The sequence below is a fragment of the Juglans regia genome, chromosome 1, assembly GCF_001411555.2.
Source record: "Juglans regia cultivar Chandler chromosome 1, Walnut 2.0, whole genome shotgun sequence".
Lineage (NCBI taxonomy): Eukaryota > Viridiplantae > Streptophyta > Magnoliopsida > Fagales > Juglandaceae > Juglans > Juglans regia.
The window spans coordinates 25,443,945-25,588,123 of NC_049901.1; the positions used below are offsets into that span (position 1 = coordinate 25,443,945).

The window sequence follows — 144,179 nt, forward strand, 5'->3', positions numbered from 1 at the left end:
AAAGATATAGATTTTATTTTATATCTTAACAACTTATGACTACCTTATTATCTGTAGCTGCATGACTACTAACTACACTACAATAATAATTTCAAAGACTTGGGATTAAAGACAAATAACCAAAGCAACCCATCTCAACAAATGGAATATTAAGTATCAATATTTAGATATATGCCATGTGAGAAAATAGTACAGCGATTAACACTACAAAAGATGTGATGCCTTATTCTCATAAGGATAGGTAGTCATGTTTGTGATCTCATATTACTTGTGAATGAGAAGTTTTTACTCTTTATAATATTTCAATAGAATTCCAATTATATCATTAACTAGTACTTTTGAAATATAGGCAATGTGACTTACTCCCTTGATGTAAGACTCGAGCTCTAAGCCTAGTTTCGGTTGAAGCCAGGCCGATTGCACGAAGCCCGGCCCATGGTAATCACTTGAAGGGAGGCTCGAACGGCGTCGTTTGGTGAGTGTTTTTTTTTCCCCTTTTTGCTGTATTGATTTTCTTCTCCACGGTTTCTTCCCTTGCACTGTAGTTCCGCATAGTTTTGCAAATCCGTCCATCCCGTGCACTTGCTCCCCACGTCCCCACGGTTTTAGTTTCGGTTCCACACATGAAGTTTTTCCCTCACCACATTTTCGAGCTACTCAGACTTTTCTTTTCTCTTACACAACTCAGTTCATCCTTGTGGGAGCTGTGTTGTTCTCCTTCTCTTCGTGTGTCCTCGAAACCTCATCGCCGCTGACTTGGGTTCCACGACAGTGAGTCATCCCTCTCTCCCTTCCTCTGTTTCTCTTTGCCTCTTAGACAGTTTTGTGAATTTTCTTTCCTTTGGGTTTCGGCAATGTGTAGCGTCTTCGTGGGTCTCAAAATCTTGTGCCGTTGTCGAGTTCACTCTTTGGAGCTTTTCTTTTCGGTAATCATCCCTCCTATTCATTGATCTCACTTCTAAATTTTTGTTCTATCCTCTGTAATTGCACACACACAAACCCTCTTTCACTATATTTTCTTTTATTGTTTTCACACACACACCCACTCTGTTTTGGTTCGCCCGTGCACTCACTCTGACCCCTCCACCCTTCTTTGCACAGACCACTATCTCTTTCACTAGAGATTTCAGTGAAATTTGGGCTTTGAATACAGTGGGCTGCACCCATTCGAGTGGTTCGAAATTTTGTGACTCTTTTAAGTAAGCTTGTCCTGAAGCTTTTGGTAGTTTTTGAATATTATGGTTGGACTGTGAAATGTAGTAGGGTTACTGATATGATTGGGGTGTTGATCAAAATTTGCACTACTGCAGTAAACTTTTGGCAATTTGTTAACAATGTTAGTTTATGTTGTTTTGGTATTTTATCTATTGGATTGTGGTTGAGTATAATGGAATTCTTGAAGTTAAGAAGTATGATTGTTTGGATGGCTTTGTGAGACTGTTTCGGGCTATTAATTGGGACTGTTTCGTGTAAATTTTTGGGTTATTTTTAGGCTGGTTTGGTTGGGTTAAGTGGCTGTTGGGTGGAAATTACTTGGTGGTGATAGAGTGAAAATTTTGACGGTTTGAAGTGGGCTATCTAGATTTACCTTGTGGAGAATTTCAGACAAAATGGAACTGATTTAAGTACTATAAATTGAGCATAGTGGTATACCTGTTCGGATTTTTAATCATGTGGTATACATTTATTGTTTTAGGTTGTGATACGGTTAGAGGACAGATTCAAGACACTTTTTGTACACAGAAGTCAGGTAAGCGAGGTTCATATACTAGTTTTACATAAAAGAAATGAAATGGGGTTGTCTTTAAAATAAGCATTTTTTTTAAAGAAATCTGAAAACGACCTCAAATGTTTATTCTGCATATGCATAAATTATATATCAGAGAAAGTATTTTCTATCATGACTGGTGTAGACATGAGCCAATTTTGTACAATTTGTTTCTGAACTATGCAAAAGAGCGAATATGAAAAATCTAAAAGTTTTTATTATGAATAAATGAAAATATTTTAATTCCATTTTTTTCGAACATGTGAAATGATCTAAAGCTAGTGAGTACTTGGTTTTTATATGATGTGTCATCTGAAAACCTTGGCATGAAGTCCTGGTTCTATATATGAATGTGATCTGATTCCGATGATATCTGTTTTGTTTTCTGTTAAGGCCCAGCCACGGGTATAATGGTGGTTTATAACCCTATCACGGGGGTGAAACATGGAATATGGCCCAGCCACGGATATAATGGTGGTTTATAACCCTACCACAAGGATTAAACATGGTATTTGTCCCGATATGATGCTAAGAGATGATATGATTATAATGCTTCAGTTTGGATATGCTAATGGATTTTTCTTGTTGGGAAATAAGTTTGTCTCTTTGGAAATTTCGCTCTAGTGTTTTTGTGCCAAGTTTGTTTATGCATTTCAAGAGTAAATATGTTGTTTTTGCATTCTGAAAGTAAATATTTTATTTGCATACTGAACGTTATCAATGCTCATGTTTACATGCTAGTATATACTCTCTGCTTGCTAAGTTGTTGATAACTTACCCCTTAATGTTCATAATATGTTCAGAAGACATTGATGGTTCAGCTGATGATCAGTATTAGAGGTTGTGGACAAGATTATCTGTGAATAGATATTGGGTATCTCGCGGTATTAGTATTGCTGTTTGATGTTATTTATTTGTTAAGTTGATTTCTATGGATTTAAACGGTTTATGGAGTCTTATATCAATTTTATTTTATTTTAGTTTGTTATTTGAGACCTAAAGAAGATTTGATATTTCATTGGGTTGTTGGATTGAGGATTTGATATGTGAGTATGTATGATCTATTAATTTGAAGTATTTACGTTCGATTTGAAGTTTTGGAAGTATATATTCTTGGATTTGGAAATACATGATTAGGATTGTTGAAGGTGATTATCAGGTTATATGAGTTAGCTATTCGGACCTTTGGGGTCGGGGTGTTACACTTGACCTTTTATCAGGGTGCTACAAATGAAATGAGAGCATATTCCAATAAAAAATGTGACTTGAGCTGTGCGGGGAGATGATGTATGGAATCCCATTGTTTCACTGAAGTAATTTGTAATATACGCCATGTGACTCTTTTGTTCGATACGAAAGTTTTTGGACAAGGACATCCCAGACTTAAAAAAAAAAAAACTACCCAGACTACGCAGTCAAGATGGATAACATTAACAGGGACAATATGTAGGCAATTACAGCAAGATGGAAAGGGAAAGATAGCCAGATAGCCAGCTAGCCAGCTAGCCAGAGGTCAAGAACACAGATAAGGGATGGGTGTTGTAGTGGCCACTACGGGACGTTTAGCTAGAGATATTAGGATCTAGGAGCTTTGGGGCCAGAAAGGAGAGGCTGCCCAAAGCATATCCTTACGGTCTGATCTTCAGCTTAACTCAAACAGAACTTACAGCATTAATGGAGATTTGTTCCACCATAAATGAAAAATGGAGGTTCTGCATCTTTGCATGCTTCGTAGGCTCCATCATCCTGCTTTACTCTCTGAATCATGACCAAGACGGCGTAAACCTTTTGGTCTCGGGGAACACTGCCATATCCACGACATCATCCAATGACTCGGAGAGGCATTCAGCAGCTGACATGGCTTTCGCTGCTTCCGGAAACATTGCCATAACCATGACATCGTCCAACGACTCGAATCAATATCCAGTAGCTGACATGCAGTTCTTGCAACCATCGAACACAACAGGAAATGGAACAAACGTTAACGAGAAGGAAGATAGCTGCAATATCTTTGATGGTAAATGGACTTATGACCCAACGAAAAGTCCTCTGTATCATGGATCACATTGTCCATTTCTTAGTGACCAAGTTAGTTGCCACAGGAATGGCAGATCAGATTTTGAATACGAAAATTGGAGCTGAGAAGCCAAGAGGTGTCAGATTCCTAGGTAATAAGTTAAAAGCTTGCCAACACACACACATACATACATGCAAATATATATATATATATATATATATATATATATATTACGTCCATTTTTTACAAGGCTGGATTTCCCAGGTTTAATGGTACAGATATGTTAGAGAGACTTAAAGGGAAGAGATTGATTATAGTTGGCGATTCCATCAACAGAAATCAATATGAGTCTCTTGTTTGCCTTCTTTACTCTGCTATTCCTTCCTCGCAAGCCGATGTTTATATGAAGGGACGCTCCAGGTTTTTTAGAGCGAAGGTAAGAGAGAACAGTACTTTCTTATGAATTTCAGCCGCACCACGGTTGATTTTATTTCTTCATTGAAGTGACTATAGGCCTCACTATAATTGCCAACGGCCTTAACAACAGCAATACAATTGTTCTGTGGAGTTCTATTGGAGCCCTTTTCTAGTGCAATTGAAACCAAAGCAAGAACTTGGTGGCCGAATTCTAAGGATAGACAAACTTTCTGACTGGGAAAGGAGCTGTCGTGGTGCTAATATTATGCTATTTAACAGTGGTCATTGGTGGCTTCATCGTGGGAGTTTGAAAAAGTAAGCTTTCTAGGTAATGTTTCGTGTCATTTTGCAAGATACGTACATAGATTGTGAAATCACAATTGTCCCAAAAGTTTAAGTTAATAGGAAGATCAAGTAGATTTTATTATTTATTTTATATCTTAACATTTCCTCACGTATGAGCCAGACTTTCTTTCATTAAATTGGTCCAACACATAATAAATACATAATTAAATAAGATAAAGTCACGTAGAGTTAGGGTTCGAACTAATTTGAACCTATGCTCTGATATCATATAAAATCGTCACTTGACACTTGTCCTAAAAACTTAAACTAATGAAAAGAATGGAATTTTATTATTTATTTTATATTTTAAGATAAATTGGATCCGAATGAAATTTATATCTAATACGAAAGACCTGCAGATGGGACTTGTTTCAGTATAAAGGAAAGGTGGTGTCGGAGATGGAGATCCAATCAGCATTTGGGAAGGCAATGAAGACCTGGTCTCGTTGGATTGATCGCAACGTAGACATGACCATTACAAAGGTTTTTTTCCGAAGCTTGGCACCTACACACCATGGAAAGGAATGGTGCTACAATCAAACCCAACCCATCAAGGATGAGTCCTATGTAGCAAAACTTCCCAATCCGATTGAAGAGGTCATTGAGAAAACAATTGGACGCATGAGGACACCGGTGAGGTATTTGAACATCACAAAACTAACTCAGTATCGAAAAGATGCGCATACGTCAGTTTACACAACAAGACAAGGGAAGCGTCTTACGGCAATGCAACGAAGACAACCAGAGTCCTATGCTGATTGCAGCCACTGGTGTTTGCCTGGAGTGCCGGATACATGGAACATACTATTGTATGCATCTTTGGTCATGGACATTCTCCCGTGACACTTTTACTTTTTAACATCTACCTCTTTGGTTTACATAAAACATAAGTTCAGAATGCTGCCCAATTGAGAATGAGGTTTGGCGAGAATTTAGATGTAACATCCCGTATTTTAGTGTATTTTTAATTGAAGGATTATTTATTATTAATTTAAAAATTGATTCTCTTGTTTTAAATTTTCAGATTTTAGTGGGTTTATTTTTATGATTTTTTTTTATTTGTGAAAATTAAATTTGACATGTTTCCTTAATATTAATAATTGTGATGCATTTAAATTTTTCTTAATTTAAATTAGTTTGTGGGTTTTAAAATTATTGTATTGTTGGATTTAATTATTTTATTTTATTTAGTCACTGTGTTTAAATTTATTTTATTTAAACTGTTGTTTTGAAATAATTTCGTTGGATTTTGTGATCCAAGTTGTGAAGATTAGACCTCATTTATTTCCCTCCATTTTTTCTTTTTCCTCTTTCTTTTTCTCTTCTCTTTTTTTTCTTCTTTTTTTTTTTTTCTCTTACGGAACTGCTTCCTCCCGCGCGCGACATCCATCTCTCCCTCTCCCCATGCGTTTTCCTTCCTCACCCAGCCCGCCGCCATGCGCCTCCGTCTGGCGACACCGCCCAGTCCACGGCCTTCCCCACCCTCCGGTGACCACCTCCCTCCAATCTCAGCCCCTCTAGCATCGCCGTCTGCCCCCACGCGCAACCCTATGTCGCGGCATTCCTTGTGCTCGTGCGCCATCGTCGCGCCACCACCGGCCACCATTTCTTCATCACTTCATCCTCGACCTCTTAGCAACCTAATGCACCCATCCTTGGCTTCGATCTATCACCGGTGAAGCCCCATCTATCTCAATCTCCGATTTGAGCATTTTGGCCTTAAACTGCCACCCACGGCCAACCACCACCACCACTAGCTTTACCGACATCCCTAGGCCCTACCCTAGCTTCACCACCATTCCTAAAAAATGTCGAGTTGATGTTTTGTGTTTGACGTGGATTATGGTGGATATTGGTGATCTTAGGAAGTGATGATATATTTTGGGATTATGAATGTTTTAAGTTTTGAGGAATTAAAATAAGTTATTTAAGAAGCTTAGGCTTAAATATCGAAATCCGTGATTGATTGAAAACTTACGAAAATTATGTGATTTTTTTTATAGGTGACGATTTATAGTCAACTCGACATTTTTTAGGAAATTTCTGAAAAGCTAAGTTGTCCAGGTAAGCAGGGTTCATATACTAATTTTGCATAAAAGAAATGAAATGAGGTCGAGTTTGAAAATATGCATGTTTGTTTGAAAAGAAATATGAAACGACCTCAAATGTTTGTTCTGCATATGCATAAATTCTATATAAGAGAAATTATTTTCTGTCCTGACTGGTGTAGACATGAGCTAATTTTACGCATTCTGTTCTGAACTATACAAAATGAGCGAATACGAAAAATCTAAAAGTTTTTGCTATAAATAAATGAAGATGTTTTGGACTCTATTTATTTCAAACATGTGAAATGATCTGAAGCTATTCAGTATTTTGTTTTGATATGATGTGTCATCTGAAAACCTTTGCATGGAGTTCTGATTCTGTATTTGAATGTGATCTGGTTCCAATGATGTTTCTTTCTGTTTCTGTTAAGGCCCAGCCACGGGTATAATGGTGGTTTATAACCCTACCACGGGGGTGAAACATGGAATACGGCCTAGCCATGGGTATAATGGTGGTTTATAGCCCAGCCACGAGTATAATTGTGGTTTATAACCCTACCACGGGGGTGAAACATGGAATACGGCCCAGCCACGGGTATAATGGTGGTTTATAACCCTACCACGGGGGTGAAACATGGTATACGGCCCAGCCACAGGTATAATGGTGGTTTGTAACCCTACCACGGGAGTTAAACATGGTAATTGTCCCAATGTGATGCTATGAGATGATATGAATATAATGTTTTAGTTTGGAAATGCCAAAGGATTTTCTTTTTGAGAACAAGTTTGTTTTTCTGAAAATTTCGCTCTGATGTTTTGTAACAAAATTTGTTTATACATTCTGGAAGAAAATATGTTGTTTCTGCATTCTGAAAGTAAAAGTCTTGTTCTGCATACCGAACTTTAAAAATGCTCCTGTTTACATGCTAGTATATGCTCTCTGCTTACTGAGTTGTTAATAACTCACCCCTTATTTCCACAATATTTTTCAGATATTATGATGGTTCAGCTGAGAATCAAGATTATGAGGCATTGGGTGAGATAATTTAAATATAGGGGTTTAAGCATAGGAAGCTTTTATGAGTATTGTCGATTTTTATTAAGAAATTTTATTATGATTTGATGGCTTGGCATTTTGAAAAATTGGTTATATTGAGGAAATTAGATTGAATCGAATTTTCTATGTGATATTGGGAATTTGAAGTCTATTTTTTTATATTGTTGAAATGTGAGTTTAAGTGTTAGGAAGTAACTCTCCGACTCGTGCAGGACCGGGGCGTTGCAGTTGGTATCAGAGACAGGTTTGAATTCTGCATACTATAAACCTTGGAGGTTTAGATTTATGTGGGTTCATAGGATTTAAAGATTTCAGTATAGGAACTTGAGGAATTTAATGATGATCATTTGGATATTTAAGTTTGAGATTCTAAAAACCTTATGATTGATTTTTATCAGATTTGAGGATTTAGATTTTGCAAATTCTAAGAAATGATTTTTATAACATTTCAGGTTTTAGATCCGTAAGCTTATTCTGTAGGATGTAGGACATGACTTGGAAATGATCTAAGGTTTAGCTTTTGAAGTTGACCTAAGTTTGACAGAAAGATAGGTTTGAGGTTCTACAAACTAAAAACATTTAAGTTTTGGATATCCGTGGGTTTAGGAAGAAACTTCAAATTTGAGGTGTAGATTTGTAAAGAATAAGAACTGATTTTGTGGATGTTTAAGGTTTTAAATTTTGCAGACTTTATGATTGAGTTTGATATTTTGAGGTCTAAGGATTTTAGATCCGACAAGCTTACTTTGTGTACTATAAGAGATAATATTTTTAAGTTTAAAGGTTTAATTGGAAATTATTATTTTTTTATTTAAATTGAATTTATTTGGTTTTGTTTGATTTTATTTTATTTGAATTGAAACTGTGTTATTTTATTTATTAAGTTTACTTTATTTTGTTCGTTTCGTTCAAAGCTGAAAAGTGGGTTAAGGATTAAGTTATGGCAGGAAGATGGTACGACTGAGAATACTATTGTTAGGTATAAATATTTAGTGTAGTAGGCTTGAACTTTTATCGACTTGGTTTGCTTTTATAATATCAAGGTTTGAAAGGAAAGGCATGGTCTGGGTGATCTATTTGGGGAGTAGGATATTTGAGGTTTTCGATTTCATGGATGTATGACTCAAGGCTTTAGAATAGAAGATTGTAAGTTCATCAAACTTTAAGGATAGATTTACGGAAATTTCACCAAAAGTTTAAGGTTTTGCAGACTTTAGGAAATGATTGTTATCATTTAATATTTTAGATTTTGAAAGCTTCGGGAGTCGATTGTTTTATTATTGGATATAAGTTCATCGATCTTACAGATTTCGGAAAATGATTCTGGTATAATTTAAGGTCTTAGAATTGTAGATTTAAAGACTGATTGAAATAAGATTTAAGTTTTTAATTCTACAGGCTTGGTGTGCTATCTTGATTCATTTTGAAGACTATTTAGTCTGTGACCATTAAAATGGGATTGATCAGAGTTGAGTTATAGATATAGGGATTTTCAAAGAGATTGTTTCTTTGGGGATTGAAGGTATTGATCTAGTTTGGATAATGATTGTTATTAGTTCGGGGTTTTAATGGCAAGTGTTGGTATTTGATCCATACCAAATTTAAGGATGATAGTTGGTGTAGATTCAAGAAGGCATTCTTGGTGATTTTTTTGAGGGAAAAAAAAAATGTAATAATTCATGGTTTTGGGAGATCAAGCATTTTTTCTATCAAAATGTGATAAGAGTTTTCTGGTCATTAGTTATGGAGCTACCTTGTACTTGATGGTGTTGTTTTTATGAGGACATAAATTTTATGCATGTGGCGAATTATCAAAGTACGTAGCAGAAGCGTGGTATTTTGGCTGTACTTAGGAGTTCAAATTTTGTGTTGATTTTGAGAAATTAGTTGTGACTCGAATTTTTGAGACGATAGCTGTAGTTGGAGACTAATCGCTCAATTGTACCAATTATGTTATTGATGATTAACTTTGGAAGTGACCATTAGGTTACCAAAGGTAGAATACAATGAAGATTTGGAAGTTTTACCGTAGGTGTCAATTGAGGTTAGTATAGATTATCGAATAGAGCTATTAATCATTGGGATTCATTGGATGTTGTATTAAGGCTCTTGTAAAAAATGAGATTTTGGATATCATAGCCACCCTAGGAATATTGGACATGTTGTGCCACTGGGGGACTAATACGAGTATGATGGAATTGCCTATGGAAGGTTTAGCGTGTTTTGGGTTGTATCTTCGATCCTGCTTTAGCGTCATGTTTGACCTTTCAAATTTCGAGGACGAAATTTTTTTTTAAGGGGGGGAGGATGTAACACCCCGTATTTTAGTGTATTTTCAATTGAATGATTATTTGTTATTAATTTAAAAATTGATTCTCTTGTTTTAAATTTTCAGGTTTTAGTGGATTTGTTTTTATGATTTTTTTTTTATTTGTGAAAATTAAATTTGACATGTTTCCATAATATTAATAATTGTGATGCATTTAAATTTTTCTTAATTTAAATTAGTTTGTGGGTTTTAAAATTATTGTATTTTTGGATTTAATTATTTTATTTTATTTAGTCACTGTGTTTAAATTTATTTTATTTAAACTGTTGTTTTGAAATAATTTTCGTTGGATTTTTGTGACCCAAGTTGTGAAGATTAGACCTCATTTATTTCCCTCCATTTTTTCTTTTTCCTCTTTCTTTTTCTCTTCTCTTTTATCTCTTCTTTCTTTTTTCTTTCTTTTTTTTCTCTTCCGGAACTGCTTCCTTCCGCACGCGACATCCATCTCTCCCTCTCCCTGTGCGTTTTCCTTCCTCACCCAGCCCGCCGCCGTGCGCCTCCGTCCGGCGACACCGCCCAGCCCACGGCCTTCCCCACCCTCCGGCGACCACCTCCCTCCAATCTCAGCCCCTCTAGCGTCACCGTTTGCCCCCACGCGCAACCCTATGTCGTGGCGTTCCTTGTGCTCGCGCGGCCGTCGCGCCACCACCGGCCGCCATTTCTTCACCACTTCATCCTCGACCTCTTAGCAACCTAATGCACCAATCCTTGGCTCCAATCTGTCACCGGTGAAGCCCCATCTATCTCCATCTCCGATTTGAGCATTTTGGCCTTAAACCGCCGCCCACGTTGCCACTCACGGCCAACCACCACCACCACCACTAGTTTCACCGACATCCCTAGGCTCTACCCTATCAATCTCGGGTCTTTGTTTGCACCCGTTGAAAAGTGGATATTTGTGACCCACGGCCATAGTGCATTTTGCACTGTTATGCAGCTGCATTTCCGCTTCTTGCACCTCCGTGATCCTCCGGAAATTATTATATAGCACTGTAAGTATTTTCCAAAGAATTCTTGTGAATTTAATGTATTTTTGCACTAACATATTACACTGTATTTAAACTGTTGATTGGTTTTGCCAGACTGAGCCCAAGGAGTAAGGGGGTCGGTTGGATTGGATGATGGAGTTGTTGGTGTGATTGGCTTATGCTATGAGATTTGTTGGCTGTTCCGAGTTTAAATATTGATGTTTTGTGTTTGACGTGGATTATGGTGGATATTGGTGATTTTAGGAAGTGATGATATATTTTGGGATTATGAACGTTTTAAGTTTTGAGAAATTAAAATAGGTTATTTAAGAAGCTTAGGTGTAAATATCGAAATCCGTGATTGATTGAAAACTTACGAAAATTATGTGATTATTTTTATAGGTGATGATTTATAGTCGACTCGACATTTTTGAGGAAATTTCTAAAAAGCTAAGTTGTCTAGGTAGGCGGGATTCATATACTAATTTTGTATAAAAGAAATGAAATGAGGTCGAGTTTGAAAATATGCATGTTTGTTTGAAAAGAAATATGAAACGACCTCAAATGTTTGTTCTGCATATGTGTAAATTCTATATAAGAGAAATTATTTTCTGTCATGACTGGTGTAGACATGAGCTAATTTTGCGCATTCTGCTCTGAACTATACAAAAGGAGCAAATACGAAAAATCTAAAAGTTTTTGTTATAAATAAATGAAGATGTTTTGGACTCTGTTTATTTCGAACATGTGAAATGATCTGAAACTATTCAGTATTTTGTTTTGATATGATGTGTCATCTGAAAACCTTGGCATGGAGTTCTGATTCTGTATTTGAATGTGATCTGGTTCCAATGATGTTCCGTTCTGTTTCTATTAAGGCCCAGCTACGGGTATAATGGTGGTTTATAACCCTACCACGGGGGTGAAACATGGAATACGGCCTAGCCACGAGTATAATGGTGGTTTATAGCCCAGGCACGGGTATTATGGTGGTTTATAATCCTACCACGGGGGTAAAACATGGAATACGGCTCAACTACGGGTATAATGGTGGTTTATAACCCTACCACGGGGGTGAAACATGGTATACGGCCCAGCCACGGGTATAATTGTGGTTTATAACCCTACCACGGGGGTTAAACATGGTATTTGTTCCAATGTGATGCTATGAGATGATATGAATATAATGTTTTAGTTTGGAAATGCCAAAGGATTTTCTTTTTAAGAACAAGTTTGTTTTTCTGAAAATTTCGCTCTGATGTTTTTTAACAAATTTTGTTTATACATTCTGAAAGTAATGTTGTTTCTGCATTCTGAAAGTAAATGTCTTGTTCTGCGTACCGAACTTTATAAATGCTCGTGTTTACATGCTAGTATATGCTCTCTGCTTACTGAGTTGTTGATAACTCACCCCTTATTTTCACAATATTTTTTAGATATTATGATGGTTCAGCTAAGTATCAAGATTATGAGCCATTGGGTGAGATGATTTAAGTATAGCGGGTTAAGCACAGGAAGTTTTTATGAGTATTGTTGATTTTTATTAAGAAATTTTATTATGATTTGATGGCTTGGCATTTTGGAAAATTGGTTATATTGAGGAAATTAGATTGAATCGAATTTTCTATATGATATTGGAATTTGAAGTCTATTTTTTTATATTGTTGAAATGTGAGTTTATGTGTTAGGAAGTAACTCTCCGACCTGTGCGGGACTTGGGCGTTACAGTAGATCAAGAACTTCATTATATTTTATTATGATAATTAAATTTAATTGTTTTTATACATTAGTTTTTTAGAGATGAAATTTACTAATCAAATTTTTGAATTCGAGATTTGTTAATTTATCACTTTCAATAAACCATATCATGACTTGTCCATTTAATATTTCATTACCTTTTGTTTTTATAACCTATCTTTGCATGAGTTATTGTCCCAACTATTGTTAACAGATTTCTATGAGCAATTAATGCATCTAAAAAATTTATTTTTATTTAACTGTTTCATTGGGAGTATTAGTTTTGTTTGTAGATAATCTTAATTAATTCTGAAAAAAAACATTCCAAACCATCGATGCGATAATTTCATATTCATGGTTTAGAAAGTAGGCTATTGATTAGAAGTACTTCTAAATAGTGAGACAAGGTTTTTCTCAAATCGTCGTCCTTTTAAAAAAATAAGTCCTTCCATAAATGTTTTACGCAGTAGAGCTTATGGCATGACTTTACTTGTTCTTAACACAGCGGTCCATTTCTTAAATATTTGAAATTCTTTGCACAAGCCTAGGTGGTCCTTGAATTTCTTTTGAGAAATGACATGAAGGAAAACCATTACTTTTGTAAACCTTTTTAGAGTTGGACTTCGAGGAAATTTTGATTATTTTATTTTTGTCTATGTACTTTTCTACTTATCTTATTAATTCAACCTACTTATCCAACTTGATAAAATCTTTTGGCGACTTAGTCATGTTTTGACAAGAGTTCGAATTGTGTTCTTTGTTTATATTAAATATTCTCCTAAGGGGCTTTTCAATGGAAGGACCAACCTTGAACCTATTTCTTTGTGATCCTTTTTCCCCATTCCCGTTGCGAACTATATTGTTCTTTAGCCACTTCGCGAAGCAAACTTTTTGTGACAAATTGTGACTTCATTCGTTTGATCGATTTTCTTTTACCAATGGGAAACCTTAGAGTGAATCCTGACCTTCGCCTCATCACTTTAGACTTCTGACTGCTTTATTTTGACTACTCAACCTTATCCACTGCTTGGGCTTGACTTAGTTTATGGGATTCTAAGTTCTTAGATCACTTCAAGGAAACTGTTGGAAATTATGCTCTAGGTAGACTCTAGTAAGCGTTGAATCCTTACCCTTTGGTATGTTGTTATTGTTTCTGCCATTTGGAATGCTAGGTCATTTGGTAGTAGTTGATCACTTGTGCATTTTCATGGAGTATTGGTTTTGACTAAGGATGCAAGAAATCGACTCCTAAGAGATGTGAGTGGGTATGAATTTTGGAGAGTAGAGGTCTTTGTTTCATTTTGGCGTGGAAGGAGTTGATTGGATAGGTGTTGAAGTGGATTCGATATAATAGTGTTGAATTCAAGAGATCTTAGTCTTAGGCTTTTTCGTGAGATGATCAGAGTGAACAATCGAAGCGATACTTAGTGAATTGATGGTTGGCAGTAATTATTGTGATTATCTTCAGGAATCAATTGTGACTTGAGGTCACTTAGGAATTTAAAATTTGAGGCTATATTTTCTCCTTTGGAGATTGAATGATCGGTTGGGGGGATTTGGGGCATTGATAATTAATTGGAGAAGAGATTGATAGGTCACCAATGTGTAGTGTTCAATAAAGGCTTGGTAGTTGAAGCTTAAGCATCAACAATGGATAGCATAACCTAATTTATGAGGTAATGAAGAATTAGCATGGGTGTTAGAGTAGCTTATTGTCGAATGGAAATTTTGAAGTGCATGGCTTGCCTTGAGGTTTGGACGTGATCTACTATTGGAAGAACTAGTCGTGTAATACTAGAAGAAGAAGTTATGGAAGAAAAGACAAAGGTTATTAACTTGATGAGCCCTTGGGTAGTAGCTATGGTTAGCTTTGCAAATTTCAAGGACAAAATTCTTTTAAGGGGAGAGGATGTGAAACCCAGCCTAGAGCCCAAGCTTTGCTCAAGTGTGTGTGTGGTGAGCCAGCTTAGTCCATGTGAAGCCCATTAGGTTGGATTTTATGGTGAGTGGATGTCTGAGAGGCGAGCCCAGCCCCTGTGTTTGTGGACCCAGCCCCTCCCCTCTTGCAAAACGGTTACGTTTGGGACTAGAGTTTTAACCTTAGTCTTCATCACTTTTCTTCCCCAGTGCAGCACAACTCTTCTCTTTCTCTCCCCCTCAATTTCTTTTTTCATTTCTCATCCCGCTAGCAGGCAGCAGCTGTGCCACCGCCCGAGGCCACCACCATGCGGACTTCACGTATTAGCGTCATTCCATCCCCTCTGCCACCGTCCAACCACTATAGCCCTTCCTCCTCGATAGCTTGTTTGCCCCATCTCCCTTTTTCTTCCTTTGTGAGTCTCGGGTGCTAGCCTAAACTCCACATTTCCGTCATCCATCCTTGTTGTTGCAGCCACTGTCCACGTCTCGCCACCTCCTATCATCGGTAAGCCCTATCTCCCCTTCAAAAATGGTATTTTTTACTCTGTGTTGCTGTCATTCCCATAGATGTCATCGGTCATCTCGGAGGAACACCACGCCGAGCCACTCAAATTTGTCATTTCTCCTCTTGATCTCTTCCACTGTGCCTAAAAAGTAGTGGTTTTGGACCCACGGCAACTAAGCACTTCGATTTGCCATGGATCACGGCCGCCACTCCACCCATAAACGCAAGTTGCCAGCCACAAGTCACCACCACTATTACAGTAAGCCTCCACTATCACACTCAACTGAAGCATCTCCGTACACTTCACTGCTGCCGCAGTACTTCGCCCCTCTAGACGCCACCACACGACGTGTGCGCGCACACTCACGGGATGCCTTAGGCTGCACATTTGATCATCCAGAAATTTTCCATCCTACATTGCAACTAAAACTCTAGGTTGACCCTTAGAATACTTACATTGGAAAATTGTGTTTTTGTTGCAGTCTGGTTGTGATTGGTTAAGTGACCAAGGTTCTATGGAGCGTTGGGATAATAACTGTAGTTGGTGATGAACTGTTGACTAAGGGCCGGGTGAAGTGTTGGGAATCACGTGTAGTTGTGGAAAACATGATTCTTTGAAACTGTGAAATTTGTGGTGTTTGTTTTATTGTACTATTGCCATGTCATCCAATAATTGTGTAATACTCGGGCTCTAAGCCCAGTTTCTATTGAAGCCAGCCCGATTACACGAAGCCCGGCCCATGGTGATCACTTGAAGGGAGGCTCGAACGGTGTTTGGTGAGTGTTTATTTTCCCTTTCTGCTGCACTGTTTTTCTTCTCCGCTGGTTTTTTCCTTTGCTCTGCAATTCCGCAAATCTCTCCATTCCCGTGCAACAGCTCCCCACGTCTCCACAGTTTTAATTTCAGTTCCACACATGAAGTTTTTTCCTCACCACATTTTTGAACTACTCAGACTCTCTCTTACGCAGATTTTTGGTTCACCCTTGGCTGGCGCTGCTTATTCCGTGAGCCTCGAAATCTTGGTTCCTCGAAGGTGAGCCATCGTTCTCTCTCTCATTCTCTATTTTTCCTGGCCTCACCGATAGTTTTGTGAATTTTTTCTTTGGGCTTTGGCACTGTGCAGCATTTTCGTGGGTCTCGTAAACCTTGGTGTCGTCGTTGGAATTCTTTCTCTGGAGTGTTTTTAATTTCTTTTCGGTAACTATCCCGCCCACTCACTGATCTTACTCTTAATTTTTGTTCCTATACCTTGCTGTTACACATTTCGTAGATCCTCTTTTATTTTATTTTTCCTTCGGTTTTTCAATCGCATACACCACTCTGTCTTGGCTTGTCGTGCACGCACTCAGACCTTAATCCTTCTTTGTGCAGACCACTAGCTTTTTCATTAGAATTATGTGACATTTTTGGGTGTAGACTTCAAAGGTTTGCTTGAATTCGAGGTTTGAAACTTTGGTGACTCTTCTTGGTAAGTCGCTTCCGAAGCTTTTGGTAGTATTGGGATATTATATGGTTGGATTATGGAATGTGGTAAAGTGTTATTGATATGGTTGTAGCATTGGTCAGAATTGCACTACTGTAGTAGGCTTTTGACAATTTATTACCTATGTAATTTATGGTGTATATGTGTTTTATCTGTTGGGTTGTGGTTGCCTATGTTTGAAGTCTTGAAGTTGAGAAGTATGATTATTTAGATGGTTTTGGGAGAATGTTATGGGCTAGTAATTGGGACTGTTTAGTGTTAATTCTTGGGTTATTATTAGGCTATTCGGGTTTGGTTAAGTGGCTGTTGGGTGGAAATTACTTGCTGGTGCTAGAGTGAAAAGATTGACGGTTTGAAGTGGGCTGTCCAGATTTTATCTTATGGAGAATTTTAGATTAAAAAGGGGCTGGTTTAAGTTTTATTAATTGAGCTTAGTGGCATACCTATTTGGATTATTAATTATGTGGTATACGTTTTGAAACACCCCAATGGAAGGCCCAAACCACATGGTCTATACTCTAAAAGGACTAGTCAATGATACAATTGGAGCCTCATTAGAACCTTATAAAGAGCAAGAACTTCTCCTTCCCAAGCAATGTGGGATCTCATACACCACCTACCCTTATCCATATCATATGGGGTATCACACGTTTATTGTTTTAGGTTGTGATACTGTTAGAGGACAGATCCAACGCATATCTTGTACACGGAAGTCAGGTAAGCGTGGTTCATATACTAGATTTGTATAAAAGAAATGAAATGAGGTTGACTTTGAAAATGTGCATGTTTGTTATTTTTTAAAATAAATCTGAAAACGACCTCAGATGTTTGTTTTGCATGTGCATAAATTCTATATAAGAGAAAGTATTTTTCTATCATGACTGGTGTAGACATGAGCTAATTTTGTGCATCTTGTTTCTGAATTATGCAAAAAGAGCGAATATGAAAATCTAAAAGTTTTTGCTATGAATAAATGAAGATGTTTTGATTCTGTTTATTTCAAACATGTGAAATGATCTGAAGCTATTCAGTATTTTGTTTTGATATGATGTGTCATCTGAAAAACCTTGGCATGAAGTTCTGAATCTGTATCTGAATGTGATCTGTTTTCAATGATGTTCCGTTCTGTTTCTGTTAAGGCCCAGCCATGGGTATAATGGAGGTTAGAGAATGCCTGGTAACGTACATGCCGGACGTGGACATGGGCATCGCTCATTGCTAAGTCACGTGCACGGTCATTACCCGTGGTGTGACGAAGGGAGCCAGGGTGTATGCGTGGTCCATAGGGGAGACCAGGGTGTACGCGTAATTAAATCGATGCTTTAAAAATGGAAATATGGGTTTTTTGGGGTGCGTGGCATTTTTTATAAAATGCTAAGAAGGATATTGGTTTCATGCACTGTTGAAAGATCTCATTTTTCAAATGATGTGGTATGTCCACTTTTCCTGTGTTTGTATTTTTTGGTGTCATTCTATTGGCTTTACTTGCTGAGATTGTGAAGACTCATTGTGATGTTCCCACCTCCGGTTCCACTTTGTGGAACTGTATATTTTTTATGCAGAGGGCAGTTATGAGCTTGGAGAATCCGTTTCGCCTAAGAAGTGAAGACTTGGGTACCTTTCCCCTTTTGCAGCTTTGGTTGCTATTTTCCTTTTAATTAGTTAGAGGGTTGTCTAAATTTTATGTCGGAGATTGGGATACTAGTGACTTATAGATTATTTTGTTGGTATTGTAATTTGATTTTCTAGTTCTATTAGCAGTTCAGACTAACCTTTTTATTTTCCACTGTGTTTATAACTGCACACTTATGTATTGCATGCCTGCACACACTTGCTTTCACGATGTGCTTGGGGTGTGTGACCCAAGTGGCCAGCACCCCATCGTCGCGACTCCCATCAGTTTGCATGTGGGGGTCGAGGGCTCGATAGTAGAGGTACTATAGAGACAGATAAAACTTTGTAGCAGATCAACTGTAGTAATACTGTATCATTACTGTAGCAATGGTTGAGAAATCATAGATGAGATAAGATTTTATATTCTGTCATTTGGATAGGCAGATGAAAGATGAAGTACAACTCAGATGAGATAGTTTGTATCTCATCTGGAAACTGGGTCTTATTGTTTTATAGTGAGGTGGATGTCGATTGTACTTTTTTTAAATTTTGGATGTGTTTATATGACCATGTCCATCTATGATTGTTATTAGGGGTGACAATATTTAACATGACTAGTGAATCTAACATGAACACCACACAAAATAAGCGAGCTTATGTTTTGTAACACCCCACTTCTTTACCTCATTAGGTTAAGTCTTAGGTTAACCCTAGATTTTAGAAGATTATCTTGCTTACTTAGAGGAATACTGATTTTCGTTAGGCACGCTTAGTTCGATTTCTTTCTTCGAGCTTTGATTCAAATTTTCCTTCTTTGATCCATTTCTATTATTCATTAGCCATACATAAGTTGTACTATGGTCACCGGCAAGTACTCACAGTGCATATGGAGAACTGTGACGATACCAAATGTTATGTTAATTCCATAATTTTATAATGAAGGACTAAGTTTTTTTGACGAAAGTGAAATTATGTTCTCTGTAAGAAAATGTGCATCAAAAATCTATTTTCTTGAGAAATTTGAATGGGAGACAAATACAAATTTTCTACATTTGTATGCATTTGATGTTTATCATTTTTCATGCATAGTCTATCTTTGTGCACGTTGGTTGTCTAACTTACTGAGATTTCAAGTAAATCTTACCCTTTTTGGACCAACTATCATTTCATTCGAAATTATAGAAGTTATAGATGTAGATGGACCCGATGGACTAGTGGATCAAGAACATTGAGGAGGAAGCAGATGTTGACAGGAGACTTTATCTTATTCTGATATTTCTAGGCCTAACCGTTCATGCTATAGAATGCATGAAGCAATTGGTTCAGATCCTTTTGGAGAACTTGATATTTTTACTAAGATTGAGCTACCTAATGTTTTGAAACTCATGGTTAAATCTATATTGTTGGGATTATTTAGTTATTCTGACATAAGCTCATTTTCACCTTTATTTTCTGTTGCGATTATTGCATACTATTAGTTACATTTCTAGGATACATTGCATATTAGCTATTACATACCCGCGGGGAGAGGGGGTATGTAACCTTGTGTGCACATCTCGACACTCTAAGTCTCCGTTACATCCCATGCGGAGGTTTGGGGGCGTCACATGTTTGATGTAATGATTGGATCAAAACAGTGACCAAAAAATACATGATTAATAAACAGGTTAATTATGGATCAATTTGCAAAGCCTGTTGTCACCCCATATAGCACGAATAAATATTATTTATAATTAATTTTTAGTTTTATATACCTTTATTGTTGATGGAATGTAATCCTAATATTAGTATTTAACTACTTAATATCTCAAACTATAAAAAACTTTGTTTATTAATATGTAATTTTATTTTATGGAAACATTCTTATATATTGCTAGTCTGGATATATGTGACCAACTGCTCCATTTTCTCTCGATTGATCACGAGTCTTGTCTATGCGTTTTAAATATTGAATTTGTGCTTTTAAATATAGCGGGTGATTTTTAAATGGAGCCCGGTGTTTTAAATCTTCGAAATATTTTAAAAGTCCAACATTATTTTAAATGGGGTATTTTTAGTGTTATTGAATTAAGCCTAATTTTGAAAGTAAGCTTCTTTATATTTTTGGAGCCGCAAAAATGATATATAGTTTTAGAAAATCATTTTATTTAAATGACTTTAGTTCTTTAAGAGTATTATTGAATCTTCCTATAGTTCTTTTTTTCTCTTAAAACTATAAGCTTCATTATTTATTTTATGATGAAAAATATTCTTTTTGGGACTAAGAAAATAAAGTTTCATTTTAAATAAAGTTTCATTTCATTTTCTACCTATTTTACTTAGTTTATTTCATCCCTTTAAGCATTTAAATATCCACCGTTAGATTAAATTTTGGGACCCCTAGATGAAGGGCTAGGATTAAATCCCGAACTGAAACCCTAGATCCCTTCATTTTCTCTCTTCCCTCTCTATCCTCGCCTCCAACCGCCCCTCTCTCTCCTCGATCTCTCTTCTTACCCAATGCCTCCACCGCAACAGCCCACCCCTTTTAACAACCCCAAATAATAGTTGTATGTATGTGATTGGATGCTATACATAGTATATATTACATGTATGTTCCATGAAATGAATGATGAGATTTTATGCTTTATGTTACGAAAAGATATTTTTGAAATGAACTGCTGAAAATGAAAGGAATGAATGAAAAGAAAAGAAATGACTAAAAAATATATATATATATTTTAATGTATAAAACTACGTAACGATCATGACTGATAAATGAATGATGGTACCAAAAGACTGGGCAGATTGCAATGCCGACTAAGTAGTACTGGTAGTGCACCCTGTGCTGCCCCCTGATTGAGAGATTCTCAACTTGAGGCCACGGGCGGAATCAGGTCCAAAAGACCGCTAACCCCAATACACAAGGAGTAACTGTGTGTATTGGCCAATGGAGAGTGATAAGAATAATTGTATGCTTAAAAGGTTTTAGTTTTTTTAAGGAAGAAAGTACAAGGTGGGAGTGTTTTGAGGAAAGAAAACCCTTTTTAAAAGAAAAACTCCACCTTGTAATATTTTAAAGAAAATAAAACGTTTTATGTAAAGTATGTATATGAGTGAGAATGCATGAATGAAACGTATGTTTTTATATTTTTACAACTATGAAATAATATTTGCTGAGTATTCGACTCATTTCGTTTTTATGTGTACCCTACTTAGGAATTAAATGACAATGAAGCGCCAGGACAAACACGGCCCAAGGAAAAGATGATGGAAGCCTAGGCATTTTCTATAGCATGAAAAATCATATTTTGTAAAAAACTTTGTATTTTAATTAAATGGATTCCGCTACAAAAATCTCTCCTAGATTTGTAAAGTTTTAAATTTTAACTGTAGAATCTTTTATATCCTAGGAAGGAAAATAAAAGCTTTAAAAGGTTTAATAATTACCGTCTCATTTGTTTTTCTAAAATCATTTTCTAAAGTACATCCACATGGGAGAGCATTACAAGGTAGTATCAAAGCAAAACCCAGGTTATGAAAGATTCTACAAACTTTCTAAAATAAGAGAGAGAAACTTTTTACAAAGAAAGAAGACTTTTGAAATGAAAACAAAAAATTGAAAAGAAAACCTAGGTTGAAGTCTTCTCGAGGCCTGTCTTCTTATCCTGTAGTAAGTTTATGGAAATGTATATGTTTTAATGTTATGATGTTTACTAGTATTGGCACCTACTAATAGAAGTGAGGTTAAGTTCATAGAGTATAAAGGAAGTTATGAGGAATGTAGGAGGTTAGAAATAAAAGGAATGAACTGTGGAATGCTAGGAAAGCCTAGAAGTAGTTATGTATTTATGAAAGAAATAGATTAGAACAATAGATAGACTACAATTGTTACAAAGTGCATGGATGGTTATGAGGTAAGTTAGGACCAAGTTGAGGATGAGATGGCAACTTCGAATGTCTTTAGTGAGGATTGTAGCATGGAAGGTACAAGTGCTACACGACCGACAGGATTGATGAATTGAAGACGACGCGAGTATGTCAGCAGAGGATTACCAAGACACAAGGATGCAAGGTACTACGCAAGGACTGTTTGGAGTTATGAAGATGTATGGAAGCATGAAGATGATGAGGGGACCAACATCAACGGATTCGTATCAAGTATGAGCAAATTTCAATGACAGAATTTTTAGAATAGGAGATTGTGACCAACGGCTCATTTCTCTCGATTAGTCACGAGTCTCGTCTAGTATAGCAGGTGATTTTTAAATATTGAAGCTGTACTTTTAAATATAGCGGGTGATTTTTAAAAGGGATACTTTTAGTATTATTGAACCAAGCCCAATTTTGAAAGTAAGCCTCTTTATATTTTTGGAGCCCTAAAAATGAAATATAGTTTTAGAAAATTATTTTATTTAAATGATTTTAATTCTTTAAGAGTATTATCGAATATTTTTTATTTTATTTTATGTTAAAAAGAATTCTATTTATTTAAATGATTTTATTTCTCTTAAAACTATTTAGTAAGTTTTATTATTTATTTTGTGATGAAACATATTATTTTGGAACAAAGAAATTAAAGTTTCATTTCATTTCTACCTATTTTACTTAGTTTAGTTCATCTCTTTTAAGAGCACTCTCATTGGATCAGTCAAAGTTAAAAGTCAGTTTTATGAATGTAAGATAAATTTAACTTTTGATTATTCCATTTACATAAATCTCCACAATGGAATAGCTATTTTTTCATTATATAATAATAAAATAATATAAGATGAATTTGGTTTTGGTAATTCACATCAAATCTCTATATTAGATTATAGATTTATTCATTATATGGTAATGAATAACTAATAATTTCAAAAATATTTAATTTTTTTAATTATTAATTTATTTAATTTTATCATATTTTGCTATTCTACTTATTATATGTTAATTAATAAGCATGTTCTTATTAAATTAATATATCACTAAGTCAAATTAATATATTAATTGTGATAAAATATGTGATAGAAAGAAATGGAGAGAGAAATAATTAATAAAATATGTATTTGATGTATGTACAGTGACCTTCAAATTTAGAAAAACTTTTGAAAGTCACTGTAGCTAAATTCTAAATATTTGGAATTTGACTAATCCAATGTGAGCATATTTTACTCTTTAATAGCTAAATACTCATTGGATTTAGCTTTTAGCTAATCCAATAAGAGGGCTCTAAGTGTTTAAATATATATCGTTAGATTAAGATTAGGAATCCTAGATGAAGGGTTAGGATTAAATACCAAAAGAAAACCTTAGATCATCATTTTCTCTCTTCTCTCTCTATCCTCCCTCCAACCGCCCCTCTCTCTCCCCTCTCTCTCTTCTTCCCCAACACCTCCACCGCAGCAGCCCCCCACCACTGTCATCGGCTAGCACCCCACCGCTATCATCGGATTGCACCACCACCTCCACCGTCGCCTCACGCCTGTGTAGAGCCCCCGATCAACCCCTCCTCTCCCAAAGCTCCTCCCTAAGGCTCACCCCGTATGTTAAAAGGCTTCCATGGGAAGGGCGTTAGGGTTCAAAGGTCGGAAAAAAGAGAAGAAAGGGGAAGTGATTTGCGATTTAGGGTACGGGTTGGACCAAACGATCTCGTACTAAGGCAGGAAGTGAATGGCAGTGTTTTGCAGCTAAAAGGAACGACTGCATTTCATCCCTTGCAGCAAATGGTGGCATTTTAAAAATCATATTAAACGATTTAGTTTTTACATTCTACTGAGTTTGTTATCTTGAAGGGCAGTTTAGTAATTGTTCCCTTTTAACTGTATATCCCACACATCCCTACGGGGGGAGAAACGTTTTTGGACAAATTGATATTTTTGTTTGGCTGGAGGAATCGGGACCTCGAATTCCCAAGGCATGACCACGTCTTCTTCATCTTCTTCTGTTTCCATTGTTCTATTGCTCTGTGTTTTATTTGCAGGAATTAAGAGGGTCCTAACAAGTGGTATCCCAGAGCCCAGATCCTACACCATTTTCTGTTCTTTACATAATCACCATTATTACATATACCTTCATACAGTTTTCTCAACCATACACAAAACCATACACAAAACCTTCCCAAATCCACACACAAGACCATACCTAGATCCATCCTAGAACCATCCATAGACTTTCCACAAAAACCATATACCCCATATACCATACACACACCCAAATTCATTATGGTCACTCTCATGGCTGAAAATACCAGATCCACTAAATAGCAACAGGAAAATCAACACTAGTTGGCGATGCAGGAAGAGATTCAGGACCTCAAGGGTCAGGTGGCACAAATTACAAACATGATCCGCACCATGTTTGAACTCCAGCAACAATACGACACTAGAGATCAGCAGATGAACAGAGATGTCGACAACCAGGACCCTAGAAGAACAAATACCATGGGGGTTAGATTGGAATTCCCACATTTTGAAGGAGAGAATGCAGCTGGTTGGATATTCAAAGCTAATCAATATTTTAGCTATCATCAAACCCCACCAAGCCATAGATTGCTTATGGCCTCCTCCTACCACATGCAAGGTGAGATACTAACCTGGTATCAGGGGTGGGAAGAGCATTTGGGGCATCTCACACAAGTCTTGAAACGACTACATGACCATCAGCTTTTTGCCAAGCTCTCAAAGTGTAGGTTTGGAGTTTCGGGAAGTGGAATACTTGGGTCACTTAATTTCTAATGTGGGAGTGAAGGCGGATCCCGCAAAAATCAGTGTAATGTTAGAGTGGCCTACACCTAAAACTAGGGTTGAAAATCGATGGGTTCGGCGTGGTTTCGGTGCCAAACCGACATCGAACCGATGTCTGCCATGAGAGGAAAAAACCAGCCGAAACCAGTCGATTGGGGGAGAGAAAACCGATATTATCAGTCTCAGGGCGGTGTGGTTCAGTTCCTCGGTCTGCCGTCGACGTCTATGTGACGGAGGAGGGATGTGTCGCCATTTACCATGAGAGAGTAGAAGAAAGTTGCAGGTGAAATGGAGGAAGGAAGATGACGCGGGGAAGAAGAAGAAAAGGGGCCAGGGGCATATTAAATCCAAATGACACCGTTCCATATGTTTTTTTTCTTTTTTTATGTTCCAAGGGAAAAACGACGCCGTTTTATATACATATATTTCAAAAAATATATATATATATAAAGGGTCGGCCGGTTCAGCGGTTTTCCAAGGGTTCGAACCGGCTGATATCTGTTTTCAACAATTCTTGCCGCCCGCCGACCGGTTCCTTGCTGGTTTCGGCCGGTTCATGACTTCGGCGGCCGGTCTGATCGGTTCCCGATTGGTTTGGGCGGTTTTTGTACACCCCTACCTAAAACCACTAAAGCCTTGATAGGGTTTCTAGGCCTCACGGGCTATTATAGAAGATTTATAAAGAATTATGGGTTGTTAGCAACTTCACTTACGGGTCTCCTAAAGAAAAATGTATTTGTCTAGTCAGTAGAGGCAACTCAAGCATTTCAGCAGCTAAAAACAGCTGCAACAGTGCTTAGAATCCTAGATTTTAGCCAACCATTCACAATAGAGTGTGATGCTAGTGGCAAGGGTCTTGGTGCAATCCTAACGCAATCAGAACAGCCTATTGCCTTCTTAAGTAAGATGTTAATGGGAAAGACTCTCTACTCTTATCTACATATGAGAGAGAACTCTTAGCAGTGGTCACGGCTGTACAAAAGTGGCACCCTTATTTGTTAGGGCAGTCATTTATTATAAGGATAGATCAACAAGCTCTTAAGTACTTGCTAGAGCAAAGAGTGAGAACTGAGGCCCAACATAAATGGCTCAGCAAACTGATGGGCTACGAATTTAAAATCGAATATGAAAGGGGACAAGAGAATAAGGTGGCAGATGCCCTATCTAGGAAGGGTACTGAGGAGGAGGAAGCTGCAGGAATTATGGCCCAGATCACTTGTTCATCTCCTGATTGTGTTACTAAATTGAAGGTCAATTATCAACAGTCCAAGGAATATTCTAAACTGTTAGAGAAATTGATGAACAACAAGGAGGTTCCTACAAGGGTAACTTTACAACAGAGTTTGATCCTTAAGAAGGGCAGGATCATGGTGGTACCTGATTCCCTTTTTAAATTAAAGGTACTACATTACATCCACACCGACCCCACAGCTGGGCACTCAAGGTACTTAAGGTCCTACAAGAGGGCAAAAAGGGATTTTTATTGGGTCGGTATGAAGAAGGATATAAAAACTTGGGTGAGAGAATGTGACATTTGCCAGTCAACCAAATATGAGACACTATCCCCTGCAAGGTTGTTACAGCCTCTTCCTATACCACAACAAGCATGGATGGATATATGCATGGATTTTATTGAAGGCTTACCAAAGTCCCAAGGGTATTCAGTGGTTTTTGTGGTGGTTGATCGGTTTACTAAGTACGGGCACTTCATACCCTTGGCTCACCCCTACACTGCCCAGGACGTGGCTTAGAAATTTTTGGGTTTTGTATTTAAGTTGCATGGGTTTCCAAAATCCAATGTGTTTGACAAAGACCCCTTATTCCTAAGTTCCTTTTGGAGGACTATGTTTGAATTGCAAGGGACCACTCTGAACTTTAGTTTAGGCTATCACTCTCAGAGTGATGGGCAAACTAAAGCTCTAAATAAAGTTTTGGAAGGTTACCTCATATGTTATGTGGGGTAGAAACCCAAGAGCTGGACCCAATGGCTACCACTAGCAGAGTGATGGTACAATAGTACCTACAAGGGGGCCACCAAGGTCACCCCTTTTGAAGCCCTCTATGGCTACCCTCCCCTAGGCTCATGGACTACATACCAGGCACTTCAAATAATGTTGCAGTAGATCAACAACTCAAAAGCAGATCACAAGTGCTGAATTTTCTCGAGAACAATTTAACCGCAGCAAAAAATCGTAGGAAGATATATGCAGATAAAAGAAGGACATAAAGAGAGTTTGTGGTGGATGATTGGGTTTACTTACAGCTACAACCATCCCATCAAAAGACAATTGCAGGCTAGAGGAACATGAAACTTGCTTCCCCATTTTTATGGGTCGTTCAAGGTGGTCAAGAGGCTAGTAAAGGTGGCGTACCACCTTGAGTTACCAGACACCTCACGGTTCCACATAGTGTTCCATGTTTCCTGTCTGAAAAAGAAACTTGGAACAAGGATCCAAGCTCTTCTAGAATTACCACCAACCAACGATGAAAGGGAGGTCTTACCAGAACCGGCGGCCATTTTAGACCGTCGAATGAAGTAGCAGGGGCCATGAGCAGAGACTGAAGGGCTGGTACATTGGGTTGGGGCTTCAAAAGAGGAAAATACTTTGGAGAGTCTCTGGAGGTTACGACCACACCTTGTGGGCAAGGTCTTGTAAGGAGGGGAGAATGTTAAGAGGCTTCCATGGGAAGGGCATTAGGGTTCAAAGGTGGGAACTTTAGGCTGGGGAGGATGGCAGAAAGAGAAGAAAGGGGAAGAAAGGGGAAGTAATTCGCAATTTAGAGCTACGGGTTGGACTAAACGACGCTGTACAAAGGCAGGAAGTGAACAACAACGTTTTGGAGCTCAAAAGGAATGGTTGTTTTTCATCCCTTGTAGCAAACGGTGGCGTTTTAATAATTGTATTAAACGATGTAGTTTTTACATTCTGCTGAGTTTGTTATCTTGAAGGGCAGTTTAGTAATTGTTCCCTTTTAACTGTATATCCCACACATCCCTGCAGGGGGAGAAGCACTTTTGGACAAATTGATGTTTCTATTTGGCTGGAGGAATTGGGACCTTGAATTCCCATGCCTTGACCATGTCTTCTTCATCTTCTTTCGTTTCCATTATTCTATTGCTTTGTGTTTTATTTGCAGGAATTAAGAGGGTCCTAACACCATAACTCTTTCGTCGCATAGTCGCTAGCCGCCCCTCACCACGAATCTTCCTATCTCCTATTCCATAGCTTATCAAATGAATCAAAACTGAATTTTCATCATTTAAGCCCATCTTGAATGTTGGGCTCTTGCTAAACACGTTTCAAGTGGATTGCATCAATTCTTGCATTGCCTCTTCCATGATCTTCTTGGCCCTTGAACTTGTAATTGGCCCATCTGGAACTTGCAAAATATCTTTAAGACTAGGCCCACATTGGATCCTATCATTCCCCCACTCCTCAAAAGGATTCGACCTCGAATCTCCACCTAGATCAAAGGGAAAAAGGTTACTAACGTTGAAAATAGCATAAACATGATACTCACTTGGAAGATGCACTTGACAAGCATTATCATTAATTTGTTCAAGAATTTGGACAAGTCCATCCAAGCTACTCCTGTCATCAACTGGTAAAGACATTAAATCTAAAGGAATAAATGAATTAAGTCTAAAAACAATTTCAAAATGTGAATATGTAGTATGCATGGTCTTATTATATGCAAACTCTAATAAGGGCAAATGATACTCCCGCAAACGTCCATGTAACAATTCAATGAATGGCAAATGATACTCCCGCAAACGTCCATCTAACAATTCAATGAATGGCAAATGATACTCCCACAAATGTTCATGAAACACGTTAATGAATGACAAATGACACTTCCACGAACGTTCATGCAGCACGTCAATGAATGGCAAATGATGATGGGAACCAAGGTGGGCCTAGTCTTAAAGATATGTTGCAAGTTCCACATGGGCCAAATACAAATTTAAGGGCTTAAACGATGAAGATTATGCTTTGATTCATTTCATAAGCTATGGAAAGGGCAACAACATGACTTATAGGCTTTGGACACTTGAAGACTTTCAACTTATTTAATTAATTTCAAGGACCTATTTTATTTGCTTAGAATAATTGGGTTTATGCCTATGTAAGGGTGTGACGCCCGCAAATTCCGCTTGGGATCGGACGGACATTCGAAGCGTCGAGACATGCAACACAAGGTTACCTGCCCCCGTTCATGACATATAAGATGCAATATTCCTAACATGCATCTAGCATTATGCAATATTCGCAGCGGATAATTTTTCTTTTTAGCAATACTATGCACCAAACCGAAATATCCCAAATACTTAAAACATACTTCATACATAATGACATACTAAACAACTGAGATCACAATAATAGTCCATATGGTTGTGATCAAAAGAGTGCTGGAGATTGAACTCCACAAATATAAGTAGTAATCTGAGGTAACTGATGTACTACCATCTACGTCACACCATCGCTTAGTCAACCGTTTCCAGTTGGTCGATTCCCAGTTCTCCTTCAGATCCTGTAGCAAAATCTACCATTCGGGGGGAATGGTAGTTGGGACTACCACAGTGAGATTTGATTACAAATCTCAGCAAGTTAACAGGAAACTTCCACACAGGTTAATGATGCATGCATGGCAGTAAAAGCATGAATGCAAAATCAAATCATAAGTAATCATGGCATAACTTGACATACAACATAACATAACTGGCATAACTTAAACTGAAACTGAAGCTTAGCATGAACGTGACTTGAAACATAACATGGACTTGAAACATAGCATAAACATGAACATGCATAATTTGAACTTGAACTTGAGCATGACATAACATAAATGTGAACTTGGAACATAACGTAAACGTGAACATAACATAACATGAACTTGGAACATAACGTGAACGTGAATATAACATAACATGAACTTGAAACATATTCTTGTCTCATGGGATTACCATGATTGCGTGAACGTAAACTTGAACGTAACATAACGTGAAACATGACTTGAACTTGGAATCTTATTCAATAAACTTAATCATTAACGTGACCATATGGGTGCTACACAGGTCCCCTTGAGCCGTGTGTCCCTGCCGATTACCGCATCACATCACAGGTGTCTATACCAGCTGTGAGTGCGTTAATACGTACTCCACAGTTGTTGTGGCCCCACGTATTCTACGTGTCACAATTGCTGTGTCTCACGTAGTGTATGCTCCACAGTTGTTGTGGCCCCATACTTCATGCTCCACAGTTGTTGTGGCCCCATGACTTATCTGTTTGTGCCACACTTGCTGTGGACACACATAACATAATGTGTGGCACCATCGGCGTTAGTGCCTGGCGCGCTCCGGTGACCAGCTAATTAGGCCCCATTCGCAACCTGTTGACTGTACTTCGTCAACCCAGGGAATTTCACACCTATTTAGACACTCCAGCGTGAACAAAGGAGTTCCACTAGGATATTACCCCATCCTAGCGCTTAGGGTCGTGATTGACATGAATGACTTAACTGGCAGACATGACATTTCGTAACGTGACGTAACATGAACGTGACATAAAAGACAGAAATCTTGACGTAACATAACGTGACATGAACGTAGGACGACAAACATGACATACTTCGAGACATAAATGTAACAGAGAACATTTCATAACATGTCATACATGTAACATGCAACATTTCGTAACATGGCATACCATATAACAGACAACATTTCTTAACGTGGCGTAACATGTGACAATGAATATTACATGACAAGAAATACATGTAACAGATGGCATACTTAACTTAACATGACATACTTGCAATGTATAGCATGTATAGCAATACGTGACAGAATATCTTGTGTAACAGATGAATAATTCATGACAGAATAAATTCTGTGTAACAGATAAATATGTAATGACTTGGCATGGCACATATGATAACATGCATACATACAATTTAGTTCCCTTACTTATCACACATACACATTAAATTGATAGTAAGTTAAAAGCTAACTTACCTCGATCTTCGTGCTTCGAGACAAAACTCAAGTGCGATCACGGGAAACTGAAAGTAGTGATTTCTAAAAATTAGAACTTAATCACTAACAATTAGGAATATGGAAAAATATCAACTTAGAGTAAAATTACCATTTTACCCTCTACATGTGGGAAAATGACCATTTTACCCCTAACTTAAGGATTTTGCATCATAACTTCAAAAATCACCAAAATTTACATACCTTATGTAAATTTTGTCCTAAACTCAAATATCAATTCATAAAAATTTAAAATTAAACACAACCATCAAAACTCTATATGGCCGAAACTTACAAAGGCTATTTCCTTTGCTTTTTGTTGTAATTCTTTCAAATCTCAAAACTCATGATTAAACCAAAATTTTTCTTCTACTACACTCATAACATATTCTTAAGAATAATCATGTTTTGAATCATGAACAAAAGTCATCAAAATCACTAAAACCATACTTGAACTTTTTGGTTTCTCTTCTAAGTTCAAAACAGAATTTTGTTTCTAACTTGTTTTGATCAACCTCTTGATCCATGACTTATAAAGAAGTGATCTTCAAACCAAAACATCACATGGTTCAAAAAGGTGTCCTAAAACAGATCCAAGCTTCAAACTCAAGATCACATGGGTAAACATCAACCAAAACATAAATTTAGCCAAGAACATCATCACTTTGGCCTAACCGAATATCTCCTTCCATAAAATTTCATATGTTCGAAACTAACATCAAATATCTTCAAAATAACATTCTAACATGTATATAAGATGCTTAGGATCTTCCAATAAAAATATCAAAGCCATTGGAATAAGATTAAACCATAAAAGATTTAAACTTTCTCAAAACAGAAACTGTTTTTCCTCTTCCAGTTTCTAAGTTTCTAGACCTAAGAAAATATTTCACCAAAACTTTTAATCATGCAACAAATCCTCAACCAATAATCATATACACATGTTAACAGTACTCCATAAAAATTTCGGACCAAGATCTATTCATTAGCTTGGTCAAAAACTCCAAAATATAACACACTCTCCAGTTTATCGCCCAGAATAACCTTTCTGGGGTCTAAACAACTTTTTACCAATCAAATGATCTCCAAATGGAACAAATAAGATATCCACGTAAACTAGACTCCAAAATAAACAACTTTTATGAAGGAAACATTGCGAGGAAACACTTACAAAAGCTTCGAAACAGGCATTCAAAAGAGGTACGAAAAACTGTCCGAGAGTGTCTTTTGTGTTCTATGAAGGAAAAGTGTAAAGGAGAGCTGCTTTTCGTGGGAAGTGGACTGAAGAGCTTCTTACACAAGCTATGTAAAGTGATAGGACTGAATGAATGGTTGAGGTTGGCCTTTTCTTCTCATAAAAATCAGACCAAGATCTTTTCTCAAGGTGGAGTGTGAGAGTGAAAGAGTGAGGTGGCCCTTTTGCTTTGTCTTTCTAGAACCTTCTAGGACCTTCTTGTACAGATCTGGCCAGCCAAGTGGGGGTACAAAACTTAGCCATGAAGCAATCCTATGGTGACCAAATTCGTGGGCCTTAGTGGGCCTAAACCGAATGGGCCTAAAATTTGGGGTTTAAAGAGGGTTTGGGTTGCTATCAAGCCCAAATCCAATATCACTTGGTCCAATCAATTTTTCAAGGTTAACAAGGTTGGATAATGATGTTCTAACACAAATTTGAAGGATTAATAGCATGTGGAAGTGATTTAATCAAGTGATTAAACACAATGCTAGAAATCGGATTAGAAAATGTTTAGAGGCCAACTTTAGGGTTTTGGGGAAACCGTTTAGGGTTTCGATTTCAACCATGCTTTTGGGCTTTCGATTGGATTCCCACCATTTAGAATTTCACTAGGATTGAAAACCTCTTTGATCTGGCACAATTTGGTTGAGCAGATGAAACAAAGTTTTGCTTAAGCGACATGATCTCACACCTTGATTCCTTCAAATCCAACAAACGTTCCTTATGGTGCCAAGTGTCTAAAATTATTCACTAAGTGTGGCTAAGATCTTGCCAAGTGTCCAAATAAAACTTCTCTAATCCAATTTGGACATTCCACACTGTGATTTCGAAACACTGCAATTGGTGCGCTTATCGAGGTTACTATTCACTTCGAAAAAGTGAATCATAAACTTAGTACTAAAAATTCCTAAATATTCATATTAACCTTTAGTGAAAATCTTTTACCGAAATTTAACCTCGAAGTGCCCCTAAAAATAATTTCACAATTTCCAACAGACGTTTCGTCCGGAATTATGAAAATAGGATATTGTGCCATAAAATCCTAAATAATCCACTGAGTGTAATGGCGTAGACCATAATGCATTCTGACACTTCTAACCACCTCAAATAAATAAAACTCATATTTCTAGCAGCATAATGAGTGATAACACTGACTATGTTGACAGACTAAAACCTATGCAATAGGTCGATTCGTAAAAACTTATGGGATTTTCACGAGATTCCTAAAGTCAATAGAAATTCCTTCAATGAATTTCTAGCGGGCTGTTACAAAGGGCATGTTGGGAAAGTTATTATTTTATTGAACTAGGGTTAGGGTTACTGTAGCCAAGTTACTGTAGCACCATATTGTAGCCGTGGCACTGTTCACTCAGGGGTATTTTTGGAAGATGGGGTTTTATTTTATCTAGGGTTTTAATTAGCTTTTGGTTTAAATACTTTTTGTAGCCTCATTTTCAGGAGTATTATGATGTTTATGAAATTTGATGAATTTATTCATTGTGAGTTGAGTTTTACTCCTCTTGTTCTTAATTGAACTTTTGAACTTATCAAAGGTAAATCACAACCTTAGTGATGTTCCTCCTTTGTAATCTGGGTTCTTGGGACGGGTTCTTCAACGGGTCTAGATTTTAATATAATCTAGGTTCTTGAAACGAGTTCTCATCGGGTCTAGGTTCTCCATCCTTGACTTGATTTTGGCTTTCTTGGAGAGTTTTCAAATTGACTGTGGGTTCAAGGGATTCCTTTCCCGCGGGGTCATATCATTTGGTATTCAGAGTAAGGTTTCCAATCAGGTCTGATTCTATCTTTTAATTATAGCATCCTTAAATTTAATTCTAGGGCTTCATTGTTCTAGGGTTGCCAAAAAAAAAAAAAAATAGAAACAAAAAGTAGGCTGCTGAAATTCTTAGGATTTTGGGTTTGGCTGAAATTTGCATCACCTAGGGTTTCAAAATTCTAGGGTTTCCTGCATCTCTAAGTTTATTTGTTGCTTGGAGTGCCGTTCCATTGATTCTCTTCTACTTCATTGTCGTGCTTGAATTCAATTGCTTGATTTTCACAATTGAATATTGCTATTTGTGATTGAATTGGTGAAAAGAAAGGAAAAGAAAAGAAAAGAAAAGAAAGGAAAAGAAAATAAAATAAAAGAAAAAAAAATTAGGAAAAAAAAAAAAAGTAGAAGAAGAAGAGGAAGAAGAAGAAGAAAAGAGAAGGTAGCATATTCAAAGTTGCTACATAGTTTCAACGAAGAGAAATAAAGTTTTTGTTGATTAAGCTTTTATCTTCATAGGAGCTGATTACATCTTTCTGGTATAAATTACTCTTTCTCTCGTATAAATTCCTTGAGTCTCGTGTCATTTTATTCATTCCTTGTTTCTTTAATCTATATTACTGGTTGCAATAATACAAGGTTGTGTTGTCTTGATTTAGTTCAACTAGTTCTTAAAGAACTTGAGTGGGAAAACTCTTGAGGTAGAAGGTAAGAGAGTGTGAGATTATTATCGAGTAAAAAGTCAATTCAGAGTTACACACGAGTGGAGTGTCATTATTTGAGTGTAAACACGTAAGGGAGTGTGTGAGGTTTTTCACTAACATTCTTTTTGTGCAGCACATTATGATGTCTCATAGGAGTGAATCATCACCAAAGGAGATGGTAGGTAACACATCTTTTGTGTTGCAAGTCATGCAACAACAGTTTGAGAAGTTGAACTTGGTGTTGGGTGAAGTGAGGGATAGGATGGATCATCAAGATGTGGTAATTAGAAATCTTCATGGCAGGAGAGATAGGAGGCGTCCCGAGTTTAGTGTTGAAAATGGGTATGAGAATGAAGAGTATGGTGATTCTCTTGTTACCAGGCATGCACTCAATACAAAAATTAAGATGGATGATATAGAGCAGAAGAGTGAGAATATTTTTCATACTAGATGCCACATCAACAACAAGGTATGTAGTATGATCATTGATTTGAGGAGTTGTATTAATTTGGCTAGCACTACTTTAGTTGAGAAATTGAATTTACGTACCTTGAAACACCCTAGACCATACATGTTGCACTGGTTGAGTGATTGTGGGGAGGTTATGGTAAATAAGCAAGTGCTAGTTTCTTTTTCAATTGGGAAATACCAGGATATGGTGCTTTGTGATGTAGTGCCTATGCATGCTAGTCATATTTTGATGGGGAAGTCATGGCAGTATGATAGGAAGGTGATCCATGATGGGTTAAGGAACATGTACAGTTTTGAAAAAGATGGAAAAACAATCAAACTTGCTCCTTTAACTCCAACACAGGTCCATGGGGATCAATTGAAGCTGAAAAGTGAGGTTGCTCAAAACAGAAAGAGTGAAAATGAGAGTGATCAAAAAAGAAAAAGTGAAAAGGAGATTGAGCAAACAAGCAAGAGTGAAAATGAGAGTGATCAAAAAAGAAAAAGTGAAAAGGAGATTGAGCAAACAAGCAAGAGTGAAAGTGAGAATGAGCTGAAAAGCAAGAGTGAAGGTGAGAGTGAAAGTGAAAGTGAGATTGAGCTGAAAAGCAAGAGTGAAGATGAGATTGAGAAGAAAAGAAATAGTGAGACCGAAATGGAGAAAGAGAGAAAAATGAGAGAGAAAAAAGAAGAGGGTGAGACTAAAACCTTAAGCAAAAGAGAGAATGAGTTGAAAAGTAATTGTGAAAAAGAGAGTGAAAAAGAAAAAGAGAGTGGAAAGAAGAGAGAGTGTGAAGAAAGTGAGAGAAAAACAAAGAGAAAAGTGAGTTTTTGTGCTAAGGCGAGTCTTAATCCTAACGGACTTGACGTATGTTTGCCTAGTATTGTTGTCTTTTTGTTGCAGGGATATGAGATCATGTTTCCTAGTGATGTCTTTTGTGGATTGCCACCTATTAGGGAGATAGAGCACTACATTGATTTTGTGCCAGGTGCGACAATTCTTAATCGACATTTCTTGGAAAAACAAGAGTCATTGACACACTTAAAGGGACAAGGTAAGTTGTTGACTAGAATGCATACTAAGCGGGAGGATTGTATTGAGACTTTTCCTCATGTATTCAAATACACACAATGTATGAAAAATTTTGTGGTTGATGCTTTAGCAAGAAGGTATGTCCTTGTCTTCATTTTAGATGCGAAATTGTTGAGATTTGAATATGATAAGGAATTGCATGCTAATGATGATGACTTTGCTAGTGTGTATGGAACATGTGAGAATGCATCTTTTGATAAGTTCTATAAACTAGATTGGTACTTGTTTAGAATGAATAGATTTTGTGTGCCTACTAGTTTTATGCGTAAGTTGCTTGTGTGTGATGAACATGCTGGTTTGTTGGGTAACCATAGTGTGAGGAAGACTTTTGTTGTGTTGCATGAACGTTTGTGGAAATATCATTTGCCTTTCAATGACGTGTTGCATGAACGTTTGTGGAAGTATCAATTGTCATTCATTGATGTGTTTCAGGAACGTTTGTAGGGGTATCATTTGCCATACATTGACCTGTTGCATGGACGTTTGTGGGACTATCATTTGCCCTTCATCGAGTTTGCATATATTTGGAGTAGTCATTCTGGTGTCAAGAAAATATTAGACATTTTGCATGAACAGTTATGTTGGTCTAAGATGAAGAGAGATGTCAATTGTATTTGTGGCAGGTGCATTACATGCAGAAAGGCCAAATTTATACTTTTGCCCCATGGGTTGCATACGCCCTTACATATTCCTAGTGAGTCATGTGTAGACATATCTATGGACTTTGTTTTGGGGCTGCCTAGGAAAGAAAGGAGTAGAAATTCTATTTTTGTGGTTATGGATGGATTTATAGAGTTTGCATATAACAGGACCATGCATACTACCACTTTATATTCTCCTTTTGAAATTATTTATAGGCTTAATCTATTTACTCCTTTAGATTTCATGTATTTATCTGTTGACAACAGGAGTAGCTTGGATGGATGTTCTCAAATTCTTGAACGAATTAATGACAATGCATATGAAATCAATGATAATGTTACTAACATTTTTCCCTTTGATCCAGGTGGAGATTCGAGGTCGAATCCTTTTGAGGAGAGGGGGAATGATGGGAACCAAGGTGGGCCTACTCTTAAAGATATGTTGCAAGTTCCACATGGGCCAAATACAAGTTCAAGGGCTTAAACGATGAAGATTATGCTTTGATTCATTTCATAAGCTATGGAAAGGGCAACAACATGACTTATAGGCTTTGGACACTTGAAGACTTTCAACTTATTTAATTAATTTCAAGGACCTATTTTATTTGCTTAGAATAATTGGGTTTATGCCTATGTAAGGGCATGATGGGAAAGTTATTATTTTATTCAACTAGGGTTAGGGTTACTGTAGCCGAGTTACTGTAGCGCCATACTGTAGCCGTGGCACTGTTCACTCAGGGGTATTTTTGGAAGATGGGGTTTTATTTTATCTAGGGTTTTAATTAGCTTTTGGTTTAAATACTCTTTGTAGCCTCATTTTCAGGAGTATTATGATGTTTATGAAATTTGATGAATTTATTCATTGTGAGTTGAGTTTTACTCCTCTTGTTCTTAATTGAACTTTTGAACTTATCAAAGGTAAATCACAACCTTTGTGGCGTTCCTCCTTTGTAATCTGGGTTCTTGGGACAGATTCTTCAACGGGTCTAGATTTTAATATAATCTAGGTTCTTGAAACGAGTTCTCATTGGGTCTAGGTTCTCCATCCTTGACTTGATTTTGACTTTCTTGGGGAGTTTTCAAATTGACTGTGGGTTCAAGGGATTCCTTTCCCGCGGGTTCATATCAAATGATACTCCCACAAACGTTTATGCAACACATCAAAAGTCTTCCTTATACCAAAGTTACCCAACAAATCACTATGTCTATCACACACAACCAACTTAAGCATAAAACTGGTAGGCACACAAAATCTATTGTCTCTAAACTAGTACCAATCTAGTTTATAGAACTTACCAAACGATGTTTTCTCACATGTTTCATACACACTAGCAAAGTCATCATCATTAGCATGCAATTCCTTATTATATTCAAGTCTCAACAATTTTGCATCTAAAATGAAGACAAGAACATACCTTCTTGGTAAAGCATCAACCACAAAATTTTTCATACCTTGTGTGTATTTGAATACATGAGGAAAAGTCTGGATACAATCCTCCCGCCTAGCACACATTCTAGTCAACAACTCACCTTGTCCTTCAAAGAAATGTCAGTTAGGAATTGTCGCACCTGGCACAAAATCAATGTAGTGCTCTATCTTCCTAATAGGTGGCAATCTACTAAACACACCGCTAGGAAACACGACCTCAAATCCCTGCAATAAAGAGACAATAATACAAGGTAAAGATACGTCAAGTTCGTTAATATTAAGACTCGCCTTAGAATAAAAACTCACTTTTCTCTTTGTTTTTCTCTCACTTTCTTCACTCTCTCTTTTCTTTCCACTCTCTTTTTCTTTTTCACTCTCTTTTTCTCTTTCACACTCTTTTTTCTTTTCACTCTTTTTTTTTCTGTCCCGATCTTTTTCTTCATCTTTTTTTGTACTCTCGACCTCACAATTATTTTTCAACTTATTCTCTCTTTTTCTTAAGGTCTTAGTCTCACCCTCTTCTTTTTTCTCTCTCATTTTTCTTTCTTTTTTCATTTCGGCCTCACTATTTATTTTTTTCTCAATGTCACCTTCACTCTTGCTTTTCAGCTCAATCTCACTTTCACTTTTGCTTTTTAGCTCAATCTCTTTTTCACTTTTTCTTTTTTGATCACTCTCACTTTCACTCGTTCTTTGTTGATCACTCTCATTTTCACTCTTTCTTTTTTGAGCAATCTCACTTTTTAGTTTCAATTGGTCCCCATGGACATGTGTTGGAGTTAAAGGAGCAAGTTTGATTGTTTTTCCATCCTTTTCAAAATTATACATGTTCCTTAACCCATCATGGATCACCTTCCTATCAAACTACCACGGCTTTCCCAACAAAATATGGCCAGCATGCATAGGCACTACATCACAAAACACCATATCCAGGTATTTTCCAATTGAAAAAGTAACTAGCACTTGCTTATTTACCCTAACCTCCTCACAATCTCTCAACCATTGCAAGTTGTATGGTCTAGGCTGTTTCAAAGTAGGTAAATTCAATTTCTCAACTAAAGTAGTGCTAGCCAAATTAATACATCTCCTCAAATCAATGATCATACTACATACCTTGTTGTTGATGTGGCGTCTAGTATGAAAAATGTTCTCGTTCTGCTGCTCTATATCATCCATCTTAAGTAATGTATTAAGTGCATGCCTGGTAACAAAAGACTCACCACACTCTTCATTCTTACACTTATGTTCAATACAAGGCTCACTCCTCCTCCTATCTCTCATGCCATGTCGATTTCTAATTACCGCTTCTTGATGATCCATCCTATCCCTCACTTCACCCAACACCAAGTTCAACTGCTCAAACTGTTGTTACATGGCTTGCAACACAAATGATGAGTTATCTGTCATCCCCTTTGGTGATGAGCTACTCCGGTGAGACATTATAAGGTGCTGCAGAAAATAATGTTAGTGGTAAAAATGAAAACCTCACACACTCCCCTACGTGTTTACACTCAAATAATGACACTTCACTCGTGTCTCACTCTTAATTGGATTTTTTCCGATAATAGTCTCACACTCTCTTGCCTTTTATCTCAAGAGTTTTCCGCTCAAGTTCTTTAAGAATTAGTTGAAATACAATCAAGATAATACAATCTTGTATTATCCCAACTAGTAATATAGATCCAAGAAACAATAACAAAAATTAAAGGAAGGAATAAAATGATACAACACTCAAGGAATTTATACGAGAAAATGAGTAATTATAAACCAAGATATCAACTAAAAAAATGTATTCAGCCACTTTGATGATAAAGCTCAATCAACAAATTTATTTCTTTCTCTTTGTTGTAACTATGTAGCAACCTTTGAATATGCCACATTTTCTTTTCTCCTTTTTTCTTTTATCAAATTCACTTTTCTTTTCTTTTCTTTTCTCTAATTCAATCACAAACAGCAATATTCAATTGTGAAAATTAAGCAATTGAATTCAAGCACACAATAATTGACAATGAAGTAGAAGAGAAACAATGGAATGACACTCCAAGCAATTGACAAACTTAGAGATGCAAGAAACCCTAGATGATGCAAATTTCAGCAAAACCAAAAACCCTAAGAATTTCGGCAGCCTACTTTTTGTTCTTTTTTTCATTTTTTTTTTGTAACCCTAGAACAATGAAGCCCTATAATTAAATTTAAAGATGCAAGAATTAAAAAATAGAATCATACCTGATTAGAAACCTTGCTCTGAATACCAAGTGATATGAACCCGCAGGAATAGAATCCCCTGAATCCACAATCAATTTGAAAACTCCCCAAGAAAGCCAAAATCAAGTCAATAGATAGAGAATCTAGACCCGATGAGAAATCGTTTCAAGAACCTAGATTATATTAAAATTTAGACCCATTGAATAACCCATCTCAAGAACCCAAATTACAAGGAGGAATGTCACAAAGGTTGTGATTTGCCTTTGATAAGTTCAAAAGTTCAATCAAGAACAAGAGAAGATAAACTCAACTCACAATGAATAAATTCATCAAATTTCATAAACTTCTTAACATGAGGCAACAAAGAGTATTTAAACAAAAACCTAATTAAAACCCTAGCTAAAATAAAACCCCTTTTACCCAAAATGCCGCTGGATGAATAGTGGAGCGGCTACAGTAATGCTATAATAAAACCCTAACCCTAGTTCAATAAAATAATAATTTTTCCAACATGCCCTTGCATAGGCCCCCTTAAGTGCTTCCCATAATAATCACAATTATTCTATACTAATAAAATAAATCTTTTAAATGAATTAAATAAGTTGAAAGCCTTCAAGTGCCCAAAGCCTTCAAGTGATATTGTTGCCCTCTTCCACAGCTTATCAAATGAATCAAAACTGAATTTTCATCATTTAAGCCCACTTGAATGTTGGGCTCTTGCTAAACACGTTTCAAGTGGATTGCATCAATTCTTGCATTGCCTCCTCCTTGATCTTCTTGGCCCTTGAACTTGTAGTTGGCCCATCTGGAACTTGCTAAATATCTTTAAGACTAGGCTCACCTTGGTACCCATCATTTAAAGCATACTAAGGTGGTGTTAAGGGAGTGGAATAAGTGGGTCTTTGGTCATACTTTGGGCCGTATTGATTTTCTGGGAAAACAGGTTAAGGAGATTGAGCAACAGCTTCAAGTAAATTGGGAGGAAAATTTGGAGGAGGTTCATATGGCAGTCTCGGATTTGGCAAGCTGGCGGCAGCGGGAAGCGATCCATTTGGCACAAATGGAAAAATTAAAATGGAAGGTGGATGGGGATCGTAATTCCAAGTTTTTTCATGCTTGCCTTGTTAATAAGAGGAGAAAAAGAGTGCTTGAAATGCATTCAAATGGGGTTGTGTATGAGACACTGGAAAGCATCCATCAAGGGGTAGTGGAATATTTTTCTTCTTTCCTTCAACGGGATCAAACGGTTGAGCCTCCTAGGCTAGAACAACTAATTGATTCAGTCATATCAGAGGAGGAAAATGTCTCCCTTCTACATGCTCCTTCTATAGAGGAAGTTTTTGAGGCCTTGTCTTCCATCCCGTCTCAAAGTGCTCTTGGTCTTGATGGTTTTGGGTCGGGTTTCTATAAAAGTTGCTGGGAGGTGATTAAAGTTGATGTGTGGAATGCAGTTTTGGAATTTTTTATGTCCAAACAACTTCACAGATTCTTCACGGCCTCCTATTTGGTTTTAATACCAAAGGTAGATTCGCCTACAGGTTTTGACAAATTTTGTCCTATTAGTCTTTGCTCTATTTTTTATAAAAATTGCTCCAAGATTATGGTGAATAGATTAACAGGTCTCCTGCCTCGACTGATATCTTTGGAGCAAGGAGCTTTCATTCCGAGAAGGAGTATTTTTGAGAATATTAGCCTTACACAGGAAATGGTTCACTCTATGTACAAACGTACTCATGGAGGTAATATTATGCTGCAAGTGGATATGACAAAAGCTTATGATCATGCGGACTGGGCTTTTTTTATTACATTTTTGCGCAGGTTTGGCTTTTCTTCTGAATTTTGTGAATTGGTGCATTCTTGCATTTCTAGTCCATGGTACTCAGTTATGATGAATGGTACGGTCAAGGGTTTCTTTCCGGGAGGCTGTGATCTCCGTCAAGGGGATCCTTTATCTCCTTATTTGTTTATTATTTAGCAAGAGGTACTTTCCAGGATGGCTCATGCCAGTGTGAGAGATAATAATTTTGGCCAATTTTATCAAGCCCAAGGTACGCCAGTTGTGTCTCATTTAATGTATTCTGATGACATTATGATTTTTTCTAATGGAAACCAGAGATCGGTCCGAGCTATTCAGAACATCCTAATGCAATATGAGAGATGGTCGGGTTAGGCTATCAATGTTCAGAAATCTGCGTTGTATTGTTTGAAGCATATTTCTCCCATGCGCAAGCATCGGCTTTTACGTCGTACTGGGTTCATGGAGGGGACCTTCCCTTTCAGATATCTAGGTGTGCCGATTATTGTGGGGCGCCTTAAGCAGTGTCATCTAGAAGGCATGGTGAATAAAGTTAGACAAAAAATCAGTGGGTGGAAGAGGAGGCTACTTTCTACGGGTGGCAAACTTGTTCTACTAAGAAATGTTATTTCTAGCATGGCGATTCACCTCTTTGTTGTTTTACAAGTCCCTCAAGCTACTACTAACAAGATTCATAGATTGATGAGCTCTTTCTTTTGGGGGGAATCTAGAGGGCAGGAGAAAAGGAAATGGGTGGCTTGGAGACATATTTGCAATCCTGTGGAAGAAGGTGGTCTTGGGTTACGGCATCTCCATGACATGCAAAAAGCTGTACACATGCGTTTTGCTTAGAATCTACTACAAGGTAATTCTTTATGGGCCAATATTTTCAAAGCTAAATATGTGGGTTCGAAGCCTTGGGCATTAGTAAATACATGAAAGGTATGAGATTCTAGAGAATGGTTGCTAATTGTATTCCGTGTTTGCTAAATAACTCAAAATGGAAGAGTAGAGAGGGAGAGATTTTTTTCTAGTATGATAAATGGAGGGATAATGGTCCTCTCATTAATGAGATGCGGCTTGTGGGTTCACCTTTGCTAAAAATTAAAGAGTGTAGATTGTTGGATACTTGGGATGTGGATTTTCTGGAGAGTTTAGTTGGGTAGGAGAAGGTGGATGAGATTTTAGTCTCTTTAGCCGGGCCGAAGCCCGGAGAAGATGTTCTTGTTTGGACTCCGATAGAGACATGTATGTTCTCTACAAAATCTACTTGGCATTGTTTTCGGATTAGAGGTTCTCCCCTTGATTGGCATGATTGGATTTGGCATAAATGTCTTCCCTTAAAAATGTCTATTCATTTTTGGAGGGCTTGGCATATGGCTTGAAGTGTGGATGAACGCCTTGTGCCGTATTGGTATTTCCCTTGTTTCTAAATGTGATTGTTGTAATGTTGGCCATATTGAAAATATTAACCATGTTCTTTTTTAGGGTGAATTTCCGTACAAAGTTTGGTCTTTCTTTGGCACTCTGTTTGGTATTCCTCTTGGCATATCTTGGATGCAAAACTCTGGGACTTAGTTTGGGCATGCTAGCTCTTCTTCTCTGGTGGGTTTTATTTTTGGCATCATTCCTATCATTGTTACTTGGAGACTATGGAGGCGAAGATGTCTGGCGAGAATGGAAGGTATTCGAGAAACTCATGAAGTTGTTGTTCATTCTATTTGTGTTTGCCTTGGTTCCCTTTGTCTTGGGGCAAAACAACCTTTGTGTTTGTCTAACCGGGATGAGAAGATCTTGGAGGCCTTGCGGATCAAACCGATCGTGCCAAAAGCTCCTTGTTGCAAATTGGTTAAGTGGATTAAGCCATCGTTGGGTTAGTATAAACTGAACATGGGTGGCAGTAGCCTTGGGAATCTGGGACCTTGTGGTATTGGTGGGGTTATTTCGAATGAGTCAGGATGTTTTGTTAAGGCTTATGCCTCTCCTATTGGTTATGGGTCAAATAACAAAGCAGAACTTCTTGCGCTCCTTCAAGGTTTGAGAATTTGCAATTCTTTAAATATTTATAATGTGATTATAGAAATGGATTCCATGGTGATTATTTTTTGGTGGATGCGAGGGCGTTGTGGTGTGTGGTGCCTTGAGGATTTCTGGGAAGATATTATTGGGTTGACTTGTACTCTTCATTGCCAGTTTCTACATGTGTTTCGTGAAGTTAATATGGTGGCGGATTGGTTAGCCAAGGAAGGGGCTTTAGGTGTAGATTTGGTCTATTCTAATGATTGCGCTCTTCCACGGATTCTTCTTAGTTTGCTCCGGTTGGACTTCTTAGGTCTCCCAACTCTTAAGAGTTTAGGTTTTTTTTTCCTCTAGTTTTTGTGGTTCTTTCTATTTTCCTTTGTTTTTGTCATAAGATTGCCATAGATTGTTTTCCTTGGCTACGATCCTGTTGGTTTTCCTATGGGTCTTTTCTTGTTACCACGATATTCCTCTGCCATAAGAGGGCATTATTAATAAAATTAGGAGGAGGTTACTATTGGACATGTGACTTTCATTCTCTTTTAAATAATAATAATAATAATAATAAAAATAAATGGTATAGGCAGATTTCATGTATTGGGTTGGATTGTAAGGGAGTGGATGTTATGTATTTGGACAGAGTATATACTTTGAGTATATTTCATATGGATGGTGATTGTTGATCTTCATTGGATTATATGTTGATCTTAGGTGATAAAGGGGTGTGACACATGTATGATGGATGAATTGCATATGTATGTTTGATGGGTTGTATGGGTATGCTTGGTTGACTTGTGTTTTGCATTTTGATGTGAGGAAATTAATTGGGACTTAGGATTGATGTTGGTTTGGATTATGTATGAGGGAAGGGTATTATTTAAAGACTGGTATTGTGAATGCAGTCGGGTCATATGGTGAAGTGAGATTAAGTTGTAAGCTCATGAGTAATGGTTCGAGATTAAAATGAAGCATGAAAGCTCACTTTGCTAATTAGAAACTGAAGTTGGAATTTCTAGATTACAGTCTAGGCCTACGATGTATGGCAAGGGTTATACCTCAAGGATAGGATGATGACATGTGTAAGTGAAATGAAGGAGCTTGCGAGTAAATGGTTAAAGGATGATTAATTGGGCAATGACTAGTCTAGGTGGAGGAAGTCTAAGTCAAGAACCAATTAGAGGTTAAGGTCATATGGAATAAAATGAACTAAGAGTTAGGGTTTGGGAATGACAAAAGGTTGTGAATGCATGTAGGTTGCTATCTAACATGCATATGAACGAACTGGATGAAATGTGCATATCATGGAGTCCAGGTAAGTATTACGTTCATGCTTCTTCAGAGTTTTCTAAAAGTATGAAAATGAAAATGAATGCTTTATGAAATGCTTTTATGAAAAATGTTCTTTTATAAAATGAAATGAAAGAAATTTTTTTTAAGAATGAAAATGTTTTACAAATCTATGCTAAGGTATTAAGGTTTTAAGTATATGTATGTACTGGCCCTGTTTGGCGGCCACTTCTTATGCACCCCAAATAATAGTTGTATGCATGTGATTGGATGCTATACGTAGTATATATTGTATCTATGTTCCATGAAATGAATAATGAGGTTTTATGTTTTATGTTACGAAAATATGTTTTATGAAATGAACTAATGAAAAGGAAAGGAATTAATGAAAGGAAAGGAAATGATTGAAAAGAAATGAATGTTTTAATGTATAACACTACGTAACACTCATGACTAATAAATGAATGATGGTACCAAAGGATGGAGCATATTACAATGCTGGATAAGTAGTACAGGTAGTGCACCCAATGCTACCCCCTGACTGAGAGATTCCGTCACGACAGAATCAAATCTAAAAGACCGCTAACCCCAACATACGGGGTGTAACAATGTGAACCGGCCAAAGGAATGTGATAAGAGTAATTGTATGCTCGAAAGGTCTTTGTTTTATGAAGGAAAGTACAAGGTGGGAATGTTTTGAGGAAATAAAAACCATTTTTAAAAGAAAAATCTCACCTCGTAATGTTTTAAAGAAAATAAAACGTTTTATGTAAAGTATGTATATAAGTGAGAATGCATGAATGAAACTTATGTTCTTATATTTTTACAAATTTAAAGTAATGCTTACTGAGTATTCGACTCATTTCATTTTATGTGTACCCCACCCAGGAACGAGATGAGGACAAAGTTTCAGAATAGACACGGCCCAAGGAAAAGGTGATGGAAGCCTAGGCATTTTGTATGGCATGTAAAATCTTATTTTGTAAAAAGACTTCTATTTTAATTAAATGAATTCCGCTGCAAAAATCTCTCCTAGCTTTGTAAAGCCAAGTTTAAATTTTAACTGTAGAATCTTTTATATCATGCGAAGGAAAATAAAAGTTTTAAAAGGTTCAGTAATTCTCGTCTCATTTTTTTTTTTTTCTAAAATCATTTTCTAAAGTCTCACTATAAGGATGGGCATTACACTATCAATCATAAAAGTTATTATCATGAATCCACTTATAATTGTGAATGATTTATATAATTACCCTTATATAATTGCCCTTGTATTATATATGAGATTTTATTTTATTTTTTTATTTTTTAATTTAATTGTATTATATATGAGATTATATTAGTTGGGTTAAAATAAATATATTGGTCAATTCAACTAATTTATATGAAACGAGTTAAACATAATTAACGTAATAAAATTAATTACTGAATGGATTATGTGGGTCTTGTCATGTCACCCTTTTTTATATGGCTCGTGTTAGGGTTTTATAGTTTGAATTGTTTACTAAACATGTCATATTTGGGTTGACTCATATAGTCTAATACACATTAGTTGACACAATACAAACATGACCCATGAACACAAATTATCACCCCTAATTTCAGTTTACGGACCTAAGCATAAGATTATATTTGGAACTTTTTAAACTCTATGGATAAACTTGAGAAATATTAACATTATAGACCGGTACAATAGTTTTCCTTAGTTTTAATATAAATCCCATATTAAGATTAAAAAAATCATAATAGTTAACTATGTAAGTCCAATTGTCTAAATACATAAAAGGTCCACAATTAAGCCCAAATCATTTAAAATAATTCATTAACTAATCGTGTCCGTCAACCTCAAATTACATCTGAGGCATTAAAAAAAAAAAAGACAAATTATTTGTAAAAATCTCAACAGATAAGTTTTATATAAGTCTTTATAAAAAATGGACGTCACTTTAACAAATTGTAAAAAAAAAAAACTATTCTTGACTAATGGGACACACTTTTTTTAAAAAACAAAATTGTCTATTTAAAACTTGTACCTGGCATTACTAAAAAAAAAATCTAGTATAGTACAATCTAAAATTTTAAAAGAAAAATAGGGCCCTGAGTTATGTGTCAAATCTAATTTAAAAAGAAAAAATAGGAAAGAAATTTTTTATGATAGAAAAAAGCTAAATCCACCGAAAAAGTGTTTCGAAAGTATGTTCCAAAGCATTTCTTTTTTTACTTAGTGATTAAGGAAGTATTTTTTAATGATGTTGTAAATTTTTATTTTTTTAAAAAATGTTTGTGATGATTAAAAAAATACATGAAAATAAAAAGAAACATAAAAGAAAAAAATAAAATGCAATTATTGAGACACACTTTGGGGACACTTTTTTGATGGATGTAGTGTTCCTCTCTTATGATAGAGCACTATTAGGTACAGTCCCGTTGAGGGCTTGTGTGCGGACGAATGGAGCTTTTGGTCATTTACTCTTTAAATTGTGATGAAATGTCAAAAAGGTCCCTAGCATATTTCCCATTCTTAGATCCCTCTCATTTGCATTTCTAGAGCCATCTCACTCTTCCCTCCAATGACTCCCACTCTCACCCTCCTACACTTTCTTCTCTCACCCATCTCCACCTCCTCCGCATCTTCTTCCTCTTTTCCCACTATTAAAGATGACCAGAAGAAGACTACTTACACAGTCCAAGTTCCAACCCAATGCCAAGCCTTCCATTTTCCCTACCCACAAGCTCTGGTAGTTCTGGTTTCAATTATGTTCATTTGCTCATATTTGTTCATTTTTACAAAACAATGCACTGAATCTCCACAAGCAATCAAAAATGGGAGTCGGATGCATGCTAGGCGAGAGACGGAGCCATCCACCATAGACTTTAGCATAAAGACGTGCATAGATTTTATTTTATTTTTATTTTTATTTTTTTATCATAACATTGGGAGCACATTCCTTCCCAATAGGACCAATAATAGCATACCCTTTCATTTCTCCTTTCGGATTCACGATCACACTAGCATTATCTTCAAAGTACATGAAGGCCCCATCCTTTCGACGCCATGGCTTCCGTTGCCTGACAATGACTGCAGGCAAAACCTTCTTCCTGAGATCAGGTTTCCCTTTCTTGACAGTGGCCATCACCATGTCACCAACACAAGCAGATGGCAACCAGTTCAGGCGACCCTCGATCCCCTTTACGGAGATGATATACAGGTTCTTTGCCCCCGTGTTATCAACATAGTTCATACTTGCCGCCACTGGCAAACCCAGTGACATCCTAAACTTGTTACTTGCTAATCCTCCGCATCCTCACTTCGACATTTTCGTTGGTTGAAGATACTGCAAGATGTGCATAGATTAAACAGAAAAGGAAAATCCTCCAAATTAAAAAGTTGTAATTCATGAAAAAAATTCGTGTATACTCTCTACATTAAGGAAACCGAGGAAGGAACCACCAGCACAAATCTCATTTTTCCAAAGCTCATTACAACACAATGCTCTCTAATTCCAAAGCTCTCATTTTGGCCCTGTACCTCATTGAATCTCTAAGATACCGGCATCTAGATGACTGATTTCTTGGCCCTGTACCCTCCAAGTGGAAAGGTCAATGTGTCACAGCCAATGACTTCCTTTACTCCTCTTGCAACCGCAAGCTTATCGACGCTAAATTCTTCTGCTTTGGCTTTGAGTCCACCAATGACAAAATGAACTTGACCAATGAGTTTAGCTCCCCTAGGGACTTGAACGGCCACACCAACCATACCGCCTCCATTTCTACCGGCCGCTAGGTCTTCCCGACCTCTACCCTTGTAGGTTACGCACGCAGAGTTGCCGCAACATGGAGATCTTTGAAGTTAGATTTTGGGGCCGATTCTTTCATGTGTTTTACTCCTTAGAACGATAGCATTTTGACTCTTAATTAAACGATTCATGCCTATCGTGTGCGGGGAGTCCCAAAGTACAAACTGCATATAGAATTTTCTAAAGATATAGGTTGTATAGTGTAATCCACTGCACACCACATGTTTAATGGCGGCTGACGTATAGTGTTGTAGTAGGGGTTGAATCAATTTATTTATTTATATTATTTTTACATGTGCGCATGCCCACGTGCAAATGCCGTCATGTGGGATTTTATTTTCAGTTTTCCTTTTTCTTCTGTTTTTTTCTTGGCACATAGGTACTAACAAAACAATAGAAATTACAAATGGAGACAGGGTTGAGGCCCGCATTAACAGAGTTACATATTTCTTGTAATACCTCCGTGATATTTCATTATGATTTCAGTGTTTATATACACATATTACAGAGGGTTTTGGAAACAGAAAAGAGAATAAAAGGTTGTTACAAGTACTGGAGAGAATAACAGAAAAGTTTTCCTACGGTTGTTCTAGTATTTTATCTTGCTGTATAGTTCTGTAATGTATCTATGCTAATACGCCCCCTCGAGTCCAAGGGGCTGTCAACAACATTGAGACTCGACCGAAAACTATAAAATTTATCAGATACTAAAGGCTTTGTAAAAACATCTACAATTTGGTCTTTGGAGCTAATGAAAGAAACTGCAAGAGACTTAGCTGCAACCCTATCCCTCACAAAGTGAAAATCAATATCCATGTGCTTGGTTCTCGAATGGTATACTGGATTTGCAGCAAGATAATTGGCACCAATATTGTCACACCATAAGGTTGGAGCTTTAGAGAGATTAATCCCAAGTTCACAGAGTACAGTTTGTAACCAAATTAATTCAGCAGCAGCAGTAGCAATAGATTTATACTCAGCTTCAGTGCTTGATCTTGCCACCGTCTTTTGTTTTCTAGAACTCTAGGAGATTAAGTGATGACCAAGAAAAATGCAGAAACCCCCTGTCGATCGTCTATCATCTGGGCATCCTGCCTAATCAGCATCAGAGTAGGCTTGGAGATTGAGAGAGGTTTTGAAAGGAAACAATAGACCATGATTAATTGTGCCTTTGAGGTATCTCAAAATTCTTTTAACAGCACTCCAATGCGGCACTTTTGGTTCATGCATAAACTGACATACTTTGTTCACAGCAAAGCTTATGTCTGGTCGTGTATGAGAAAGGTATTGCAAGGCTCCTACAGTGCTTCTAAACAGTGTGGGATCATCAAAAATAGGAGAATCACAGTTGGACAGTTTTAAAGAAGCTGCCATGGGAGATGGCATGGATTTAGCATGCAACATGTTACTGCGATGCAGAAGATCCTTGATGTATTTTCTTTGAGTAAGCAGCAAACCATCACTCAAATAATCAATTTCCAAACCCAAAAAATACGACAGAGAGCCTAAGTCCTTAACTGGAAATGCATGCCTCAAGTCAGTGATGAGGTTATTTATGGCAGATGAATGAGATGATGTAATCACTATATCATCGACATAAACCAGTAGATAAATTCTCAGATCACCATTTGCAAGAATAAACAGAGATGGGTCAGCTTTTGAAGCTGTGAAACCATACCCAAGAAGCCAGGAGCTTAACTAAGCAAACCACGCCCGTGGCGCTTGCTTGAGTCCGTAGATTGCTTTCTTCAATTTACAGACATAATCAGGATGAAGAGGATCAATGAAGCCTTGTGGTTGCTGCATGAACACTGTGTCAGACAACTCTCCATGAAGAAAGGCATTTTGTATGTCTATTTGGCGCAGAGACCATCTTCTAGCTACGGCAATGGAAAGAATCATCCGAATAGTGGGTGACTTGACAACTGGACTAAAAGTGTCATGATAATCGATCCCTTCTTGTTGATGATATCCTTTAGCTACCAATCGAGCCTTCCTTCTTTCAATTGAGCGATTCGCATGAAACTTTGTCCTGTAAATCCACCGACAACCAAGAACATTAGAAGCACTATTAGGAGGAACCAAACACCACATGTGGTTTTGTAGAAGAGCATTGTACTCTTCAACCATGGCTTGCCGCCATTCTGGAAGTTTGGACGCAGCAGAAAAGCTCGAAGGGGTGTCGACTGGTTCCGTTGTGATGGTGAAGCACTGTCAAATGGGATATGGTACTGTACCATCAGTCATAACACGGGGATGAGATGAATTTGTGTGCGCTCTTGTGATAATGGGAGATCTAGGAGGGATAAGAGTAGTGGAAGAAGAAGGATTCGGAGAAGGGGAATGTGTCGAAGAAGACGAACCAGAGAAGTTAGGGATTGAAGAGAGGAGGGGGAAATGGGCGTGGATACTGGGCTTGGGCCGGGCCCCAAGATTGAAGGAGATAATAAAGGTAGAAGCGCCTCAATGGATTTAGAAGAGGTATTATTGAGTTGGGCCCGTGATTTTTAATAAGGAAATGAGAATTCATTGAACACAACATCTCGAGACACATAGAGTCTATTGGCAGCAAGATCTAAGCATTTATAACCCTTGTGTGACGAACTGTAACCAAGAAAAAGGCATGATTTGGACCGAAACTGAAGTTTGTGATTATTGTAGGCACGTAAGTGAGGCCAACATTCACACCCAAAGACTTTCAAAAAATTGTAATCAGGATCTTTACTGAAAACGAGATTATACTGGGATTTGTTATTTAAGATGGGTGAGGGAAGGAGATTTATGAGATAAACAGCAGTTTCAAAAGCTTCGGCCCAAAAATGTAAAGGCATAGATGCATGGGCCAAGAGTGCAAGCCCAGTCTCTACAATGTGTCTGTGTTTTCGTTCAACCAGCCCATTTTATTGATGAGTGTGAGGACAAGTGAAGCGATGCGTGATGCCCATTTTTTGAGAAAACGAGGTGAGAGATTTGAACTCACCACCACCATCCGTCTGAAGAGTAATTAATTTTGTATTGAATAGTCTTTCAATGTAAGGAAGAATTGTAAGAAAAATATTATACACATCAGACTTTAGTTTTAAAGGAAAAAACCAAGTATAACGCGTATATTGATCAACAAAGGACAAATAATATTTAAAGCCATTGCTAGACAGGTATGGGGCTGGACCCTAGAGATCGGCACAAACAAGTTCAAGGGGCTTAATAGCTTGGGCCTGAGAAGGTTTAAAAGGTTGTTGATGGCTTTTGGCCAGGGGGCAGTCCGAGCACATGAAGTCTTTGTCTTTGGAAGAAAATTTCAAACACTTTTGATGCAGAATGCGAGAGACGAGAGTGAGAGAGGGGTGACCCAGTCGTCGGTGCCACTGAGCGACAGAGGTCCTTTCACCTATATGAGTGGATGGTGAAGAGGAAACAGGCGCGGAGGGAAAGACATACAACCCATTATGATTGGGACAGGTGTCCTTAACAGAGAAATGAGAGGCATGGAATTCAAAGAAGCAACGATTGTCAGTACAAAATTTACACACGGAAACAAGATTCTTAGTGATTAAAGGAACATGCAGAAGATTACGAAGTTTGAAAGAAGAGGAGGCAGAGAAGAGATTTGAATCACCAATGTTCTGTATAGGCAGTGCAATACCATCTCCCACTCTAATTTGGTCACCATCACTGTAAGATTCGGAGGATAGATTCAGATTTTGAAGATTGTTGGTGATGTGATCAGTTGCCGCTGAATCTGGGTACCAATTCCCATCGGAATAACTGTTTGAGGTGGTGAAGTTAGCTGATAAAGATGGAGGAGCTTCATACTGATAAGAATGATTGAATCGGTGGTGACATTGCAGTGCCACATGTCCTGGTTTAGTACAAACTTGACAAGTTGGGCGATTGTTTGATGAATATGACTGGTTGTTTGAGCTTGGGTATGAGTTGGTACGACCACCTCTGTTGTTGAAATTGGAACGGCCTCTGCCATTGCGTCCAAAATGACCACCTCGTGGAAAATTTTTCCCACGTTGGTTATGACCTCCAGATGTTGTGAGGTTTACTGTTGGTTCCATGGATGAAAAACTCCTGGTATTGTGAGAGATACGACTCTCATGAACAAGTAGTAGTTGAAAAAGCTCATGAGAAGTTATGGGTTCGGCTCTTGTTGTAACAGAGGTAATGAAAGATTCATAAGAAGGACCAAGGCCGGTGAGTAAATAGGAAACAAAATCTTGATCATTCAAGGGACTACCTGTTACTGCTAGAATATCGGCAAGAGCTCGAACTTTGCCAAAATAAGAGGTGATGGATTGATCTCCTCGGGTGAGATTTGCTAACTGAAAATGAGTTTGAAATTGTTTGGCTTGAGAATGAGAGGTAAAAAGAGAGGCTAAGGAATTCCATAGTTCATGAGAGGTGGTTGCCGTGAGAACATGGCTAATGACTGAATCAGAGAGTGAAGAGAACAAGATACTCAGCACAAGCTGATCTGTTCTTTTCCAAGCTGAATATGCAGGATTGACAGTCGTTTGGTTAGAAAGCACTTTTGGTGGACAAATAAGTGAGCCATCAACATATTGAAAAATGTCATGACCACGTAAATAAGCACTGATTTGAACTTTCCACATAGGAAAGTTTTCAGTGGTGAGTTTTGTACTCACAATGTGGGAGAAAGAAGAAACAACAGATGAATTTGGTGTTGAGAGAGCGGAAGATGTTGGAGGAAGCATATCCATTTCTGAGACTAGAGGTCGAAACGCTCTGATACCATAACAGAGTTACATATTTCTTGTAATACCTCCGTGATATTTCATTATGATTTCAGTGTTTATATACACATATTACAGAGGGTTCTGGAAACAGAAAAGAGAATAAAAGGTTGTTACAAGTACTGGAGAGAATAACAAAAAAGTTTTCCTACAGTTGTTCTAGTATTTTATCCTGCTGTACAGTTTTGTAATGTATCTATGCTAATACGCATGACAGTTGAATCATGATCACAATCTGCATAGTGCCAACAAAGAACATGTAAGAAACGATCAAGATAAATATATTAATACCAATGTAATTAGTTTACTCGTACGAGAGAGGAATCTTGATTAATTCACATCCTTTAATAAAGTTTATCTTTGCTTTATGGCCACACTTTTCCGAATGCAAAAAACAAGTTCCCCATATAGATTTCATGCAAAAGTATCTGAAACCAGTGGTGCCAACGATACGTAGCATTCTGGCCTTGCAACCAAAGAGATAACAGTCGCTAAACAACAATAGGGTACTGCTAGTGGCGGAAAGGTGTTCGATCGAGAGGTATAAAATGCATTTTCTATTTTGTGTATTTTTTTAACTATTTTTTAAATTATATCAAATATTTAAAAATATTTCATAAATTCATTTACCTTTTTCAAAACAAAGTAAATAAAAAATATAAAATTATCATCTCATCTATCTCATCATTATACATTTTTCAAATTTTCATACTAAATATAATAAACAATTCAACTTTTTCAAATCTCAATTCAACTTTTTCAAATTTCAAAACAATAATAATATTAAAAAATAATATTTTAAACTTTAATCTAAAATTAAAAATTCTCATCTTATTCCTAAAACTTACCTTTAAATAGAAAAATAGTAGCTTTTATGCATGCATCATCTGCATCTTCAAAACATGCGTTTGGATGTTGAGATGAATTGAGATGAATTGAGTTTTTTATAAATAATAGTGAGTTGAGATAGTTGATTGAATTTTATGTGGTCTAACTAAGATGAATTTAGATATATTTATAAAAAAATTAAAAAAGATTATAAATCTCGCATATAAAAAGATATTGAGTTAAAAAATATTATAGATTCTATTTATAAAAAGGGCTTAATTTGAATGATATTTAATAATTAAAAAATTATGTATTTAAATATCAAATTATACTTAAATTTAAACTCAATTTGATACCGCTAAGTATCACGTCTCATTCGGAGAGGTAAGAGACCATATGGCAACTTCATCATCTGCTGCATTACGGCCACTCACACTAAAGGACAATATTTTCTTCATTCGTTTGAGGAAAGGAAAATGGTTTATACATAATATTTTTTACAATATATTAGATAATAATATTTTAAATGAAAAATATTTTTATTTTTTAATATTAGTGTACAATGTATTATATAATATATTATATGTATATCATTATTAAAAGGTGGAGAGAGAATAAAGTTTCTTTCGTATAAAACAAAAACACTCCAAGGCCACATGCGGAACGTGTCAATTTGCACAGTAACGACATCGAACATTTTATTGATATTTATAGTTGTAGCGTGTAACTATGATGTATTTATTTTTAGAAAATTACATAAACTAGAGATACAAGAAAAAAATAAATAAAAATTTCAAATAGTATCAGGAATACCGTTCACCCGACCCGGCATTGTAGAATTCCAAATGGCCGCTTGGCCGATTAACCGGTTAGCCGACCTGAAAACAACGCCAGAAAATGGATACTCTAACCTTTTTTTTATTTTTTATTTTTGGATTTGGTAATAATCTAAAAAAATTGATTATCATTCTATATAAAAAATTTGAATACAAGAAACAAAATCAATATATAGATTAAGAAACCATTTAAAAGTTAGTTATCAGATTAAAAAAAGTAATAATATGAAGAAGAAGAAGAAGAGTGGCCGAAGACATTCTAAGGTCTCGTTTATTTTCTCAATTCTTCTCAACTCATCTAATCATTACAATTTTATCAAATTTTTACACAAAATAAAATATATAATTCAATTTTTTTAAATTTTAAAATAAAAATAATATTAAAAAATATATTTTAACAATATTTTATTTAACTTTTACTTTTAATCTCAATTAAATTCATCTCATCTCATTTTATCGGTAAAAACAATTGAAACCTTAAGAAGATACATACTGCCAGGTATAAGCTTACGTAAGGGAGCACGTATTTCATTATACAATAAATTATAAACTCTTGTTTTTGGACCAGTTGATATAAGTGCATTCCCATCTGTAGACTAAAACACTGTTATAGCTAAATTTTGGGGGAAAATTTAGGGATGGGATGAAAAATTCATTTACATCTCATGCCCTAATTTACGTTTTGATTTTAGGGGAGCCACAGTTGTTCTCCAAATATGGGGAACGACTGTACATCCCCAACTCTTTCTCTCATCCCTTTTGGGTTGTTGGTCCCGCGTGTTCCTCTCTCTCCACTCTCGGTTTATCCTTTTTGACGTTGCCCTCTGTCGCACCTGTTGCCACCATTGACGGTGGTTTTGCTTCATCAGCCCAAGTATATGTAAGTCGTACTCATTTCTTACACGATTTTAGGATCTGAAGCCCCCCTCCCATGGCTGGACTCTGTCCTCTCCGGTGCACGATTTTACGCAAAATCTCTCTCCCATGGCTGAATCTAATGCATGTTGTGGGCAATATAATTTTTCCTTACCTTTGGATCTAACTTTGGCCACTGAAATATGTTTGCGATCCCGGATTCCTTACGACAGTGCTTTTCTTGGTTTGACATTTTGATTGGATCTGTCCTCAAAATTGATTGTATTTGATGCTCTGTGTTACCTTTTTGACTTCTTGGAGTTATGCATCTCGATCTGTTTTCTTTTTCATCAGTGTGGTTGGTATTGATTTATTTGTTTGTTGTTTGGGCATTTTTTAATTCACTACTCTAGGGTTTCTATGTTGGCGTGAGGAATCTCATTTTTTATTTGGTGGTCTAAGACATTTTTCTTCTAGGTGATGTTTGAGAAATTTTTTTGTTCTTGAACTGGTGTGAGCAATTTCGAACAACAAGGGCTTTGTTCTTTGTCTTTGGACCTGTGTTGAGTTTGGACTTCTTGTTTATTCTTGAGCTGCTCTGATTAATTTCAAAACATATTAATGGATTTTTGGGCATTTTGTTATTCATGCTTTGTTGTTTCTATGTTGGCTTAAGGAATCCCATATTTGAAATGTGGTCTAAGAAGATTTTTTGAGAGGTGATATTTGAGGAAATTGTTTGTTCTTGAGCTATTAATGAGCAATTTCGAAAACCAACTCTTAGTATTCAGTTTGTGTTTGGACCTGTGCTGAGTTTGGACATTTGTTCTTGACCAGTCGTGAGCAATTTCAAACCATGTTAATGGATTTTTGGACATTTTATTATTCATACTTTGTTCTTTCTATGTTGGCTTAATGAATCTAATATTTGATTTGGTGGTCTAAGACATTTTTCTGAGAGGTGAAGTTTGAGGAAATTGTTTGCTCTTGAACTACTAATGAGCAATTTTGAAAACCAACTCTAAGTTCTTTGTGTTTGGACCAAAACTGTGTTGAGTTTGGACTTCCCATTTGTTATTGAGCTGCTGTGAGCAATTTCAATAAATTAATGGATTTTTGGGCATTTTATTTTTCACGGCTCTGTTGTTTCTATGTTGGCTTGAGGAATCCCATATTTGATTTGGTGGTCTGAGACATTTTTCAACCCATATTAACCTATACATAGCCTTCATACTAAATTGATTGAATGATTATAATTCGACTTATTTAAATCTTCCGAGTGGAAATAGAAAGATGATTTTTTTATTGGCTTAGTCGATTAATTTTCTTTTGATCAGTATTGGAAATGTTTCAAATAAATTATAATGTGTTTGAGTTGATATTCATGGTTCGTTTTGCAAATATTCAGTTTGTGAATAATTATTAATTATCATGACATTTGTGAGCTGCACTTACTTCTTTGAGCATGGACTATTATCAGTTTGTGCATCACTTTTTTCTGGTATCATTAATTATCATTACTAATTATTAATTATCATTGGCATATTTAGTGGTGGTATCTCTTGTCTTGTTACCATGGGCTGACTTGTTGTTGGTGTCAATTACCTAGTTTGGACTAAATAAGCTCTTGTTATATTGAATTCTACCCAATATCTTTGTATGCTTTCATTTATTGTTTGGTACTGGTTTAGGCCTATTCTCCGGGATTATATGTCTAGTGTAAGGCTATGATGATGGGATGTAGGACTCCATGGGAGGGGGCTATTAGACAAGTGTTTTTAATGGGGCACCATCGATATGGCAGGGTAATCCAAACCCGGATGGCCACCAACTATTTTGTGATCGTTTTTGCAAAAGGCAATCGGGGTTTAGTGTTTTGTAGCCATTATCTTAATTGAGCTCCTGTCTCACACATGATGTAACTTCTATAAACCGTTCTGAGCCATATTTAAAACACACAACTGTTTAGGGAAGTAGATAGAAATGCTCTTATTTTCTATTTTGCAAATTTTTTACTTGTTTGGATTTGAGTTGTTTTAACCCCTCGACTATGATGATGAGAAAATCTAAAAATGGTGAAGTGACACTTTGGCACATACCTCCATGACATGGTAACCAAGATGGCCAATAAATAGTGGCAACTGGTTATTGCAGCCATGTTAGGGAGGGTGCCAATTGTGGTCATATGTTACCATAGGATTCCTAAGTCGGCTACCAAAATCACTTGTAGAATATTGTTCATAATTGTCTAGCATGTGAACCACATTTCTATGTTTACAACATTTTAGAGATGGATTCACAAGAGCATGAAAATATGTTCTTCACCAGCCTCCTGACTCAGGAGCGTGAAATTGACCATATTTTTTGTGGTCAAAATGAACAATCTCCCATGACTTTCGATGACTCTCCAGCCCCAACCCAAGTAGAGTTTCCCTCTCAAAAAATATCAGCCAGGGGTGCAAACTTCACCCCCGAAGAAGACAAGTTACTTGTCTCTGCATGGCTGAATAGTAGTGTTGATGTAATCCAGGGAGCAGACAAAAAACATTCCCAACTTTGGAAAAAAGTTAGTTAATAACTTCAATGAGTATAAACAAAGTACAAATGAGCGGAGTGTTGGGTCCTTAATACATCGGTGGTCTGCCATTCAAAAGGCGACGAATAAATTTTGTGCTAAACTCGCACAAGTTTAAGGGTTGAATCAAAGTGGCATGACTTAGCAAGACAATGTATAAGCATCCATTTTTTTATTATTTTCAGCACTTAATTATGATATTTATGCATTATATTTCATTTATCTTTAATGGGTGGTTAATTATTTGATTTTATGCTTTCATTGGAAGTTTCACAAAGCTAAGGTCATGTATCAATCGCTTGAGAAAATGTCCTTTCAGTTCGAGCATTGTTAGCAGCTATTGAAGGACCAGCCGAAATGGAATCAGCATTACACAAAGGACGGGATGAAGCAAAGGTCGATGATGTCCCCGACATATTCCTGTACCTCAAGAGTTGCACCTAATTCACCTATGGATTCAGTTGGTGGTACAGAGGTCGAGAATCTAGTGAAGAACGATGTCATCGAATTAGATAGGTTAATGGGAAGAAAAGCTGAGAAAGGAAAACGTAAGGCCCAAGCCAAGGTATCAGATGAGCTTGTAGAGTTGAGCAAGCGTAAAGTATACTCTCCTGGAGGATCACGTGCTTAGGAGAAAGAATTTTTTTGACTTAAGGCCGAGAAGATGGCATATGATTGAGCAAGTGAGGGAAATAAAAGTAAAAAAGAGGACGAGCAACTGAGGTTGGAGGTGGAGAACCTGGAAATCGCCTGGTGGGAGAGAGAGAGGAGCGCATAATGTTGCTCGATGTGAGTATGTTGCCTGGAGTTCAGCAAGTATATTTTCAGCAACTTCAAAGGGAGATATTGGCGAGACACAATACATCAGATAATTGATCAGAACATTCTTTTTTGTAATTTTTTTATTCAACATTCGGTATCTTTGTATTTTATGCTTGGCACATTAGTATAACTTGCTAGACTGTTGAGACTGATGTTGATGGTTATTTTCAAGGACTTTGGCATATTTGTTGTATTTTATAATTTGTACATTAGCAAGTAAATATTGAGAATATAGAAAAATGTAGTCGTTGAATTTGACTCTAACATGGATAGATGTTGCTGGATTACACTTGGACATTACAAATTTTTAAAATATTACAGATAATAAAAATATTACAGTAACAATCAGCATGTTCTTGAAGAAAACATGTTTTTTTGGAATGGAAATCGTGGAAATAGGAATACATGGTCACTACTAATATTAAAAAGATAGAAAATCCAATAAAACCTTCTATTCTATTGTTGGGAATAAATCTGTCATTGATGTTCAATTAAGTCTGCTTGTAGTTGATGATGTGCTGAGCTGTCTCTAATTTCATGATGGCGCTGAATGAAGTTGATAAATTCGTTTGTTGAATTGCGCGACAATTCTGGAATATCATCATCAACTTGATCATACTCCATGTTCGAACCCTGACTATCATCACGCTCGTCCTCAATAATCATGTTATGCAGAATAACACATGCTTTCATTATATTTGTTAACTCATTTACTTTGAAAAATAGGGAAGGCCACGAATGACTGCAAATCGTTGTTGAAGTATCCTGAAGGCACGCTCGAGATCTTTTCTTGCGGATTCTTGTGCTGTGGTAAAGTTTTTCTTCTTATTACTTTAGGGTGATGGAATCGTCTTCACAAACGTTGACCACTTGGGATAAATACCATCGACAATATAGTACCTCATAGTGTAGTCGTTGCCATTGATTGTGTAATTGACTGGAAGAGCACGCCCTTGGGCAAGTTCCATGAAAATAAAAGATAGAGTAGCACATTAATATCGTTATGTAAACCGAGCATACTAAAAAATGCATGCCATATCCAAAGATCATATGAAGCAACAGCTTCTAAAATAATAGTTGATTCACGGATGTGGCCAGAGTATATACCTTTCCAGGCAGGGGGACAATTTTTTCACTTCCAATGCATGCAATCAATGCTTCTCAGCATTCTTGGGAATCCCCGTTGTTCACCTATTGCAAGCAATCGAGTAATATTATTCACATTTGGAGACTGCATATATTCATCTGAAAAAACAGTTACGATTATCTTATATAATTTTTTGAGGCTCTACATTGCGGTGCTTTCTCCAATACGTATGTATTCATCCATAAAATCTCCAGTAACCCCATACGCCAGCATTCTAAGTGCTGCAGTTATCTTTTCCATAGAAGATAAATCGACTCTTCCAGCATTATCTCTTCTCTAGACGAAGAAGGGCTCGCAAGCCTATACTTCATTTAGAATACGGAGAAATAGGGGACGACTCATCCGAAATCTCTTTCGAAACAGATTGGACGGATATACTGAATTTTCTGCAAAATAGTCATGAAAAAGGCACTCATGCCCTTGAATATGATCATGTCAAATAAACTTACGACGTTAGCGATTGCCATGATGTCTCGATGACTCTCCATCAGCCTCAACATGAAGAACATCATGCAACTCATCATCAGATGACAAGTATGTGAGCAATTTACGAAAGAAAGAACGAGCCATTTGATGAAGGGAGTTTGGAGATGAGACTTGGGTATTTGAGAATGTGAATGCAAGCAGAAGACGTATTTATAGAGGAAAAAGTTAACGTTACAGATAAAACAAAAAATGTTACCGTTAGAGAAAAGAAAAAAAAAAGTTACCATTTAGAGAAATGACAAAGCATGTTACCATTGGAGGCAGGAATTCAAAATGTTACCGTTGTACTATTTTGCAAAAACATTTATCATTAATACATGGGTAGGTATTATCGTTAGAGAAATAGAAAAAAAATATTACCGTTACATGAAAATAAAAAAAATGTTATCGTTAGACAAATGCAAATAAAGTATTACTCAAGTATATACGGACAAAATCATATTAAAAAATACTATCGCATTGAAAAATGCATATATTAAAAAAAATATTAATTTTAATACTGATGTTGAATTGAAAAATAATATTATATCCGAGAAAAAAAAATTGTATAAGTATTTATAAAATGTGATATTTGAAAAGAAGGGAATAAGACAAAAGAGTTAGTGGTTAAGAATGGAACTGGAAGTGAGAGAAAAAAGTCATAAATAAAGAATTAAAAAATATTATTTTAATAGAATAGAGAAATGATAGGGAATGAGATGTAGAAGGTTTTTTGAATATGAGTAAAATTTATGATAAAATTATATAGAGTGTCATTTTTATTTAAAATTCAAGGAAAAATTTAGGGAACTGAATGAGAATGCTCTAAGAAGTATTAAATTATAATGACACATGCCTTTTGGACGTGCGGGCCCACATGCACCTAAGAGGTTTTAAACTTGTATGTCAGAGATTAAAGAAAGCAAATGGCCTTCCCAAGGTAGTAAAAAGACTTTTTGGCTGGTTGAAAGTTCGAGTAGCGAGTAATGACTGATACCTAGGTGTGTAACTGGTTTGGTTTTGGACAAAATCTAGGACCGAGCCGGTATGTACCGGTTTTGAATTTTTCAAAACTGATTGCGCCCCGATTACCCTCCTAAAGCGGTACCTCCGGTCCGGTCCGGTTTTTCGATTTTCTTTTAAATGTAAAAAACATATAATAAAGTGTTACTTCTTATGATTAAATGTTATTAATAATATATATATATATTATGTTTAAAGCATATGATCAATTAAATTTTCATCTTTAAGATTAAACTTTTATTTTATAAATTATAACAACATTATCTTATATATAATTATATTAATAACATATGATCAAACAAATTACAAATGTTCATATTTAAAATTAACATTTTATGTTATAATTTATAAATTATAATATGAAATTATTTCATATATGATATATAATTATATATAATTATTTAATATATAATTATATATTATATATATAAATATTTTGTATAATATATAAAATTCATTTTTATATATATTTTTTTTTCCAACCGGTCCGGTTCGGTCTAGTCTGGTCCGATCCCAAAAACTACGGAACTGAAACCGGACCAGATCCGGCCAGTTTTCAAAAAATAGGAATCGGTTTTGAACCAGATTGGTTCAAAACCGGACCAACCGATCTAGTTCGGATCGATTTCCCGGTTTAAATTTACACCCCTACCGATACCCAACTGTTTTTATACGGTAAAAGCGGAAATTGAATTTTCTACCCGTTTTGCATTTCGGAACGGTAAGATAGAATCGGGTTGGGTCATAAATCAAGTCGGATCTAAAATCGGGCGGGGCTTGTCTGCACAGCTTATTTATTTATTTTTTTTTTAAATGAACTTCATTATAACATTCATCAAATGTAATACAAGAGGGAATACTGCCTACATCAACAGAGGATGTAGAAGACAAGAGAGCATTCTTGGCAAGCACATGAGCTGCCTTATTACCCTCCCTTCGAATGTGTAAGACTGACCATGAGTCATAAACATTTAACTGACCTTTAATATCATCAATAATCATACCAGCTGCAGACCAGTTTTCTACTTTGCCATTAATAGCTTGAGTAACTAGGAGTGAATCCCCTTCTAGTATTATCCTTTTTAGTCCCAGGTGAGAACCAAAACAAGCAGCTTCCATAGCCCCAACAGATTCAGCTAGAAAAGGATCTGGATAGAGTGACTTGAATTGTCTTGATGTTGCCAACACCAACCCATTCCAATCTCTTATAATCAGACCAATACCAATTTTGCATTTGGACTTGTCAATTGCTGCATCCCAATTGATTTTGAAAACTTGAGGAGGTGGGGGAAGCCAAGGTGATATTGTCTGAGGTTGCTATCGAGACTTAATAAATTCCTGTGAGTGCATATCCAACAAGTCCTTTAGAAGAGACTTGCCATGCTCAGCAATTGAATTTGGACCCTTAAATTCTTTTTGGAAAATATAAGCATTCATTCTCAACCAAATACACTTGTCTGCACGGCTTATTTGTTCAGCTCTAATGTATCTACTTGTATATGCTAAAAATATTGTAGCTAGCCTTATTACTATTTAAAAATTTTTATGTGCAGTCACTTTTATGTATTTCTTGTACTTTCTACTAATATGATTGATGCGTCACAATTTATTATTATTTTCAAATAGTATTAATGGAGAATAGGAAAGAGAATAAATTTTTTGATCTAATTTTTTATCTACATTTCCAAAAACTAAATTATCTCTATTTTTAGTAGTTGTTTTGACAATTAGGAGTTTCACGATTTGTTTTCAGAAAATATACATATATACATCATTGAGTTGGGCTACTCTGCCGCCCAGAGTAGCCCGCTCAAACTTATCGTTCTTTAGATTTTAGTTTTTTTTTAATATATTTAAATATTTTAAAAAAATAAAAAAAAAATGTTCCAATACACATAAGATCACTTTCTTTATCACTAAGGTAAAAAAAAAAAAAGTAGCAAGTGTTCAAATTGAGCGGTAAGCTTGGGAGGACAAAGTAATTTTTTCCATAGATCATTAGTATATCATGAAATCAAGGGGGCCTAGCTTCCATATGTTGACAAAAAAATCACGTCCAAGAATTGGGATTAAGACAAGCTAGTATCTATCGAAGCAAACCACCAAGACTGATACCACCAAGACCACACATTAATCAAGGTGAACCATAAAAACAATATGAAGGCAATTAGAGCAAGCGGAAAAGGGGAAGCTAGCATTTGCCAGGGATATCTAGAATCTAGATCTCTTGAGGAGATAAGGGATGGGTGTGGTAAAGGCCGCAATGGGTGGTGCTCTAGTTGGGGATATTATGAGGAGCTTCAAGGCCATAAAGGAGAGGCTGCGCAAATTACAACCCTCCCTTCCGCTTGGAAAAAGCAGAATTTTAGCAATGCGTCCCAGTTCCACCATCATTGAAAAATGGAGGTTCTGCATATTTGCTTTCTTCATAGGCTACATCTTTCTGCTTTACTGCCTGAAACATGACCACCAAAGTGTAAAGCTTTCTGCTTATGGAAACATCGTCGTAACCATGACCTCATCCAATGACTCAGACCGGCATATTCCAGCAATTGACATGGTCTACACTGCTCCCGAAAACGTTGTCGAAACCATGGCATCTTCCAAGGACTCAGACCGGCATGATCCAGCAATTGACATGGTTGACGCTGCTCCCGAAAACGTTGTCGAAACCATGACATCATCCAACGACCATAACAATGTTTACGCTGCTCCCGGAAACATTGCCATAACCATGAGGTCATCCATTGGCTCCGACAAGCATCCAGCAGCTGATGATGATGACATGCAATTCCTGCTACCGTCAAAAGTAAGAGAACATGGGAGGAAGATAATGAAGAAGAAAGATAGGTGCAATATCTTTGATGGGAAATGGGTATATGATCCAAAATCACGTCCTCTGTATCATGGATCACAGTGTCCATTTCTTAGTGACCAAGTTAGTTGCCAAAGGAATGGGAGGCCAGATTCTGAATACGAGAAATGGAGATGGGAAGCCAAGGGGTGTCAGATTCCGAGGTAATAAGTTTAACGGATACCATCTTATTTGTGTGTTTGTCTATATATATATATATATATATATATATATATACACACACACATATATAGATATATATATATATATATTATGCCCATTTCTGACAAAGGTTGGTTTCCCAGGTTTAATGGTACAAACATGTTAGAGAGACTTAGAGATAAGAGAGTGGTTATTATTGGGGACTCCATTAACAGAAACCATTGGGAGTCTCTTGTTTGCCTTCTTTACTCCGCTATTCCTTCCTCACGAGCTGAAATTGATATGGATGTAAACTTCAAGTCTTTTAGATCTACGGTAAGAGAGACCTGTTTGGTATGCATTTCGGCCGCACCAGTAGTGCTGAATGCTGATTATTATTTCTTCATTGAATGGATTATAAGGCTTACTATATATAACAGCCAAAGGACGTTAACTCCTATCATTCTGACACAACAGGAGTATAATTGTTCTGTGGAGTACTATTGGAGCCCCTTTCTAGTGCAATTGAAGCAAAACCAAGAACTTGGTCGGGTTCTCACGCTGGACAAACTATCAGACTGGGAAAGGAGTTGTCGTGGCGCAGATGTTATGATATTTAACTCTGGTCACTGGTGGCTTCACAATGTCCAGAGGTAAGTTAGGGTTAATCATCTTATATCATCATTACAATTTTTTTAAACTTTCATATAAAATATATTAATAAACAATTCAATTTTTCAAATTACAAAAAAAATATGTTAAAAAATTATATTTTAATAATAATTTTTTTAACTTTCAACTTTTATCTCATCTTATTTATATAGCCAAACCAGTCCATTATTAATTATGAAATCAGTTTCGTAACCTGCATCATAGTTCTTGGGAAGGGGATTTATAACAGGATGGCCTGCAGGTGGGAATTGTTTCAATATAGAGGAAAGCTTTGGGACAACATGAAGATTCGTTCAGCATTTCTGAAGGCAATGAAGACCTGGGCTCGTTGGATTGATCACAACGTAGATAAGAGAAGTACAAAGATATTTTTTCGAGGCTTAACAGCACTACACTATAGTAAAGAGTGGTGTTACAATCGAAAACAACCCATTAAGGATGAGTCCTTTCAATTTCTCAATCCAATTGGAGACATTGTTGAGAGTATAATTGGACGCATGAGGACACCAGTAACGTACCTTAATGTCACAAGACTAACTCAATATCGAATAGATGCACATACATCTGTTTATACAATAAGACAAGGGAAGCTTCTGACACCAAAGCAACGAAGAAAACCACATTTCTATGCTGATTGCAGTCACTGGTGCTTGCCCGGAGTACCGGATACATGGAACAGTCTGCTGTATGCATCTATGGTCATGGACGACTCTAGTGACAGTACTTTTAGTATTTAATATAAGGTCGTTTGCTGTTTTATTGATGTCTAGCTAAATAAATGCTGCCTAAATTGAAGTGCTTTGTAGAGCATTCAGAACTCGTTCTGGTGCAAATAATTTAGGACTCGTCTATTTTTTTAGTGATTTAGGTATATAAATTTAATTATTGGATTTTTGTACTGAAGATTTGTTAATTTATCAATTTCAATGAAAAACATATATGAATTAACATTAGATTATTAAGAAAAAAAGCAGCAGTCGGCCATTTGATCTTTGTAACACCTCGCTCCCAACGTACGGTTAACAATAATAGTATTACTAACATATATTATTAGTAGCATATATGTTACCACTATAGACTATAATATTAGTAATAATACTATAATATCACTAGCATATAGTATTATACCAATAGTATAACTATCTACTAATTAATAGTATTAGTGAATTACTAACGCTCACTACAAGAAATCTGGCTTTTTCCAGCGATTTTAAAATCGTCGCAACAAAATCGCCGCAAATATAGGTTATTTCTGGTGATTTTTAAGTCGCTGCTTAATTTCGGTGCGATGATGGGAAATTATGAGGAAAAAATGTACAAATTATTTTTTACGGCGACATTTGCACCTATTGCGGCGATTTTTGTCGTCACAATAATGTTGTATTAACTGTAGCTCATTAAATTTCCGTCGATTAAATAAAATCGCCACAATATGTACTATTTGCGGCGAAATTTGTCGCTGTAAAAAGGAATGCGCCCACTTAAACTTATTTGCGGCGAGTCAAAAGCGCCGGAAAAGGTGATTAAATTTAAAACGCCAGCGTTAGGTTTTCCCCTCATTTCGTTCCCTCCTGCAGCCGTCTCGACTCTCTCCCCCTTCACCCTCTCTCTACCCAGTCCCTCTTTTCCCTCAAGCCTCCGCTGTGCGCAGCCCGTCACCAACGGCCCCAGCACGCCACCGCGACCTCACCACGACGGCCACCCCCTCCTTCTTCCCCAGCCCCCACGCCAATCTCTTTTTGGCCTCACCACTCTCTCTCTCTCTCTCTCTCTCTCTCAGATTTCTCTATATCGCCGTCGCTGGAGGCGCCGTTCGCAGGCACCCACACCTCGACGCCGTTGCCAGTCCTCCGTCAGAGCCCCTTCTCCTCTACGCCTAGCCCAGCAGCCCGAGACCCTCCCTTGCTCTGACCCACTGCCACCAAATGAGGAGGAGGCGCGGGGAGTAGGGCAAATGAGGCAACTGAGGCTTGCCAATTTTATTGGGTATTTTCTGTCTTTATATATTGCGTTGGACAATATTTATTAATTTTCTGTCTTTATATATTGCTTTGGACAATATTTTTCTGTATTCATCCATGATATCAAAGTATATTGATTTTTTTACTTTTAACTTTTGGATCCTTTGGTATGAAAGAGATGTATATAGCTGACCTCTAGCCAGGTGGGGGAATTCTATTTTACTTGAGCACCATGGGTTATGTATGTCATGGGAATTCATTCGAGCGGCTTGAACTCTAGAGTGTGGGAGTTAAGTATGTCATGTGTGTGTATCCATTAATGCGTATGATCACTAAGCCAGTACTCATGACTTTATTAATGTTGTCAAAATATATATATATATATATCTATATTTGGTTAATAATTCTCTTATAAATCCTAGTAGTAGTAGTGCATATACATGTGGTACTTAGATTAATGGCTGGTTTGAATATATATATATGAAACTTCAAACATTAGTAGTTTAATACATGATTAGCTGAATGATTAGTGAGTACATCTATAGGTTATTTAATTTCTTTATCATTCACATGGGATGTCAGATGCTTGCTCCAATACAACAATATCTAGTGATCTAGACAACCTAGCTAGCTAGATGGGGGTTGCATGGTCTAGATTCAATGATCCAGAATTAAGAAGTTTTTTGGGTTCCTCTGCAAATGTGAAACATCGATCCAAGAAGGAAAATTCTAAAAAGAAACTCCAAGAAAATAACTTGTCACAAGACACCGTTCTTTTTGAGCTTGACATGATTGAGGCTTATTCTACTTTCACTTTCGAAAAGATACATAACAATGAAACTTTAGAGCTTGCTTAATTTCGTTGCTGAGAGCAAATTCTAGCTAGCTATATATATATATATATATATATATACTGAATCATGTTAATGTTGCATGAGAAATGGATTTCTGCAGAAAATTCTTTTACAGAGAAACTAATGTTGATGGAATGAAATCTCTGAAACATACCTTTTTCATGTTAAATAGATGCCTTGGGGGATTTTTCAGATTGTGATGTACGACCTTGCAATAAGTTTTGAAGATAGGTGTATATTTGTTTGAGTACATTTGGTTGAACCTTATGCTAATACAAAGGCTCTTGGTTAAAAAAACTTAAAATTGGGTTTTTTTTTAGTCTATTTAGTTTAATGCATGTTTCAAGTCTAATTTTTTTATTAAGTTCTGGAAATTAGGATGTATGTTTTGTTCCATTTGAACAGAATTCAATAGGTTTTGGCTATGTCCTTTGGTAACTTTGAAAGCAAGAATTGAGGTCCATTGTCTACTAGTTAGCATTGTTGTAAGTATTGCAAATGTAGTCCTATCACGTTTTAATGGTTATCTTGTTGATATCCTTGTCATAGGCTAGTCTAACCTCCTACCAAGTATCATAGGCCCTATCTGGAGGCTATGAAGACGATGAGGACCATGGCGAATGGTTCCTCTACACAGGGAGTTATTTTCTTTGCAGTACTATTGACATTCATACTTGAGTTCTGGCTTTAGTGAGTAATTGGGTTGCTTTTACCAATTCTTTTAATGAGCTGCAGTATATTCATAATGACTAATTTCATTCATTCAACAAGTTTTTTGCATCTGCTTGATGCTGTTCTCATATGATTGTACGGAATAAAGGTTTTCCATGATTATTTTGTCAAAGAAATGGTCAGTAATGGTCATAATAATTGAAATATAACAATTAAATTTGGATGGATGACATGCACTTACTTAGAATTTAGTTTTTCAATAGAAAAAGAAGAGCCTGGTTTTGTTTGTAGTATGCTGCTCACATCTTAAACGAATGATCTTTTCTTGATTCCTTGCAATATAGCGGCGGAAGAGACCTTAAATTAGTGGCAATAAACGCACAAACAAGGAACATTCTTTTGATCAAAAGTTTGAAAAATTCAACGAGGCATTACGAGTAGGTTGCCGGAAGGGTTATCCTGTTCGTGTGGTGAGGTGAGTCATTTTAATGAAAGCTCATTATAGTCTGGTAGCATGCAGCTGCATCTGGGTCTTTGACTGTTAAGGTCTTTATTGCAAATTTCTTATATGTGGAAAAAATAGATAGTGCTGTATTTGCATAACCAATCTCAGTTTTCAAACAATATAGAAATATAATGGCTCACTGTTCTGGTATCATTTATAGTAGTCATAGATTCTTCATAGTGTGCATGAAGCAAAGTCACTGGATAATCATAGTTTTCAACCTCTACAAGTTTGGTGGCATATAAAACAAACATTAGAAATTGAAAAGTGTAACACCCCGTATTTTTTGTGTATTTTTTAATTGAAAGATTTTTTTGTTATTAATTTAAAATTTATTCTCTTGTTTTAAAATTGTTAGATTTTTAGTTGTGTTATTTTTATGATTTTTTTTTTAGTTTACAAAAATTATTTTTGAAGTGCTTTCTCTAAATTAATTATTTTCATGTTAATCACTGTGTTTGAAATATTTTATTTCACTAGCTGTTTTAAAATCGTTTCCGTTGGATCATTTTCGTGACCCAAGTTATGAGGATTGGACCTCATTTCTTTTCTCTCTATTTTTTTCTTTTCCCTTTCTTTTTCTTTTCTTCTTTTCCTTTTTTTTTTCTTCTTTCTTTTTCTTTTTTTTTTCTTCTCCCTCCCGCGCCTCTCTCTCTTTCTCTCTCCCGTGCGTCCGCCGTTTGCCCTCGACCCGCTGCCGTGCGCCGGCGGTGGTCGACACCGCCCGGTTTCCCAGCACCCCCACCCATCGGCGACCTCCCCCTTCGATTTCCAGCCCCAGCCGCGCCGCCGTTAGCCTCCACGCACCACACGAAGCCGCGGCATTCCTTGCGCCGCTGCGCCGCCGCTGCGCCGCCGTCGCGCCACCTCCGGCCACCATCTTCTCACCACATCATCCTCGACCTTCTAGCAACCCAATGGACCCAACTCCACCTCCGATCTGTCACCGGTGAAGCCCCACCATAAACATTTCCGTTTTGGGTGTTTTTGCACTTCAACCGCCTTTTGCGCCGCCACCCACGGCCAACCACCACCACCACTAGTCTCATCGACATCCCTAAGCCCTACCCTATCAATCTCGGGTCTTCGTTTACACCCGTTCAAAAGTGGATTTTTGAGACCCACGGCCATAGTGCATTTGGCACTGTTTTGTTGCTGCGTTGCCGCTTCTAGCACCTCCGTGATCTTTCAAAAATTATATTATAGCATTGTAAGTATTTTTCCCAAAGAATTTTTGAGATTTAAATGTATTTCTGCGCTAATTCATATTTACTGTGAAGTTGTTGGTTATGCCGGACTGAGTCCGAGGAGTAAGGGGGGGTCGATTGGATTGATGGTTGAGAGAATATTTAGAGAGGAATTAATTTTCTTTGTCGAGTGCAGTTTAATTTTTGGAGGTATTAGTTTATATTTTCTGTTATGGAGTTGTGAATGGGAAGAAGTGTGCTTTGTTTAGTGTTGGTTAAATTGTTAGTAATTGTTTGGGATTGCGAACCGTTGGAATAAGTGTGAGTTATTGGAATTTGAATTGGCATTGGTCTTGATGCTTGTATTGGACAATACTGAGATTGGTATAGAATATTTTGGGTCGAAGTAAGGGCTGTCCGGATTGTTATTTGGCTGTTGGAGTTTGATTAAACTTGCTGAATTATGATCTAGAGTTTGGGTCTTGAGTTGTCTAAGATCAATTTTGTGTTGTTGGACTTTAATATTTAGTTTATATTATTTTTATGAATAGGTGACGAGATGGATAGAGATTGTACTCAAGTCATAGATAATGCGCTGCAGGAGTCAAGTAAGCGGGGTTCATATGATGGGTTTTATACAAGCTAATAAGACTGAGGTTGATTTTATGAAAATTTGCATAATTTGTGTTGTGTTGGGAACTTATGAAAACAAAGATCAACCTCGGTCACTTATCTGCATTATTCATGAAATCTGTGTGAAAAAGGAAAAAATATATTCTGACATGCATTGTGTAGACATGAGCTAAATTTTTGTCATGTGGTTTCTGAAATCTGAAAAAGAGCGATATTGAGAATATGAAAAGTTGTGCATTTATTTGTTCTGGCTTTTGTGTTCAGCGTGTGTAAACTGTTCTGATTCTGTTTTGGTACTCTGTAATTTTTTGATATAATATCTGAAAAATCTTTGGCATGGTGTACTGGTTTTCGTATCTGATTCTATCTCTGCTTTGCTCTGCTCTGCTCTGTTATGTTCTGCTCTGTTTGGGTTGGTACCAACTTCTCTGTCTCTGAGTGCACCCACTTTGGAAACAAAGTGGTTTTATTGTGGTCTTTCCTGTGTGCACACTTGGGGCTCCGAGAATGATAAAGGAAAGATTTCACCTCTGTCTCTGCCTGGTTTGGCCACCGGGGTTAGTACAACCCTACCACGGGGGTGAAACATGGTCTCTGCTCTGTTTGATGCTCTGTTTTGATCTGATGATGATACTCAGTTTATGTTATGCCAAAGCACTAAGGGTTTTACTTGTCTTAAAACCATCGCTCTGTTACTTTTGAAAATAGGTTCTGTTCTGCATGTTAACTCTGGAAAATATTTTGTTCGGCATGTTCTACTTTGTAAATGCTCATGTTTGCACGCTAGCATATGATTTCTGCTTACTGAGTTGTTGATAACTCACCCCCTATCATTATAATATTTTTTTCAGATGATGTGGAGAGTCTAAATGAGGACCTGGATTAGATTGCTGTTTGTGTTTAAGCTGAGGAGATGTTGCTAGAAGAAGGACTTCTTATGTTTTGAGTTTTAATCTCTTTGAGTTTTAGTAATATCTTGGGTTTCAGTAAGATTTATGAAATTATTGGTTGGGTTGTTATGGCTACTGGGAGGTTATGGACCCCTTTGATTTATTTTTATTGCATTAAAGATTGTGTGGAGTTTGTAATGAGATTATTGAGAAGATTTGAGATTGATTTCATTTATGAAGTTTTTGGAGATTATTCTTCGAATGTGTTGGGAGACATGATTATGAGTGACAAGTAGTAATTCTCCAAGTCACCCGGGTTTGGGGCGTTACAAAAAGGTTAATGATCTTATCCATTCTGCAAACATTTTGTTTTCCTATGGAGGAACTTACAGTTAATGAGCTTGCATGTTAAAAGAAAACAGGGTGAGATGAACAAATGGAAGGTATCGTTTTTCCTAAACAGGCAGCCAATGCCATTCTCTTCATGAAAAACTCCACAAAATGTTGGGCCTCGAAACCCTTATTTTTTTTTGGTACTTATATCACTGTTTCATTAACTATTCGGTAGAAATTCTGTTATTGGTCATCAGTTCCATCAAGGGGATTGTGACGCCCCCAAATTCCGCTGCGGATTGGACGAACATTTGAAGTGTCGAGACATGCAACACATGGTTACCTGCCCCCATTCATGACATATAAGATGCAATATTCCTAACATGCATCTAGCATTATGCAAAATTCGCAGCGGAATTTGGGGGCGTCACAGGAATCATTTCACTGTATAAGCTACTTTTTGTTTTCTTGAAAAAAATAACTTATATAGCTTGAGACTAGTATATCCAGTTTCTTTATTCTACAAGGGGCTTCCCTTTATTCTAGTATATCCAGTTTCTTTATTCTACATGACACTTTACTTTTTGTTTTTTTGATAGGAACATGACACTTTACTTGATACTCATTATAGGCTTATGTTTCATTGATCAAAATTTGTTTTTCATGCTTCCAACTTCTACCAGCAAATTAATGCTTCTAACTTTAAAAGCTGAAAAAATGAAAAAGAAATTAATGCTTCTAACTTTGCAGAGTAGCAGGTGCAGAGATGCCCATGATAATCATTTTACTTGCAAACAGCTTGAAGATATCAGCTCCCATTAGTACTGTTTTCAATGTATCAAATCGACATCACAGTTTCAGAAGTAAAACATGCACATCTCAGTTTCAGTTTTTTTAATTTCTCAGTTTTAATTGTCCCTCATCTGCAGGATAGATTATTATTATTATTATTATCTTTATTATATCCTTTTGTTCTCCTTTTCCATTATAGATGCATAAAATTTAAGTAGATGGGTCATTGACAAGCCATTTCACATTACAGTAATGCCAAATATCTGTTTGGGATCAGTCTTAGGTAATTAGACTGCATATCTATACTGTTTTGTGCTTTTTTTTTTATTTTGTCAAATATATTTTTCCGGCGATTTAATGTCGCCGCAAATAAATTCCTGCATAGCAGGAATTTATTTGCGGCGACATTAAATCGCCGGAATAACTTTTTTGCGGCGAAACTTACCCGCTGGAAATACTTCCTAATGGCGATAATTTTAAATGGTTCAGAAAAATAATAAGTTATTTGCGGCGATTTATTAAGTGTTTGTGGAGATACATATCGCCGGGAATAGTTGTTTTCAGCGATTTTAAAGTCGAATTGGAAGGCCATTTCTGTCGATTTTTTTGAACATTTACGACAGACTAAAATCGTCGGAAATAGTAGATTTTCTGACGATTTTTTCCAATCGCCGCAATTGATCAAAAATGGCTTTAGGATTGTGGCGAACCTACAGCGATTTATAAATCGCCGCAAATGATCAAATGTAGCAATTCTGTAGGGTATTTGCGATGATTTTGAGCGCTGGAAAAGATAATTTTTCTTGTAGTGGCTTATATATATTATTATTTTTTATTGCAGATTTTCATTTTCTGTTTTTATAGCAGTTTTATTTATAGCAGATTTTCATTTTCTGTTTTTACAACAATTTGTTTTTTTTAATTTATAGCAGATTTTTCATGCAACATATTTTTTATTCAACATTTTTTTTTATACAACATATTTTTTTTTTACAGCAAATTTTTTTTTTTTTTCCAACAGATTTTTTTTATACAACAGATTTTTTTTTTTTTTATAACAGATTTTTTATGACAAATTGGCACTTGATTAAAACCAGAAAACCGGACCAAACCGGACCAAAATCGATAAAATCAGAAGTATTGGTTTAGGAGGGGAACCGGTGCGGTATTAGTTCTTGAAAATGCAAAACGGCCAGTGTATACCAGTTTGGTCTCAAAATTTGTCCAAAACCGAACCAAACCAAATTGGTTACATCCCTTATTGTACTTGTAAAAGAATAATTTTAAGTTTCATTAGCTTTGTCGTTGAGAAACATAGGGAATCGAAAGAGCTTGTTGTAATGCGCCTGTTTTTCTCCAAATTATGATTATTTGGCATTGTCATATATACCCTATGACATAAACCTCTTGAAATTCGCTTCTTAATATGAATTGGTTTTCACTTTCCTCTCACTACAACAAATAAGGTCTTTTGGAACGAAAAGTTTCATCCCAAAAGATTGGAATTTCGTTCCAAAATATATTTTGAGACAAAAATAAAATAAAATGCCCCAAGGTTGTCCCAATAAAACTGTCCCAAAAGGTATTTTGGGATGAAAATCACAAATTCGTCCAAAAAAATATCTTTTGGGAAGAAATTAAGCTGGACCATTCGATCACGTTCGAACGGATTTTTTTTTTTTTTGGGACGATTTAAATTCTTCTTGGAAAGTCATTCAACCGGCATAAATAACGTTCAAACAATATTTTCTGTTCAAACGGGTACTTCACGGCCGGTCGATCGATACCAGTCCGTTCGACCAAATACACATGAAGAAATATTTGAACAAACAAATTGATGATCGGACGCAAATAGTGTAACACCCCGCTCCTTCCTTCTTACGTACGCTTCTTCTTTCTGACGTACGTTCCTTCTTTCTAACATAAGCAAATTCCGAGGGCATAAATTATGTGATTGTCCTCTCTTTCTCTCTAGCGACTGCGAGCCTCGTTATGCTTGCCAGACCCCGATGGCGTGTTTTAAAGATACTATATGATTTCTAAAGCTAGCTTTGTGTTTGAAGTTATGTGTATTTTAAATGGAATATTCCCATCGTTATTTAACTAAGTAATATTTTAAATAACTCAATTATAATATCTTTGAAGAGCTCTAAAAATATTATAATTGTGGGGAATCATTTATGTAAAATGATTCTAGTTATTTAAAATATTATGTGATTTAAATAATGATGAAATCTTTAAATTAATTTAATGGTTTTATTCTTTTACATATATTAAATAAGACTTCATTCATGGTTTTATTATTTTAATAATATTCTACCTTAATTCCTCTAAGTGCTTTTAATTAAGTTAATGTTTACGCATTTTCAAATCAGTGTTTTAATCCTCCATCGTTAGATCATTTTGAAGATCCCAAGATGAAGGGATCAGGATAAATTCCCAGACCCCATCTTCCTTCTCCCTCACTTTTTCCTCCCCTCTCTCTCTCCTGCCTATCCCTCACGCGTACGACGTATGCCTTCCCCCTCTCTCGCCCGATTCTTCCATGGCCCAGCTCGGTGCTGCCACAGGCTGCCTGTCCTCACTGCCACCACCACCAACATCCCTTCACGCCGGCGAGCAAGCCAGCTACCTCCAACTACCTCCTCTTGGTAAGTCAGCTGAAATGGGTTTTTACCCATTTCTCCTTCTTGCGCCGCCGTATGCGGCCACCACGGCCACCAAGCATCGCCATGGGCTTCCCTTTCCCTCCCCCTTCCTCCTCCACTTGACCCGAGGCCCATAGCCTCCCTCCACTGCACGGGCTCTCTCCCTCACACACACGGGTTCCCTCACCGTGCACCGTCGTGCGCAGCTACCCAGGCCACCACACCTCCACCACCTCACATCGGTGATCGCCTCTCTCAAACCCAGCCACCATGGACCTCCCTCTCCCCGTCTGTCGGATGCATGCATGAAACCCATTTATGGGTTTCACACGGCTTCAAGGCCACTGACGGCCTTAGCTTCGCCGTGCGTCGATTTTAGCTCCACCAGGCACCTCCCCTGACCACCATGACTCCTCCTTGAGCTCATTCAAACCAGCCAAGCTCTCCCTCCATTTTCCCCTACTGGAGACCCACAGCCTTAGCTCCTCCACGAGCCGCCGTGTCTCTGACGAGTGCCACCTCGGCACCACCACGAGACCACCACTCTAGGACCATCACCTGACCCTCCTACTCCTGGGCCCGCACCTCTAGCCACCTCCAATGGCCAAGGCACCCACTGTACGTGGCTACCCGCCACTGTACACGGCTAGATACGCTGTGTACCACCCCTCACCGCCACCACAAGGCCACCCCGAGCCCTTCCAAGACCACACTTAGCTATCAAAACACCCAAACAGTCACCGTACGTGGGTTAGCCGCCACGTACGACCATTCCTACATCATCGACCTTGACGATCAGCGACCAATGCATGGGTTATCCCGTCGATGGTATAACTCTCTATCACTCGTTGTGGACTGTGCTGTTAGTATTATGGAGTTGCTATGTAGTAAGTTGTAGTGTGGTGATGTGATGTGCTGTGTATGTGAAGTGTTGGGCGTATCTGTGTAGTCTGCTGTGAAGTCTTGTGGACTGTCTTGTGAAGTGTAGTTGTGAAATATGTGTTGTGGTGATGATGTGGCGTAGTGTGGGATAAGGAGAGTATATATAAAATATACCCTCCTGGCGTATTGTGGAATGGGAAGAGTACACGTTGAGTGTACTCTGTGTGGTGTAGCGTGTATGAAGGGAGTACACACAAAGTGTACTCCTTGTGATTGAGTAATGCACTATATGGCGGGTATGCCATAGTGATGATGGGGCATAGCATGTGAGAAGGGAGTATATGTGGAGTGTACTCCATGAGGTGTAGCGACACACCGTGTGGCGTGTCGCAAAGATAAGGATGGTTGTGTAGTTAATGGGTGTAGAGCGTGATGAGTAGTGTCGGGAACTGTGAAACAGTGTCCCAAAGTAGTTATGGTGTAGCCTGTAGTCTGAGGTGACGAGTGCCACCATGAAGTTGACTCATGGCTGGGAGTTTAGGTAAAGTAGCAAAACAAGTATCAAAGTAGTGCAGTGGAAGCACGACTGGGCGATGTCACGAAGTGACATGGTTAAACCAGAAAGCGTGCTTGTGATGGGTGAGGTGTTAGTTTTAGATTTGCGTAACGGGAACATGACGAGATGTCACGATGTGATAGGAGTACATGAGGAACCGTACTCGTGATGAGTTAGGACTTGGTGTAAGAATGACATAGTGGGATGTCAGGTGATGTCTCACAGTCACGGTGTAACTTGGGAGTAGTCTCGAGCTATATAATGGTGAATGAAGTCTTGTCGTGTTATATGTTGGTCTTAGGTGATAAAGGGGTAAAGTACATGTGTAATCTAGTGAGACACATGTGCCAGACGGATTTACTATATGTAAATGGGTAATCTATCCTAAGCACAGTTACACGGTGCTTAAAGCCTCAGAGTTGGCTTAGAGCTGTGTGTCGTGTATGGATGGGAATGAGGATTAGTGTGAGCTAAGATGCATGGAGGTAGTGATGGGTATATTGTCTAGGATTGGGATGCATGACTCCATCAGTCGGAATCATGGGACGGAATGTGGTTAGTAAGAAGAGTAAGACGAAGGTCTTAGTGTATTAATCCTAAGGTGAATCATGAGTTCACCTTAGTGAATGAGCACTTGAAGTAGAACGTCGAGTTTGGAAAAGATAGTGACCGTAAGAACGTCCCGAAGGGTTTAGCATAGTAAAAGGCATGTAAGAGCATGAGATAGAAGGAGAGTGCTCTAAGTGAAGTGTAGTTCTATTTCTAGTTTAAGTTGCTTATGCACTAGATAGAAAATGATGTCAAGGTTATGTGTATGTATGTAGGTTGCCATCTGACATGCGCATGAATGGACTGCATGATATGGAAGTAGCATGGAGGCCAGGTAAGTATTATGTTCATACTCTTCTAGAGTTTTCTAAAAGATACGAAAATGAAAATGAAACGCTTGTCCTTTACGATGCCTAAACGACACGAATGATGTTTTACGAAAGCATGTTAAGTGTTCAAAAGTATAAGTACGTAACGGCCCCTCCTTGACAGCTCATTTTTATGCACCCAAAGTATTAATTGTACGCATGTGAATGGATGACTATATGCTGTATCTATTGTATGCATTTTCTAAGAAAATAAGAGAAATGTTGAGGCCTGTGCCCCGAGTTTTAAACTGATGCTTTAACTAACGCGAAGAAAGTGATTTAAAATGTCCCTATGAATTGACATTTTATGGATGCCATGAAAAGTAATGCTTTTATGGATGCTATGAAAGATAATGTTTAAGCGCGTGCCTTTAAAAGATGTTTTCTTTCCATGAACGAACTGATTAAATGAAAAGGACTAAACTAAAAGGAAAGGACTGAACAGAAAGAATGAACTGAATGAAAGGACTGAACGTTTAATGTATGAAATTACGTAATGACCATATGAATGAAAAGGGTACCAAAGGAATGGGCAGATTGCAATGATGGGTAAGTAGTACTGGTAGTGCACCCAGTGCTGCCCCCTGACTAAAAAGGGATTCTCAACCCGTGGTCACGAGTGGAGTCCGGGTCCAAAGGAAGACCGCTAACCCCAACACACGGGACGTAACAGTGTGTACCGACCTATGAAAGTGATAAGAAAGAATGGATGAATGAATGAATGCATGAATGCACGAACTCTTGAAGAAATGAAGGCACTGAAGGGAGATATGTAACACCCAGACCCAATCAAGCTCAATTTTTTATTTATTTATTTATTTTGTTTTAGTTTATTCTATTTTTTTTAATCTATTTTTTTTTCACACGTTAACTTCCGCATGTTTTATTCTTTCCATCTATTTTCTTTTTCCCCCTAGGTCTTCCTCTCGTCCACAGCATGCATGCACACACACGACTCAGTCTTTCATCTGCACACACGTCTCTCTTATCTCTAGGGTATTCGAATCATATTTATACGCACACAATAGCCATGCGTAGAGAACGCCTAACATTGTTAATTACTTTTTTACCCTGAGCTACAAGTTATGCTAAGTTGTTTTAAAAATTTTATATTGTGTTAATAAACTGTTATTTAATTATGATTACAGAAAATTATTTAAACATGTTATTAAGTAAAGTTTTATTTTAAAAGTAAACAATATTGGTGTAATATTATTTTTACATTTTAGATATGATTTAGTCTATTTAAAAATAGTTATGGTTTATTTTAAAATATTTTGGGATAATTATATTATCTAGTATTAAACTTCATAAGTTGTTTTCATTAATAAATAAGTTAGACTTTTAAATGTTTTTAGTCGAAGTTGTCAAATGGACATTAACGATTTTAGAAAGGGATAATATATTTTAAGGTTATGAAATTTTAGGTTTTGAGGAATTAAGTAGGTTATTTTAGAAGTTTATGATTAAATATCGAAATAAGTGATTGATTCGAAATTTATGGGAATTAGTTGATTATTTTATAGGTGACGATTGTTAATTGTTCAACATTTTGAGAAAAATTCTAAAAAGCTAAGAAGTCCAGGTAAGCGGGGTTCATATGCTAGACTTTGCATTAAAATAAAATGAGCTGAGGTTATTTTTGGAAAATATACATATTTGATTTTAAAAAGAAATTTGAACTACCTCAGTTATTTGTTCTGCATTACTCATGAGATTCTGTTTAAGAATAAAGTATTTTCTATCATGACTGGTGTAGACATTAGCTTATTTTTTATATTCTGTCTCTGAACTTTGAAAAAGAGAGCGAATATGAAATTTGTGCATAAATTATGTTGTGATATGATTTTGTTCTGTTCCGAAAATTTTGTTTAGTACTCTGCTTGGATAAGATGTGATTTCTGAAAACCTTTGGCATGACTCTCTGATTCTGAATTTGATTTTGTTTCCTCTATGTTCAGTTACGGCCCTGCCACGGGTGATAATAGTGGCATACGGCCCAACCACAGGTTACAATAGTGGATAGCCCAACCACAGGTTATGATAGTAGATACGGCCCAACCATGAGTTACAATAGTGGATACGGCCCAACCACAAATTATAATAATGAATACGGCCCAACCATGGGTAATAATAGTGGATACGGCCCAACCATGGGTAATAGTAGTGGATACGGGCCTGCCACGGGTTATAGTTGTGGTCTCTGTTTTGAGTGCACACATTGGTGACAGAGTGATTTATGTTCTACTTGGCTATCCGCAGATGCACAACCCTACCATGGGGGTTATACATGGCCTCTGTTCTGATATGATGTTCTGATGATGATAATGATCATTTATGCTATGCCAAAGGATATTTTTGAATGAAATTATTTCTAAATCTTCGCTCTGACATTTTGGATAACATGTTTTGCTTCCGCACTCTGAAAATGAAAATGTTTTATTTTGCATTATGATTTCTGTAAATGCTCATGTTTACACACTAGTATATGTCCTCTACTTACTGAGTTGTTGATAACTCACCCTTTATCTCCATATATTTTTCAAATAATTTTGATGGTTCAACTGGAGAACAAGAGTAGGAAGTTTTAGCAAGGTGTGATGATCGAAGTGGAATAAGTGTCTGAGGGTACAAGTGCTTATTTGAGAGTCGTAGTTAGTAAACAGATTTATTTTTCAGGTATTGTGATTTGATGAGTTGAGGATAGTTTTCAAGTTTTTGGAGAATTTCTAATTTATGTTATTGGGAATTTCTTTATTGTTCCCATGGAGGAACTTAGATTTTTGGATTGATTAAATGAATTAATATTTTATGGGATTTTCAAGATTTTATAGTTGTGTTATTTAAGTCAATTTTAGGTATTAAGAGTTAACTTTCCGGACCTCTGGGGACGGGGCGTTACAATGTGCGCTGAATATAACTGGCGGGCGTGGAGGTCACAAATGAACGGGCCTCTCCTTGCCTACCAAGTGGAAAGACTCCCGACCGGGATGTAAGATTCATCTCGCATTTTCGAGTTGTTGCCCACGATGTCGTTTAGGTTAGTCTTTTAAGTTGGTCATTTAGACTAGTGGTCCAATCTAACTGCCTAGAGCCTTGTCACCAAATCTTCGCGCCTTCTAGTCCCAAGTCTCATCGCCTACCGAGAGGTAAGTCTTCTAGCCTTTGGGTGAGAAAGATCTCTTTGCTGCCCATAGGACAAGGCTCCTCACCCAAATCTCATCGGCTCTCTTTAGATCTCACTACCTCTCGTCGGTCTGGATTTATAATCTCTTATTTTGTACTAAAATGCTCTCATTTTGCACTAAATCTTCTCATTCCTTCAAATCCAAGAAAATAAATAAAAATATGTAAAAAGAAAATAAAATCAATAGTATTGAAGGGAAAATGATATTTTTCATAAATAAAAGAGTGATAAAAATCACACAAAAATAACACTTATCATGGCACAATTATATTACTTGATTTAAAATAAATTATATAAGAATTGTAAAGTAATTGTGAGTGTATCATTATCTATTATATATATATATACACGCGTGCATGTAGGTGTAGAAAATCTCCATGGGAGAAAATGGTACAAACATTAATGGCATGTTTGGATAATGGGACGAGATGAAAATTCTGTGAATGGTAGTGAAAGGTTTGTGAATAGTAGTTAAATGGTTTAAATTAAATATTTTATTGGATTTTTAAAAATGAGAGAGAAAAACTTAAGTAAAACTATTATAAAGTTAAAAATTGTTTGAATATTATTTTTGTTTTGAAATTTGAAATGTTGTGTTATCTTTTGTGTTTTGTTTGAAAATTTGAAAAAATTGTAATGATAATTATGTATTGATTATATAAAAGGTTAAAAATTTAAAATTAAGTGTTTTGTGTTTGAGTGATGTTTGGAATAGAAATTAAGAGAAATTTTGAGATGAGATTTCACGTAAAAGATGGTAGATAACAAAGTTTGTGGACAAGGACAATCCAGACTACCGCAATTAAGGTAGATAACAAAACTATATCATATAGGCAATTAGATAAGGGATGGGTGTGGTAGAGGCCTCAAAGGTCTACATGGGGAGATAATGATAATGAGCTTTGGGGCCACAAAGGAGAGGCTGCACAAAGCATAAGTACCCTCTCTTCAGCTAAACTGAAACAGAACTTACAGTAATGGAGGCAACTTCCACCATAAATGAAAAATGGAGGTTCTGCATATTTGCATGCTTCGTAGGCTCCATCACCCTGCTTTACTGTCTGAAACATGACCAAGACGGGATAAACCTTTTGGCTTCTGGAAACATTACCATAACTATGACATCGTCCAATGACTCGAACCAACATCCATCATCTGGCATGCCGTTCTTGCAACTATCGAACGCATCAGAACATAGAAAAGACGTAAACGAGAAGGAAGATAGCTGCAATATCTTTGACGGAAAATGGGTATATGATCCAACATCAAGTCCTCTATATCATGGATCACAGTGTCCATTTCTGAGTGAACAAGTGAGTTGCCAAAGGAATGGGAGGCCAGATTCTGAATACGAAAAATGGAGCTGGGAAGCCAAGGGGTGTCGTATTCCGAGGTAAGAAGTAATTAAAAGCTTACCAGCTTATTAAGTCAATTTTTGATAAAGGTTCGTTTCCCAGGTTTAATGGTACAAACATGTTAGAGAGACTTAGAGGAAAGAGAGTAATTATAGTTGGGGACTCCATCAATGGAAACCAGTGGGAGTCGCTTGTTTGCCTTCTTTACTCCACTATTTCCTCCTCACGTGGTCACATTGACATGAACATACACGACAAAATTTTCCGAGCCAAGGTAAGTGAGAACATGATCGATGAGTTTTGTGCCGCACCACTATATATAACAGGTAAAGCTCTTAACAAGATTAATATTATTCTAACACAACAGGAGTATAATTGTTCTGTTGAATTCTATTGGAGCCCCTTTCTTGTACAATTGGAAGGAAACGAAGAAAATGGTGGTCGAATTCTAAGGTTAGACAAACTTTCTGACTGGGAAAAGAAATGTCGTGGCGCTGATATTATGGTATTTAACACTGGTCACTGGTGGCATAATGGTGGTAGGTTAAAAAGGTAAGATTGCTAATCTGAATCCTATATCGATCTTGGGAATTAAAGGAAACTTGTATCTAACATGAGAGCCGTGCAGGTGGGACTTGTTCCAATATAAAGGAAAGGTGGTGGAGGAGATGGAGGTCCAATCAGCATTTGGGATGGCAATGAGGACCTGGGCTCGTTGGATTGATCGCAACGTAGACAAGACCAGTACAAAGGTCTTTTTTCGAAGCTTTTCACCAGTACATTATGGGAAGCAGAGGTGCTACAATCAAACCCAACCCATCAAGGACGAGTCTTATGTAGAAAAATCTCCCAATCCCATTGTAGAGGTTGTTGAGAGAACAATTAGACGCATGAGGACGCCAGTGAGGTACTTGAATATCACAAAACTATCGCAATATCGAAAAGATGGGCATACAACACTAAACACAATAAGGCAAAAGAAGCTGCCAAAGGCAATGAAACAAAGACAACCAATGTCTCATGATGATTGCAGCCACTGGTGTTTGCCCGGAGTGCCGGATACATGGAACCGGCTACTATTTGCATCTATGGTCATGGACAACTCTAGTGACAACTCTTAGTTTTTAACATACGATTTGTTTATGTTCAATTATTCATAGAGATGAACAGTGTGTTGTTCAGAAATGCTGCCCAACTTTAATTGCTTTGCAAGGACTTCTCACCCACGAACTATTACTAGTTTTATTTTCTACGCTAAACTATAGAAAGTTTTAAATATTAACACCTTAAGTTATAGATATTATTCTAATTTATATTCTCATTTGAGACCTAGCTAAGAGTTCAAATGAAAGAAAAATTGGCTATGTTGTAAAATCTTAATGTTCAAATTTGAATGAAAACATAAAGTAAAATATATTTGTAGTTCAAGATAAAATAAAATATTGATAGTTCAGGTGTAAATGGACATTTTAATAACTCAAAGTGAAATGGAAAGTTTGTAGGGTTTGTTGGTAAAAAAACTAATTTCAACTTATATTTTGCAAAATACAAAATGATGAAAGTAATTCAACTTCAGAAACATGGGGAAGGGTACTTAGACTTTAGTACTTGTACAGTTTGAGTAGTACTCTACAAAGATGATAAGCAACGTAAGTGAATGTGATAATGAACCAACAGGATAATTATTACAACTGTAAGCTTGATATATTTATCCTGATCTTACATTGAAGATTCGGATTTGGTCCACATCAATTGGCTTTGCCTGAAGTGAGGAAAACCATAGGAAGTGGCTTTATAAAGATAGCAACTAACTATTCCTAGGTATGTAGAAACTTTAGCTTTTTATTGGGGCATTACATCCACGCGGTTGGGCTATCCATCGTAGGTGGCAGAGCCTATCCCTACAAGAAATTTAGGACTTGAGCCATGCCACCTATGACAGACTGGCCCAACGAAGACGTCGGGAATATAAGGAGGCGAGATTGTGATACCTTATTCTGATAAGTGAAAAGGGTAGGATATATGGAATCCCACATTGTTTCGGAAGGAGCAATTCTTGCTCTCTATAATGTTTCGATGGGGCTCCAATTGTATCATTGACTAGTCCTTCTAGAGTATAAGTCATACAGTTTGGGCCTTCTATTGGGGTGTTACAAGTTGAGTAGTTGATTCTCATAGGAGAATTAGATGGTTAGCTTTTGTGATGTTTAAAGCACGAACTACTCTGACTGCATAAATGTTTCTTATACTATTTTAAGTACAAAATGCATATGAATGTTGTTGATACTCTTTTCATGCAGATGAAACCAATCATCTATTCAAAAATACCCGATATACCTTGTCGTTATTAATGATCTATTGAAAAAATAGGTTCTTTAAACACTGAACAATCCTAGAAAAATGTCTTCCTAAGAGAGTTAATGCTCATGAAAATCTAGTTGTCTAAGATTATTAATTATCACCTAGTGAGTGGTTTTCGAAGTACCTTGTATGTGCTCCACATTCTATTCGACCTCGCCCAATCTCCCATGCATGGGTTCTCCAGATCCTTACACATCATCTATCATTCTGGAGAGAATGGTGGTTGGGACTACCAACTGAGTCTGCAAGTAAACTGTGACGCCCTGACTCCCACGTACAGAAACGCGGGAATCGTGACATCGAGATGATGAAAACACGGGTCACACATTCCAACGAAATGTGCCCAAATGTGTGCAACATGCACAAGTGCACAACATAAGTCGCAGCGGATAATATAAATAAGTCAACGAAGTACTAGAAATTTAACTATAAGTATACAAAATAATTTACCTTTAAAAAGTTATACAGCCATCCCAAATATATTACAAAAGATAAATACATAAACGAGTAGGAAAATAAATCACGATACACGAGAGCAATCCCAGATCACTCTTCCAACGGAGCAAAAGCCTAAGGCTCGTCATCCTCATCTGCATCAAAATCTACGATACCATAAAACAGTACCGTAGGTAAGTAATAATCCAAACAACCCTCGAGATAAAAAAGCATTAAAGCAACCAACTAACAGATCCCAGAATCTCATTTTCTCCGAAAATGATTACTTTTCAACACACGCTAAAAATCTCATTTTAGCCAAAACATAAAATCTAACATTTTCCTAGAAAATGATTTACACAAAACCCAACATTTATCGGACACTGTAGGCAGGAATCACAGGCGGGACACAACCACCATCCCTACTGCGTGCTCCGTAGGCGGGAATCACATGCGGGATTCTACTACCATTCCTGCTTACCACCATCCCTACAGTTCCTTTCCACACAATGAATACCTATTAGAGCACTGTAGGCGGGAATCACAGGTGGGACTATACCATCATCCCTGCTTACCACCATCCCTACTGCATGCACCGTAAGCAGGAATCACAGGCAGGACACAACCACCATCCCCGCTTACCACCATCCCTACCGCGTGCATCGCAGGCGGGACTCTACCACCATCCCTGCTTACCACCATCCCTACAGTCTCTTTTCCTTTTTCTCAAACCAATCAATCCAAACATTTCAAGCATACTCAAAATCATTTGTGACAAGAAAACCCAGTTTTCAAATAAACACATGAACATGCATGCAATCATGCGAAAACCCAGTTTTCAATTACAAACATGAACATGCGTGCAAATGCAATGAACACGACCCGACAACAATATCCAACAACCAACAAATGTCAACACAATCCAATCACACAAACAACTTCATTCTCCAATCCATCCAACCCCCTTACTCCTTGGACTCAGTCCGGCAAAACCAATTAATTCATAGTAAAATGAGTTAGTGTAAAAATACATTTAAATCACAAGAGTTATTTGGAAAAATACTTACAATGCTATATAATAATTTCTGAGGGATCACGAAGCTGTAAGAAGCGACAACATAGCAACAGAACAGTGCCAAATGCACTGTGGCCATGGGTCTCAAAAACCCACTTTTGAACGGGTGCAAACGAAGACCCGAGATTGATAGGGTAGGGCTTAGGGATGTCGGTGAAACTAGTGGTGGTGGTGGTTGGCCGTGGGTGGCAGCGTAGAGGGCGGTCGAAAGCTAAAATACCCAAAATGAAAATATTGATTGTGGGGCTTCACCGGTGATAGATCGGAGGTGAGGATAGGTGCATTGGGTTGCTAGAAGGTCGAGGATGAAGTGATGAAGAAATTGTGGCCGGAGGTGGCGCGACGGTGGCGCGCGAGCACAAGGAACGTCGTGGCTTCAAGCCGTGCGTGGAGGAGAACGCCGGCGAGTTAGGGGCTGAGATTGGTGGGGGATGATGGCTGGCTAGAGGGGAACTTGTGGCAGTGGGTGGTGTCGGTCACGGGCGGCTCACGGCGGCTGGCTGGGTGGAGGGGAAAAATGCACGGGGAGAGAGAGGGAGAGGGGTGTCGCGCGGGAAGCAGAGGGAGAAGAAAGAAAAGAAGAAAAAGAAAAAAAAAAGAAGAAAGAAAAAGAGAGGAAAGAGAAAATGGAGGGAACGAAATGAGGACCAGTCCTCACATCTTGGGTCACAAAAAATGATCCAACGGAAACGATTTCAAAACAACAAGTAAAATAAAATAATTCAAACGTAGTGATTAAAATGAAAATACATAATTAAACCCAACAATAAGTTAATTAAATATGAAAATCCATTTAAATGCATTACCATAATTAATTATAAGAAAGCACTTCAAAATAATTTTCACAAAATTAAAATCATAAAAAATAAACTCACTAAAAATCCAACCAATCTTAAAACAAGAGAATAAATTTTTGAATAAATAAAAAATAAATCAATCAATAAAAATATACTAAAATACAGGATGTTACATCAACTATCAAAGTACTAACAATATACGTATGAATCTTCGAGAGTAAAATGGCACAAATGTGTTGTGATATAAACATGAATATGCATGACATGACTTGACAATAACATGACATGTGGCACCCCCAGCCCCAACTTGGGATTTGGCAGAAATTGTAATGTCGAGATTACCTACCCCTCGTACATGACAGATAAGATACAATGCACCTATTGATAACTAACAATATGTAGTATATCGCAGCGGAAAGACAATTTAAGTCAAATATAAGAACATTAGTCATGGTACCGAAAACATAAAATCTCAATGGTACACCATAATCCATAAAAGACATCATAGTTGATACGAGTTTCCAAAGAACTCCCAAAAACACGGGACCAAAACATTAAAGCCAAACATAAGGTTCTTTCCCAAAAGTGTAATGAGTTAGAACCAAGGTCCCATCCTCAAGCAGACTAATGAATATTCCCCTAGACGGTCGAATGTCTATGTCCAAACCCATCTCTGTGGCTATTCCTTAGCCTCTACAGCAAAGTTCTTAGCTTACTCCAGATGTCTTGACACAAAAATCATATCTTAAGTCTTAACATCTTCTAAAGTTCCAGTGTTGAAAAACCGACATCGGACTCATTGATAATAGCTACAATCTTTTTGAGTCGCTGAGCTGATACCTTAAGTAATTCTAGGGTAGATTGATGTAACACTTGAGCCCAACACCAAGCCTGCTTTCTAAATATTTGTAAGTTTAGCATATGAAAAGCCTAGTTGAATTTTTTGAGTACCATTTTATTGGCCCAAATTGATTTTTAACTGATATCAAATTTTCAAATGGACTTGCCATTGTAGTTAAACTCTTGGAATATTTTTGGATTGGGTTAAAAAAAATTTTATGGGCCAAGAAAATTTATAGGACAAGTCGTAATATTATAGAGTTTTGGATCGAGACCCAAAAGTCAGAGAAAAAGCCCAAGCTGTGGCAACTCGGGAGTAGTTTTCACTCCCATATCCCATGCACGTACGTCATCCACTTCCATTAGGGTTTCCAACAGTGTGTATGTAATAGACCGCTATAAATTCATTGGTGAAATTTTTATTGACTTTAGGAATCTCGTGAAAACCCCATAAGTTTTTACGAATTGACCAATCGCTCAGGTTTTAATCTGTCATCATAGTTAGTATTATCACTCACTATGGTGCTAGAAATATAAGTTTTATTTATTTGAGATAGTTAGAAGTGTCAGAATGTGTTATGGTCTACGTCATTAGACTCAATTGATTATTTATGATTTTATGGCGCAATAAGTTCATTTTCATAATTTCGAACGAAACGCCTGTTCGAAATTGTGAAATTGTTTTTAGGGGCACTTCGAGGTTGAATTTTGGTAAGCGATTTTCACTATAGGTTGATATGAATATTTAGGATTTAACAATACTAAGTTTATTATGCATTTTTTGGAGTGAATAGTAACCTCGATAAGCGCACTCAATGCAGTGTTTTCAAAATCACAGCGTGAAATGTCCAAATTGGGTTAAAGGAGTTTTATTTGGACACTTGGCAAGAACTTAGCCACACATAGTGAATAAAGTTAGACACTTGGCACAAAGAGGAACCATTAGATAGATTTGTGAAGAAAATCAAGGTGTGAGATCACGTCACCTAAGCAAAACTTTGTTTCATTTGATCAACCAAATTGTGCCAGACCAAAGAAGGTTTCAATTCTAGTGAAATCCTAAATGGTTGGAATCCAATTGAAACCCCAAAATGTTGGTTGAAACCGAAACCCTAAACGGTCTCCCCAAACCCTAAAGTCAGCCTTCAAACCCTTTCTAATCCGATTTCTAGCATTGTGTTTAATCACTTGATTAAATCACTTCCACATGCTACTAATACTTCAAATTTGTGTTAGAACATCATAACCTTGAAAAATTGATTGGGCCAAGTGATATTGGATTTGGACTTGATAGTAACCCAAACCCTCTTAAAACTCCAAAATTTAGGCCCATTAAGGTCCACAGATTTGGTCACCATAGGATTGCTATTTGGATATGTGTTGCACCCCCACCTGGCTGGCCAGATTTTTACAAAGAATGGCTTAGAAGATTCTTGAAGTACAAAGTTAAAGAGCCACCTCACTCTTTCACTTTTACACTCCACCTTGAGAAAAAGATCTTGGTCTGATTTTTGTTTATTGTAATGAGAAGAAAAGGCTAACACTCAAGCTTTCATTCAGTCCTATCACTTTCCATAACTTGTGTAAGGGGCTCTCCAGTTAACCTCCCACGAAAAGCAACCCTCCTTTACACTTTTCCTTGATAGAGCACAAAAGATACTCTCAGGCAGTTTTTCTTATCTCTTTGGCATGCCTGATTCAAAGCTTTTGTAAATGTTTTCTCGCAATGTTTCCTTCATGAAAGTTGTTCCTTTTTTAGTCTAGTTTATGTGGATACCTTATTTGATCAGTCAAAGGTTGTTTAAACCCCCATAAAGGTCATTCTGGGCGATAAACTAGAGAGTGTGTTATATTTTGAAGTTTTTGACCAAGCTAATGAATAGATCTTGGTCCGAAATTTTTATGGAGTACTGTTAACATGTGTATATGATTATTGGATGAGTATTTGTTGCATGATTAAAAGTTTTAGTGAAATATTTTCTTAGATCTAGAAACTTAGAAACTGAAACAGGAAAAACAGTTTTTACTTTGAGAAAGTTTAAATCTTTTATGGTTTAATCTTATTCCAATGGATATGATATTTTTATTGGAGGATCCTAAGCCTCTTATATACATGTTAGGATGTTATTTTGAATATATTTGATGTTAGTTTCGAAGATATGGAATTTTATGCAAGGAGATTTTCGGTTAGGCCAAAGTGATAATGTTCTTGGCTAAATTTATGTTTTGGTTGATGTTTAACCATGTGATCTGGAGTTTGAAGCTTGGATCTGTTTTAGGACACATTTTTAAATCATGTGATGTTTTGGTTTGAATATCACATCTTTATAAGTCATGGATCAAGAGATTGATCAAAACAAGTTAGAAACAAAATCTGTTTGCACTTAGAAGAAAAACCAAAAAGTTCAAGTACGGTTTTAGTGATTTTGATGACTTTTGTTCATGATTCAAAACATGATTAATCTTAAGAATATGTTATGAGTATATTAGAAGAAAAATTTTGGTTTAATTATGAGTTTTGAAATTTGAAAGAATTGCAACTAAAATCAAGAAAAATGACCTATGAATGTTTCGACCATAGTGAGTTTTCCATAATTATGAATGGTTTTAAATTTTTATGAGTTGATATTTGAGTCTAGGACAAAATTTACATGATGAATGTAGTTTTTGGAGTTATGATGTGAAATCTTAAGTTAGGGGTAAAATGGTCATTTTCTCACATGTAGAGGGTAAAATTGTAATTTTACTCTAAGTTGTCTCATTTCACATTTCTAATTGTTAGTAATTAAATTTCTAACTTTTAGAATACTCTCTTACAGTTTCTCGTGTTTTGCACTTTATTCTGGTAGAACGCGACGATCGAGGTAAGTTAGCTTTTAACTTACTATCAGTTTAATGTGTATGAGTGATAAGTAAGGGAACTAATGTGTACGTATGCATGTTATCATATGTGTCATGCCAAGTCATTACATATTTATTTGTTACACAAAATTTATTCTGTCACGAATTATTCATCTATTACACAAGATATTATGTCACGTATTGCTATATATTGATAGTATGTCATGTTAAGTTAAGTATGCCATCTATTACATGTATTTTATGTCACGTAATATTCACTGTCACATGTTATGCCGTGTTATGAAATCTTGTCTGTTACATGTTATGCCATGTTACGAAATATTGCCTGTTACATGTATGCCATGTTACAAAATATTTTCTGTTCCATTTATGTCCCAAAGTATGTCATGACTATCGTCTTATGTTCATGTCACGTTACCCTACGTCAGGACTTCTGTCTTTTTGTATTAAAGCCATCCTGTCTCGAATACAGTTTGTGTATTTCAAGAATAGTCTAGTTAAGTTATTCATGTCAATCACGACTCTAAGTGCTAGGATAGGGTAATATCCTAGTGGAACTCATTTGTTCATGCTAGAGTGTCTAAATAGGTGTGAAATTTCCTAGGTTGATGAAGTACAGTCAACAGGTTGCGAATTGGGCTTAATTAGCTAGTCATCGGAGCGCGCCAGGTACTAACGCCGATGGAGCCACACTTTATTTTATTTGTGTCCACAACAAGTGTGGCACAAACAATTCATGGGGCCACAACAATTGTGGAGCATGAAGTATGGGGCTATAACAACTGTGAAGCATACACTACATGAGACAAAGCAATTGTGACACATAGAATATGTGGGGCCAAAACAACTGTGGAGTACGTATTAACGCATTCACAGTTGGTTTAGACACCTGTGTTGTGATGCGGTAATCGGCAGGGACTGTAATACCCAGCTCCTTCTTACATACGCTTCTTTCTTTCTGACGTATGTTTCGTCTTGATGACGTAAGCAAATCCCGATGGTAGAGATTATGTGATCATCTGCCTTTCTCACTAGCGACTGCGAGCCACGTTATGCGTGTCGAACCATGATGGCATGTCTCGAAAGATATCGTGTGACTTCTAGGGCACGCCCAGTGTTTTAAATATGCTGGAAATAATTATAAGAAGTATTTTCATCATTATTGAATTAAGATTTGATCTTAAATACGACAATCATAATATTATTGAAGAGCTCCAAAAATATTATAATTGCCGGAAATCATTTTAATATTATTATTAAAATGATTTTAATTATTTAAGATATTATGATATTTAAATTATGTTGAAAGCTTTTATTAATTAAATGGTTTAACCCTTTTAAATATGTTAAGTGAGACTTCATCATTCTATTAACGATGAAGAATATTATTTTATAAACTAAAGTTAGTTTAAATCAGTGTTTTAATTATTCGTCGTGTAGATCCCCAGACGAAAGGACTGGCTTAAATACCCAGACCCGTCTCTTTCCCTCTCATTTTCCCCGTAACCCTCTCTCTCCTCCCTCTCTCATTCGGCGTACGCTGTACGCAGACCCACCCCACGCCGAATGGCTTAAGGCCTGAGCCCGGCGCCGCCGTGCGTCGCCCTTCCTCACTGCTGGCACCAATGGCTTGCTCTCCCTCCGGTGAGTCCATCCATACCGACCTCTCCCCCTCACGCTCTCCCTTTCTCCATTTCGGGACTGCATAGCCCGTATGGGCTTAGTGCGCGTAGCGCCGCTGTGCGCCTCCCTCCAACACCACCACTCCCTCGGCAGCTTCCACTACCACCGGCCACCACTCCCCAGTGAGCTTGGCCTCTATTATGCAGCCACCTCCCCTCCGTCGCACACACGCACGCACAAGGAAACCCACGCATGGCTTCACCGTGCAGGACCCCAAGCGCCGCCGTGCGCAGCACCCACGGCCGCCTAGCAACACCATGGCTCCTCCCCGAGCTACTCCATGTGACCCATGGCCAGAAACCCCCTCCTCTACCTCACGGCTTCTCCCCCTCTCACGCACGGGTTGCACGCCGTGCACCACCATGCACCTCCACCCATGGCTAATGACTGCCATGTCCAGCCTCCTCAGGCCGCCACCAAGCCAACCCGACCTCCATTGGCCCCGATCTGCCACCCACGAGAGCACACTCTCTCTCACTCTCCCACGACTTCTCCTCCACGGTATGGCCAGATCCGCCACCGTGAGCCACCGTGGCGCCACCTCGACGCCACCACGAGATTCACCGCACCTCCCTTAGCTAAGCCCTAGGTCCAAACCATCACTTTATGTGGTGGGTAACCACTGCACGTGATGGACAGTCACTGCGTGTGATTGACCGCCATTGTACATGGCTAGATCCACCATGTTATGCCCCTTGCCATCATCACAAGGCCATCACGAGCCTTTCCAAGACCACACCTAGCTATCCAAACGCCTAAACAGTCACCGTACGTGAGTTAGCCACCACGTACGACTCTTCCGACATCATCGGCTATGACGGTCAACAAGCAACGCACGGGTTATGCCGTCGATGGTATAACCCTCTATCCCTCGTAATTATGTTAGATATTGATTAGTTGACTAGGTTGTGGACTGTGCTGTTAGTATTTGTGGAGTTGTGGCATTGTGATGAAGTGTTGGGCATTCGGTGTAGTGAAGTGTTGGGCTTATCTGTGTTGTATGGAGGTGCATTGTGCCGTACTGTGATGTGTTGGGTGTAGATGGGAAGTGTTGTGGACTGTGCCATGTAGTGTGATTGGGGAATATGTGTTGTAATGGTGGCACGGTATATGTGGAATGGATACAATGCACACTGACTGTACTCGGTGTGCATGTGGTGTGTTGTATATGTAGGGAGTACAAATGAAATGTACTCCATGTGATGGTAAAATGCACCATATGGCGGGTACACCATAATGGTGACATGCCGTGATGTGTATGAAGGGAGTACACGTTGGGTGTACTCTGTGTGGGGTATAATATATGTGAGGAGTACACGTGGAGTGTACTCTATGTGGTGGAGTAATGCATCATATGGCAGGTATGCCATAATGGTGATGTGGCATATGGAATGGGAATAGTACGCACTGTGTGTACTTTATGTGTGGCGTAATGAGAGACAAGGAGAGTAGATGTAAAATATACCCTCCTGGCTTATTGTGGAACGGGATGAGTACAAGTGGAGTGTACTCAGTGGCATAGTGCGTATAAGAGGAGTACATATGGAATGGACTCTATGTGGTGGACGATGCACCATATGGCGTGTATGCCATAATGGTGATGTGGCGTGTTGTATATGTGGGGAGTACATGTGGAATGTACTCCATGAGATAGTGAGATGCACCATATGGCGTGTATGCCATAGTGGTGATGTAGCGTAACATGCATGGAGTATATGCAGAGTGTATTCTATGTAGTGGAGCGATGTACTATATGGCGGGTATGCCATAGTGGTGATATGGTGTGTATGGATGGAGTACATGTGGAATGTACTCCATATGATGGGTGATGCACCATATGGCGTGTAGGCCATAGTGGTGATGGAGCGTATGTAAAGGGAGTACGAGTGGAACGTACTCCATGTGATGGAGTGATGTACCATATGGCAGGTATGCCATAATGGTGATATGGTGTGTATGAAGGGAGTATACGTGGAGTGTACCCCATGTAGCAGCGACACTCCGTGTGGCGTGTCGTAGAGATAAGGATGGTTATGTGATTAATGGGCGTGGAACGTGATGGATAGTGTCGGGAACTGTGGAATAGTGTCCCGAAGTAGTTATGGCGTAGCCTGTAGTCTGAGGTGACAAGTGTCACTGCGATGGACTTATGGCTAAAAGTATGCTTGAAGTATTGGAGCAAGTATAAGAGTGCGCAGCGGAAGCATGACTGAGGAATGTCACGAAGTGACATGACTACTAACAGTCGTGCTTGTGATGGGTGAAGTAGTGGAATAAGTGTAAGAGTACGCAGCGGAAGCATGACTGGGCAACGTCACTTCGTGACGTTGCTTATGATGGGTGAAGTGTTAAAGTGTACAAATGGCGTAACGGGAACGTGACGAGATGTCATGATGTGACAGGAGTACGTTAGGAACCGTACTCATGATGAGTCAGGAGCGATGTAGTAGAATGCTAGGTAACACGACAAGGTCACAGTGTAGCCCTAGAGCAATCTCGAGCTATATAACGTGACATGAAACGTAGTTATAAATGGAGTCTTGTCGTGTTAAGTGTTGGGATGAACTGTCAAAAGGGACAGGTAGCGTGAAGAGTCATGCTAGCCGGGTTAAGAGAAGATTGGTATCAGAGTATGACCCTTGTCCCTACGAGTAGGTGATCAACGTGTTATATACGTTGATCTTAAGTGATAAAGGGGTAAGGTACCTATGTAACATGGTGAGAGACACGTGCCGGACGGATTCACCATATGTAATGGGTAATCTGTCATGAGCATAGTTGCACGGTGCTTAAGTCTCAGAGTTGGCTTAGAGCCATGTGTCTTGTATGGATGGGAATGAGCATTTAGTGTGGGCCAAGATACATGAAGGTAGTGACGGATGCATCATTAGGATTGAGATGTGTGATTCCATCGGTCGGAATCATGCGTCGAATGTGGTTGTAAGAAGAGTAAGACAAATGTCCTAGTGTCTTAATCCTAAGGTGAATAAGGGGTTCACTTTAGTGGATGAGCACTTGAGACAAGACTTTGAGTTGGAAGTTGTGGTGACCGTAAGTGGTCCTTGAAGGGTTTAACATAGTGAAGGGCACGTAAGTGCACGGGATAGAAGGAGAGTGTTCTAAGTATAGCGTAGTTCTATTTATAGTTTAAGTTACTTATGCATTAGATAGAGAATGATGCTAAGGTTATGTGTATGCATGTAGGTTGCCATCTGACAAGCACGTGAATGGATTGAATGACATGCAAGTAGCATGGAGTCCAGGTAAGTGTTACATTCATACTCTTCTAGAGTTATCAAAGATACAAGAAATGCTTTTCCTTTAAAATGCTCACGAAAAGACTAAAGACGTTTTAAGAAAGAAAATGCTAAATGTTCAAAAGTATAAGTATGTACGGCCCCTCCTTGGCAGCCCCTTTTTACGCACCCAAAGTATTAATTGTACGCATGTGAAAGGATGACTATACGCTGTATCTATTGTATGTATTTTCTAAGAAAAATCCATAAACTGATGAAGATGCATGAAAGGCATGAAAGTAGATGCTTTTGTGAATCCTACGAACCGACGCTCTCATGTGCGCCACGAGGTGACGCTCGTGGATGCCATGATTGACGACGTTCAAGGTGATGCTTGTGGGATGCCACGAAAGCTGATGCTTAAGCCCACGAACGAACTGTAAAAAAGAGGATAGAACTGAAATTAACTGAAAGACGAAAAGACCATTTTTAGGCTTACACCCCAAACGATATTTTCTCACGAAAAGAAATGTTTTCTCATAAAAAGAAAGGACTGCTAAATGAAAGAACGAACTGAATGAAAGCTTCAGCTCATTCAAGCTGACATGAACGAATGAATGAAAAGAAAGAAAGAAAGAAATGAAAGCATGAATGTATGAAGACACGTAACGGCCACATGACATGAATGAAAGTGTACCGATGGATGGGCAGATTGCAATGCCGAGTAAGTAGTGCTGGAAGTGCACCCAGTGCTACCCCTTATGAAAAGGGGTTCCCAACTCGTGGCCACGGGCGGAATCCGGGTCCAAAGGAAGACCGCTAACCCCAAACACACGGGGCGTAATTGTGTGTACTGGCCTATGAAAGCGATAAGAAAGAATGGATGTACGCACGCACGCACGAACGCACGAATGCACATGTATGCATATGAGCACAAGAGCACGGGCTCTTTAAGAAATGAAGGCACTGACGGGGTAAACGTTTTACGACGAGAAAGCCTTTTTAATGTAAAACCCCGTACAGCGGCCCTTGAAGAAATGAAGGCACTGACGGGGGACATGTTTTAAATAAAGAAAAGCCTTTCAAAAGAAAAGCGTCGTCCAATGACGTTTTCAAACGAACGCACACAAGACACGTAGGCATGCACGTAATAGTATGTACAAATCATGAATGCATGAATGAAAACCTATGTTGTTATATTTTAACCGTATGAAGTAAAGCTTACGAGTCTTCAACTCATTTTAGTTTTTATGCATGTCCCTCCCCCACAGGAACTGCACGATCGGGACGGACACGGCGCATGGGGAAGAGCACGGAAATCTAGGCATGAGTTTTAAACGTACGAGAGACCTTTTTATTATAAGATTTATGTTTTCCGCTGTAACCCTATTTTATTATCAAAGCACATTTTATTTATAAACGTGGAGTCTCGCACCCTGGGGATGCAAGTGAAAAGTTTTAAACAGGACGGTAATTCTCGTCGTCCTTTTTATAAAAATATTTTAGAAAAAGTCCCACCACAAGGACGGGCGTTACAAGGACACACGGCTCAAAGGGACCCGTGTAGCACCCGTATGGTCACTTTATTAATTAAGTCTATTGAATAAGATTCCAAGTTCATGTATTTCACGTTCAAGTCATGTTTCACGTTATGTTATGTTCAAGTTTACGTTCATGTCAAGTTTCAAGTTTTTGTTACGTCAAGCTAAGTTTCAGTTCAAGTTATGTCAGCTCATGCCATGTTATGTCAAGTCACGTTATGCTTATTATTTCATGCCATGTTATGTCAATTTATGTTATGTTTACTATTGACTTTGATTGTGCATTCATGCCTTTCTTTGCCATGCATGCATCATTAACCTGTGTAGAAATTTCCTGTTAACTACAAATCTCACTATGGTAGTCTCAACTACCATTCGGGGGGATTGACGCGACGGTGCGACGTAGATGATAGTACAGTAGTTACCTCAGATTACTACTTGTATTTGTGGAGTTCAATCTCCAGCACTCTTTTGATCACAACCATTTTGCACTATTATTGTGATCTTAGTTGTTTAGTATATCATTATGTATGAAGTATGTTTTAAGTATTTGAGATATTTCAGTTTGGTGCATAATATTGCTAAAGAAAAAAATTATTCGCTGCGAATATTGCATAATGCTATATGCATGTTAGGAACATTGCATCTTATATGTCATCAACGAGAACAAGTAACCTTGTGTTGCATGTCTCGATACTTCAAATGTCTGTTCATCCCAAGCAGAATTTTAGGGTGTCACAATGTATATATAGGAACCATACACTGAGATCACACCACCTGCACATCAGTTTCTTCCACGCCGCATTGCTAACCTCGTACATTCAAGCCATCCTAAACAGCCAAAGATTGCACCTTTCAGCCACTATTGCAAGTCCTCTGTGTTTCCTCTAATCAACGACCGTGCAACAGCAACAACCTTCACAAAGTCGCCCACGCCTCCATGCCTAGCCACCGAAAAATCTAGACTGTGTACTCTGTTTGCGCCACACTAAAACAGGGGATGTGCTTGCCACCGTGAGCCACGTCGCCAGCCCCACTCGAAGTCACCACATTACACAGAAAGTCCCACTGGGAACCCCATGCCACCCCAAGCCACCGCTAATCCCTCTCAGTACATTCATGTCGTGCCCATAATTTCATCTCCGCCTCTCCCCCTTTTTCTCGTGTTCTCGGAATCTCTCTCATCACCCTCTCTTTCTCTCTCGTGCTCAGCAACTCAGCTCGATGGCATCTAAGCCGCACCACCCTCATCTAGCTCCCGTCGCATCTCTCTGCTCCGTGCCCAATGTCAACTTCGACGGAGTGCTACACGAAGCCTTTGGTTCTAGTTTCTTGCTTCGATAGGTGCAATCGCACGGTATTTACAAGTCCGCCATTAAAGTCCACGGGCTTAACTCGTGGTGGGCTTATTTTTGCTTAAGGCTTGGTATATTTCAAAAGCTTTTTAATGTTTTAAGGTGTTTTGGGCATAATTTTTAAGTTAAATTTGTTTTATCACGAGCTTAGTTTTATATTAGATTGATGAATTTAGAAAGTGATGATATTTTAAGGTTAAGAGAATTTTTAAGTTTTTGAGGAATTAAAATAGCTGTTTTAGGTGTAAATACAAGGTGACTGGTCAATTGGAGATTTACTCAACCCACATGATTTTTATTATTAGGTGACGATTGTTATTCCCTTAGCACTGTTGTGAGGAAATTCTGAGAAGCTAAGAAATCCAAGTAAGCGGGGTTCTTATACTAGACTTTGCATAAAAATAAAATGGGTTGAGGTTGATTTTTGAAAAATATGCATGTTTTGTTATGAAAAGAAATTGAAGTGATCTCAGTTATTTGTTCTGCATTACTCATGAAATTCTGTATAAGAATAAAGTATTTTCGGGTATGACTGGTGTAGACATTAGCTTATTTTTGACATTCTATTATTGAACTGAGAAAAATGAGCGAATATTAAAATTTGATAATTTTTGCATGTGACGTGAAGATGTTCTGAATCTGTTTTGGAAAATGTGAAATGATATGAATTTCAGTACTCTGTTTTGATACGATGTGGCATAAAAAAAAAACCTTTGGCATGACTTTCTAATCTATTATGACTCTAATTATGATTCTATTCTGACTTTGATTCTGGTTTTGATATGGTGATTCTAGTTCTGTTTTGCTCGGATATGTGGCCCCTGTCACGGGATATAATAATGACCTCTAGCCCTGTCACGAGATATAATAGTGACATATGGCCCTACCACGAGATATAATAGTGGTCTTTGTTCTAAATGCGATCGTTTTGGCAACATGGTGATTTATGTCCTACTTGGCTATCCGTAGAGTGCACAACCCTACCCCGGAGGTTAAACATGGTCTCTATTCTTATATGATGTTCAATCATGTTGTGCCGAAGGGGTCTTTCAATATGAACAGTTTGAAATGTCACTTTAATTTTCTGATAATATGTATTTTTGAGATTTCCATATTGAAAATTGAAATGTTTTGTTTGTACATTCTAAACTCTATAGAAGTGCCCATGTTTACATATTAGTATATGTTCTCTGCTTACTAAGTTGTTGATAACTCACCTCTTATCTCCACAATATTTTTCAGATTATTTTGATGGTTCAGCTGGAGAACAAAAGTATGAAATTTTAGCAGTGTGATAATCATAGAGGAATAAGTGTCATTTAGTACAAGTATTTATTGGGTCATGTTTAGTAGAGCTATTGTTTTATGTTATGTTAGTATGTTAAGTTACAGATATTTTTGAGACTTTGATGAGTTTTTGATTGATTTTATTAAGGATTTTCTTTAGTGTCCCTATGGAGAAACATGGATATTTGTATTAAATTTTTTATGGAGTTTCTGGATTACATATATAATTGTGCTATTGGAGAGGATATTCAGTATTAGGAGCTAACACTTCGTACCTCTGGGACCGGGGCGTTACAATTGACGACGAGCCTCCACGGTGAACTCATCCTCTATTATTTCACAGATTCCATCCATACTTAATGGTCTTGTGTACCTAGCACAACTTCTATCATTTCGAATAGGGAACGATAGTGGGAAGATAGAACAGTGAGATTTCGAGAAATCTCAGCAAGTAATCAAATAATGTGCAACAGATATCATTCGCATATGAAGCAAACTTAACAATGAAAGCATGGACATGAACTTACACTTATGCACTTGACCTTACAAAAGACATCGTTTAAAAACATGACATTTCATAACTTTTACTTTCGTAAACATTCTTTCTTCATTTCATACTTGTTCATTAACATACTTATGAGCTTGTGGTCTTTCTTGACATATAACATATAATTGGATGCCTCAAGGCTCCCTATGCACTGTGTGTTCTCCGCTAGTTACCGCATCAACCATTGGCCACTTTGACCAAGGTGACTACGTCTTGTCTTTCATATAGGGCAGCTTGAGTCGTAGGTGCACCCACTAGCTTTAAATGCGATCCCGCTCTGATGTCCTTTTCTTTTAGGAACCATTCGAGATTTGCCAACAATACTTCGTCGACCTAGGGGTATCCCTCTATTTTAAACACTCTTGAGAGGACATAGGAGTTCCACTAGGACATTCCCCCGTTCTAGCATTTGTGGTCATGATAAAGACTTTACTTTTAAATAAACAAGACTCTTTTCCTTTCAAAAAGGTTTTCACAATCCCAATGCATGTGACATGACAATGAATCTTAGAACTTTCATGCGACACATGAAATGCCGAAATGATTCATCATAACCATAAGACATTCGTGCACGCAATATGTATCGCTTTAAGGCTTGAAAATAATGGAACATGCAAACATGTTCCTTTATAACAATTGAAAGGCATTCACATCAATCAAGAGCATACATTCCAATAAATTCCATGTAAGGGCCGAAACATACAAACCCTAACATAAGCAAGAATCATCCTTAACACTTAAATCTTAAAACACCAATGATCTTACTTCATCCATAGGGTTGGCCGAAAACTCTTATATAGGAAAACATGCATTCCAATCAATTTTCATGAACTTGGAATCTTCTAATGTATTGAGCAAAGTCTTTAATAAAGAATTCTCATGAATGGCCAAAACATTCTCTTGTGGTTATGGATGATATTTTCATGAACTTAGTCCCATACCAAAATGGTGAAATGACAACATTCATGTTCAAACAAACATGGTACAAGCCGAAACCCTAACATGGCTTCTTACTCCATTTTTCATAACATACACGTCTTCCATAAACCATTTTAATCATACTTTAAAAATAATTATATCAAGAGATGTTCATAGCACATGGAAGAACAACAATGTCACAAATGACCATACAAAACCGAAACAACCAACAAGTTCACAAGTCGTATGCATAAAATATCCAGCTACAAGTTAGAGGTGTACTTACAAAAATCTGAAATATGTATCTATAGCAAGCAAGCTGAAAAATCACATGTAATACTAGTTAGGATCATAGTTCAAGAAAAACCCTAACCCATGTGTTCAAGTGTGGTGCTCTTTACATCATTGTCTTTCCAAGAAAAAGACTACAAATTTTCGGACCCTTCCCCCTTGAATCTGAAACTCATCTTCAACAAAACCCTAGCTTAAAGAAGCACTAGTGGCGTGGCCTTTAATCTAAAAAACACCATGCTTTAAGGCTTAAAACAAGTAAGGTTACATTTATCTTTCTTTGAAGAAAACCCTAACCTAGCCATGTATGTGAGATTGTGGATTCATGTGAAAATCTTCCAAAGATATGAGCTATCTCCTCTAGCTCAAGTGTGTATAAGTGAGCATGAGTTCTAGATGAACTAAGCTTAAACCAAAAGTCTTCTTTCTAGAAGCGGTGTGTGCGTATGTGTAACAAAAGAATTGTTGGCTTCATACCTCCTATGTTTCTCTTCTTGAAAGTATCTTCTCACTTTGCTTATCCTTGAAAGAATGTTTGAGGAGAGTGTTTGGTTGGTGAGAAAGTGATGGAAACTTAGAGAAAAATGGTGATGACCGAAACCCTCAAAAGAAATGCACAAAATGGCCAAAGGTCCTAGGGTTTTCGGCTCCTCTTTTATAGACACTCAACAAGCTTCTTGCATGAATCAAGCTCATGCATGGATGCCAAGTGGCATGTAGCCCTATGACCTCTTCCTATAGCTCATCATTTGATTGTGTTGGGAACCAAAAGCACCCCTTTTTACATGTGGCCTATCCCTCTTCCAAAATCGAAAATTCACTTCCCCTTTTGCCCTCCATTTCATGTCTTGGTTCAATGTATCTAGTGGCTATAAGATCTTTTATCAAACTCAAATCCTCCTTAATATCTTACATGTGTGCATGAGTGCCAAGTGGCATGTGAGGAGTGTGTGTGTGAGTGCATTGGCTGCCGAACCCTTCTCTTCCCTAGGAGATCTTCTTTTCACCACACTTTTGGATAAGCATGTGATTGATCTCTTCTAGGACAAAGAACCATGCCCAAGCTGTAACACCCGGGTCCAACCATGCCCGCTTTACAAATTTTTGGGTTTATAGGTACGAAAAGCCCATTCGAAATTTCGAGTAAAATTTTTAGGAGAGAGTATGGGCCTAAAATATTTTTGGTAGATTATATTTTTTTTATAGGTTTAAAATCTTTTAATGGACCAAGTAGATATTCACTCGAAAAATTTATAGTGCTAGTATAATTTTTTTTTAGGCCATGCATTAAACGCATTCAAGATCCAAATCATGGGCCAATTATTTTCGGGTTAAAGTGCCATAGCCCAGGAAAATAATTTTGGACTCACCGTTTCTGCACGTTCGCATCCGTCTGTCCACAGCATGCACGCACACACACGACTTAGTCTTCCATCCGCACACGTCTCTCATCCCTCTAGGGTTTTCCCTTCACCTTAAATACATAGGTAAACTTTATCAACCAAGCGTTAGTGTTACCGCAAACCTCCATTCAAGCCTCATTTTCCACGCCGCTGCTCCGTGGACAACCAACATTGACCACCATCTCTCAAGCATCGCGTGCTTTGTTCCCCTCATCCTAGTGTCAGCCACGGGACCACCATGGAAAAGCCATCCGGTCCCAGCCACAGCCCGAAACAGAACCTGAATCAGACCACCCAGTTGCATAGTAGCCTCTCTCTCCACCGTAATTGAGCAACACCAAAGCCCAAGCCCCATACATCCATCCAAAAACAGAGCAAGTTCTTGCTCAAGTCCTCCACTGAACTTCCTTCCGCCGGCCTCTCACTCTCGCCGTGCCCCTCGTCTTTCAGCCTTGCTACATGACAGAAACCACTGCAAGTGCTCCTCCATTCTGCCACACCGAGATATGGGAATTTTTTTCCCCCCTAAGTTAACCCAGCAACCCCACGGCACCAGCCCCTCCACTTCAAGGCCACTTCCACAGAGAGTTCCATCGGCCACCTAATGTCACCCCGAGCCACCCAGCTCCATCGCAGCTCCACTTCTCTCAATGAGCCTCCGTCACACGCCTCCTTCCCGTCTCACGGTCTAATTTCTTTCCTTTCCGCACGCTGTGGACCCTCACTCTCTCACTCTCCAATTTTCTCCCTCTCTCGTGCTTAACCCAGCTTGACAGCATGTCCACCGCACGCCTGCTCTCTAGCCGCGTCGCCACTGCCTACCCTGTCTAGCCATCGCACGCTGCCGCGTGATTCCTCCGTGAGTAAGCCCCTGCCATGCACATTATTTTGTTTTCCGTAGGTTTTATTGGTTTTCAAAGAAATGAAGGAAATTACATCAGTGCCCTTTTACTAAGTGTTATATTAATGTGCTTTAAAATTCTTATTATGTATTGGAACACTCTTATATAATTATGATTACAAAAAATCACTTAAGTATTTTAATACGTTATTTAAGTAAAGATTTATTTTAAGAGCAAATAATATTGGAGTAATGTTGTTTTTACACTTTATATATGATTTACTCTATTTAAAAAAAAATAGTTATGGTTTACTTTAAAATATTTTGGGATAATTATATTATCTAGTATTAAACTTTATAAGTTGTTTTCATTAATAAATAAGTTAGACTTTTAAATGTTTTTAGTCGAAGTTATCAAATGGACATCAACGATTTTAGAAAGGGATGATATATTTTAAGGTTATGAAATTTTACGTTTTGAGGAATTAAGTGGGTTATTTTAGAAGTTTAGGATTAAATATCGAAATAAGTGGTTGATTGGAAATTTACAGGAATTACTTGATTATTTTATAGGTGACGATTGTTAATTGTTCGACATTTTGAGGAAAATTCTGAAAAGCTAAGAAGTTCAGGTAAGCGGGGTTCTTATGCTAGACTTTGCATTAAAATAAAATGAGCTGAGGTTATTTTTGGAAAATATACATGTTTGATGTCGGAAAGAAATTTGAACTACCTTAGTTAATTGTTCCGCATTACTCATAAGATTTTGTTTAACAATAAATTATTTTTTGTCATGACTGGTGTAGACATGAGCTTATTTTGACATTCTGTTCCTGAACTTTGAAAAGAGAGCGAATATGAAATTTTGTGCATAAATTATGATGTGATATGATTTTGTTCTGTTATGAAGATTTTTTGTACTCTGATATGATTTGATGTGATTTTTGAAAACCTCTGGCATAACATTCTGTTTCTGTTTATGTTCCGTTCTGACCTTACCACGGGTGTAAAACTGTGGCCTCTGTTCGGGTTGGTACCAACTTTTCTGTTTCTGGTGCACCTACTTTGGAAACAAAGTGGTTTTCTGTGTGGTCTTTCCTATGTGCACACTCGAGGCTCCGAGAATGAATAAGGGGAAGATTCACATTCTGTTTCTGCTCGATTAGCTACCGGAATTTGCACAACCCTACCACGGGGGTTAAACATTATATATGTTCTGATATGATATGATAAGATATGATGTTTCAGTTTATGCTATGCCAAAGGGATTTTGATTATGAATATTTTTGGAACTTTCGCTCTGATATTTTTGATAATATGTTCTGACACTGCATTTTGAAAACATTATTCTGACTCTGCATTCTGAAAGAAAATATTTTTGTTCTGCATTCTGAACTCTGTAAATGCTCTTGTTTACACACTAGTATATGTCCTCAGCTTACTGAGTTGTTGATAACTCACCCCTTATCTCCATATATCTTTCAGATAACTTTGATGGTTCAGCTGGAGAACAAGAGTAGAAAGTTTAACAAGGTGTGATGATCGTAGTGGAATAAGTGCCTGAGGGTACAAATGCTTATTTGAGAGTCGTAGTTAGTAAACTGATTTATTTTTTTGGGTATTTGATTTGATGAGTTGAGAATGTTTTCGAGTTTTTGGAGAATTTCTAATTTATGTTATTGGGGAGTTCTTTATTGTCGCCATAGAGGAACTTAGATTTTTGGATTGATTAAATAGATTAATATTTTATGGGATTTTATGGATTTTATAGTTGTGTTATTTAAGTTAATTTTAAGTATTAAGAGCTAACTCTCTAGACCTCCGGGAACGGGGCGTTACAGTTGGTATCAGAGTTAGGTTTGAATTCTGCATACTATAAACCTTGAAGGTTTAGATTTTTGTGGGTTCATAGGATGTAAAAATTTCAATATAGGAACTTGAGGACTATAAGGACGATTTGGTGGATATTTAAGGTTTTAGATTTTGTAAGACTTTATGATTGAGTTTTGAGACTTTGATGTTTTGGGACTTTTAGATCCGACAAGCTTACTTTGTGGACTATAGGAGATAATTTTTATAAGATTAATTCAAGGTTTAGATTTTTGTGGTTTAGATTCTAAAGATGTATGAGAGTTTAGAGCGATGTCGGGTTGACAATTATAGATGATAGGAAGGATTATATGAGTTGGTAATATATGGCTAAGGATGGGTAAAACAAGTTCAAGATTTTAGTGATACATTTATTTAATTTTAACTTGTTTTAAATATTTTAACTGGTATTTATATTTTGTTTATACATGTTTTGTTTTCTTTCCCTAGAACGTTTAACTGAGTTTAAGATCTCAGGATGACTGCTCGTCGTCGAGTTTGAAACTTTGGAGATTTGAGATTCTTCAGATTTTATGGAATGAATATTTGGAGGTTTGAGGTTTAGAGATGATACATACTTTAAAAATGATTTTGAGGAGATTTAAGGTCGTAGAATTCTGTGGGTTTTGGTATATGATTTTTGATGATATGTATGGTTTTAGCACTTGCGGACCTATGGAATGAGTTCCACAAAATCTGAGATTTTAGATTTTGCATAATTTAAGGAAACAATTCTTATGACATTTGAGATTTTAATTTCAGTAGGCATATTCTGTGGACCATAGAAAATAATTCTGACAGGTTTTAAGGTTTAGATTTTAGGTTGACTACGTGGAACAAGTTTTGATTAGGAACTGAAGATTTAGACTTGTGATATCGATGTATTAGAGTTTACATACACGTTGGGAGACTTTGCAAAATTAAATCTGAAAAGTGTACAGACTGGTTAATTGTGGCAGGTAGTTCTTTTCAGATATACTTGATTTGAGATACAATGTGTTTAGGATTATAAGTTGTTAGAGTGCGCAGCGGAAGCATGGTTTTGGTGATATGATAGTGAGTTTATTTCGTTACTCATTAAGGTTTTATATTAGGTGGAGAATTTGAAATTTATTTTTGGGTCTTTAATTGTATTATTGAGATTCATATTTTAGACTTGAAATAGTAGTGTGCGAGATCGTGAATGGCTAGAGAAAATATGGGAGAATATGATCGACAATATTGGAGGGTTAGAAGGTGGAATATTGGGTTCGATAATTTTAGAATATTAGTTAGGTTTGACAATATGATCGATGATTGGGGTGGACATAGAATGGTTGTAGCAGATAAATATTTAAGATTTGCTTGTAGTACTAGTAAATTTCGAGGACGAAATTTTTTTTTAAGGGGGGAATGATGTAACACCCGGGCCCATCCAAGCCCGCTTTACAAATTTTTGGGTTTATAGGTACGAAAAGCCCATTTGAAATTTCGAGTAAAATTTTTGGAAGAGAGTATGGGCCTAAAATATTTTTGGCAGATTATATTTTTTGAGATTTTCTGGATTTAATAGTTGTGTTATTTAAGTTAATTTTAAGTATTAACAGCTAACTCTCCGGACTTCCGGGAACGGGGCGTTACACAAGCCATCCACCTAAAGATGTCTTACACAAGATTCTCCTTCTAGAACCCTAGGTGAGTAAGGCCTTTCTTCCACCTTGATCTTGCCCTTTATGACACATGGCAAAAAGCAACCTTCCTTTCTCATTGTTGCCGTCCATGGCCTCTTGGCCTTCCCTAGGTTATACTTTTCCATAATCTAATCATTTCCTTCTAAAAGCTCTTTCCCACAGTGACATGTGTAAAAAAAAAAATACTTTCTTTCACAAGTAAAGATCTTCATGCATGCGTGACACATGGCAAGAAAATGATAGATCTTCCTATGGTAGGCGTGTAAGCCAAACCCTAGCTTCTTGTCACATATCTTCCCTTATTTCCATCGAGATTCATCTAGTCCTATACATAAGTTCATTGGATGACAAATAGCATGCATAAATCTTAAGTTGGACCTAAGCCCTAATTCCATTGGGCTTCCAAACCTAATTTCCAAAAAGGGCTGAAACTCTCATGGGCTTATAAATTTTTATTTTTTTTTTTACAAAAAAGCCTAGAAAGTCTTGGCCGTCACATAACATGTGCTTTACTAAAAATACATAACTTGACTGAACTTAACTTAACATGAATTAAAACTAACATGAGCTGAAACAGACATGAACTAAACTTGACAGAACTAACTTGAAAGATAATGTGATGTGCCGCCCCCCACCTCCGCTTGGGATGGAACAAAGACTTAGAGCGTCAGGATATGTAGCACAAGCGTATATACCCCCGTACATGACAGTTAATATGTGTGATGCCTTCAACCTCTGCTTGGGATGGAACGGAGATTTAGAGTGTCGGGACATGCAACAAGGTTACATACCCCAGTACATGACAATTAATATGTAATGCATCCTAGTATATAACTAGCAGTATGCAATAATTACAGTGGAAATAAAAGGTTAAAGTATAAGATATGCAAGAATAACTAAAAACATCCCAACTTTATGAGAAGATCGTCATGTTTAAAATACCAAAGTAGCATAGACTTATATACAAAGTCATATTATTCTCTTCATCATATCTAAAGCATGAAGGACTTGGGCTATGAACAACAGAATTAAGTCCAGCTTCCTCTCTAAATCCAGCTCCTCCTCAATCATGCGGATCCAGTGCTCCATCAATCTTGTCTTGGTTGAGTCTAGACACAACTTCTATCATTCCAGGTGGTATGATAGTTGAAACGTCCCGTCTCCGTGGGTCCAGAGAGTTAACTCATGTCACCAAAAAAAGAAAATCATCTCCAATAACACTTTTAAAATAACCCAGAGTCTCCATAAAATGTTAACCTATTTGTTCAACACAAATATTCAACTTCCTACATAAGTACACATCAGGAGGACCTCAACAATACACATTAACATTTCCACAAGACTAGAAATATTCATTACTCAAAAATACCAAAGCAACATAAAATATCAACACTACTACCAAAAAAACTCTCCAAAAGTCTTTGTACCCTAACGCACTTAATCTTCTATGATTCACAAAACTTGCAAATACTCCCTATCCCTGACTCCTCGCTGATGCATTAAAATTATCTGAAAAATATTATGGAGGGAATGGGTGAGTTATCAACAACTCAATAAGCAGAGAACATATACTAGTATGCAAACATGAACATTTACAGAATTCAGAATTCAGAAACAAAAACACTTTTTATTTTCAGAATGCAGAGTAGAACATATTATTAAAAATATCATAGCAAAAGTTTGATAAATATTCTTATTAAAAATTTCCTTGGCATAGAATAATTGAAACATCATATCATAACAGAATTCTATGTTAAGCCCCGTGGTAGGGTTGTGCAAACCCCGGCAGCCAACCGAGCAGAAACAAAATGTGAATCTTCCCTGTATTATTCTCTGAGCCCCGAGAGTGCACATAGGAAAGACCACACAGAAAATCACTTTGTTTCCAAAATGGGTGCACCAGAAATAGAAAAGTTGGTACCAAGCCAAACGGAGGCCACAGTTTTACACTCGTGGTAAGGTCATAACAGAACAGAAATAGACTGTTATGCCAGAGGTTTCAAAAATCACATCATATCATATCATAGTACATAAAACATTTTCAAAACAGAATCAGATCACAAAAATATAATTTATGCACAAAATTTCATATTCGCTCTCTTTTGCACAATTTAGAAACAAAATGTCAAAATAAGCTCATGTCTACACCAGTCATGACAGAAAATACTTTCTTCTCATACAGAATTTCATGAGTAATGCTAAACAAATAACTGAGGTCGTTTCCAAAATTTCTTTTCATAACAAAACTAGCATATTTTCCGAAATCAACCTTAGATCATTTTATTTTACGCAAAGTGTAGTATAGGGACCCCTGCTTACCTGAACTTCTTAGTTTTTTAGAATTTTCCTAAAAAATTCCGAACAAATATTAATCATCACCTACAAAAATCACATAATTCCTGTAAATTTCAGTTGAATATGTATTTCAATATTAAGCCTAAGCTTATAAAATAACCTATTTTAATTCCTTAAAACCTAAAATTCTCATAACCTCAAAAAATATCATCACTTTTTAAAATCATCAATATCCAACTTAATAACTCTAACTAAAACATTAAATTCTAACTTATTTACTATTAGGATCTAACTATAATTTATAGCACTAAATAACATAATTATATCAAAATCATTATAAAGAAAGTCCTAATTTTGTTTAAATAAATAAATATTCTTTTAAAATGATTCAAAATAAGATTTTGTACTTACTGATCACTTCAAAAATTCATTAGTATTTACTTAATAAATATTCCGTTAAAAATACTTGTCTATTACAAATACCAACTTAACAATATAAGTCCACACATCTACATCCAAATAAAAACATACTATGCAACCCACGTGATATAAGCTCATGATTTCAAACTCAAAGTACATAATATAAACCCATTAAACTAAACACCCTAAACAATAAACCTAGAGGCACACACTAAGGGGTAAAGAGGTAATAGAACTTCCTTCTATTAGGTTAACATAGTTACATATATATATATATATATATATTTATAACTTATAACAACAAAACCAGAGGAACAAACACACGAAAATAAAACAAGGATGTGGCAGCAGGGGCTTACCCAAGGGAAACCGAGGCATGCGTGGAGGGTTAAAGTGCAATGGGGCTGGCTGGAGGGACTGTGGTGGCACGACTGAAGAGTAAAGGAGTGCGGTGGAGATACCATCGAGCTGGGTTGAGCACAAGAGAAAGAGAGGGAGATGTGTAATACCCCACTCCTTCTTACGTACGCTCCTTCCTTCTAACGTACTTTCCTTCTTTCTGACGTAAGCAAAATCGAGGATGGAATTATGCAACAGTCTGCCTTCTCCCTAGCGACTGTGAGTCTCGTTATGCATGTCGAACCACGATGGCATGTCACTCAAGATATTATGTGACTTCTATAGTACGCCCAGTGTTTTAAGTGTGCTGGAAATATTTATATAAGGTATTTTCAGTGTTATTGAACTAAGTTTGATTTTAAATAAGACAATTATAATATTCTTGAAGAGCTCCAAAAATATTATAATTGTCGGAAATCATTTTAATATTATTATTAAAATGATTTCAGTTATTTAAAATATTATGTAATTTAAATTATGTTGAAAACTCTAATTAAATTAAATGATTTTATTCTCTTAAATATATTAAATAAAACTTCATCGTTTTATTAATGATGAAGGAATATTATTTAAACTAAACTTTATTTTATAAAATAATATTCTACCTTAATTCCTCTCAGTGCTTTTAATTAAGTTAATGTTTACGCATTTTCAAATCAGTATTTTAATCCCCCACCGTTAGATCATTTTGTAGATCCCAGGACGAAGGGACTGGGTTAAATACCCAGACCCCTCTTCCTTCTCCCTCACTTTTCCCTCCCCTCTCTCTCTCTCCTCCTTCTCCCTTACGTCGTGCGCTGCATGCATCCTCCCCCATGCCCAATTCCTCCACTGCCCGGCCCGGTGCTGCTGTAGGCCAGTGAGCCTCACCGCCCCTTCCATCGACACCACCTCACTTCGGTGAGTCCCCCCACACCAGTCTCCCTCTCTCACGCTCTCTCTTCCTCTTTCTTGGCAGTGCACAACCTAAATGGGCTTGATGTTGCTGCGCAGCCATGCGCCATTCTGTTAGGGACCTCGGTCAAGTCCCTAAACACTATGTTCTCCATGCCAATGGTAGTCTTGACATGACCAAATCCTTGTCCTTCTCTTGCTTGGTCCTGAATCAATGATGGTCATAATGGCCAATTTGGGATGGTGAGGTTAAGCGTTTAGGCTAGAATGGATGTTTGGAATGATGGAATTGGTCAAGGATATGTATGGCTAGAATGGTGGTATGGGGCGCACAGCACTAGTGTGGACTAGGGTTGGCGCCACTTGGGACTTGGGTTTAGAGTTTAGGAAAGTGGTGATGGATGGCTAGGGCTAGGTTTAGGGTTTGGGAATTAGGTTGAGATGTTGGGCGGCTAGGGTTGGTCGAGTATGGCTAGTGGTGGATTTTAGGAAAGTTTCCTAAAATCTTGGAAGTCAATGGAGAGTGTATGTGGCCGGCTATAGAAAGGAGGGGCTCAATTAGGGTTCCTCAAATGTAGGAACTCTAATTATGGTAAGTGGAGTGGGCGGCTAGGTCAAGTCCAAATAAGGCAAGTGATTGCCGAATTTGACTTGGCTTGGTAAGAAGTTGATGTTCGGCTAGGGCAACAAAGATGAGCAATCAACTTATGGAAAGTTGACTAACACCTATGTTAGTCGACTTCTAGGGCAAAAAGGATTTGGAAGAGCAAAATGTGAAGAACCTCAAGAACAATGATGAACACTCAAGAACAAAGTGCAAAACACTAATGCACTTGAATGATCAAAAGCATAAATAATAACAATCCAATACTTGATTCACGAATTGCACAAGAATTGAATAAACTTCTTGTATTGATAAACACAACTTGGATCCACGAATTTCACCAAGTTGTAAAGAAACAAGATAAATGGTTTACACCTATTCAAATAATTACAATGTGTAAACCTCTAAATAAATAAATAAAATAAAATAAATAACATGATAGTGGTCATGGACCAAGTCTAGTCGTGGCATGCATGGCCCATGATGGGCTAGGATGGTGCATGGTGGTCTCGGGCTGGTCCATGGTCAAGTGGTGCGGCATGGCTTGCTGATGGAGAGCCATGGTGGTCTAGACGCTAGCTGCAAGACATGGGCTTGAGCCATGCGCTAGATGGCATGCCTGGTGGGCATGCCACTGGCCTGCTTTGCAAGGCATGGGCAGGAGCCGTGCGCTGGATGGCATGCCGTGAGGCATGACACTAACCTCGCTGGGCATGGGCATGTGCTGGCTTGCGGCAGGCTGGTGGCCTGGGCGTGCGCGCGTACGTTGGCTAGTCTGGCTGGGCTGGCAGTGAGGCACAAGGCTGCGCGCATGGCCTTGTGGCACTTGGGTGCGCGCAGGGCCACGCGGCCCATTAGCGTGTGCACTGGAATGTGCGTGGGCGTGCGGCGTGCTGCTGCGCGCCATGCCAAGCTCATGGGTTGTGCCGCGCACATTGCCGCACACATGGGCGTGCGGTGCTTGGTTGTGCGCCTAGGCAGGCCCTCGATAGCCCGCATGCTGAGCGTATCGTGGACTATGCTGTGAAGTGTGGCGTGGCATTGTGTGGAATGGGAAGAGAGTGTGTACTCTCGTGGCGTAGTGTGAAATAAGGAGAGTATATGTAAAATATATCCTCCTCGTGTAATGTGGAATGAGAAGAGTACACGCTGAGTATACTCTGTGTGGCGTAGCATATGTGAAGGGAGTACACGTGAAGTGTACTCTATGTGTTGGAGTGATACACCATATGGCAGGTACGCCATAATGGTGATGTGGCGTAGTGTGTGAAGGGAGTACACACGGAATGTACTCTATGTGATGGAATGATGCACCATGTGGCGTGTACGCCATAATGGTGATGTGGCATAGCGTGTGAGAAGGGAGTACACATGGAGTGTACTCCATGTGGTAGAGTAATGCACCATATGACGGGTATGCCTTTGTGGTGATGTAGCGTAGCGTGTATGAAGGGAGTACACGTGGAGTGTACTCCATGTGGTGGAGTGATGAAGTGATGCACCATATGGCGTGTACGCCATAATGGTGATGTGGCATAGCGTATGTGAAGGGAGTATACGTGGAGTGTACTCTAGGAGGTGTAGCGATACACCGTGTGGTGTGTAACAGAGATAAGGAAGGTTGTGTTATTGATGGGCATAGAACGTGGTGAGTTGTGTCGAAAATTGTGGAATAGTGTCCCAAGGTAGCTATGATGTGGCCTGTAGTCTGAGGTGACAAGTGTCATCGTAATTGACTTTTGGCTGGGAACGTGTGCGAAGTGACAAAACAAGTGTAAGAATGCATAGCGGAAGCATGATTGAGGAATGTCACGAAGTGACATGACTACTAGCAGTCATGCTTATGATGGGTGAGGAGTTAGTGTAGAAGTGGCGTAGCAGGAACGTGACGAGATGTCACGATGTGACAAGAGTACGTGGGGGACCGTACTCATGATCAGTTAGGAGTTGGTGTAGAAATGACTTAGCTGGATGTTAGGTGACGTGACACGGTCACGGTGTAGCTTGGGAATAGTCTCAAGCTATATGACGTGACGTAAGGCGTAGTTGTGAATGAAGTCTCGTCATGTTAAGTATTGGGATGAACTGTCAAAAGGGACAAGTTGCATGAAGAGTCATGCTAGTCGGGTTAAGAGAAGGTTGGTATCAGAGTATGGTGCTTGTTTACACAAGCAGGTGATCAACGTGTCATATATTGATCTTAGGTGATAAAGGGGTAAGGTACATGTGTAAACTGATGAGACACATGTACAGGACAGATTCACCATATGTAATGGATAATCCATCCTAAGCATAGTTATGCGGTGTTTAAGCCTCAAAGTTGGCTTAGAGTCGTGTGGCTTGTATGGATGGGAATGAGGATTAGTGTGGGCTAAGATGCATAGAGGTAGTGACAGTTGTATTGTCTAGGATCAAGATGCGTGATTTCGTCGGTCAGAACTATAACAGCCTGCTTGAAATTCACTGGTGGAATTTCTATTGACTTTAGGAACCTCATGAAAATCCCATAAGTTTTTACAAATCGACCAATCACGTAGATTTCAGTCTGTCAACATAGTTAGTGTTATCACTTACTATGATGCTAAAAATATGAGTTTAATTATTTGCGATAGTTAGAAGTGTCTGAATGCGTTATGGTCTACGCCATTAGACTCAGTTGATTATTTAAAATTTTACGGCACAAAAGCTAATTTTCATAATTCCAGATGAAACGCCTGTTCGAAATTGTGAATTTATTTTTAGGGGCACCTCGGAGTTGAATTTCGGTAAATGATTCTCACTACAGGTTAATATGAATATTTAGAATTTTTCATTACTAAGTTTATTATGCATTTTTTTGGAGTGAATAGTAACCTTGATAAGCACACCCAGTGCAGTGTTTTCAAAATCAGTGTGGAATGTCCAAATTAGGTTAGATAAGTTTTATTTGGACACTTTGCAAGATCATAGCCACACATAGTGAATAATATTAGAGACTTGGCACAAAGACGAACCATTAGATGGATTTGTGAAGGAAGTCAAGATGTAAGATCATGCCACCTAAGCAAAACTTTGTTTCATTTGATCAACCAAATTGTGCCAGACCAAAGAGGGTTTCAACCCTAGCAAAACCCTAAATGGTTGGAATCCAATTGAAACCTCAAATCTTGATTGAAACCAAAACCCTAAACGGTTTCCCCAAACCCTTTTTAATATGATTTCTAGCATTGTGTTTAATCACTTGATTAAATCAATTCCACATGCTATTAATTAATCAAATCCTTGTTATGACATAATTACCCAACCTTTTAAACCTTGGAAATTTCATTGGGTCAAGAAAAATTAGTTTTGGGCTTGATAGCATCTCAAACCCTAACCAAACCCCCTTTAAATCCCAAATTGAAGCCCACTTGGTTGGGCCCCACCAAGGCCCACGAAATTGGCCACCTTGGCAAAACTTCTTGAAAATGTTTCCTCCCCCACATGCCAGACCATCCACTGCTATTGGCTGCACTCAATAGTGCCTTGATGTCAAGAAAAAATCCACTCCATCAACCTCCATCTCTCACAGCTGCTACAGGCAGTCCTTGCTCATCTATATTCTCAACTTTACGTCACATAGCCACCTCTAATCAAGGGTCATTCAAGCCCATAACCTCCAGGATTCTAAAGTAGTGCAAGACACACTTCTCTCCATTGTATCACCTATTTCCTTTGTTCTTAGAAGGAAACCCAAAAGAGCTCTCTCGGGCAGATTTCTGGGTCTTTTTGCATGGCTATTTTTTACCCTTTGTAAGTATTTTCTCATAATTACTACATCATAAAAGTTGTTCTACTTTGAGTCTAGTTTTCGTGGATATTTTATTAGTCTTATTCCATGCTCATTTGATTGGTAAGAAGTATTTTTAACCATGGAAAGATCATTCTGAGCGTGAAATTGGAGTATAATATGTTTTGGAATTGTTGACCAAGCTAGTCGACATATCTTGGTCAGAAAATTTTATGGAGGTTTGTTAGCATGTGTTTATGAATTTTCATTGAGATTTTGTTGCATGAATAAAGCTTTTGATGATAGAGTTTCTTAGATTTAGAAACTTGAAAACTGGAAGTGAAAAAATAGTTTTTGTTTTGTGAAAGTTTGAATATTTTGTGGTTTAATCTTATCTCAAAGGCTTTGATATTTTTATATGATGATCCTAAGCCTCATATATACATGTTAGGATGTTATTTTGGAGAAATTTAGTATTAGTTTTAAAGATATGACTTTCTATGCAAGAGGATTTCAGTTTGGGCTACGATTTGATGTTTTTGGCTTAAATCCAAATTTTATTGAATTTTAGCCATGTGATTTGAAGTTTGATGGTTGGATCTTCTTTAGGACACATTTTTTAACCATGAGATGTTTTAGTTTGAAGATCACATGTCTTTAAGCCATGGGTCAAGTGATTGGTCAAAGTTAGTAGAGAGAAAAGTTTCTGTTTTGGACTAGTTTAAAACCAAACACTCCATGTGTTGTTTAGTGATTTTTGGTGGCTTTTGTTTGATGATTTAAAGCATGGTTGATCTTAGGATGATGTTATGATTATCTTAGAAGTAAGATTTGATTTCTTTGGAATTCTTGGAGATGTTTTTATTAAGGTCAAAACTTGTGACTTAAGGTGTTTACTTTTTGTTATTTGAGTCTTGGACAAAAATTACATGAGAAATGTAAATTTTGGTAATTTTAGAGTTAGGATGTGAAATCCTTAAGTTAGGAGTAAAATCGTCATTTTTCCACATGTAGAGGGTAAAATGGTAATTTTACTCTAAGTTGTCTCTTTTCACATTTCTAATTGTTAATACTTAAAGTTCTAACTTTTAGAATACACTCTTACAGTTCCTCGTGTCTCATGCTTTAATCTCGTAGAACGTGTCGATCGAGGTAAGTTAGCTCTTAACATACTATCAATTTATTGTATATGTGTGATAAGTAAGGGAACATTACATTTATGTTCGTATGTTGTTAGATATGCCATACCATGCCATGTCATCACATGTTTATCTATTTCACGAATTATTCTATCACGAAATACTTATCTGTTACATAATATATTATGTCACATGTCACTATCTGTTGCAAGTATGTCACATTACGTATGCCATCTGTTACATATATGTCATGTCACATAATATTCACTCTCATATATTATGCCATGTGTCTATTACATGTTATGCCATGTTATGAAATATTGTCTGTCACATGTATGCCATGTTATGAAATGTCTTCTGTTACATTTATGTCTCAAAGTATGTCAAGTCTGTCATCTTACGTTCATGCCACGTTACGCTACGTCAGGACTTCTGTCTCTTTGTATTCATGTCATTCCGTCTCAAATACAGTTTGTATATCTCAAGAACAGTCATGTTAAGTTATTCATGTCAATCACGACCTTAAGCGCTAGGATGAGGTAATATCCTAGTGGAACTCCTTGTTCACGCTGGAGTGTCTAAATAGGTGTGAAATTTCCTGAGTTGACGAAGTACAATCAGGAGGTTGCGAATGGGGCCTAACTAACTGGTCACCGAAGCGCGCCAAGCACTAATTCGATTGAGCTACAGATTATGCTACATGTGTCCACAGCAACTGTGGCACAAACAATTCATGGGGCCACAACAACTATGGAGCTTGAAGTTTGGGGCCACAACAACAGTGGAGCATACACTACGTGAGACACAGCAATTGTGACACGTAGGATATGTGGGGCCACAGCAACTGTGGAGTACGTATTAACGCACTCACAGCTAGTATAGACACCTATGTTGTGATGCGGTAATGCGTAGGAATACACGGCTCAAGGGGACCCGTGTAGCACCCATATGGTCACTTTATTAATTAAGTCCATTGAATAATATTCCAAGTTCATGTATTTCACGTTCAAGTCATGTTCAACGTTTTGTTATGTTCATGTTTACATTCATGTCAAGTTTCAAGTTCATATCAATCATCATAACCCCATGAAATAAGAATACGCAATCATGGTAACCCCATGAGATAAGATTACTCAATCATGGTGACCCAATGAGACATGAATATATTTCAAGTTCATGTTATGTTTAAGTTCACATTCATGTTATGTTATGTTCACGTTCACGTTATGTTATGTTGTACTCAGGTTCATGTTATGTTAAAGTTCATGTTCAAATTATATATGTTCACATTCATGCTATGTTTCAAATTCATGTTATATTTCAAGTTCACGTTCATGCTATGTTGCTAGTCCAAGTTATGTTTTAAGTTAACGTACATGCCATGTCACATCAAGCTAAATTTCAATTTCAGTTCAAGTTATGTCATTTATGCCATGCTATATGTCATTTATGCCATTCTATATGTCATGTTATGCTATCCTTACTTATGACTTTAATTATGCATTCATGCTTTTACTGCCATGCGTGCATTATTAACATGTGTCGAAGTTTCCTGTTAACTTGCTGAGATTTGTAATCAAATCTCACCGTGGTTGTCCCAACTACCATTCCCCCCGAATGGTAGGTGATGTGTCAGGATCAGAGCACGGAGCAGACACTGGCAAATTGGAGGAGGTTGACTAGACGCCGTAGATCCAACATGGAGCTTGCAACCTCCATAGTTAGGTCTTTGGATAGTATTCTGGCATCGTTAATCAAGTTACGCAAGTTACTCAACGAACTAGCCCAATAGTGTATTTTGACAATGTAATTATAGAGTCAGGTCTCCGTTGTTTTGTGATTACAGTCTTCTGAGACCCGTGCTGTAATCATGGATGTTTTAAGTGTGCATGGTTTATGTTTTAACTATTTGGAATATTATAAGTTTGGTGCATAGTATTGTTAAAAAAAAATTATCTACTGCGAATATTGCATAATGCTAGATACATGTTAGGAACATTATATCTTATATGTCATGAATGGGGGCAGGTAACCTTGTATTGCATGTTCCGACACTTCGGATGTCCATTATATCTTCTATTTCTCTCTACAATCTCCCTTTCTTTTTCCTCTTCTGCCTCCACTCTTTTTTCTTGACTCTCAACCACCTCCCTATTTTCTTTTACTCTCTCTCTTTCTTTTGATGTTTCGGCCTCATTCTCTTTTTTCCTCTCACTCTCTTTGTTCTTTTCACTCTCTGTTTTTCTTTCAGTCTCCTCTTTTTTTGAACTCTCGACCTCACAATTGTTTTTCAACTCATTCTCTCTTTTTCTTGAGGTTTCAGCCTCACCCAAATCTTTTCCCTTTGGTGGTTCGGTCTTCCCCTTTGCTACAACTTGTTCATTTTTGTCCCACTTAGATTTCCAAGGAGTACTAGAAACCGAAGTATACCTTGATGTTCCCTTTCCTTTTAGCCGCTTCTCCACCTTCATAGCCATGTGCACCATGTCCTCTACCTCCTCATAATGTTGCAACTCAACTACATTGGCTATCTCCCTATTCAACCCCCTCAAAAATCTTGTCATCGTGGCCTCCCGATCCTCCACTACATTAGCCTGAATCATAGTCACCTCCATCTCCTTATGGTAGTCCTCTACACTCCTAGACCCCTGTATAAGATTTTGTAATTTTTTGTAGAGGTCTCTATAGTAGTGGCTAGGTACAAATCTCCGCCTCATGATAGCTTTCAACTCTCTCAATGTTTCTACAGGTCTCTCAAGATTCCTCCTCCTATTGGTCACTAATTGATCCCACCAAACAATCGCATAATAAGTGAACTCAATTACAACCAACTTCACCTTCTTCTCCTCAGAGTAATTATGACAATCAAACACCAACTCTATTCTTTTCACCCACTCTAAATAAATTTCAGGGTCAGTTCTACCTTGGAATGATGGTATTTTCATTTTGATGCTCCCAAGGTTCTTATCTACTCCATCTCGACCCCCTGAATTTGCCCTAAGGCCTCTTCCATGCCTAACTCCTCTATGTCCACCCAATCCAATTTCAGATGTTAAGCCTTCCTCATCCTCACCAAACTGTCCATTCTTATACCCATTCTCAATTTTAGGCTCACGTCGCCTCCTATCTCGCTCACCTTGCAGATTTCTAATCATTGCTTCTTGATTATCCATACTATCCCTCACTTCACCTAACACCAAGTTCAACCGCTCAAACTGTTGTTGCATGGCTTGCAACACAAAGGATGAGTTATCTGCTCTCCCCCTTGGTGATGAGCTACTCCGATGAGACATTATAAAGTTCTGCACAAAAGAATGTTAGTTGTAAAAAAGAAAACCTTACACACTCCCTTACGTGTTTACACTCGAATAATGGCACTCCACTCGTGTTTCACTCTTAATGGCTTTTTTCTGATAATAATCTCACACCCTCTTGCCTTTTACCTCAATAGTTTTCCCGCTCAAGTTCTTTAAGAACTAGTTGAACTAAATCAAAACAATACAACCTTGTATTATTCCAACCAGTAATATAGATCAAAGAAACAAGGAATGAAACAAATGACACGAGACTCAAGGAATTTATACGAGGGAATGAGTAATTATAAAACAAGATACCAACTAGAAAGATGTATTCAGCTCCTATGATGATAAAAACTCAATCAACAAATACTTTCTTTCTCTTTGTTGTAACTATGTAGCAACGTTGAATACGCCACCTTCTCTTTTCTTCTTCTTCTTCTTTCCGGTTTTTTTTTTTTTTTTCAAATTTTCTTTTCTTTTCTTTTCTTTTCCTTTCTTTTCTTTTCTTTTCCTTTCCTTTCTTTTCTTTTGTTTTCACCAACTGATTTGATCACAACCAAGAATAAGTAGTAGAGAAAACCCTAACAATAACTCAAAAACCCTAGGGTAAGTGATATACGACAACCCCTAGAACAAGAGATTTCAGCTAACACAAACCCTAGAACAATGAATTTCAGCAATCCCAACATAGTAAAGAAATCTGCTAGCCACCACTTTTTTTTTTTTTTTGTAATCAATCCTAGAACAATGAAGCCCTAGAATTAAATATACTAGAAATAAAAGATAGAATCAGACCTGATTGGAAACCTTGCTCTGTATACCAAATGATATGAACCCACATTCAATTTGAAAACTCCCCAAGAAAGCCAAAATCAAGTCAATGGATAGAGAACCTAGACCCGATGAGAACTCGTTTCAAGAACCTTGATTATATTAAAATCTAGACCCGTTGAAGAACCCGTCTCAAGAACCCAGATTACAAAGGAGGAACGCCACAAAGGTTGTGATTTACCTTTGATAAGTTCAAAAGTTCAATTAAGAACAAGAGGAGTAAAACTCAACTCAGAATGAATAAATTCATCAAATTTCATAAACTTCATAATCTGATTAGAATGAGGAGGCTACATAGAGTATTTAAAGGAAAACCTAATGAAACCCTAGCCAAAATAAACCCCCATCTTCCAAAAGTGCCCCTGGATGAACAGTGCCGCGGCTACAGTACCTCGCTACAGTAACCCTAACCCTAGTTAATTAAAATAATAACTTTCCCAACATGCCCTTGCATAGGCCCCCTTAAGTACTTCCCATAATAAATTCAATTATTCTAAACTAATAAAATAAGTTCTTTAATTGAATTAAATAAGTTGAAACCCTTCAGGAGCCCAAAGCCTTTAAGTCTTGTTGCTGCCCTCTTCCGTAGCTGATCAAATGAATTAAAATTGGATCTTCATCCTTCAAGCCCCATCTTGAATGTTGAGCTCTTGTTAAACTCGTCCCAAGTGGATTGCATCAATCCTTGCATTATCTCCTTGATCTTCTTGGTCCATCTGGAAGTTGCGAATGATCTTTAAGAGTAGGCCTATCTTGGTTCCCATCATAACTTGTATGCTATTGATTCAGGTGAGTCCCTGTCTTTAGTGATTGTGGTATTACACGAGAGTTTAGTTCTGAAGATGAATTGTTACCCAGGTGGTAAGAGTAACAATTCTCATTAAGAGTATTATTGTTCATATCAGTGTAGATATAGAGTACCCTTTAGCAGTTGGAAGAATGATATTGAAGGTTGATAAATTAGTATTTCTTATATTTGGAGTTGTTTTGTTTTTGAGGATCAAAAGGAATTTGTGTTCAGAAGAGTAAAGTGTTTGGGAGAGGCTTTGTCTGTAGTAGGATTCGCTTATGATGGTAGTTTTATCCAGCTGCCATTAAGTATTTTTGGCAAAGCATTGTGTTTGTGGAAAACGTAGATCCCATTATATTGGAGACTTTTATATGGGTAGTAAATCTTGGTCTTGAGGATTTATGTGAACAGTAGGAACAGATTCTTTTGATTAGAGTCAGAATAAGTGGCAGCTTATGATAGATAGAAGACCAATGCCAATTATCATAGAGAAAGTCTTGTGTTGAGATTAATAGCTGATCGTTTATCGAGGTATCACCTAGGAGGAGGAACGATTCGTTGTGATTATGAAGGAGTAAGCTAGTTCTAGGCAGATGAACTCCTTGAGGAAATAGAAAAAATGAATTTAGTTGTGTATGGATTAAATTCTTCCAACTTGAACTGCATGAATACTTGAAGTTTTAGATTTAGAAAGTATGGTAGTACGACTTGACCTATGTTGAGGAAGGATTCCAATACAAATTGATATGATTAGAGAGAGAGAGAGTTAAGAATGGTAGATATATATACGTTGTGGATAATTCTTCGAATAGTAAGAAGAATAGTGATTTCATTTAAGCAAGGATTCAGTATCCTAGAAGGTCAGCCTATAAGTCATTAAGTTTAGGCAATAACCTTTGGGAGTGTTATACCCTTATGTTATAATGGTAGTTATTTTGTCTAACCATATGATGGTTATAGATAAGAATAATGTTGACTACGAGAGGAAGGCCTTACCTCAAGAAGAATGTTAACTGCCCCATGAGCGTGATGAGGCATCCAGTGATGGACAGTAGGTTGGTAAGCAACTTCTTCAGACCGTGTTTTATGTTTTTATTTGCGTCGATTTCGGGGACAAAATCTTTTTTTTAGGACCGGAGGATGTAACAGCCTGCTAGAAATTCACTGGTGGAATTTCTATTGACTTTAGGAACCTCGTAAAAACCCCATAAGTTTCTACGAATCGACCAATCCCGCAGGTTTCAGTCTGTCAACATAGTCAGTGTTATCACTCACTATGATGCTAGAAATATGAGTTTAATTATTTGAGGTAGTTAGAAGTACAGAATACGTTTTGGTCTATGCCATTAGACTCAGTTGATTATTTAGGATTTTATGGCGCAACAGCTCATTTTCATAATTCCGGAAGAAACCCATGTTCGAAATTGTGAATTTATTTTTAGGGGCACTTCGAGGTTAAATTTCGGCAAATGATTTTCACTATAGGTTAATATGAATATTTAGAATTATCAGTACTAAGTTTATTATGTTTTTTTTGGAGTGAGTAATAACCTCGATAAGCGCACCCAGTGCAATGTTTTCAAAATCACAATGTGGAATGTCCAAATTAGGTTAGAGAAGTTTTATTTGGACACTTGGCAAGATCTTAGCCACACATATTGAATAATATTAGAGACTTGGCACAAAGAGGATCCATTAGATGGATTTGTAAAAAAACTCAAGGTGTGAGATCATGCCACCTAAGCAAAACTTTATTTCATCTGATCAACCAAATTGTACCAGACCAAAGAGGGTTTCAACCCTAGCAAAACCCTAAATGGTTGGAATCCAATTGAAACCCCAAATCTTGATTGAAACCAAAACCCTAAGCGGTTTCCCCAAACCCTAAAGTTCGCCTCCAAACCCTTTTTAATCTGATTTCTAGCATTGTTTAATCACTTGATTAAATCACTTCCACATGCAATTAATTAATCAAATTCTTGTTATGACATCATTATCCAACCTTTTAAACCTTGAAAATTTGATTGGGCCAAGACAAATTGATTATGGGCTTTGATAGCATCTCAAACCCTAACCAAACCCCCCTTTAAACCCCAAATTGAATCCCACTTGGTTGGGGCCCACCAAGGCCCACGAAATTGGCCACCTTGGCAAAGCTTCTGGAAGATGTTTCCTCCCCCACATGGCAGACCATCCACTGCCATTGGCTGCACCTAATAGTGTCTTGATGTGAAGAAGAAATCCACTCCATCAACCTCCATCTCTCACAGCTGCTGCAGGCAGTCCTTGCTCCTCTCTATTCTTCACTTTATGTCACATAGCCACCTCCAATCAAGGGTCTTTGAAGCCCATAACTTCCCCCTCCAGGAGTCTAAACTCGTGTAAGACACACTTCTCTCCATCTTATCACTTCTGTCCCCCGTTCTTAGAGAGAAACCCAAAAGAGCTCTCTCAGGCAGATTTTTGGGTCTTTTTCCGTGGCCATTTTTTACCCTTTATAATTATTTTCTCACAATGAATCCTTCATAAAAGTTGTTCGTCTTTGAGTCTAGTTTTCGTAGATATCTTATTAGTCACATTCCATGCTCATTTGATTGGGAAAAAATATTTTTAACCATGGCAAGGTCATTCTGGGCATGAAACTGGAGAGTATGCGTATGTGTTTATGAATTTTCATTGAGATTTTGTTGCATGAATAAAGCTTTTGATGATAGAGTTTCTTAGATTTAGAAACTTGAAAATAGGAAGTGGAAAAACAGTTTTTGTTTTGTGAAAGTTTGAATATTTCGTGGTTTAATCTTATTCCAAAGGCTTTAATATTTTTATATGATGATCCTATGCCTCTTACATATATGTTAGGATGTTATTTCGAATATATTAATATTAGTTTTAAAGATATGATTTTCTATGTAAGAGGATTTCGGTTTGACCTAAGATTTGATATTTTTTGGATTAGATCCATGTTTTGTTGAATTTTAGCCATTTGATTTTAAGTTTGATGGTTGGATCTTGTTTAGGTCACCTTTTTTAACCATGAGACGTTTTAGTTTGAAGATCATATGTCTTTAAGCCATGGATCAAGAGATTGATCAAAGTTAGTGGAGAGAAAAATTTCTGTTTTGGACCAAGTTTAAACCAAAAACTTCAAGTGTTGTTTTTTGTGATTTTTGGTGGCTTTTGTTTGATGATTTAAAGCAAGGTTGATCTTAGGATGATGTTATGAATATGTTAGAAGTAAGATTTGATTTTTTTGGAATTCTTGGAGATGTTTTTATTAAGGTCAAAATTTGTGACTTAAGGTGTTTACTTTTTGTTAAAAAGTTTAGGTCTTTTTACAAAAAGTTTGGTGTTGATGATTAGCTTTTCTTAATGGATATTTTAAGTGTAGTTTTTTAAACTTGGGATAGGAAGTTATTTGTTACAAAATTTTGGTTTAATCATGGGTTTTGATGATGGAAGAAATTGCAACCAAAAACAAGACAAATGGCCTATGAATGTTTCGGCCATTGTGGGTTTTCCATAGTTGTGAATGGTTTTAAATTTTTCTGAGTTGATATTTGAGTTTAGGACAAAATTTACATGCGGAATGTAAATTTTGGTAATTTTTGGAGTTAGGATGTGAAATCCTTAAGTTAGGAGTAAAATGGTCATTTTCCCACATGTAGAAGGTAAAATGGTAATTTTACTCTAAGTTGTATCTTTTCACATTTCGAATTGTTAATAATTAAAGTTCTAACTTTTAAAATACCCTCTTACAATTCCTCATGTTTCACGTTTTAATCTCGTAGAACGCGACGATCGAGGTAAGTTAGCTCTTAACTTACTATCAGTTTATTGTGTATGTGTGATGAGTAAGGGAACTATAGTTTATGTTCGTATGTTGTTAGATATGCCATGCCATGCCATGTCATCACATGTTTATCTATTTCATGAATTATTCTATCACGAAATACTTATCTGTTACACAATATATTATGTCACATGTCACTATCTGTTGCAAGTATGTCACATTACGTATGCCATCTGTTACATATATGTCATGTCACATAATATTCACTCTCCTATATTATGCCATGTTACAAAAGGTTGTCTATTACATGTTATGCCATGTTACAAAATATTGTCTGTCACATGTATGCCATGTTATGAACTGTCTTCTGTTACATTTATGTCTCAAAGTATGTCAAGTCTGTCATCTTACGTTCATTTCACGTTACGCTACATCAAGACTTCTGTCTCTTTGTATTCATGTCATTCTGTCTCAAATACAATTTGTGTATCTCAAGAACAGTCATGTTAAGTTATTCATGTCAATCACGACCCTAAGCGCTAGGATGGAGTAATATCCTAGTGGAACTCCTTGTTCACGCTGCAGTGTCTAAATATGTGTGAAATTCCTTGGGTTGACGAAGTACCGTCAACAGGTTGCGAATGAGATCCAACTAGTTGGTCACCAGAGCGCGCCAGACACTAATGCCGATGGAGCCACACTTTATGTTACGTGTGTCCATAGCAAGTGTGGCACAAACAATTCATTGGGCCACAACAACTATGGAGCATACACTACGTGAGACACAACAATTGTGACACGTAGGATTGGTGGGGCCACAACAACTATGGAGTACGTATTAACGCACTCACAGTTGGTATAGACTCCTGTGTTTTGATGCGATAATCGGTAGGGACACAAGTCTCAATGGGACCCATGTAGTACCCATATGGTCACTTTATTAATTAAGTCCATTGAATAAGATTTCAAATTCATGTTTTTCACATTCAAGTCATGTTTCACGTTATGTTTTATTCAAGTTTACGTTCACGTTAAGTTTCAAGTTCATGTAAATCATGGTAACCCCATGAGATAAGAATATGCAATCATGGTAACCCCAAGAGATAAGATTACTCAATCATGGTGACCCAATGAGACAAGAATATATTTCAAGTTCATATTTATGTCATGTTATATTCACGTTCATGTTATATTCAAGTTCACGTTCATGTTATGTCATGTTCACGTTCACGTTCACGTTTATGTTATGTTGTGCTCAAGTTCATATTATGTTCAAGTTCATATTCAAATTATGTATATTCACATTTATGCTATGTTTCAAGTTAATGTTCTGTTTCAAATTCACGTTCATGCTATGTTGCTAGTCCATGTTATGTTTTAAGTACACGTACATGCCATGTCACATCAAGCTAAATTTCAGTTTTAGTTCAAGTTATGTCATTTATGCCATACTATATGTCAAGTTATGCTATACTTACTTATGACTTTGATTATGCATTCATGCTTTTACTATTATGCATCCATTATTAACCTGTGTGGAAGTTTCTTTTTAACTTGCTTAGATTTGTAATCAAATCTCACCGTAGTAGTCCCAACTACCATTCCCCTCGAATGGTAGGCAATGTGTCAGGATCAGAGCACGGAGCAGATACTGGCAGACTGGAGGAGGTTGACTAGACGCCGTAGATGCAACACGGAGCTTGCAGCCTCCATTGTTAGGTCTTTGGATAGTATTCTGGCATCGTCAGTCGAGTTACGCGAGTTACTCAACGAACTAGCCCAATAGTGTATTTTGGCAATGTAATTATAGAGACAGGTCTCCGTTGTTTTGTGATTATAGTCTTTTGAGACCCGTGCTATAATCATAGAGGTTTTAAGTATGCATGATTTATATTTTAACTATTTAGAATATTATAAGTTTGATGCATATTAATGATAGGAACCAAGATGGACCTAGTCTTAAAGATTATTTGCAACTTCCAGATGGGCCAAGAAGATCAAGGAGACAATGCAAGGATTGATACAATCCACTTGGGACAATTTTAGCAAGAGCCCAACATTCAAGATGGGGCTTAAAGGATGAAGATCTAGTTTTAATTCATTTGATTAGCTACGGAAGAGGGCAACGCCAAGACTTAAAGGCTTTGAGCTCTTGAAGGGTTTCAACTTATTTAATTCATTTAAAGAACTTATGTTATTAGTTTAGAATAATTGAGTTTATTATGGGAAGCACTTAAGGGGGCCTATGCAAGGGCATGTTGGGAAAATTATTATTTTATTGAACTAGGGTTAGGGTTACTGTAGCTCGACACTGTAGCCGAGGTACTGTTCATCCAGGGGCACTTTTGGAAGATGGGGGTTTATTTTGGCTAGGGTTTCATTAGGTTTTGCTTTAAATACTCTATGCAGCCTTATTCTAATCAGATTATGAAGTTTATGAAATTTGATGAATTTATTCATTCTGAGTTGAGTTTTACTCCTCTTGTTCTTAATTGAACTTTTGAACTTATCAAAGGTAAATCACAACCTTTGTGGCGTTCCTCCTTTGTAATCTGGGTTCTTGAGACGGGTTCTTCAACGGGTCTAGATTTTAATATAATCTAGGTTCTTGAAACGAGTTCTCATCGAGTCTAGGTTCTCCATCCATTGACTTGATTTTGGCTTTCTTGGAGAGTTTTCAAATTGACTGTGGGTTCAAGGGAATTCGTTCCCGCGGGTTCATATCATTTGGTATCAAAGCAAGATTTCCAGTCAAGTCTGATTCTATCTTTTAATTCTAGGGCTTCATTGTTCTAGGGTTGACAAAAAAAAAAAATAGAAACAAAAAGTAGGCTGCCGAAATTCTTATGGTTTTGGGTTTTGGCTGAAATTTGCATCACCTAGGGTTTCAAAATTCTAGGGTTTCCTGCATCTCTAAGTTTGTCAATTGCTTGGAGTGTCGTTCCATTGATTCTCTTCTACTTCATTGTCCATGCTTGTGTGTTTGAATTCAATTGGTTGGTTTTCACAACTGAATATTGCTGTTTGTGGATGAATTAGAGAATAGAAAAGAAAGGAAAAGAAAAGAAAAGAAAATTCGAAAAAAAAAAAAAAGAAAAGAAGAAGATGAAGAAAAGAGAAGGTGGTGTATTCAAAATTGCTACATAGTTACAACAAAGAGAAAGAAAGTATTTGTTGATTGAGCTTGTATCATCATAGGAGCTGAATACATCTTTCTAGTTGGTATCTTATTTTGTAATTACTCTTTCCCTCGTATAAATTTCTTGAGTCTCATGTCATTTTATTCTTTCATTGTTTCTTAGATCTATATTACTGGTTGGAATAATACAAGGTTGTATTGTCTTGACTTAGTTCAACTAGTTCTTAAAGAACTTGAGCGAGAAAACTATTAAGGTAAAAGGCAAGAGAGTGTGAGACTATTATCTGGAAAAAGCCAATTAAGAGTGAAACACGAGTGGAGTGCCATTATTCGAGTGTAAACACGTAAGGGAGTGTGTGAGGTTTTCCCACTAACATTCTTTTTGTGCAGCACATTATGATGTCTCATAGGAGTGACTCATCACCAAAGGGGATGCATAACTCATCCCTTCTGTTGCAAGCCATGCAACAATAGTTTGAGAAGTTGAACTTGGTGTTGGGTGAAGTGAGGGATAAGATGGATCATCAAGATACGGTAATTAGAAATCTTCATGGCAGGAGAGATAGGAGGCATCCTGAGTTTAGTGTTGAAAATGAGTATGAGAATGAAGACTATGGTGATTCTCTTGTTACTAGGCGTGCACTCAATATACAAATTAAGATGAATGATATAGAGCAGCAGAGTGAGAACGTTTTTCATACTAGATGCCACATCAACAACAAGGTATGTAGTATGATCATTAATTTGAGAAGTTGTATCAATTTGGCTAGCACTACTTTAGTTGAGAAATTGAATTTACGTACCTTAAAACACCCTAGACCATACATGTTGCAGTGGTTGAGTGATTGTGGGGAGGTTAGGGTAAATAAGCAAGTGCTAGTTTCTTTTTCAACTGGGAAATATCAGGATATGGTCCTTTGTGATGTAGTGCCTATGCATGCTGGTCATATTTTGTTGGCGAAGCCATGGCAGTATGATAGGAATGTGATCCATGATGGGTTAAGGAACATGTACTGTTTTGAAAAGGATGGAAAAACAATCAAACTTGCTCCTTTAACTCCAACACAGGTCCACGGGGATCAATTGAAGCTGAAAAGTGAGAGTGATCAAAAAAGAAAAAGTGAAAAGGAGATTGAGCAAACAGGCAAGAGTGAAAGTGAGAATGAGCTGAAAAGCATGAGTGAAGGTGAGAGTGAAAGTGAGATTGAGCTGAAAAGCAAGAGTGAAGATGAGATTGAGAAGGAAGAAAAGAAATAATGAGACTGAAAAAGAGAGAGAGAAAAATGAGGGAGAAAAAATATGGGGGTGAGGATGAAACTTCAAGAAAAAAAGAGAACGAATTGCAAAAATATTGTGAGGCCGAGAGTTCAAAAAAAGATGAGAGTGGAAGAAAAAGAGAGCGTGAAACAGAAAAAGTGAGTGAGAGAAAAAAAGAGGAGGCCGAAACATCTAGAGAAAGAAAGAGTGAAAAAGAAAAGAGAGTGGTGGCTGAGAGTCAAGAAAAAAGAGTTGCACAAGAGGAAAAAGAAAGAGAGATTGTAGAGAGAAATAAAAAGACAAAAGTGAGTTTTTATGCTAAGGCAAGCTTTTATGCTAATGAATTTAACGACTTTTTGCCTAGTGTTGTTGTTTCTTTCTTGCAGGGATATGAGGCGATTCCAAGCGGTGTGTTTAGTGGATTGTCACCTATTAGGGAGATAGAGCACTACATTGATCTTGTGCCAGGTGCGACAATTCCTAACCGACCTTTATTTGAAGAACATGAGTCCTTGACACACTTAAACGAACAAGGTAAGTTGTTGAGTAGAATGCATGCTAAGCGGGAGGATTGTATTGAGACTTTTCCTCATGTATTCAAATACACACAAGGTATGAAAAATTTTGTGGTTGATGCTTTAGCAAGAAGGTATGTCCTTATCTTCATTTTAGATGCAAAATTGTTGAGACTTGAATATGATAAGGAATTGCATGCTAATGATGATGACTTTGCTAGTGTGTATGGAACATGTGAGAAAGCATCTTTTGGTAAGTTTTATAAACTAGATTTGTACTTGTTTAGAGAGAATAGATTTTGTGTGCCTACTAGTTTTATCCGTAAGTTGCTTGTGTGTGATGGACATGGTGATTTGTTGGGTAACCTTGGTGTAAGGAAGACTTTTGTTGTGTTGCATGAATGTTTGTGGGAATATCATTTGCCATTCAAAGACTTGTTGCACGAATGTTTGTGGAAGTATCATTTGTCATTCATTGATGTATTGCATGAACATTTGTGAGAGTATCATTTGCCATACATTGACGTGTTGCATGAACAATTGCGGGAGTATCATTTGCGTTTCATTGAGTTTGCATATAATTGGAGTGGTCATTCTGGTAAAAATAAGATTTCAAACATGTTGCATGAACGTTCATGGGAGTATCATTTTCCATTCATTGACTTGTTGCATGAACGTTTGCAGAAGTATCATTTGCCATTCATTGAGTTTGCATATTGGTGTGGTCATTTTCTTTCAAGGAAGACTTTAGATGTACTTCATGAATATTTGTGGGAGTATTATTTGCCATTCATTGAGTTTACATATAATTGGAGTGTTCATGCCACTACTAAATTTTCACCAATTGAAATTGTTTATAGACTTAATCAATTTCCTCCTTTAAATTTAGAGTCTTCACCAGTTGATGATATGGGTAGCTTGGATGGACTATTCCAAATTCTTAAACAAATTAATGAAAATGCATATCTAATGGAACTTCCAGGTAAGTATCGTGTTTCTACTATTTTCAATGTTACTAACCACTTTCCCTTTGATCCAGGTGGAGATTCGAGGTCGAATCCTTTTGAGGAGAGGGGGAATGATAGGAACCAAGATGAACCTAGTCTTAAAGATTATTTGCAACTTCCAGATGGGCCAAGAAGATCAAGGAGACAATGCAAGGATTGATACAATCCACTTGGGACAATTTTAGCAAGAGCCCAACATTCAAGATGGGGCTTGAAGGATGAAGATCTAGTTTTAATTCATTTGATTAGCTACGAAAGAGGGCAACGACAAGAGTTAAAGGCTTTGAGCTCTTGAAGGGTTTCAACTTATGTAATTCATTTAAAGAACTTATGTTATTAGTTTAGAATAATTGAGTTTATTATGGGAAGCACTTAAGGGGGCCTATGCAAGGGCATGTTGGAAAAATTATTATTTTGTTGAACTAGGGTTAGGGTTACTGTAGCTCGGCACTGTAGCCGCGGCACTGTTCATCCAGGGGCACTTTTGGAAGATGGGGGTTTATTTTGGCTAGGGTTTCATTAGGTTTTGCTTAAATACTCTATGTAGCCTCATTCTAATCAGATTATGAAGTTTATGAAATTTGATGAATTTATTCATTGTGAGTTGAGTTTTACTCCTCTTGTTCTTAATTGAACTTTTGAACTTATCAAAGGTAAATCACAACCTTTGTGGCGTTCCTCCTTTGTAATCTGGGTTCTTGAGACGGGTTCTTCAACGGGTCTAGATTTTAATATAATCTAGGTTCTTGAAACGAGTTCTCATCGGGTCTAGGTTCTCCATCCATTGACTTGATTTTGGCTTTCTTGGAGAGTTTTCAAATTGACTGTGGGTTCAAGGGAATTCGTTCCCGCGGATTCATATCAATATTGTTTTTCATTTTTCAAAAGAAAAAAAGTTATCCGCTACAAATATTGCATAATGCTAGATGCATGTTATGAACATTGCATCTTATATGTCATGAACGCGGGGGGGAGGGGGAGTAGGTAACCTTGTGTTGCATGTCCCGATGCTTCGGGTGTCCGCCCGATCCTATGCAGAATCTGGGGGCATCACAGGAACCATGTGTCGGAATGTGGTTAGTAGGAAAAGTAAGACGGAAGTCCTAGAGTCTTAATCCTATGAATTATGGGTTCACCTTAAGGGATGAGCACTCGAAGTAGAACGTCGAGTTTGGAAGGGATAGTGACAATAAGTGGTCTCCGATGGTTTTAGCATAGTAAAGGGCATGTAAGAGCACGAGATAGAAGGAGAGTGTTTCAATTGAAGTGTAGTACTATTTCTAGTTTAAGTTGCTTATGCAATCGATAGAGAATGACGTTAAGGTTATATGTATACACATGTACGTTGCCATCTGACACGCTCATAAATGGACTGCATGATATGAAAGTAGCATGGAGTCCAGATAAGTATTGCGTTCATACTCTTCTAGAGTTTTCTAAAATAAAGAAATGAAATGAAACGCTTTTCTTTACGATGCTTTCTGAAAAGACACGACAGACGTTTTACGAAAGAAAATATTAAGTGTTCAAAAGTATAAGTATGTACGGCCCCTCCTCGGTAGCTCCTTTTTACGCACCCAAAGTATTAATTGTACGCATGTGAATGGATGACTATACATTGTATCTATTGTATGTATTTTCCAAGAAAATCAATGTAGAGGCTCGTGCCCCGAGCTTTAAACCGATGCTTTAAATGACACAAAGAAAGTGTTTTGATATGGTTCCTATGAACTGATGTTAAAATGTCCACGCAAACTGATGCTTTTATGGATGCTATGAAAGACGACATTTAAGCCTATGCTTTTTAAAGATGTTTTTCCATGAACGAACTGTAAAATGAAAAGGACTGAATTGTAAGAAATGACTGAAATGAACTGAATGTTTAATGTATGAAGACACATAACGGCCACATGAATGAACGGAAAGGGTACCAATGAATGGGCAGATTGCAATGCTGGGTAAGTAGTATTGGAAGTGCACCCAGTGCTGCCCCCTGACTGAAAAGGGATTCCTAACCCGTGGCCACGGACAGAGTCCGGGTCTAAAGGAAGACCGCTAACCCCAACACAATCGGGGCGTAACAGTGTGTACTAGTCTATGAAGGTGATAAAAAAATGTATGTATGAACGCATGAATGCATGAAACTCTTTAACAAATAAAGGCACTAACAGGAGAAACATTTTATGAAAAGAAATTCCCTTTCAAAAGAAAAACCTCGTCTAGTGATGTTTTCAAATGAATGCACATATGCATGTAAGTATAGTATGTATGGTATGATGAATGCATGAGTGAAAACCTATCTTATTATATTTTATCGGTATGAAGTAATGGTTACGAGTCATCCACTCATTTTAGTTTTTATGCATGTCCCTCCCCCCACAGGAACTGAATGGTCAAGACATAAACGGACCATGGGGAAGAGCACAAAAGTCTAGGCATGAGTGTCTAATTGTACGAGAGGTCTTTTTATTATAAGATTAACGTTTTCTGCTGTAAACCTTTTTTATTCTCTAAGCACATTTTATTTTATAACATAGAGTCTTGCACCCTAGGTATGGAAGCAAAAAGTTTTAAATCGAACTGTAATTCCCGTCGTCTTTTCTAAAATGATTTTTTAAAAGGTCTCACCACATGGACGGATGTTACAAGAGGTGAGCGCTAGAGAGGGCGAAGAGAAAGGAGGGAGTAAACGGAGAGAGATACTCACCGTGAGGGGTTGCTACTGGCTGAGGTGGCCTGTGGGTGTCCGATGGCCCCCTTTCTGTGCAGGTGGTGACCACTTGGAGTGGCTAGTGAGGTACAGTTGTTCGGTGGTAAGAACTCTCTATTTTGAGTGAGAAAAATAGAGGTATGGTGCTATCGACACTTTGGCTTTTGGGTGGCGGTTTACTGGATACAAACCGAGACTTTCAGTTTGGTGTTTTTCGAAAAACTTATGGTTGGTTGCAGTGGTGAGGTATGGACTGAGGTTCACAGGGGGTGGACAAACTGGGCGGCAACAACTTGGGGGTGCAGTGGTTCACGGAAATAGACTCACACTCTATTTTTGGTGAAAGAAAATGGAGGGTGATAAAGGTTGTTTCCGTCGTATAGAGGAGATCGCGATGGAGGCAGTGGTTGGCGGCAAGGGTCCTCACTAGCAGCAGCAGAGTGGAGATCTCGGTTAGACACTTCTATGAAGAGGAGGACAAGCGGCACTTATTCTAGGGTTGAGGATGCTTAACATATGTATAAGCTATAAGTAGGAAACAGATAAAACCTAAAGAAAAAGGAAGGAGGGACGTGCATGAAAAAGGAAAATGGACGTGAAACCATGCGACGTGGAGTCTAGAATCGTATTCATGGGCCTAGGCTCTTTAGCCCAAAAAAATGAATATTTGGCCCTCATCTTGGATCATGTATGGGATTAATGCATGGGCTTTTTTTTCCTTAAGTTTTGGGCCTCGACTCGACCTAAAAAAAAGACACTTGTCCTATAAATTTTCCGAATGAAGATCCACTTGGACCATTAAAAGACTTTAAACCTAATTATCAAACCTATTGAAAAATTATATTCCGCCAAAAAATATCTTAGGCCCAAACTCTCTTCCAAAAAAATTTACTCGCAGCCCCAAATGGGTTTTTCATAACTATAAACTCAAAAATTTTGTAAAGTGGGCTTGGCTGGGCTCGGGTGTTACAATAGTGGTCGCATAAAGGGTGTGATTTACTCAAAATCTCAGTATGTTAAACAATCAACTGACACAAAGATAAATCAAACAAGAAAAATGATAAATATGCAATGCATGAGATGTAGAAAAATCAGTATGCATGTCTCCCATCCAGATTCCTCAACATATTTTAAAAGAAAAATATGGAGACGGAGGTTTTTACTCAGTAAGTAATTTCGTTATCATTCTTGAAAAGACATAACTTCTTCATGAAATTTTATCATAAACTTTCGTCATTTATAGCAATTCTTGATTGACATCATAACATGATATGAACCCACGGGAACAGAATCCCTTGAACCCACAGTCAATTTGAAAATACCCCAAGAACCTAGACCCGATGAAAACTCGTTTCAAGAACCTAGATTATATTAAAATCTAGACCCGTTGAAGAACCCGTCTCAAGAACCCAAATTACAAAGGAGGAACGCCACAAAGGTTGTGATTTACCTTTGATAAGTTCAAAAGTTCAATTAAGAACAAGAGGAGTAAAACTCAACTCACAATGAATAAATTCATCAAATTTCATAAACTTCATAAACTGATTAGAATGAGGCTACATAGAGTATTTAAAGCAAAACCTAATGAAACCCTAGCCAAAATAAACCCCCATCTTCCAAAAGTGCCCCTGGATGAACAGTGCCACGGCTACAGTGCCGCGCTACAGTAACTCGGCTACAGTAACCCTAACCCTAGTTCAATAAAATAATAACTTTCCCAACATGCCCTTGCATAGGCCCCCTTAAGTGCTTTCCATAATAAACTCAATTATTATAAACTAATAAAATAAGTTCTTTAAATGAATTAAATAAGTTGAAACTCTTCAAGAGCCCAAAGCCTTTAAGTCTTGTCGTTGTCCTCTTCCGTAGCTGATCAAATGAATTAAAACAAGATCTTCATCCTTCAAGCCCCCCCCCCATCTTGAATGTTGAGCTCTTGCTAAACTTGTCCCAAGTGGATTTCATCAATCCTTGCATTGTCTCCTTAATCTTCTTGGCTCATCTGGAAGTTGCAAATGATCTTTAAGACTAGCCCATCACGGTTCCCATCATAACATGTGGTAACGTCACAGTTCCCCATATGCACTGTGAGTACCTGCCCGTGACCGTAGTACAATTCACGTTGAAACTACGTTGTCTATAAACTCATTCTCAATGCATTGGTAATATAACATAACATCATAAAAATCATAACGTGTACACCCACCTGCGTTAGGTGTCATAACATGTTGACTTCGCTCCGATGTTCTTTGAAAAGAACCCATTCGATGTCTGTTGACTGTTCTTCATCAACCAGGGGGTTACCACTCTATTATTAAACACTTCAGAGTGGACAGAGAAATTTCACTAGGATAATTCCCCATCTTAGCCTTTCGGGTCGTGACAAAAATCATTTACATGCTATGCTTTGAAAAATATTTTTCATGACATGTGCATATGTAATAAATTTCATGCAAAAATGACATTTATAATTGGAATATGCAAAAATGGTGAAAATGTCATATGTTATGTAAGTATGCACTCAATGTATCATATAACATGATAATTCATGCTCAAAATAATAAATGAAGTATTTATCAATAATTCATAAGAAATTTATTAAGGTGTAAATTAGAGGCCAACTTTCCAACTTCAAGGAAATTCGAGAATAGCGTTGTAGTTGCATATATTATGTGTATAATAAGTTAGGATTAATACTTCAATGGATAGGTTCAAAATCAAAGGCTTCAAAAATGGAGTGTTTACAAAAATACCCCTAGACTTTTAAGAATTGCCATTTAGGCCCTAAATTTTTACTAATTGCAAACTAACGCCAAATTTAACCAAATTTCATGGACTTTATATTTTTGGTATTCTAAGACCATATTTACCCTTCGATTTTCAAAATTCAAAGTGAAACTTGCCCAAACAGTGCCAACCCGCAGCATACATCCTAGTTGAAGTTTAAGTGTGTTTTCAACTATTGATTCCTATGAATGTATGCATATGAGATTTTCTTTAATCACAAATGATCAATAACTTCTTTAATGACATGAAGAATTCTAATCCTTGAATAATCAAGATCATCCCAACACTTAATTATAGCTTAGAAATTCTTAATCACCAATATGCTTAAAACAGAAACATGCTTGATAATCAAAACAAGATAGATTCAAAACCTACTATGGCATGCTTCTAACCCAAAATTAAACCTTCAATAATCATGTTAGGACAATGATAAATCATATAAAATCATGCTTAGGACATTCAATCATTCAAACCATCTCTTAATTGACCCAGTTTTGATCTAAGTGTGACAACCATCTTAAAACTCAACCAAATTTCATACCAACACTTGAAAACAAAACTTTACCTGCTAGCTAAGATCAAAAGTAAGAAAAATTACAAATTTTGTGGTCTTCCAAGCACTCAAGACTACCTTACACAAGAACACTCAAGAACTCACCAAAACTTCACTCCGTTGCACTCTTTTGATCTGTAAGAGGGAGAAATGCTCTCCAGGTTCACGAGGATGCTTGGAGCTGTGGTGTGGATGAAATGACAAGCTGAGGGAAGTATTTATAGGTGGCCAAGGTGTGAGAGGCGTTGGCTTGGGTGCTTGGTGATTGGGTGAAGTGGGAGGTGCTCAAATCTGGAAAATTCCCAAACTTGCTTGCATGGGCTTAGGTCATCTCATGTAGGGGGAATAGTGGCCTAAAACCACCATGATTCCCTCTATACATTTTCTACATTGATCCTATGAGGCTGGCCTTGTAATACCCCACTCATTCTTCTTACGTACGCTTCTTCCTTCTGACGTTTGTTTCGTCTTTATGACGTAAGCAAATCCCGAAAGCAGAGATTATGTGATCATCTGCCCTTCTCACTAGAGACTGCGAGCCACGTTATGCGTGTCAAACCATGATGGCGTGTCTCGAAAGATATCGTGTGATCCTAGGGCACGCCCAGTGTTGTAAATATGCTGGAAATATTTATAAGGAGCGATTCTAGTATTATTGAATTAAGATTTTATCTTAAATATGACAATCATAATATTATTGAAGAGTCCCAAAAATATTATAATTGCCGAAAATCATTTTAATATTATTATTAAAATGATTTCAATTATTTAAGATATTATGAGATTTAAATTATGTTGAGAACTTTTATTAATTAAATGGTTTAATCCTTTTAAATATGTTAAGTGAGACTTCATCAATTTATTAATGATGAAGAATATTATTTTATAAACTAAAGTTAGTTTAAAATAATATTTACCTTAATTCCTCTAAGTACTTTTAATTAAGTTAATGTTTACGCATTTTCAAATCAGTGTTTTAATCCCTCGTCGTTAGATCGCTGTGTAGATCCCCAGACGAAGGGATTGGGTTAAATACCCAGACCCCCTCTCTTTCTCCCTCACTTTTTCCCCGTAGCCTCTCTCTCCTCCCTCTCTCCTTCGGCGTACGTGGTACGCTGCTTCCTCTCTATGCTGAAGCTTCCAACGCTCAGCCCAAGCGCCGTCGTGCGTCGCCAGTCCTCACCGCCGGCACCACCAGCTCCACCTCATGCCGGCGAGCTCAACCAGCCCTGCCCTTCTCTCTCACGCTCTCCCTTTCTCCATTTCGGAAGTACACAGCCCGAATGGGCTTGGTGCACGTAGAGCCGCCGTGCGCCGTCCTCCGGCGCCACCACTCCCACGGCAGCTTCCTCTACCACCGGCCACCACTCCCCAGCGAGCTTGGCCCCTCCCATGTAGCCACCTTCCCTCGGTTGCACACAAGCATGCCCAAGGAGACCCACGCATGGCTTCACCGTGCGCGGCCCCTGGCACAGCCGTGCATAGCACCCACAGCGACCTAGCGACACCATGGCTCCGCCCCGAGCTCCTCCACGTGACCCATGGCCAGAGACCCCCTCCTCCACCTCACGGTTTCTCCCTCTCTCACGCACGGGTTGCATGCCGTGCACCACCGTGCACCGCCACCCACGGCAGATGACCACCACCTCCAGCCTCCTCAGGTCGCCACCAAGCCAACCCAACCTCCCACGGTCTCGATCTGCCACCCATGCATGCACACTCTCTCTCACTCTCCCACGGCTTCTCCTCCACGGTATGGCCAGATCCGCCACCGTGAGTCACCATGGCGCCACCTCGACGCCACCACGAGATCCACCGCACCTCCCTTAGCCGCGAGCCCTTTATGTGGGTAACCACTGCACGTGATGGACAGTCACTGTGTGTGATTGACTGCCACTGCACACGACTAGATCTGCCGTGTTATGCTCCTTGCCACCATCACAAGGCCACCACGAGCCCTTCCAAGACCACACCTAGCTATTCAAACGCCTAAACAGTCACCGTACGTGAGTTAGCCGCCACGTATGACTCTTCCGACATCATCGACTGTGACGGTCAACGAGCAACGCACGGGTTATCCCGTTGATGGTATAACTCTCTATCCTTCGTAATTATGTTAGATATTGATTAGTTGACTAGGTTGTGGACTGTGCTGTTAGTATTAATGGAGTTGTGGCATTGTGATGTGGTGTTGTGTGATGAAGTGTTGGGCATTCTGTGTGCTGTGTAGTGTTGTGGAATGTGCTGTGTAGTGTGGTTGTGGAGAATGCGTTGTAATGATGGTGTGGCGTATGTGGAACGGGAATAGTACACGCTGGGTGTACTTTATGTGTAGCGTAATGTGAAACAAGGAGAGTATATGTAAAATATACCCTTCTGGCGTATTATGGAACGGGATGAGTACGAGTGGAGTGTACTCAGTGGCATAGTGCGTGTAAAAGGAGTATACGTGGAGTGTACTCTATGTGGTGGAGTGATGCATCATATGGTGGATATGCCATAATGGTGATGTGGGGTATAGTATATGTGGGGAGTACATGTGAAATGTACTCTATGTGGTGGATGATGCACCATATGGAGTGTATGCCATAGTGGTGATATGGTGTAACGTGCGTAGAATACATGTAGAGTGTATTCCATGTAGTAGAGTGACGCACCATATGGCGGATATGCCATAATGGTGATGTGGCGTGTTGTATATGTGGGGAGTACATGTGGAATGTACTCTATGTGGTGGAGTGATGCACCATATGGCAGAGCTGTCATAATGGTGATGTGTCGTACTGTGTATGAAAGGAGTATACGAGGAGTGTACTCCACGTGATATAGCGATGCACCATATGGCGGGTATGCCATAATGGGAAGAGGTGTATGAATGGAGTACATGTAGAATGTACTCCATTTGATGGGTGATGCACCATGTGACGGATATGCCATAATGGTGATGTGGCGTAATGCATGTGGATGGAGTACACAAGGACTGTACTCCATGTGATATAGTGATGTACCATATGGCGGGTATGCCATAATGGTGATGTGGCGTGGTATATATGAAGGGAGTATACGTGGAGTGTACTCCACGTAGCAGCGACACTCTGTGTGGCGTGTCGTAGAGATAAGGATGGTTATGTGTTTGATGGGCGTGGAACGTGATGGATACTGTCGAGAACTGTGGAACAGTGTCTCGAAGTAACTATGGCGTAGCCTATAGTCTGAGGTGACAAGTGTCACTGTAATAGACTTTATGGCTTGGAGTATGCGCAAAGTAGCAGAACAGGTATAAGAGTGCGCAGCGGAAGCATGACTGAAGAATGTCACAAAGTGACATGACTACTGACAGTCGTGCTTGTGATGGGCGAAGTAGTGGAACAAATGTAAGAGTACACAGCGGAAGCATGACTGGGCAACGTTACGAAGTGACGTGATTATTGGAAGTCATGCTTATGATGGGTCAAGTGTTAAAGTGTAGGAATGGCGTAAGGGGAACGTGACGAGATGTCACGATGTTGCGGGAGTACGTGAGGAACCGTACTCGTGATGAGTCAAGCAAGAGTTGACGTAGCAAAATGTTGGGTAACGTGACAAGGTCATAGTATAGCTCTAGAGCAATCTCGGGCTATGTGACGTGACATAAGGCGTAGTTGTGAACTGTCAAAAAGGACTGGTAGCATGAAGAGTCAGGCTAGCCGGGTTAAGAGAAGATTGGTATCGGAGTATGGCCCTTGTCCCTACGAGCAGGTGATCAACGTGTTATATATGTTTACATGTATTCCTCATATGATTGCATGTTCTAATGTTTTCAAGCCGTATTGTGAGATGCCTTTTGGAAATTGGACAATATGTGTTTTGGGTTGTACATGTTGCATGTGTATGATAAAGTGTTACATCATGTGTTCATGTCTCATGCATTGGAATCTATGTTTTTAGAAAGAGAGTCAAAGTACGTTTTATCATGACCCCAAATGTTAGGACGGAAAAATACCCTATTGGAACTCTCTGTCCACTCTGGAATGTGTAAAGTTGAGTGGAGACACCTGGGTCGATGAAATACAGTCGATGAGCCTCAAATGGTTCCTTGAGGAAAGGTTACAGGAGTGGGGTTGCACCTAAAGCTAGTGGGTGCTATACGGTGAAAGCGAACTGCCATTAAAGAACATGTTTATGTTATGACGTAGTCACCTTGATCAAGTGGATCGTTGGTTGATGTGGTAACTAGCGGGGAACACACGGTGCTTAGGGGAGCCGTGGGGTATCCATCCATCTAAATCTTGTAACATGCCATGATATGTTATGTTATGCCATGATATGTTATAAAAGAATCTAATATGATCACAATATGAGAAAATGTTATGAAATGATAAGAATGGCATGAAATGTTGAAATAATAAGAATGGCATGATATGTTATGACAAGAACAAGTACCCGAGTTGAAATGATATGAACATGTGTTAAGAAGTCTAAAAGATGAAAATATATTTTATGAAAAGTCCATGTTGCATATGTCAAAGTTTTACATCAAAGTTCATGTCCATGCATTCATTTGTGGTTTATTTGTATAGGCTTGTGATATCTATTGTATGTTGACTATTTACTTGGTGAGATTTCTTGAAATCTTATTGTGGTAGTGCCATTCCCCACCCAAAATGGTAGAAGTTGTTACAGGTTTAGATGACGAACAACAAGAAGACCAAGGTACCCCCGTCCACCGAGGAGGTGCCCAAGACCAATGAGAGCTCATCGGAGCCCTCTCTATTGGATAGGATAGAGAACGTCGACCGGCTCATTTATGAGGCCTTATAGCTTATAGAAAAGACGAAGAGGCTAAAGAATAAGGACAATGACCGCTTTTTGGTGAAGAGAAAGAAGCCGGATTAAAGGAGTACCTTTAGGAAAAAAAAAAAGGGAACCATGGAAAGTAGAAAGAAAATGACCTATGGCTCTTTTGTGGAAACAATATTTTTATGGTCCCGTGTTTTGGGTGTTGTTTAAAACAATTGTCTATTTTGGGAGTACAATGATGAAAGTTTTAAACTTTTGGGGTTTTATATTCGGTACCATGATTATTATATTGCCACCGTTCTTATGTAGTAAAATAATTTTCCATTGCAAATTTTTTCATATTGCTTGATTTATAGGTGCATTGCATCTTAATTGTCATGAATGAGGAGTATGTAACATTGAGTTATATGTCTCGATACTTCAGTCACCGTCCAATCCCAAGCAAAGCTGGGGGTTCCCAGTTTCACAAATCAGGACATCCCGTAGGTTT

General features: G+C 37.7%; 4 protein-coding genes and 1 pseudogene across 7 annotated transcripts; 4 read left to right on the forward strand and 1 right to left on the reverse strand.

Annotated features, from left to right (window-relative positions):
• The first annotated feature begins 3,307 nt into the window (after nucleotides 1-3,307).
• Nucleotides 3,308-5,515, forward strand: LOC109000461 (protein trichome birefringence-like 1). Of its 3 annotated transcripts, XM_018977331.2 has the most exons (5): nucleotides 3,310-3,785; nucleotides 3,871-3,936; nucleotides 4,050-4,221; nucleotides 4,333-4,517; nucleotides 4,907-5,515. In XM_018977331.2, exons 3-5 carry the CDS (start codon nucleotides 4,066-4,068, stop codon nucleotides 5,388-5,390), a joined length of 825 nt encoding a protein of 274 aa, XP_018832876.1. In that variant the 5' UTR covers nucleotides 3,310-3,785; nucleotides 3,871-3,936; nucleotides 4,050-4,065; the 3' UTR covers nucleotides 5,391-5,515. The 3 variants fall into 3 exon arrangements, 2 of the variants coding, with proteins under 2 accessions (XP_018832876.1, XP_018832875.1); XR_004801288.1 differs by having other exon boundaries at nucleotides 3,308-3,936; nucleotides 4,299-4,517; XM_018977330.2 differs by having other exon boundaries at nucleotides 3,310-3,936.
• Nucleotides 5,516-26,013: 20,498 nt separating this feature from the next.
• On the forward strand, nucleotides 26,014-42,160 carry LOC118348568. Its single transcript, XM_035690506.1, has 3 exons — nucleotides 26,014-26,238; nucleotides 41,421-41,999; nucleotides 42,089-42,160. Exons 1-3 carry the CDS (start codon nucleotides 26,014-26,016, stop codon nucleotides 42,158-42,160), a joined length of 876 nt encoding a protein of 291 aa, XP_035546399.1.
• A 5,936-nt stretch (nucleotides 42,161-48,096) lies between these two features.
• Nucleotides 48,097-48,892, reverse strand: LOC109000432 (annotated as a pseudogene).
• A 15,952-nt stretch (nucleotides 48,893-64,844) lies between these two features.
• LOC109000460 (protein trichome birefringence-like 42) lies at nucleotides 64,845-67,253 on the forward strand. The gene is made up of 4 exons (XM_018977329.2): nucleotides 64,845-65,701; nucleotides 65,843-66,014; nucleotides 66,156-66,331; nucleotides 66,592-67,253. The coding sequence occupies exons 1-4, from the start codon at nucleotides 64,926-64,928 to the stop codon at nucleotides 67,085-67,087; spliced, it is 1,620 nt and encodes a 539-aa protein (XP_018832874.1). The 5' UTR covers nucleotides 64,845-64,925; the 3' UTR covers nucleotides 67,088-67,253.
• A 15,996-nt stretch (nucleotides 67,254-83,249) lies between these two features.
• LOC109000459 (protein trichome birefringence-like 1) lies at nucleotides 83,250-84,952 on the forward strand. Of its 2 annotated transcripts, none has more exons than XM_018977327.2 (4): nucleotides 83,250-83,760; nucleotides 83,825-83,996; nucleotides 84,090-84,274; nucleotides 84,351-84,952. In XM_018977327.2, exons 1-4 carry the CDS (start codon nucleotides 83,345-83,347, stop codon nucleotides 84,841-84,843), a joined length of 1,266 nt encoding a protein of 421 aa, XP_018832872.1. In that variant the 5' UTR covers nucleotides 83,250-83,344; the 3' UTR covers nucleotides 84,844-84,952. The 2 variants fall into 2 exon arrangements, with proteins under 2 accessions (XP_018832872.1, XP_035543399.1); XM_035687506.1 differs by having other exon boundaries at nucleotides 83,651-83,760; nucleotides 83,812-83,996.
• The last annotated feature ends 59,227 nt before the right edge of the window (nucleotides 84,953-144,179 follow it).

Coding starts and splice junctions, on each gene's coding strand:
- LOC109000461 (XM_018977330.2), top strand. CDS start 4,066: ATGTTAGAGAGACTTAAAGGGAAGAGATTGATTATAGTTGGCGATTCC. Junction 4,222..4,332: donor CCAGGTTTTTTAGAGCGAAG/GTAAGAGAGAAC, acceptor CCTTAACAACAG/CAATACAATTGTTCTGTGGA. Junction 4,518..4,906: donor CATCGTGGGAGTTTGAAAAA/GTAAGCTTTCTA, acceptor AAAGACCTGCAG/ATGGGACTTGTTTCAGTATA.
- LOC118348568 (XM_035690506.1), top strand. CDS start 26,014: ATGGGCTACGAATTTAAAATCGAATATGAAAGGGGACAAGAGAATAAG. Junction 26,239..41,420: donor ACAAGGAGGTTCCTACAAGG/GTAACTTTACAA, acceptor CTGGGAAAACAG/GTTAAGGAGATTGAGCAACA. Junction 42,000..42,088: donor ATTTGGTTTTAATACCAAAG/GTAGATTCGCCT, acceptor TATGGTGAATAG/ATTAACAGGTCTCCTGCCTC.
- LOC109000460 (XM_018977329.2), top strand. CDS start 64,926: ATGGGTGTGGTAAAGGCCGCAATGGGTGGTGCTCTAGTTGGGGATATT. Junction 65,702..65,842: donor AAGGGGTGTCAGATTCCGAG/GTAATAAGTTTA, acceptor TTGGTTTCCCAG/GTTTAATGGTACAAACATGT. Junction 66,015..66,155: donor TCAAGTCTTTTAGATCTACG/GTAAGAGAGACC, acceptor CTGACACAACAG/GAGTATAATTGTTCTGTGGA.
- LOC109000459 (XM_018977327.2), top strand. CDS start 83,345: ATGGAGGCAACTTCCACCATAAATGAAAAATGGAGGTTCTGCATATTT. Junction 83,761..83,824: donor AAGGGGTGTCGTATTCCGAG/GTAAGAAGTAAT, acceptor TTCGTTTCCCAG/GTTTAATGGTACAAACATGT. Junction 83,997..84,089: donor ACAAAATTTTCCGAGCCAAG/GTAAGTGAGAAC, acceptor CTAACACAACAG/GAGTATAATTGTTCTGTTGA.